The 122513-nt window shown below is 45.8% G+C and overlaps 2 protein-coding genes and 2 long non-coding RNA genes across 17 annotated transcripts; 2 read left to right on the top strand and 2 right to left on the bottom strand.

Moving 5' to 3' along the window:
• Positions 1 to 8444: 8444 nt before the first annotated feature.
• Positions 8445 to 74185, top strand: KIAA0930. 2 transcript variants are annotated; one of them, XM_081191795.1, is made up of 10 exons: positions 8447 to 8931; positions 49821 to 49969; positions 55533 to 55640; positions 59386 to 59463; positions 59588 to 59689; positions 67658 to 67798; positions 69455 to 69649; positions 70216 to 70378; positions 71539 to 71694; positions 73641 to 74185. In XM_081191795.1, the coding sequence occupies exons 1-10, from the start codon at positions 8784 to 8786 to the stop codon at positions 73679 to 73681; spliced, it is 1281 nt and encodes a 426-aa protein (XP_081047921.1). In that variant the 5' UTR covers positions 8447 to 8783; the 3' UTR covers positions 73682 to 74185. The 2 variants fall into 2 exon arrangements, with proteins under 2 accessions (XP_081047922.1, XP_081047921.1); XM_081191796.1 differs by lacking the exon at positions 69455 to 69649 and having other exon boundaries at positions 8445 to 8931.
• A 4699-nt stretch (positions 74186 to 78884) lies between these two features.
• On the bottom strand, positions 78885 to 83468 carry LOC308585879. Its single transcript, XR_014007661.1, has 2 exons — positions 82799 to 83468; positions 78885 to 82403 (listed from the first exon to the last, which is right to left on the bottom strand). It is a non-coding gene; the product is annotated as an uncharacterized lncRNA (long non-coding RNA).
• A 2718-nt stretch (positions 83469 to 86186) lies between these two features.
• NUP50 (nucleoporin 50) lies at positions 86187 to 100289 on the bottom strand. Of its 13 annotated transcripts, XM_081191773.1 has the most exons (11): positions 100152 to 100289; positions 98858 to 98932; positions 98057 to 98250; positions 96603 to 96662; positions 95605 to 95685; positions 92985 to 93068; positions 91666 to 91855; positions 89812 to 90462; positions 88019 to 88097; positions 87242 to 87360; positions 86187 to 86575 (listed from the first exon to the last, which is right to left on the bottom strand). In XM_081191773.1, exons 5-11 carry the CDS (start codon positions 95671 to 95673, stop codon positions 86373 to 86375), a joined length of 1395 nt encoding a protein of 464 aa, XP_081047899.1. In that variant the 5' UTR covers positions 95674 to 95685; positions 96603 to 96662; positions 98057 to 98250; positions 98858 to 98932; positions 100152 to 100289; the 3' UTR covers positions 86187 to 86372. The 13 variants fall into 13 exon arrangements, with proteins under 13 accessions (XP_081047899.1, XP_081047900.1, XP_081047898.1 ...); XM_081191774.1 differs by lacking the exon at positions 96603 to 96662 and having other exon boundaries at positions 98041 to 98250; XM_081191772.1 differs by lacking the exon at positions 96603 to 96662 and having other exon boundaries at positions 98047 to 98250.
• A 6959-nt stretch (positions 100290 to 107248) lies between these two features.
• Positions 107249 to 108826, top strand: LOC308586016. The gene is made up of 2 exons (XR_014007719.1): positions 107249 to 108599; positions 108636 to 108826. It is a non-coding gene; the product is annotated as an uncharacterized lncRNA (long non-coding RNA).
• The last annotated feature ends 13687 nt before the right edge of the window (positions 108827 to 122513 follow it).

Here is a 122513-nt window from a genome sequence, read left to right as displayed (position 1 = left end):
GACAGTGGAACAGTCTCCCTCGGGAGGTGGTGGACTCTCCTTCCTTTAAAAGGTTTTAAAACAGAGCTTGGATGGCCATCTGTCAGGGATGCTTTAGATGAGATTCCTGCATTGCAGGGAGTTGGACTAGATGACCTTTGGGGGTCTCTTCCAGCTCTACAATTCTACTATTTGTTGAAAGCCACTTTCCCACTCCCTCCCCATTTTGGAAGCCCAGAGGTAGAGATGGTTCACACAGGACGTTTGTTACATGCACACCTGAGGTGCTTTAAGGATACTTCTAAAAATGTAACATGTGGATATGGCCAATGGGTATATCCTATATGGACCCTTCTCAGAACTGGCTGTGGTCACACTGAATGTGCTTCTACAGCAAGCCCAGATTTGCATCGTGGCAGAAATAGACCTAAGGCAAAAGGACATCCTGGTAGGGTACAGGCTGCTGCTCTGAGCCATCCAGTCCCAAAACAAAATCACCTTCCCAGAATGCTTTTTGGTGACCAGGGACTCAAATATGGTTGTGTGTTTACTCTTTCACAGAAATTATACAGAAGGGTTTGCACAGAAAAGGATTAAGAAGCCAAGATAACTGCTGAAAGGTCTTTAATGGGCAGGTGCCTCAGCCACTTTCTTGGGTTAAGGTACAGTGGTACCTCAGGTTACATACGGTTCAGGTCACAGACTCCGCTAACCCAGAAGTAGTATCTCAGGTTAAGAACTTTACTTCAGGATGAGAACAGAAATCGCATGGCGACAGCACAGCGGAGGAGGAGGCCCCATTAGCTAAAGTGGTACCTCAGGTTAAGAACAGTTTCAGGTTAAGAACAGACCTCCAGAACGAACTGAGTTCTTAACCAGAGGTACCACTGTAAATGGCCCAGGAAGGATCTCTCCCATCTTCAAGTCAAGGATGAGGGACAATCCAGGGGCTTGTCCACCCTAGACTTTACTGTGAGCTGAAGCCACTTGTCCATTTGATGTTGCCCTCAGTCAATGGATTCTAATTTTCCCAGTCTTGGGTGAATCCAAAAAGAAACATCCAAACCCAATTCGCTGTTGCCAGGCTACCAGGAGCACTGCTGTGGTTTGCATTCTCTTCCCTAATTAAATGCTGCTCCTCATCCATGCTGCCTGCCTCTTCTGGCTCTTTCAGTTAAGGTGGCACCAGAAAAATGTATGTGATCTGTGGAAGGTTTGGCGGAATTCAGAGTTTGCTTGTTGGTAAAGTAGAAGGCAAAGGAGGCCCTTCTGTCTCCTGAATTTGGGAGAAACATTTTCTGTATTTGGGAGTATTCTCCTGTATTCTCCTGAATTTGGGAGAAACATTTTCTGGTGGGAACTGCAGAATTCCTAAGCTTGGGTTTTTCTATCTGTTGCTCACCCCTTTCTCTAGAATTTTCCACCCAGTAAAGACCATAGAAGGATCCACAGAGAAGACTGAAGCTTCTCGATCCCTTGGTCTACTGAGTTCATTATTGTCTTTTCTGACCAGTACCAGCTGTCTAAGGTCTCAGGCAGATGCCTTTCCTAACCCACAACCCAAGATCATTTGATCAAGGATGCCAGATGACTGATGCTACGACCTTATGCATGCAAAGCATTAACTCTGCTATGGGCCTGTTACAGAAAAATCTAGGTGTGAGGCTGCTCAGTCACCCAGCTCATCAGGCAGAGCCTGCGGGTCCCTGAGGAATAAAGGAAGGAGTCCAGCCACCAACCGGAGCAAATAGCTGTAGACCAAAGTTTATTGCGCAACAGGTTCAAAGAGGAATTTTGAACACCGAGGATGGGGTGACAAGGACTTTTAAAACTTTCCTACCATATCCCAGAATACAGTTCGTACACCATCATTGGTACATCACTGACATGTCACAAAAGGGGAGGGGTAGACAGGGGTTAGGGACGCGGGTGGTGCTGTGGGCTAAAGCCTCAGCGCCTAGGGCTTGCCGATCGAAAGGTCGGCGGTTCGAATCCCCGCGGCGGGGTGCGCTCCCGCTGCTCGGTCCCAGCGCCTGCCAACCTAGCAGTTCGAAAGCACCCCTGGGTGCAAGTAGATAAATAGGTACCGCTTACCAGCGGGAAGGTAAACGGCGTTCCGTGTGCTGCGCTGGCTCGCCAGATGCAGCTTTGTCACGCTGGCCACGTGACCCGGAAGTGTCTCCGGACAGCGCTGGCCCCCGGCCAATAGATGTGAGATGGGCGCACAAACCCCAGAGTCTGTCAAGACTGGCCCGTTCGGGCAGGGGTACCTTTACCTTTACCTAGACAGGGGTTACACTAGTTCAACCTTGGCAAACATGTCCAGACAAGTCCTTGGTACAAGATTAGCAAAAGCAGACATGTCAGGGCAAGACCCAGGTGTAAGATTAGCAGAGGCAAACACCTCTGAAGTCCCACCACCCAAAGTACAAGAGAACTTCCTTTGCATGTCTGGATCCCGAGGCAAGTCTGGTGATGGGGTCTGGTGATGGGATTAGGCTTTCCTTGGCCAACAATCACCTCAGTAATTGTCACCTCTGGGCACTTCCTGGAGTTCCTTTCAAGGGGAAAATAGCTTTGGAATGGAGGAAACTGGCAAAGGAGTTGATTTTATATTATTTTTAAAGCTAGTTAATTTTCCTGGGCTGTCAAGTTGAAAGGATACATTCAGGCATAATATTTGTAACATTTAACTTTAAAGATGTGCCCCCCCCCACACTACAGAGCCACTGTGGTGCCTTGGCAAAGAAATGGGAGTTGTGAACCCGGAATTCCCGGCTTATGATCTTCTTACCCTTCTTCCATGAACTCAGTTAAGGGGCTTTGCCAGGCCCCCTCTGCTGCAGAGCAATGCTGACATTCCCCAGAGCTGCTCCAAAAAGTGGACATGAAGTGCTTGGGCATTCTAAACCGCTATATACAATTATTAGACTCCAATATTCTGCACAGAAATATTAGCAGTTCCAGACAGGAAATTAATTTCTTCTTTTCATTTCCCACAATAAAGTAGCCAGATGCACTAGATGTGCTTTGGCATACGTAAGTCTGACATTTGCTTCTAAACAATGGTGGGGATGAAGTAAAAGGCTGGGAAACATCTTCCCCATTGCTTGCTAGACAAGCTCATTGGGTGCAAGTTAGCCAGCTCCATTATAATCAATGGGAATTTCCCCATTGACTTTAATGGGAAACAGATTGTTTCATCCATATTTCTTATTTGCAATTACTTTCAGAGATTTTCCAGGGCAGAAATAAAGAATTGTATCAAACTGGGTTAGTGAAATTATAACATGGATGAAAAAGTCACGCGCCTTGACTCTTGGAAAGTTTCCAGCAAAATTTCCAATTGTTAAGGAACTCCAAACATCATAGAACGCCTGTGCCAAAACAGGCCAGTGTAGGATATGACATTTGAAATTACATGTATTCAAAACTGATAGTTCATAGAGATTTGGATAGAATCATAGAATCATAGAATCATAGAGTTGGAAGAGACCACAAGGGCCATCGAGTCCAACCCCCTGCCAAGCAGGAAACACCATCAGAGCACTCCTGACATATGGTTGTCAAGCCTCTGCTTAAAGACCTCCAAAGTAGGAGACTCCACCACACTCCTTGGCAGCAAATTCCACTGTCAAACAGCTCTTACTGTCAGGAAGTTCTTCCTAATGTTTAGGTGGAATCTTCTTTCTTGTAGTTTGGATCCTTCCAAATTTTGTAAATAATTTCTTTAATTATATATCCGGCTTTCCAATCCCCACTTTTTGTTGTTAGAATGACATATTCTGCTTACAAATTATATGTTTTCATTTTAAATATAGTATACTCTTCTGCCCATACATGCCATGTTTCTTATTTAATCTGATTCACTGGCTCATTATTCTAAAATAATAGAAGAGTCTCCTTTCCATACAAGAAACCACAAGGATGATGGAGGACTGTTGCCCTCTGTGCTGAACAGTCTTCTCTCCACACCTGAGGCACATTCATCCTACAATCATCAGAACTGGTTTTACAGGCAGCCCCTTTCCCCAGGAACTCTGGGAATTGTAGTTCTGTAGGGAAAGGGATGCTACGAATCTACAACAGAATGTACCTTACAAACCCCAGCTTCCTGTGCAGAAATGCTTAAGAGTTAAGGTGGTAAAAATACTGGCATAAGGTGTGTGATATAGATAGTGCCCTTCTGAGCCCTTCATCTGACAATGCATATCCTTCCTTCTTCCTTTTCGGGGGGGGGGGATGTATTGGGACACCCGATCTCAGTGATCATGGGCAGCAGGAGGAGTTGCGTTAAGACCAGACCAAGTCATTACCGAGGAGGCAGGCTTAGTTGTTGTTTGAGGACTATCCCTGCCTCCAGGTTCGGTCCTGACAGGAAGGATACTGGAATCAGCAAGGGAAACCCACATGACCTGAAAGTGTTGCTGTGCAATGCCAGGTCAATGATGAATAAAACCACTGCCATCCACGACCTGATTGTGGATGGAGGACTTAACCTGGCATGTGTGACAGAGACTTGGTTGGATGAAGTAGAAGGGCCTTTCAGCTGATTCCCTGGTGGCCCGCTGGAATGCAGAGTTAACCAGGGCTATTGACTGTCTGGCTCTGAAGTGGCCTCTCTGATTGCATGGAATTGGACATCCCCATGGTTTCCCCCGGAGCTGAGGGCGATGAAACAATCGTTGAGACGGCTAGAGCGCCGGTGGCAGAAAACTCATTCTGAATTATACTGGACACGGGCTAGAGCTCAACGTCGAGGCTACCAAGTGGCAATGGCGATGGCGAAAAAGACCTTCTTCACTGCCTCTATTGCATCTGCAGAAAACAGCAGCAGGAGACTCTTTCAGGTGGTTCGCAATCTATCAGAACCACCTTCATCACCGGGGCCTGGTAGGGACCCCTAGATCTCCTGCAATGCTTTTGCAAAGTTTTTTGCAGATAAAGTCGCTCAGATTCGGAAGGAGGTAGACTTCACTGTGGAAGCAGGGCCGGGGCGGGATAGTGCTAGAGTCCTGTCTAGTCAAGTCACGTGGGATCAATTCCAATCTGTTACCTATGAGGATGTGGACAGGCTGCTTGGACAAGTGAAATCAAGCACCTGTCTCCTTGATCCTTGCCCACCCTGGCTAATAAAAGCAAGCCGGGAAGGGCTGGGCGATGGGCTCTGCAGGGTGGCGAATGCTTCCCTCTGCGAGGGAGCCATCCCAGACCTGCTGAAAGAGGCGGTCATTAAACTGCTTCTTAAAAAAAACATCTTTAGACCCGGCCAATATGGCCAGCTATTGCCCAGTCTCAAATATCTACCATTCTTGGGCAAGGTGATGGAGTGGGTGGTTGCTGAACAACTCCAAACATGCCTGGAAGATGTGGACCATTTGGATCCATTCCAATCGGGATTCATGCCTCACCATGGGACTGAAACTGCCTTGGTCGCACTGGTCGATGATCTCCAGCAGGCTAGGGACAAAGGTGAGGCTAGGGACAAAGGTGAGAGCTGTTTCCTAGTTCTGCTAGGTTTCTCAGCGGCCTTTGATACCATTGACCCTGACATTCTTCTGGACCGTCTAGAGGGGCTGGGAGCTGCAGGCACTGTTATACAGTGGTTCTGCTCCTTTCTCCTGGGCCCTGTCCAGAAAGTAGTGTTGGGGGATGAGTGTTCAGACCCCTGGGCTCTCACTTGTGGGGTGCCTCAGGGTTCCGTCCTCTCCCCCATGCTTTTTAATATCTATATGAAGCCTCTGGGAGAGATCATCAGGGGGTTTGGGCTGGGTGTTCATCAATATGCGGATGACACCCAGCTCTACCTCTCTTTTAAATCAGAACCAGTGAAGGCGGTGAATGTCCTGTGTGAGTGACTGGAGGCAGTTGGAGGATGGATGGCTGCTAACAGATTGAGGCTGAATCCTGACAAGACAGAAGTACTGTTTTGGGGGGAAGAGGGGGAGCAGGTGTGGGGGACTCCTTGGTCCTGAATGGGGTAACTGTGCCCCTGAAAGACCAGGTGCGCCGCCAGGGAGTCATTTTGGACTCACAGCTGTCCATGGAGGCGCAGGTTAATTCTGTGTCCAGAGCGGCTATCTACCAGCTCCATTTGGTACAGAGACTGAGACCCTACCTGCCCACGGACTGCCTCGCCAGAGTGGTGCATGCTCTAGTTATCTCCCGCTTGGACTACTGCAATGCGCTCTACATGGGGCTACCTTTGAAGGTGACATGGAAACTGCATTAATCCAGAATGTGGCAGCTAGACTGGTGACTGGGAGTGGCTGCTGGGACCATATAACACCAGTTCTGTGAGATCTGCATTGGCTCCCAGTATGTTTCTGAGCACAATTCAAAGTGTTGGTGCTGACATTTAAAGCCCTAAACGGCCTTGGTCCTGTATACCTGAAGGAGCGTCTCCATCCCCATCATTCAGCCCGGACACTGAGATCCAGCGCCGAGGGCCTTCTGGCGGTTCCCTCATTGCCCGCCCTGTGGAACGCCCTCCCATCAGATGTCAAGGAAATAAGCAGCTATCTTATTTTTTAAAGACATCTGAAGGCAGCCCTGTTTAGGGAAGTTTTTAATATTTAATACTGTATTGTATTTAACACTCAATTGGGTGCCACCCAGAGTGGCTGGGGAAACTCTGCCAGATGGGTGGGGTATAAATAATAAATTATTATATATTATTATATCCTGGTTTGTGTGTGTGGTAGCTTCTGGTTGGGATCATACAGAGGGGCAGATTTTGTGAAACATCACCTGGTTTTGTTAAATTGTGACAAATGAACCATTGCAATAGTGAAAATCACCATGCTTCCCCCACCCCCCAGTCATGGAAGCACCAGTCCATCCTGTTGTTTATATTTTGTAAGGGGAGTACTCTTTCTATCTCCCAGCACGATGATATGGGTAGCTATTTGAGAGTCTCCCTTGGAGACACACCAAAGCCTGAGCCTATGCATCTTCCAGAAATGTGCAACCCATTAAAAATAATATATCAACTTGAGGTTGGGTAGTTAGTGCACCGACTGTGGAACTCACTCCCACGAGGAGGCAGTGATGGCTACCAACTTGGATGACTTTAAAAGAGGATGAGAAAAATTGTGGGAGGAGAAGTCTATTGAAGGCCATGAGGGTTATGCTCTGCCTTCCACAGCCCGAGGCAGCAAATGCTTCCGAATGCCAGTTGCTGGAAGCCACAGGAGGGGTGCCTTGTCTTGCTGGTTTCCCCCACAGGCATCTGCTTGGCTATAAGAATAATGATGATCATGATAATAATTTTATTATTTATACCCCGCCCCCAATCTGGCTGGGTTTCCCCCGCAACTCTGGCTGGCTGGCTCTTCTTATGTCCTTTTGCTGATGCACAGAGCACTATACACGTGTGGCCTAGGACAGTGTTTCCCAACCTTTTTTGGGCAAAGGCACACTTGTTTGATGAAAAAAATCTCGAGGCACACCACCATTACAGCCCCGTGACGTCAGCGCACAGTGTCACGCCGGGAGGGACGCACGAAAGTGTAAGTTTCAATTTTTTCCCCTCCCCCTTGCCGGGGAACCTCCAAGCTTTGGGGGTGGGGGGGGAGGAGGCAGCAAAGCGAGGCAGGAAGGAGAGCTGGGTGAGCTTTGGCAGGGAATGAGAGCCGCGAGGCGGGTGCTGCAGACGGAGGCGCTGCCCGCTGAGCTCGCAGGCAGCCAGGCAGGCAGACGGTGAGAGCCCCGCTCTGGGCGGCCTCTCCTCGCCGCCGCCGCCCCGCCTCTCGCCACCCGACTCGCCCGCCTCCCTCCAGGCAACATCTCGCGGCACACCAGGCAACATCTCGCGGCACACTAGTGTGCCGCGGAACAGTGGTTGGGAAACACTGGCCTAGGAGCTAGTGGCATTCATACAATACAAAGGCGGGGGTGGGCGGGCGCTTTCCCTGTGAAAACCTGTTCTTCCGATGTGCCAGACCATGAGGGCGGGGAGGGCGGAGGAGCCCTTTGGGTCGGGGTGTGGCGAGTGCAGAGGGAAGAGTCAAGGACCATCAGTATACTATTCCGGGCATGATCCAGGTTCTCACGTAGCTGCATTGTCTTATACTTTCCGGATATCTCATGATCATCTTATAAAGTGCGGTGCTCTCTTTTATAAATGAAGGAGTGGTTTCTTTTTGTTCTCTAAGGTCTCTCTCATCGCACGAGCAAGGGGGGGGGGGAGGGAGCTGCGAGGCCAGGCCGGGTCTCCCTCCGTGTCTCGCCCGCCCTCCCTCCCTCCTCGCGTCGCGATGACTTCAGCCGCTCGATCCCCCGCCTTGCTGGGCGCGCCCATTGGCTGCCAGCCCCGGCGGCGGCGTCTCCTCCTCCTGCTCGCCGCGTGTTGCAGGAAGTGCTGCTCGGGCTCCGGGCGCCGCAGCCTCTCAGCTGATCGGGGCGGCGGAAGCGCCTCCCAGTTGGACGGCGCCGGACTTTGCCCGGGGAAGCGCGCCGCGGAGCCGCAGCAGCCCGGCCGGGCGCCGGACTTCATTCTGGGAGCTTCTCGCTGCTTTCTCTCTCCGCCGCCTGGGCCATGGAAGGGAAGCCGGGCGCGCCTCTCTCCTTCCCGCGGGGTCCCCGGCTCAGCCCCTGACCAAAGCAGCCCTTGGCCGGAGACTCGCGCGCCCGGCGCATCGCCCTCTGTTCTTCTCCGCGGAAGGCAGGAATATATATATAGATATATATATTAAGGAAGATTCCTCGCCGACCTCGAAAGAGAGGAGGAGGAAGGGGGATGCCCTGCCGCCGCTCCCCCTTCCCCGGCAGACTGCGATGAGCGCATCTTGGGGGGCGTCGGCATGGCATCCTTCAAGCCCTTCGGCCAGGCTGGGCCCAGAGAAGACGAGGAGGACGGAGGCGACTTGGACCGCTCTCTCCAGCAGATGCTTCGGGCGATAGTGGAGGAGAGGAACCGCGTCAGCATCCGCCAGGAGATCAGCGGGCTGGGTGAGTGAGTGAGTGGCCGGGGTGGGGGGCTTCCCGGGGAGGAAGAGGAGGGCGGACCCCCCCCCCCGCCAGGGCAGCTCTCTGCCCCGATGCGCTTCCGTAGCGCGGCGTGTTGCTGCTGCTGCTGAAACAGAAGAAAGGCAGCGCGTAGCTTTGGCTGGCCTTTGCCACCTTTTCAGATTGGAAGAGACAGACCAACAGGGCCAAAGGCGACCCGGTAGCCACAGAAACCTGGCAGCTGACCCTTCTTCGTGCCATAGAGATAAAGGGCGTTTCTCTGGGCGGGCGAGCCTGCTGTCAAAGGCACAGAACCAAGACATCGCTCTCTCTTTCTTGTTAGAAAAGTGGCAGCCCAGTTTTTGGCTATCCGTAGCTTTTAGGGTGTGAACCAGATGCAAAAGAGGCCTACTTAATTTCTAAGAAGAAGACATGCCAGTACCCAGGTCTGTTTGGAAACAGGCTCCTGTGATCTGCAAATCCTTCCGCCAAATTCCTGATAAGATTGAGCTCTTTGTCAATATTTAGTGGGGAAGGAAATGTACTCTGCACTTGGTTCCTGTCTCTCCTTCATATGTTTCAAGGGTTGAAATATGCCAGAGGTGGGCCCAAGAGCATATAAACCCCACAAGAGAATACAAGACTCCTTGTACTCTGCCCCCCTCAAAGATTTTTATTTACCTAAACAAGAAAAAGGTAATTTTAGGAGATAGTTTCATGACAAACTTCCCCTCCCCTCATGTTCACTTCAGGGATTCCTGCTCAGTTGATAAGCAGATGCTGAAAGCAGGGTGGGAATTTGTGTCTGCTGGTGATCTGTGAATATACCGGTAACAGTGGCAAGCATGTATTATTCTGTTAGCTAACCCACATCACATGCTCTTATGTAGGCAATCTTGAGGTATGAGAAACAGCATGCTAAGCAGTTCTTAGAAACACTCTGCCTGTCAAAATATGGTTACTAGGCCCCAAAATCCACATGTTTGGGGTTTCTGTATATTACTTCAATGTATAGTTGATGCCTGTTGCTCCCTTAACAATGCCGAAAACCGCAATGGAGCCGTACATGACTGTCTTGGGGTTGCTTGTCTAGATTGGACAAAGTTTGTCTTATCTTCCGGTTGTTAAATTGATCAGGAGACTGTTGTAAGTGGCCACTAGTCCAATTGCTTGTGGCAAAAGAGAACTGTCTCCCCACAGAGAGGCCTTTGCAAGCGGTAAGAGAGTCTGGGTTCTGTTTTCCCTTCAGTCTGTGTTTGCATCATGAAAGGATAGCAGAGATATGCCTGTCTGAGCTATTAAACGTTTTTGTTGGGCTATTTACTAGTCTGAGATAGATGGTGGGAGAAGACAGCTAGATAGCAGGAAAGGGGTGGAGAGTGTGCATTTCTAGGGGCTCACTGGAAAGCACCTCAGCATCATAGTTTAATTGAAATCCACATGGCTTGGTTCTCCCTCTTTCCCCACCTCTCTTACTTACACACTTGCTCAGATAGCCAGCATAGAGCCTTTTCTTCATTGTCTCTCTTATCTCTGACTCATGGCCGTAATTTATGGTGCATGGATCCTATTGTCAGAGCAGGAGCATTTTGTATGTGCGGACTCTGCCTAACAGCTGAGATCTCACATCACATGGAAACAATCCATAGCCATCTGTGAGGGAATTTGATAAAGCAGCATTGATTTTATTTCTCTGCGAGAAAACAAACTGGAAAACAAAACTGAAGCTTTATGCTCAGAGAATAAAGCTGGCTGTGTACTTTGTATCTAGAAAGCCATGTAAACAAGAGTATCTTTATCTCTCCCCACATCCTGCCCCCCAAAAAGAAATTGGACCTTGACTGCTTCCTGTGTTGATCCAACACCTGCTGTGTGTTCTGAGGTCTATGTCTGGATAGGATCTGGCCTAATCTCTGTGTAAATAGGTTAAGAGCTTTAAAAGTAATCTGTTTTCTGTTGCTTCTAATATCCTCTGAAGATGTTGGTCAAAACTTCTAACAGGTTTGCCTTGCTTACACTCCTAGGAATACATTCCTGTAGAACAGCTGAGTTATTTTGTCCTCCCCCCCCCCCTCGAATCATGAAATTTATTTGGGGGCACAGCAGGGTTTCCCTTTCCCAGTGAAAACATCAGTAATGGTACACAACATTCCCTGAGCCTGTCGACCACTGCAGGTAGCCAGTTTGCCTATGTGGGTTCTATGGGTTCACAGAAGGTCAAGATGAGGTCCAACAGCCCCACGTGAAAGAAGGGGACACCCTAGGGCACTCTCTAAAATCCTCCATAGCGTTCAAGGGCTCTGGGGCACAGGCATGTGGGTTCCTCAGTAGAATAGTTGGTGTGGAAAGTGTTCCCTGAAGGTTGAAAGTGTGGAAAAGCAATTTGTGGTGGATGTTTCTGCAATGAACTTTTATTTGAATCAAGTGAGTGACTTTTTTGTAACGTTGCCTTTTGGTTGTACTGCCATTGTAGCTGCTTTATTGCAACAAATTAGGCATTAAGAGTGGCCAGCCCCTAGCCAAGTTTAAGTGACTGGGAGTGGCTGCCGAGACCACATAACACAGATCCTGAAAGACCTACATTGGTTCCCAGTACGTTTCCAAACACAATTCAAAGTGTTGGTGCTGACCTTGAAAGCCCTAAACAGCCTTGACCTAGTATACCTGAAGGAGCGTCTCCACCCCCATCGTTCTGCCCGGACACTGAGGTCCAGCTCCGAGGGTCTTCTGGTGGTTCCCTCCCTGCAAGAAGTGAGGTTACAGGGAACCAGACAGAGGGCTTCTCGGTAGTGGCTCCTGCCCTGTGGAACGCCCTCCCATCATATGTCAAGGAAATAAACAACCACCTGACTTTTAGAAGACATTTGAAGGCAGCCCTGTTTAGAGAAGTTTTTAATGCTTGATTCTATTTTTAATATTCAGTTGGGAGCCGCCCAGAGTGGCTGGGGTATAAATAAATTGTTGTTGTTGTTGAAGTTGCATTTTGCCCTCTCTGTTTCTCTTTTGTATACTGCCACTACCTTGTGTCTGATGTGCCACCATAGTGCCAAGATATCTTGGACTGACCAGCAGTTCTTACACAGCACCTGAATTCTGTCCCAGTGTTTGATAATGCAGCAGTTCTCTGGTTATTGTCGGACTGAGTTATATGTTGTTGTTGGGTGTGTGTGAAATCACAAGCTTATTAGATGGTTTGATGTTCTTTTGTTTAGCTTTTCTTCCCACCTCCATCTCCATCTGAATCAGACCCTCCCTGCTCTGAGTGACTTCATAGTGTCTATCAGGGTCTAAGTGAGCTCCCTTTGGGTCTGTGCAAATAGAGGCTAAAGATTCTCTATGGTTGTTGTTCATACTGGGCACTTCTTTAGAAAAGAGTAAGCTTGAGAAAATCTGTACAGCCCAATCCATCTCTTTAGAAGCCTATTGTGAAATAACTGCCAAGGAAGGCAATGTGGGTAGCTTGGGATTCTGAATATAATACTGTTCTCTGTCAAAGTGACTTAGGTTATGTACTCATTTTTGCTCTTGCAGTTTTTCCAGTGCAAATATGTATGAACTTACATGTGACCACATCTGTAAAATGTTTTCAGTCACAAGGTAAAATAATGAAGCTGTATCTAAGTATAGGCCAGTCATCAGTTTTGACCAGGAATGTTGCCCGCTATTTATATTTTTGTTCCATGTACCATATATCTATTTTTCTATATTTTCAGTCTTATGTTTTTAATGTAGTACTGTAAATAAATCTAGCCAAGATTTCATTTCCTCTTTATGTTAACACATAAAGAGCCATATTGTAGCTCCATTTCCAGCTATTTCAGCAATAAACTGCATGCTCCTGCCTACTGGAGCTGTTTATTTTAATTACGGTACATCAGGAGATCTGATCCTCAGTCTGTGACATCACATATAAGAGGGGTCATTGTAACAGTGAAAAAGTCTGTTAAAATATCAGATGTCCATATAGCATCATCTCACATAAGCAGGGCAATTTGTGTTCTGCTTTTAAAACAGAAAGGGAGAAATCCTGCACAGAGCAATTTGAAAACTGTGACCTGTATAAATTATAGAAATTAAGCATATTTGCATAGGGCTAATTACTTTGCCTAATTTGTGGCCAAACTGCATGTTACATTAATCAGAGTTCAAAAACAAACATACACACACGGTTACTTTTATTTTTTAGGAAAAGCAGCTGGCGGGTCCTGAAAGTGCCATTAGCAGGGGCCCAATCTAGATTGGGAATATGGTGCTGGTTCAGTGACTCACCAGGCTCCATTTCCTTCAGAATAAAAGTAGTGTGACCCTATTCTTTTTTTCTGGTTATGAAAAGGGCAAAAAACCATGCACCTAAATATGGGACTTGCTGTGCATCTTTGTAATTTCCATGGAAAATTACTGGATGACCCTTGACAATGTTGGATGCAGTGAGGTACAATACTGGCTTCCCTCTTCTTTCCAGACACCAAAGAGAAGGGGCTCCTGAGGCAGAGGCAGCAGTACCTTGATCTGCTATCCCTAATAGAAAAACCACGCTGAGTGCCTGCCTTTTCCTCTCCCTTTAATCTGTTTTGCCTGCTGCAAGAGTGAATCATAGAATCATAGACCACAAGGGCCATCAAGTTCAACCCCCTGCCAAGCAGGAAACACCATCAGAGCACTCCTGACATATGGTTGTCAAGCCTCTGCTTAAAGACCTCCAAAGTAGGAGACTCCACCACACTCCTTGGCAGCAAATTCCACTGTCGAACAGCTCTTACTGTCAGGAAGTTCTTCCTAATGTTTAGGTGGAATCTTCTTTCTTGTAGTTTGGATCCATTGCTCCGTGTCCGCTTCTCTGGAGCAGCAGAAAACAACCTTTCTCCCTCCTCTATGTGACATCCTTATATATATTTGAACATGGCTATCATATCACCCCTTAACCTCCTCTTCTCCAGGCTAAACATGCCCAGCTCCCTTAGCCGTTCCTCATAAGGCATCGTTTCCAGGCCTCTGACCATTTTTGTTGCCCTCCTCTGGACACGTTCCAGTTTGTCAGTGTCCTTCTTGAATTGTGGTGCCCAGAACTGGACACAGTACTCCAGGTGAGGTCTGACCAGAGCAGAATACAGTGGCACTATTACTTCCCTTGATCTAGATGCTATACTCCTATTAATGCAGCCCAGAATTGCATTGGCTTTTTTAGCTGCCGTGTCACACTGTTGGCTCATGTCAAGTTTGTGGTCAACCAAGACTCCTAGATCCTTTTCACATGTACTGCTCTCAAGCCAGGTGTCCCCCATCTTGTATTTGTGCCTCTCATTTTTTTTGCCCAAGTGCAATACTTTACATTTCTCCCTGTTAAAGTTCATCTTGTTTGTTTTGGCCCAGTTCTCTAATCTGTCAAGGTCGTTTTGAAGTGTGATCCTGTCCTCTGGGGTGTTAGCCACCCCTACCAATTTGGTGTCATCTGCAAATTTGATCAGGATGCCCTTGACTTGTTGAGAAGGAAAGAAAGGAATTGACCCTCATTGAGGAAAACAATTACCGTATTTTTCGCACTATAGGACGCACTTTTTCCCCTCCAAAAATGAAGGGGAAATGTGTGTGCGTCCTATGGTGCGAATGCAGGCTTTTGCTGAAGCCTGGAGAGCGAGAGGGGTCCGTGCGCACTGACCCCTCTCGCTCTCCAGGCTTCAGGAAGCTATCCCAAGTCTTGCAAGCCCGGCGGGATGTCCCGCGGGCTCGCAAGGCTTGCGGGCAGCAGCCTGCACCCAAAAGCTGGGGACAGCGGGGAGGCGCAGAGCCGCCACCCCGCTATTCCCCGACCTGATCTGGAGGCTGGCGGGGGGAGAAGCAAGCCTGCTTCTCCCCCCCACCATCCCCACAACCTCCAGATCAGGTCGTGGAAAAGCGGGATGGCGGCGCTCCGCTATCCCGCTTTTCCCCGACCTGATCGGGAGGCTGGCGGGGGGAGAAGCAAGCCTGCTTCTCCCCCCCACCAGCCCCACAACCTCCAGATCAGGTCGTGGAAAAGCGGGATGGCGGCGCTCCGCTATCCCGCTTTTCCCCGACCTGATCGGGAGGCTGGGGGAGGGAGAAGCAAGCCTGCTTCTCCCCCCCACCAGCCCCACAACCTCCAGATCAGGTCGGGGGAAAGCGGGATGGCGGCGCTCCGCTATCCCGCTTTTCCCCGACCTGATCGGGAGGCTGGGGGAGGGAGAAGCAAGCCTGCTTCTCCCCCCCACCAGCCCCACAACCTCCAGATCAGGTCGGGGGAAAGCGGGATGGCGGCGCTCCGCTATCCCGCTTTTCCCCGACCTGATCGGGAGGCTGGGGGAGGGAGAAGCAAGCCTGCTTCTCCCCCCCCACATCCCCACAACCTCCAGATCAGGTCGGGGGAAAGCGGGATGGCGGGGTGATATGATAGCCATGTTCAAATATATATAAGGATGTCACATAGAGGAGGGAGAAAGGTTGTTTTCTGCTGCTCCAGAGAAGCGGACACGGAGCAATGGATCCAAACTACAAGAAAGAAGATTCCACCTAAACATTAGGAAGAACTTCCTGACAGTAAGAGCTGTTCGACAGTGGAATTTGCTGCCAAGGAGTGTGGTGGAGTCTCCTACTTTGGAGGTCTTTAAGCAGAGGCTTGACAACCATATGTCAGGAGTGCTCTGATGGTGTTTCCTCTTAAGCATTTCTGCACAGGAAGCTGGGGTTTGTAAGGTACATTCTGTTGTAGATTCGTAGCATCCCTTTCCCTACAGAACTACAATTCCCAGAGTTCCTGGGGAAAGGGGCTGCCTGTAAAACCAGTTCTGATGATTGTAGGATGAATGTGCCTCAGGTGTGGAGAGAAGACTGTTCAGCACAGAGGGCAACAGTCCTCCATCATCCTTGTGGTTTCTTGTATGGAAAGGAGACTCTTCTATTATTTTAGAATAATGAGCCAGTGAATCAGATTAAATAAGAAACATGGCATGTATGGGCAGAAGAGTATACTATATTTAAAATGAAAACATATAATTTGTAAGCAGAATATGTCATTCTAACAACAAAAAGTGGGGATTGGAAAGCCGGATATATAATTAAAGAAATTATTTACAAAATTTGGAAGGATCCAAACTACAAGAAAGAAGATTCCACCTAAACATTAGGAAGAACTTCCTGACAGTAAGAGCTGTTTGACAGTGGAATTTGCTGCCAAGGAGTGTGGTGGAGTCTCCTACTTTGGAGGTCTTTAAGCAGAGGCTTGACAACCATATGTCAGGAGTGCTCTGATGGTGTTTCCTGCTTGGCAGGGGGTTGGACTCGATGGCCCTTGTGGTCTCTTCCAACTCTATGATTCTATGATTCTAAGTGGGCCCTTCAACAAAACGTTGCAGTATCCCTGGCATTTACTTCTGAGTTTACCCGTATAAGATTGCACTGTAAAATACTTTAGACTTTAAGTGAAATAAACCTTCTCCTTTGGGTATCTTTAGTGGTTACCAAATGGTATTGTGTGAGAGACTGAGAAGAGTTCTGATGTTGTAAGTGGATGGGCGCTTTGTTTTAGCAGTAATGTAGGGAAGGAGCTGAAGGGGAATGACTTGAGCAGAGGCTTGACAACCATATGTCAGGAGTGCTCTGATGGTGTTTCCTGCTTGGCAGGGGGTTGGACTCGATGGCCCTTGTGGTCTCTTCCAACTCTATGATTCTATGTAGGGCTGTTTTGAGCCCTAGGCAAGGCTAACAACTTGCACCTGCAACCCTGCCCCCATTGCTAAATTCAGTTTTCAAAAACAGATGTATTGTAGAAAAAAATGAAAACTACAAAACTTGAAATTGCTAAATTTATTTTAAATTGCAAGAATATATAATACAACAACCTTTAGTTATCTTTCTGAAATGCAAAAGAAGATCCAAATCTCACTTTCCATTCCTTTTCCTTTGTAAATTTCCCAACCAATTACTGTATTTCAAGTCGAGCCCTAATGCTTGGGCATGTTCAATGGATATAGTTGCCAAGCCAATAACTACGGTAGTTTCTTCTGCAACATTGTTGAGCGTATGTAAGTTTTTATTAGTTTGAGCTTTGAGAAATTGCGTTCGCCACTTGCCACTGACAAGGGAAGAAGTGTGAGAACGATCCTTAGAGCAACAGAAACATTAGGCACATTATCCAGGAGTTTTTATTGTAGTATGAAGAGAAGTTCTCCTTGTAGCTGCATAGACTTTGGAAGTCTTTGAACTATTGTTATAAGTTCACAGCACAGATCTTCAGCATCAATATTTTTGCAGTAGTGGCTTTTCCAAATTCTCACAGGCATTAAGTACATCTTCAGTAGATTTTTTGTTGTTGATACTGTATATATCATACAGGTAGCCAAATAGGGAATTATAATGTTGTAACTTTTGGAATCTCTCTTCAACATAACCACTAATCTACTCTATGAACTACCTATTTCAATTATACGTAAACAACAATTCTAATGTATGAATTACTCAAAACTGATAAAAGTAAAAGATTATCAGAAATTTATACGATATAACCAAAACTAATCTGTATAAAACACCCTGTCGCTCAGTGGAGAGTACTGCTCCTCTCTGATTTCTGTACCCTCAGCAGTTGCCTAGTTGGCCCTGCTGAGCCTGTGGCTGAGGATGTAGATAACACTAAAGTTAGCTCCAAAGGCAGGAATCCCTAATTCCAAGTGTTTGTCATCTGAAATATTTTAATAGTTCAATAGTTCAGTTTGCAGCCAAGCCAATGGATTTGGCTGAGGGGAGGCGGGAGGAGGCAAACTAAGTCATCCTACTTCTGGTGTGCATTTAACAGTGGATTTTGAGCATAGCCCCCCTGCCACTTGCAATAGAGGTATAATGATCAACTACATTGCAGGGTTGTTGTGCATTATTTTCTCAGACCGACCTGCAATCTGAGGATAAAAACAATGGATAGCTGTAGCCCATCTCTCAAGCTGTGATGGGGTCCAGTATCTCTGGACAACACTGGAAGCTTGTTTTTTGGAGCCTGACCAGTGTATGAGCTACACAGCAGGGCTTTCGAAGACACTCTTTCCTAACCTGCAGTTTGGGGGATAATGGACTGTATTTGCTGTGAAAATTTGCATTGGCACTTACATTTTTAAACTTCTGCTAAAGAACTGAATTAGAGTAGTCTTGTCTTTGCTGCTGCCTTTTGGACTTTGGGAGGGTGGATTTGCTGTTGCCCAGTTGTCCCTATATTAAAATACAGGATTTCTTGAATCATTTTCTGTTCCAGCAGACATATAAAAATTGCTTTACACTGTGAATCAGGAAGTGACTTTTTCTGACATTGGTGCTTTCTTCATAATGTGTCTCTGCCCCCCTATTTCAATTGGCACCCCCCATCTCAACCACTGAGCATTCTGTACTTTTAAGTTACTTATGGGGCAGTTCCACCCCCCAGGTTTTTTCTGCAGTTTGTGGTATTCTGCACACCTCCTGCTCACCCCTTTGTCTGCTGATGCCTCTCTCATGTATGAATGGTGTCCTTTGAGTTACGTAAGTGTGAGCCTGGTATACTCTTGGTATATGGAATTGATGTGGGAACTCTTCAATGTAGTCTGTTCCTATGTCAAACTTGTAATGGCTGAATTCAGAAAACAAGTGGGACAAATGGATGGTGATATTTAAATCTCTATTATTACTGTAATGAGGAATAAAAAAATAAAATGTTAAAGCTGGCAGCTTTTTCTATCAATGTGTAGCTACAGTTTTGTAAACAAAAGCTACCTTGCACTTTCTTCAACATCCACAGTCAGACTTTGGTAACATGCGCATTTATGTAAATGTAATAGGCTTTAATTGATGAAAAAGCAGGTCACTAAAATTCTCTATTTGATTGTTGGACCTATTAATTTGTGTGTCAAATATATTTTTGATAACCGTTGAAAAACAGCACTACTGTTGCATTTACTGAAAGAGTGTTTGGACTTCTGAAACTGTACAAGGGGAGGGAGGGGTGATCTAGGTTAATTGGTGGCTGGCAGCCTGGAAAGAGGATTGCCTTGTCTGCTTTGTTTCTTAGTCTTGCAGCTTGCTGAAAAAGAAAAAGGAATGTGAGCAGGAAGTTAATAAAGGTTTCTGCTTGCTTGTCAATTCCCCTGGTGGCAGAATTGTGGCATAAAGGCATCCTATGCCTTGTTCCAGAGTTCTGACAGGAGGACATGATTTTAACTCACTCCCCTTGCTCAGCAGACTGGATGATGTCACCACAGGTCTTGGCTGCACATTGAGGTGTTGCCCTTAACATGTGCATCCTGCTGCTGCTCAGAGCTCTAACTGGCTGTAGCTTAGTATCGGTTCTTTCTCTGTTGTATTTTTCCTCGATAGCATCAGCAAGTAGTGTCAGGCTCTGCATTCTTGTCTTTGATTTAAAGCGTAGCTTAGAAATGTGCACAATTTCTCTCTCTCTCTCTCTCTCTCTCTCTCTCTCTCTCTCTCTCTCTCTCATATCCTCTGGCACCTATAGAAAAGGACCCTTCCGACCATTAGATTTGAGTGATATCGAATGTTAGTCATGCAGCATGACTTAGTTGGATACCACACGCCTTGCTTTCAGTATGATAAGCCTTTAGGACACTACCTTCTGATCCCCACCCCATACATCATCTGCCACTTAGAGGAAGCAAACCCTGCACGCTGAGCTTAACAACAACAACAACATACCTCTTTAAATTCCTTATGGATGAATATTCGGCTGCCATTCACTTGGAAGTGTAGCTCTTATTTTTCAGATTGGTGTCCGTGTGTTTAATTACTGTCAGTTGGATAGAGGAAGTCACAGAGGGGTGAGCAATCTGTTCTTAGTATTTAACTCCCATTTTATTAGTAAGGAGAACTTGTGGTTTGCTTCTTCTGCTTGTGTTAATTCCCCTTAAGGAAAACAAGAGCTAAAATTTGGGGTGAACTATTCAGAAGGCCAACACATCCCAGTGAGACGTAACCCTATAGCTCTTCATATGTTGTTTTCAGAGTTTACAATTGTTTAAATAGCGAACAGGCTTTTTAAAAAAAATATGAAACTACCTTACACAGCCAGACCTTTGATCTGCCCCATTGCCTGTGGTGGTCCAAAGTCTCAGTCAGAGCCTGCCCCCCCTTCCATCATATCCTTTAACTAAGGATGCCAGGGGTTCTAAGCATGTGCTCTGCTTCTGTTTTGTTGTGCTGCCGTTAATGAAGACATCCATGACAGTGCCATTTTTTGTGTGGGGACTCAGATCTCTTCCTGGCAGTAGAATGTGTTTTCTCTTCTATTAATGCAAGATGCTAGCGGTCCAAAGAAAAGCCCACATATAACTTTGGCTGCAGTTCAGTACTTTTTTAAAAAAATGCAGTCAGTTCTGTGGTAGAACTCCCTGGGCTGCATTTGGAGGAAATCCAGAATTTAAATGATCATTATTTAGATCTCACTTCTATTATTAGTGATGGAAAAGTGCTGAGTGGGGCTTCCAGGGATACCTTGTTTCAGAATTAGTAAGCCTCCATTGGGCTACTGCCAAACCCCAACAGGCAGCTCCGCTTTAGAGGAATTGATTTAAGGGGACTGCAGAGCATTTGCAAATCCAGTTGAAGGGCATGACAGCTTTGGGTGCTCAGCAGCTCTGAAGATCAATAACGGAGCCAGCAACTGAAATGTGCAAGATCGGTCATAAACATGTTCTTCTAGATGCTTTGTAAGAATATGTTTCAACACAGCAGCAGTATTCAGATGGAATATGAAACCATGGGTTACTACTGCTAAGAACTACGCTAGCAGTCCCTGGGCTCCCCAGCTCCCCATTCACCAGTTCCCCTCCAGCAATAGCCATGAAGATGGGATTGAAAGCACTTGCTTCTGTTACGATGCGCTGTGGTTTAGTGTGGCATCTGAACTCTGAATTGTGGCTAATCTAAACTATGGTTTGTAAAAAGCAGCCACCTTCATTAACTACAGCTGGAGGTTGGCTTGCTTTCACTACCCATACTTAAGATTAACCACTTTTGTGGTGTCTTAAGGTTTTGTGAAGCACAGATTCATAGAGCTGGTAAACACTGGTGTGAGTTTTCCAGAAAAAAATCATTGACCTAAACTGACCACCTTGATATATCCTATAAAAGTGCAGTTTATAAATATTTCCAGTGCATTTTTTTCTGGGGATACTCAGGACTGGCACCTCCCCCCCCCGAAGAAAAGCACTGAGTATTTCAGTAAATAAACACATACAGTACATAAATAATAAAGTTGGTGAAGTGAATCATGTTAATTTTATGTGCTGTGTAAATATCTTGAAATGTTTTCCCAATAGTGAAAAGTTTTTGAACTGTAATGCTTAATTGGGGGCTGAATCAGTAAAATACACTTCATGTAGCTTGAATGTCACAAAATATTGAATCCAATTCAAAGCTTTGCCTGGATTTTTTATTTTTTTTGCTAAAATACTTTTATGCTCTTGAAAATTTCAAACAGTGTAAGCAATGTCTTAAATGTCTTAAGATATTGAAGGTATTTAACACACTAATTTTATATTTCCTCAATATTTATGCTTTTGCACCTATTATATATACAGCCAAAATGCATCTTAAAAACTTGACTGGTATGCCCAATCTGCGGGCAAGAGGGTATCTGGGTCACTCTGTTCTTTTCTGTTGCCACTTACCTTTTGCAACAGGGTTCTGCTGGCCTTTGAGCAATGAATGTCCAGTGCCACCATCCTCGCCTCTTTAAACTAACAAGTATTCCCAAGGCACTTGCCCTGTCAGGGCATGGCATGGCAGAGACAATAATGGCTTTCATGATTTGACAGAGAAAAGTGATCTAGAGTGGCTGCAATTTTGTCAAGGTGATTGCTTCAGCTCTGTATGTATCCATAACTCTCTATTCTGCAATGCTTTGTCTACCAGCTAGCTTTTAGATGCTTTCATCTTCCTAAACCCTGTTTGCTGGTCTGCTTCTGAGGCACCATCAGAGATGGTTCCCCTTTCAATGCGCATGCAGTTTGTTGAAACAGGAAGTGTGTATTAAAGCGCATTGCCAAGAAAAGTCTAAAATTAATTTTCCCGATTAGAAACTAGACATTTTCCCAATCAGAACAACAGAAACTCAACCATCTTGGCATGACACATCCTCTTTTTGTGCAAAGGTGTCACTGACAGTGACCACTATGGAGGGGTGTGTGTGTGTGTTCTGCTCTGCCACACTTTTGCCAGAGGGGACCATTGCCAATGGAATCCAAGCAGGAGCCCTAACATGTTCTCTGCATCTGACAAAAATTAACTTGGCATTTTGAAAACATGGTGTTTACAAGACAAAACAGCAGCCCCTTTTGCTCAGGAGTTCCCAGTCTAGATTTTAGATTGGGAAGGGCATAAGTCAAGGAAGGAGAGAAGTGGCAGTTGTAGATACAGCTAATCCATTTTTTGTTGTTCTGGAATAAGCTTCTGTGTGATCAAGAAGTATCTGGGCAATGAATTACTATGACTTTATTCAATTGCATTAATTGTTTTGATGAGTTTGTTGCTGATGGTTGCTTTGTATGCTTTTTAAAAATACTATTATGATTACTCTGAGCCACTCTGAGCTCAACATTTGTCACTGGAAAAGCAGAATGCAAATATTAAATTAACCCAACATACATAGGGTTGGTTTTAGTTGAATATCAGTATAAATCCTTTTGATTTTACTGTTGGCCTGTTATGAGGTAGACGGTGAAGCCTATTTCTGGTGTGTTTGTAACTGCTTGCTCTGCAAGATCTGTGAATATGTTTTTAGATTACTCCTATCCTCTTTGTTCATCTAACAATTAGGTAAAGGTAAAGGGACCCCTGACCATTAGGTCAAGTCGTGGCCGACTCTGGGGTTGCGGCGCTCATCTCGCTTTACTGGCCGAGGGAGCCGGCGTACAGCTTCCAGGTCATGAGGCCAGCATGACTAAGCCGCTTCTGGTGAACCAGAGCAGCGCACGGAAATGCCGTTTACCTTCCCGCCAGAGCGGTACCTATTGATCTACTTGCACTTTGTGCTTTCGAACTGCTAGGTTGGCAGGAGCAGGGACCGAGCAACGGGAGCTCACCCCATCGCGGGGATTCGAACCGCCGACCTTCTGATCAGCAAGTCCTAGGCTCTGTGGTTTAACCCACAGCGCCACCCGCATCCCAATGTCATCTAACTATTAGATTTTAGCAATTTGCTTTGACAGTTGAGCCTCTTGATAATCTTGTGAGATTTGTGTAAAGTGCTCATTTGAGAATGGAGCAGATGCTGGAAGGCATTGAAATAATGGGGATTTTCACACACACACACACACACACACACACACACACACACACACACCGGCCCTGGGAGTCCTCATAAGGAAGCTGTGCCTGGAGGAAGAACTGTGAGGGAAGAGATTTCATCAGGCAAGGCCTCCTTCCACCTGCCTTGCTCCACCCTCCAGTCTCTACATCTCAATTTGTATTGTATTATTTTATGCAGTGTGGCTTGCCGTTGTTTTGTTGATTGTAGTTTAGAAATTATTTAGAGTGGGTTTCTGTTTTAATTTTTATAAGCTGATATTTAATATTATATATTAAAATAATATTAAATATTATTTTATACTATTCTAATGATTGTTGAATGTTATTTTATTTTATGTAGGTTGCTTATTTTAAAGTTATGTTTTATTATCACATTTTTGTATTGCATTAGATTGTTATAAGGTGTACATTTTTTGTTTCTTCAGCTTCTATTCTTGGATATTGTAAGATAGAAAGACGGTATACAAATTAAAAGTGATGATGATGATGAGCAGGCAGTGGCAATTAAAGAGAACTGGAAACAGTTTGAAGAAGGTACAGAGTTCTGATCACTGCACCTCAAAACAGGTAGTGTAGACCTATGACTATGATTCTATGACACAGAGGGTTTTCTTCTTCAGAACACTGGAATTCATGGTCATCTGATTAAACAGCTTGGCAGGAAGTTCAGGACAGACAAAAGGAATAGCCTCAGTTTATGAACTTCTATGCCTCAAACAGCGGTTCTCAACCTGTGGGTCCCCAGATGTTGTTGGACTACAACTCCCATCATCCCTGAGCTCTGGCCTTGCTAGCTAGGGATGATGGGAGTTGTAGTTCGACAACATCTGGAGAACCACAGGTTGAGAAAGACTGCTTAGAAGATGACTAGGTTTGATGGCTTTAAAGGGAAATTAGACAAATTCATTAGACAAAAGTCTGTCATTGACTGTTAGCCGTGTTTGATGGTGGCTGTATGCAGCTTCCAGGTTTCAGAGATGATCTGCCACTCCATTTCACTTGCCAGGGGGAAGAGCAACAGGCCTGCGTTCTGCCCCTCCCAGAGGCATTTGGTGGGTCACTGTGGAAAAGGGGGGGTCTTGAGCTAGAGGGAGCTTTGTTCCAGCCCAGCAGGGCTCTTTTTATATTTTAATATTCTTCTCACCATTTTTATTGTATGTATTTAAATGGCTATCATGCCCCATCTGGCAAACAGCTGTCTAAAACAAAAACATGTGAGATATAACTGGAGAAAAATAGTTTTGGAGGGTTGACGTGACCTCTGCTGGAAGTGTGTAGATTTTTAGATTATGGAAGAAGGGATTACTGCCACCTTCCCCACTTTCAGTTCTGGCCTAGTTTTCCCTTGTGTCTGGGTTGTATTGCCTCAGGCCAAGGTAGTGTAGAATGGGTTTTAAAGTCATTTTTGTAAAATAATTATGATCCAACTAGATATTGTCTGTTCTAACTGAAATGACAATCTTTCTCTCCACCCCCCACCCCAGTCAAGCAGTTTAGGATCCAAACTACAGCTTGTAGATCCAGTGGTCCCCCCCCCCCCCGCTTGATTTATTAAATAAATAATATTTATTTAATAAATCATTTATTTAAAATGTTTGCATCCAAACCCCTCATGACTATATTAAAAGCCAAAACCACAATATAAAACCTAAAGCAAAACAAATAAGACCTTATATTTTTATCATGGATATACAGTCCAAATGGCAGCAGGAACAGATTAAGTGCATAGACCTCCTCCCGCCTCCTGCCCAAAGGTCTGGCTATTCAGATGATGATATTGGTGAAAAGCAGTAGCTTCAGCTAGTGAGACAAATCAGAACTGGCCATGATAATTCTCACGCTAGATCCATTCACATTGGATTACTGTGGATTCTCTATAGGTGTGCTAAGAGGGAGAAGCAGTTTCTGGTGAATGGAAATTATTTCCCCATCCTTGAACAAAGCACTCTCCTCTTCCTCGTCAGCCAAGGGACGGTTGGGAGTGGACCCCATTGCGAAGAAGAAATCGGAGCCCACTATATGCCCCCAGCAGTTCCTGTGAAGGCCTGGCCTGGCCTGGCCTGGCCTGCCCTGCCCCACACCTGATGTCATATATGATGTTGTGTATGAAGTCAGGTGTATGGCAGGTGGGTGTGACTTCCCCCAACAACCTCTTGGGCCAAGGTTTGATCAAGAACCAGAGGTGCCTTGCCCTTGCAGTCGCCTTTTAAAGATGCTTTGGAAATTGCTGCTGTTGCAAAATGTCTCTGAGTGGAGCTGGAGATCAAAGAATATTCAGTAGTTCATCCGATGCTACCTCAAACTGGTTGGCTGTCCTTTTCCAGGCTCAGTTTAAAGTGCTTTCAAAGTTATGCTAACCTTTTAAAATCCCGGAATGATCCACAGCTAGGACAGCTTCTGAGTCCTCTTTCCACACATGAAGCTGACTGATTTCTAAGCTTGGTTTCAGAGGCCCTGCTCTTTGGCACCCTCAGAGAGACCACAGGCAGCTACAGAGCCTTTGGGCCGTGGCCCCAGCATTCTGCAATTCCTTCCCCGAGAAGATGTGTTGGACTCCTGCTCTTCTTGTTTTCAGCTGAGCTTTAAAAACTCTCCCAATTAAAGCAAGCTTTTAATCTTTAGCCATATTGTGTTGGTCTGCTGCTGCTTTTTATTTCTTTTTCCTTTGTAATTGCATGTACTAAATGTAGTGATTATTTTAACATTATTTGGGTCCTGTAAGATGCTGTGGATATAATTGTTTATAGAAAAGTGGGATGCGAATTGTATAAATAAAATAGGCAAGGGCAATGGTTTTCCTTTTTCGTTCATCAGATGGTTTCTAAGCAGTGCAGGATCTGCCTTAGGCGTCCCTTTAAATGATTCTCTTTGTATCTCAGCATTTTAATCTCATAACCAAAGATTTTGAGCAAACCTGTAATTAAGAGTACAAAGGCTTCTGGTTGAGAAAGAGATTCAGCATGCTGGATGCCCTTTAATTGGAAATATTCTTAATTGCTTTGAGAGGGAAAGCAAGGAAATAAGAGGTTTTCTGGTGTACTAGGCTAAGCAAGATTTAGTATGGAGGCCTAGCTGGAAAAAATATGGACACTGTTGGGCTGGAGCTTCTCCAAGATTTGGTGTTTAATATCAAGGTCCATCAAAAAGACCGGCAGAGAGGAACTGAGAGACTATTAAGAGCCTCGGACGTGAGATCTCCAGGCTGATAGTAGATTAAGACTGATGGACATTGTTGGGGGCTGAAACCGGGAAAGGGGGGGTGGAGTTTGGGAATCCAAAGGGTTCATAATTATAATGTATTTCGTTTTTCTTTTTCTTTTTTTGTTTGTTATGTAAATTGGGAAATTCGTGGAAGGGAATTTTGGTCGACCTTAGGAAAAAATGTTTTAAGAATAAGAACTGATGTATAAGTTCGATGCTTAAGTTTGGACAAGGTAAAATTGGATTTTCTTCTTTTTCTTCCTATTTTCTTAAATGAGCCAAACTAAATGAAAATAAGGTTATCAAAAACAAATTGAAGGAAGGGCTGAGAAACACCGTAAAATTAATGAATGTTAGAATGATGATGGTTTAGAAGCTAAGTGGTTTACAGCAGTAATGTTTAAGTTAAAAGAAAAGAAAGGTTAAAAAACTAAATGAAATTAAGGGAGAGGACTTGCTGAATAAATAATTTGAAATTGGAATACAGAAAGGGGAGGTAGGAGGAGGTCAGCGAAGTAAGGTATAAGAAAATAAGGGATCGAAATTATACTTGTGTGTTTTTTTTGTCGGTGTTTTGTTTGTTTTCTTTATATAATTTCTGAAACTTCAATAAATATCTATTTCTAAAAAAAAGATTTAGCTGATCAACTTCTCTGGACCAGGAATCAAGGCTAAGCTCTCTCTCTCTGCTCACTAACCACAGGCTCTTGCCAAAATCAGCTTACGGTTAGTGAGAAGAGAGAGATTGACCCAGAGCCCTAGATATGGGGGAGGAGGGGCTAGCCAGGATTTTTGCCCCAGGTGAAGCCTCCAGAGGCGCGTCATTGAGGGTCCCAGCCTGTGTGTGTGCGCGCAAAATGCACGTGGGTGTGCCAAACTGGGTCTTTCACCTATGAGAAATAAAGCCTAGCTTTGCCCCCGGCTTAACCACACTGGACAACATCACTGAACCAAACCTTGGCTTCTCTCAGTGCATTGCAGCAGTGAAAGCTACCAGGGAGGGGCACTGTGTCTGGGAGCTCACACAGTCTCATTAGGCCAAGTTTTGGCTTAGTCCGCCTTGCAAACCAGACCAGTACGGTATTTTAGATTACATTGGGAACAAAGAAATAGTTCAACTTTACTTTATCTTGCTTATGGAGCAGGTTCAATGGATTGTGGACATTTTAAGGTTGGCATTTTAAAGAGTGTTGTATAGCATTTAATTGATGGGTGAAATTAAACTGGAAGCTTGTAGAAAGTAAAAGAAAGATGCCTAGATGAGTGACTTCCTATCTTTCCCCTTTTTCTTTCACCACTTACCTTAGATGGGAGGTTGAAAGGGGAAAAGTTCTAAATGTATTTGGGGTGAGAGCAGCTCCTGAAACTTACTCCCCCCCCCCAATGGGTGCCAACTTGAATAAAATATGGGGGGCAGGTAAGCCCCACCCTGCATAATCAATCTCAAGATGTAGTGCATACACACAATCTGAATGGTAATGTCCCTCAACTTTGAGGGATCCAGCCCCCTCAAATATTTTATTGGGAGCTAAAGAGACCTTGGCTCCTATTCACCCCCCCCCTAAATCTGTGGATTATAAATGAACCTTTATCTGCTGAAGAACCTCTGCATGTTGCATAGGATTCTGGGCAGTGCTCTTGGTTGCAGGCAGCTCATGCTGGGGCTTCATTGCTGCAGTGTATAAACAGAGCGTAAACATGGCCATCGCTCCTGTTCTGCACTGCAGAAGCAGATTGGTGGTAGTGGTTTACCTGTTGCTGCACCACTACTGACCTTCAGGTAAAGCAACCACGGCTAATACCGCAAAGGCTTTCTCAGAACCACAAGTTGAGACACAGTTCTATAGACGTGAAGTGGACACCAACTTCAATGGCCAAAAGCAAGTTCGAAGGTGTACAACGAGGCTGGGGCAGCCAATATTGTTGCGCAACAGCTCCCATCGTTGGTCACCATTGGTCATGGTGGTGGAAGCTGATGGGAGTTGCAGTCCTCCAACCACTAGTGGGCAACAGGTGTCCCTCCTGCTATAGAATTAGCACAGCAGACATGTCTTAGACCAGATTCCCCAAAGCTAAGATTCCTTAAGCTAATGTGTTAGCATGGTGTTTTGCATATGGTTGCCTCGTATGCCTGACGAAAGAGTCTGCACCTCTATTTCAGGAATGCCTGTGCTGCTTAAAATGCTGACTAGGTTTCTTGAAATGTGAATTCTGTGCTGTGGATTTCTTGCACATCTCTCACTATGCCCTAAGGCTGCCCTGGATTTTCTTATTTTAAGCCTTGTCAGTTAGTATCTTTAGACACTAAGGGAGATGCTGGAGGGGAGTTGCCTCAGCATCTCTCTTCACAGAGGACAAAGGCAAAAGAGGGTTCTGGGAGCCAGGTGCCTGTGGTCTATACTGGAGGGTGGGTCAGACTTGGGCAGGAGCAGGCCTGGGTTCAAATATCTGCTCAGCCGAGAAGGAGACTTGAGTGATGTTTGTTCTCTCTCTCCCCCCGCCAACCCAGTTGGGGAGAGGGTTCACCCTACATGCACAGCCCATAATTCCTTGGAGAAAGGGCAGGATACAGTTGTGATTACTTGTAACCTAATCCACCTGCCTATCATGTTAGAAATCTGAACCACTTGCAGTTCCCATCACTCCCTTTGAAAAAGGAGGTGGAGCTGGAAAACATGCACAAAGGGGAAAGGGGACTGAAGCACATTCTGTCTTGAAGAAAGAGGAGAACAACTAGGGCTTTTAATTTAGGAAAAAAGGAGCATAGGAGGACAAGATAGAGGCATATAAAATGATGTGTGGTGTGGAGAAAGTAGATAGAAGTTTCTCTCCCTCTCTCAGAAAACCAGGGTGATCCAGTGAAATTGGCTGGCAAGAAATAAATTTCATTGCAGCTGCATGTTTGGTATATAAAGTGTATATATATTTTGTATATATATATATATATACACAAATGTGTTATCTTTGACAGTAAAGGGTTAACTCTCGGCCGTGTGCATTCCTTGTCTGGGGTGCACCCTTGGCACTCAGGGTATGGTCAGGGCCAGGCAGGTCCAACTGCAAGTAGCCTGAGATCTACCACCCAATATCAAAAACTGTCAGTGATCTACCACTCTCTCCCATTGTCATTCTTCAACTTCAACTTATTATATTTGGCTGAGCTTATGATAAAAATAATAACAAATGATAGTTGCTTCCATAAAACCTGTAAAGTTCATCATAAATCAATATATTTGTAAAAAATAAATACTTTGTATACTTGTAATAACATAAGGAAATAGCATTGAGGACAGGGTCCTACACAATCAGAACACGATGCACGGATTGTTGTTCACAAAAGCTCATGCCATAAAAAATGTGTTAAGGAAGTCTTTAAAGCACCCCAGGACTCTTGCTGTTTTTCAAATGAGTCAGGGACACATGTCAACCACAGCGGTTTCCTCCATAGTTCGAAACAGAAACTGGGTAAACTCAACTGCCGAGTTGACAGCCTTCGAGCACCACCTTAAGAACTGGACGAAACCTGTAGAAGCCCTTTCCCCTGGATCCAACCCACCCCTTCCTTTCGAGTTATCCTAAACCAGCCCTTTCTCTCTCTGAGGAGCCAGCGCATAGGGCTGCACACCCACACCCCGCCCTGCGTGGGCAGGATGGCATCAGCCAGGAAGGATCCCCTCTCCCTTGCGTGTGTTTACTCGGGAGTAAGCCTCTCAGTGAGAGAGCTCCTCGGTTTACAGCGGGAAGGGGGGGCAAGGCAGTCTTCTCCTCAAGGGCTGGATCCTGGAATGTCCAGCTCTCTCTCTCTCTCTCTCTCTCTCTCTCTCTCTCTCTCTCTCTCTCCCTCCCTCCCTCCCCAAACCAGCCCTTTCTCTCAAGGAGCCAGCATGCAGGCCTTCTCTCTCTTGCCCAGCCTCTCTGTCTGCGTATGCCTCCGTCTGAATCATAGAATCATAGAATCATAGAATCATAGAGTTGGAAGAGACCACAAGGGCCATCGAGTCCAACCCCCTGCCAAGCAGGAAACACCATCAGAGCACTCCTGACATATGGTTGTCAAGCCTCTGCTTAAAGACCTCCAAAGTAGGAGACTCCACCACACTCCTTGGCAGCAAATTCCACTGTCGAACAGCTCTTACTGTCAGGAAGTTCTTCCTAATGTTTAGGTGGAATCTTCTTTCTTGTAGTTTGGATCCATTGCTCCGTGTCCGCTTCTCTGGAGCAGCAGAAAACAACCTTTCTCCCTCCTCTATGTGACATCCTTTTATATATTTGAACATGGCTATCATATCACCCCTTAACCTCCTCTTCTCCAGGCTAAACATGCCCAGCTCCCTTAGCCGTTCCTCATAAGGCATCGTTTCCAGGCCTTTGACCATTTTGGTTGCCCTCCTCTGGACACGTTCCAGTTTGTCAGTGTCCTTCTTGAATTGTGGTGCCCAGAACTGGACACAGTACTCCAGGTGAGGTCTGACCAGAGCAGAATACAGTGGCACTATTACTTCCCTTGATCTAGATGCTATACTCCTATTGATGAGGCCCAGAATTGCATTGGCTTTTTTAGCTGCCGCGTCACACTGTTGGCTCATGTCAAGTTTGTGGTCAACCAAGACTCCTAGATCCTTTTCACATGTACTGCTCTCAAGCCAGGTGTCACCCATCTTGTATTTGTGCCTCTCATTTTTTTTGCCCAAGTGCAATACTTTACATTTCTCCCTGTTAAAATTCATATTGTTTGTTTTGGCCCAGTTCTCTAATCTGTCAAGGTCGTTTTGAAGTGTGATCCTGTCCTCTGGGGTGTTAGCCACCCCTCCCAGTTTGGTGTCATCTGCAAATTTGATCAGGATGCCCTTGAGTCCATCATCCAAGTCGTTGATAAAGATGTTGAATAAGACCGGGCCCAAGACAGAACCCTGTGGCACCCCACTAGTCACTCTTCTCCAGGATGAAGAGGAACCATTGATGAGCACCCTTTGGGTTCGGTCAGTCAGCCAGTTACAAATCCACTGAGTGGTAGCATAGTCAAGACCGCATTTTACCAGCTTCTTTACAAGAATATCATGGGGCACCTTGTCAAATGCCTTGCTGAAATCAAGGTAGGCTATATCCACTGAGTTCCCTTCATCTACCAGGCTTGTAATTCTGTCAAAAAACGAGATCAGGTTAGTCTGACATGACTTATTTTTCAGAAATCCATGCTGACTATTGGTGATCACAGCATTCCTTTCTAGGTGCTCACAGACTGTTTGCTTAATGATCTGCTCCAGAATCTTCCCTGGTATTGATGTCAGACTGACTGGGCGGTAATTATTTGGGTCCTCTCTTTTCCCCTTTTTGAAAATAGGGACAACATTTGCCCTCCTCCAGTCTGCCGGGACTTCGCCTGTTCTCCAGGAATTCTCAAAGATGACTGCCAGTGGTTCTGAGATCACATCTGCCAGTTCCTTTAATACTCTTGGATGCAGTTCATCTGGCCCTGGAGACTTGAATACATCTAAACTAGCCAAGTATTCTTGTACTATCTCCTTAGTTATTCTGGGCTGTGTTTCCTCTGCTGAATCATTTGCTCCAAATTCTTCAGGTCGGGCATTGTTTTCTTTATCGGAGAAGACTGAGGCAAAGAAGGCATTGAGGAGTTCAGCCCTTTCTGTGTCCCCTGTTTGCATTTCACCATCTTCTCCTCTGAGTGACCCCACTGTTTCTTTGTTCTTCCTTTTGCTACGAACATACCCATAAAAGCCTTTTTTGTTGCTTTTAACCTCTCTAGCAAGCCTGAGTTCATTCTGTGCTTTAGCTTTTCTGACTTTGTGTCTACACGTGCTGGCTATTTGTTTGAATTCCTCTTTGGTGGTTTCCCCCCTTTTCCATTTTTTGTACACATCCTTTTTTAATCTTAACTCAGTTAAAAGTTCTTTAGATAGCCACCCTGGCTTCTTTAGGCACCTTCCATGTTTCCGTCTCATTGGTATTGCCTGACGTTGTGCTTTTAGTATCTCCCTCTTAACAAACTCCCAGCCATCATGAACTCCCTTTCCTTTTAGTATTACTGTCCATGGGATCTCACCCAGCACTTCCCTAAGTTTTATGAAGTCGGCTTTCTTAAAGTCAAGAAATTGAGTCCTAGTATGCTTGGCTGCTCCTTTCCGCTGTATAGTAAACTTCAGAAGAGCATGATCACTCGCGCCTAATGATCCTTCCACTTCTACCCCACTAACCAGGTCATCAACATTGGTTAGGACCAGATCTAAAATGGCTGTTCCTCTTGTTGCTTCTCCCACCTTCTGGACAATGAAGTTGTCTGCAAGGCCAGTGAGGAATCTGTTTGACCTTATGCTCTTGGCTGAGTTTGACATCCAACAAATATCCGGGTAATTGAAGTCCCCCATTACTACTATCTCCCTTCCTTTTGCATGCTTGGCCATCTGTTCCAGGAAGGCATCATCTATGTCCTCCGTTTGGCTTGGGGATCTATAGTAAACTCCCACAATGAGGTCTCTGTTATTCTTCTCTCCCTTAATTTTGACCCAAATGTTCTCACTTTGGCTTTGAGGTTCTAAATCTTGAATCTCTTCACAGGTATACACATCCCTGACATATAACGCCACTCCTCCTCCTTTCTTGTCTGGTCTGTTTCTCTGAAATAGATTGTATCCCTCCATTATTACATTCCAATCATGGGACTTATCCCACCAGGTTTCAGTGATGCCTATTATGTCATATTTAGTTTGCTGTACCAAGAGCTCAAGCTCATCTTGTTTATTTCCCATGCTTTGCGCATTAGTGTACAGACATTGAAGTCCATTAATCATTCCCCCATGTCTCTTATTTAAGGATTTTTTTCTCCCACCACTAGGTCTGCGTGCTGTTTGCTCCATTTGGTCTATGACATTTGGATGATCATCTTCATCAATTGATAGACTCCTACCTTCAGGAGCACTGTCTCCCTCTCCCACATTAGTCAGTTTAAAGCCCTCCTGATGAGGTTTCTGAGATTTTTGGCAAAAACATTTCTCCCAACCGTTGTGAGGTGCAGCCCATCACTTGCCAGAAGTCCATCTTCAAGAAACTGCAGTCCGTGATCTAAGAATCCAAACCGTTCCTGTTTACACCATTTGCGAAGCCAGCTGTTCACTTCCACTATTTTTCCCTCTCTCCCTGGGCCACGTCGTTCAACTGGGAGGACAGATGAGATGACAATTTGTGCATTTAATTGCTTCAATTTCCTGCCCAGAGCCTCGTAGTCTCTTTTGATCTTCTGGAGGCTATTGCTTGCAGTGTCATTGGTTCCCACATGAACCAAGAGGAAGGGGTATTTGTCAGTGGGTTTTATGATTCCTTGCAGTCGTTCAGTTACATCTTGGATCTTAGCCCCGGGGAGACAGCACACTTCCCGAGACATCTTGTCAGGCCCACAGATCACTGCTTCTGTTCCCCTCAGTAGGGAATCCCCTATCACCACTACACGCCTCCTCTTAGGTTTGGTCGGTGTTCTTCCATGAGCTGTCCGTTCCAAGGTCACCTGCACATTCCCTGAGGACTGACTTTGCTGCTCGTCTTCATATACCTGATCGACTGAAATGAGGGAGAGATCTTCAAATGGAGTCTGCTCTTCGTCTTCCATGCTAGGGGAGAGGACCTCAAAGCGATTGTGTATTTCTAAACAATCAGAACGAACCCTGGGCCTCCTACTTCTTTGAGTCACGTTTCTCCATATATCTGGCTCCTGTGTTGATGAACTAGCCTCCTTCTCAGGGGAGTCCCCTGTCTCCTCCTTGGTGGAGACGGTGTGCTCTGTTGCTTCCAAGAAGAGCTCCAGATATCTAATTCTTTGGAGCGTAGCTACACGTTCCTCCAGTTGCTGGACTTTGTCTTTTAAGAGGGCAATCAACATGCAATTGCTGCAGGTAAAGCTGCCTGCAACCTTTGGCAAGATGGCAAACATTGCGCAGGAACCGCAGGCGACTGCAGCTGTTCCCTCCCCCTCCATCTTGAGAACGTCGTTGGGGTGGCTACAGCGGTCCTCCATCATAAAAAGCGTGAAGACAGGACAAATAACTCCCCCCACAAAAAAACCTAGGTCTCCCCCAATAAACGTTTGAGACTAGTGCCCCTAAATCTAAAAGATGGATCAAAGTGCGCGCGCCACTAGGCGCGCGCCGCTGCCCTGCTAGCTCTGATAAGCTCCTCCCACAGCTAATCACCTTCCTCAACAGAAACCCTGCCCCCTCTGACCTTTGCACAGGGAGAACAGCTAATCAGCCACAAAGAAACACAAACACACAAGAGAAAACCCTTTTTGCTCCTTCTTCAACTGCTTCCCTGCTACCTCTGCTTGCTTCTTCTCCTTCAGAGATAAAGAGGGAGAGAGAGAAGCCCTGTGTGCTGGCTCCTCAGAGAAAGGGCTTCTTGGGGAGAGAGATCAATTGACAGAAATTGACGAGAAGCAATCACATGATCTACAAGTCGATCCCAATCGACCTGTTGGACAGTGCTGGTCTAGGCAACAGGGTTGGCCTGTGTGGCATGAACCATTAACATTTTCTGCCCTCTGTGTGTGTTTCCATAGGGGCGTTTAAAAACACAAGAACTAATGTTGTTTCTTCTAACCCATGGTATGTTGCCCGGTTTTTACTTCCTGTAAATAAATGCTACAATTACAACAACAACGAGGTCATTGCTAACTTTGTGGAGCAAACACAGGGATATTGGTCTAAGGTTACCAGCTTTTTTCCAATGAATTCGGAGACACCTTTCAACTTCAGTAGGAATGATAGGATTTTGTCAGGGGATTGATTTGTAAATCCGGGGACTGTCCCCGGGAAAGGAGGACGTCTGCCAACCTTATATTGGTCTGTGCCGCAGAGCAAGCAACCTACTTGTAGTAAGTACCTGTCGGTAGCATGGAGCTGTCCCCAGTCAAGATTCTGAGAGCGGTTACAGTGGTGCCCCGCAAGACGAACGCCTCGCAAGACGGAAAACCCGCTAGACGAAAGGGTTTTCCGTTTTGGAGGCGCTTCGCAAAACGAATTTCCCTATGGACTTCCTTCGCAAGACGAAAGCCCATAGGGAAATCTCCGGGACAGCGGGGAAGCGCAGCGCGTCTTCCCCACTGTCCTCGGACCTCCTCCGAAGGCTGGCGGTGGGGCGGAAAGCCCTTCTCCCCACGCCAGCCTTCGGAAGGCTCCTCCGAAGGCTGGCGGTGGGGAGAAAAGCCCTTCTCCCCGCACCAGCCTTCGGATGGCTGTCCTGAAGACTTGCGGTGGGAGGAGGGTTTTCCTTCCCACCGCCAACATTCAGAATGCTGTTCTGAATGTTGGCGGTGGGGAGGAAAAACCCTCCTCCCACCGCAAGCCCCGGGAACAGAGGAGAAGCGCTGCGCCCCTTCCCCTCTGTTCCCCTACCTGTCCTGAAGGCTTGCGGTGGGGAGAAAAGCCCTTCTCCGCACCGCCAGCCTGGCAAGCGGTTTCCATAGGAACGCATTAATTGATTTTCAATGCATTCCTATGGGAAACCGTGCTTCGCAAGACGAAAAACTCGCAAGAAGAAAAAACTTGCGGAACCAATTAATTTCGTCTTGCGAGGCACCTCTGTATTGCTTGTTCCTAAACGTACTTCTTTCCAAGAACATACATATAGTATGTGAGTTCGCATGTATAGACACAATAGCAGATCTAGGTATGTGTGTGTGTATGATAAATGTATACATGGCTTTGGTTTTAATTCTTTGTTTGGCATTTTGCTGTTCTTATTCCTGCTGAGCATGTGTCTGAGCAAGGCACACAGAGGAGCATAGATGACTTCAGCCCATGTGTAGCGGTCAAAAATTTAGGGTTGGATTCCTCCTCTGCAGCAATTGGATTCACAGTCTTTGACACCATTGTCCCACTTTTCTGCCTGGCAGCTTCTTGGTTGTATGAGTAACGAGTTTGGCGTGAGGTGTAGGAGTGTGTTTGCCAGTGACTCATACACTGCAGACGGGCAAAAATTGGGTTGGCATGTGAAGCAGTGAAGAAATAGAGCAGGTCAGTCCATTGAAAGGGCATTGGGATCTGGCAGCTGAGTGAAAACATGCGGTGTGGGAGCCTCTTCCGAACTGAAAGACAGTCACAGGCCTATTTGTGTTCTTAAGGGCTGCTGTTTAATGAGATAATGAGGCATTTCTTGAATTACTGTTCTCCTACGAATGCACGTGTGCATTTTAAACTCACATTTACAAATTTGTCTCAGATTTATTTAATGTGTTACTTTGAGCAGCATCTTTGGGCTGGGTAGAATATCCTGGTTTGATTTTCAGGCTAGAAAGGGTGCTCTCTCTGACCTGGGGGAGAGGGAGGGAGTAAAGCAACTCTTCCCCATAACATTTAATTATGAGAATATTCAACTTTTTCCCAAAATGTTTGCTGCTGCTGTTTTCCTGGGGTTGCTTCATTGCCACTCCCACTTCTTCCTGCTGGTTTTCTTTCTTTCTGGATCACTAACAGATACACTTGGCCAACTGGGGATCATGTAGCAAATGCTGTCTACGTAGCCCATGATGATGTTACTGTGGCAAAGGAATTTGGAGAAAAAGAGGCAACGTGGAATCACAGAGCCATAGAATTGTAGCGTTGGAAGGGAGCCTGATGGTCATTTAGTCCAGCCCCCTTCACTGCAGGAATCTCAAGGTGACAGGTGGCCGTCCAGCCTCTGCTTGGAAGCCTCCAGTGGAGAGTCCACAACCTTCTGGGGCAGCCTGCTCCCCTGTTAAACATTAGTGGGGCAATGCGACTTGTTTGTGATATTTCCTAAGATTCGTGAGTTCTTTCAGCTCAGCCTGTGTGTCAATAAGAGGATCAAGAATAAACTCGGTAGTAGTGGATTGCTTAATCTAATATTTTCATTATAATCTTTTATGCTTTTTTTCCTGTAAATGCTAAAGGGTTTAGCAATTTGAGGTTGATAAGTTCATTCCAAACCCTTGAGCCTACAAACACTTTTGATGTGTGCAGGAAATCTGGGGCTGGGTGTTTCTTAATATGTTTAGCTGAATAAGGATAATACCAGAGTATACAGCTTCTGGTAAGCGTGGGTGTCACCTAGTGCTGTGCCAATGTTTTCTCACTGGAGTTTTCAACCCTCCCCCCACCAAAAAAACAACCCCCTTTGTTTGTGAGTAACTAACTGTTTGGGAGGGAAGGAAAGTCAGGTGGGAGGGAAACAGAATGGAATGGCTAAAACACTGAACAGGCTAGACCAGGGATAGGCAACCTAAGGCCCAATCGCCTTCTCAATCCGGTCTGCGGACGGTCCGGGAATCAGCATGTTTTTACATGAGTAGAATGTGTCCTTTTATTTAAAATGCATCTCTGGGTTATTTGTGGGGCATAGGAATTCGTTCATTCCCCCCCCCCAATATAGTCCAGCCCACCACGTGGTCTGAGGGACAGTAGACCGGCCCACGGCTGAAAAAGTTTGCTGACCCCTGGGCTAGACTCTCTGGCCTCAGTTTCTCCAGGGGAAGGAGGAAGGTCTCAATGCAGGTAGCTAAAATGGAGAGAACAAGCTATTTTTACCTCACAAGAATATTTGCTATTAACACGCTCCACCCTCAAGGTGCTGTGTGGTTTGTGTGTCCCAATCACAACCTGCCAGGCTCCGTCTTCTAACTAGGTATCTTCCTCCAGCTTCCAAGCTCCTCCTCCTCCTAAATTTTCCACTGAGGTCAGTAGAACTGCTTTACAGTGCCCGACTCATTCCTTTTCAAGCACCATTGAAGTAAATGGGGGAGAAGCAAGTCTGAAGCCCTGTCACTTTGAAAGGAAACCTCGTGGAATGAACTTGCAGTGGGATACTTGCAAGTAAGCGTGCCTAGGGCTGGCATGCACCTTTCCCATATAAACAGTTGCTGGACTGATACAGCTCTTACCTGTGGCTTCTAGAAGCTATCAGCCTGTGACTGGCCAGCTAAACCAGGTGAGCCTTGGTAGATTTCCCCTGCGTGCAAAGACAGGCTCCAGCGGATTTAGTGGACATGACCAGTAATGAGTCCAGTGGTCAAGAAGGCGGTTACTGAACATGCTGTAGAGCGCAGTGAGGGACAGGTGAGGCTCATCTACCTGGGAAGGTAGCCCATCTAGGAGAAGGAAAACTTTGGTCCTAAACCTCCAATGCCTTGAGGGATATCTTTGTAAACCCTACACAAATTCAGAGTGTAGGACCTAAGATGGTTGGATGGTGTCTTGTACAGTTTCCTCCGGCAACTCTGCAGCCAAGCTGGTGCCTAGCATATTGCTCTGCTTTCCTTTGGACCACAGGAGTGAAGCCGAGAGGGGGATATTGGTGGCTGGGCAGCCCAGGACCCCCAGACACATGGCCCAGGCTTGTGCACCATGGATGTTGCTAATGTAGCAGTTTGATCTCACCCGTAGAGGCACACTCCATTGTCACATGAGGCAGACGGATGCCAACATCACGAAGGGCTTGCTACATAGTGGCCATGTGCATAGTCTCGCAGATTCTGTACAATGAATGTTCATAGCGTAGAGCAGGCAGGGAAGAGAATTCCACAATTTGTAAATGTTCAGGGGAATATGTGTGTTCAGATTGGTGTGAGAAAATGAATACCACAATTACACAAGAGTATCTCTGTTTTCAAGTGTGAAATTTTGGAGGGTTTTATATGAGATGAGTGGCGTTTAACTGCCTTGCCTAACCTACATATCTGTTGGTCTGCTCTCTTATGCTTCAGTTCACTTAACTGGTCTATTACATCCTTGAAGCTAATGTGAATGTACAAATAATTGCTTGCCATGGTTCATGGTGTATCACAGCAATGCCCTGAAGAGGTTAAACTGGGAGTTCAACAGAGATACTAAAGCCCAAGTAAAAACTGCTGCTGAGTTCTTCTGTGCCTGCATCTGCCCATTTTTAACACATCTCCTGCCTCCTTTATACTGGACAATCTGCATAAATAAAGCTTCTATGCTGAAGCATCTCTCTCTGAAACATTCTTTTAAGGGAGGAGAGTCCACCACCTTCCGAGGAAAACATAGAAACTGGCCACAGAAGCTCTATGGCTGTATTCAACTTGTTTTATATACACTGGCTCAGGATGCTTGACATGGGTAAGAAACTACTAATTAGGGATTAGTTAAGTAGAATAGTATTAATAAAGTACACACAGGCTGCAAACTTCGAAGCCTCTGCAACCACTGGCCACAACAACTCGTGTCTTCAGTTGACGCAAGCCATTCATAATCCACTGGCCCAAACACCAAGACGTTATAGAAGGTTTATGGACCTTTCCAGCTGTTAGTATCCAAGACATAGGGCCCTGTGGGTCTGCATGCTACAGATGGAAAGGAGTTTGGCCAGCACAGATTGTACTGGGTCAGCTGTTTGGACATTGTGTTTGTATAAGATCGAGACGTGAATAGCACAATGTGAGTGTAGAGAGAATAAATTAATGGAATTGAACGCAAAAGCTGTTGCACATAAGACACCACGACCAACACATTTGCAAACTCTTGTTCTGATCAGCTATTGAGACAACATAAGCAAAACATTCCAAATGTTTGAAATGTGTTACATAAGTATTGTGCTGTTAACGAAGCCGTATTCTAGAGAGCCAACACATTTCCTTCCCTTCGCATTTCTCTGGAGAACCTGTAGTGGTCATCCTACAACATGCATGTAACATCCAGTCAATTCTGTAGGTAACGGTGAGTAGTTTGTAGCAATGCCCAAAATAACTTCCCACACTGACTTCTGTTGCCGGTGCCAGGAAACCAAAGAGATTTTTCAAAAGGTTGTTTGGGGTTCGATGCTCATTACTTTACAAGTTATCAGAATTCTTTAACGTAACACTCTGTGGAGAGTTAATAACTTCGAAAGAGACTGGAAACACTTTAAATTGTATTGGAATAATGGAATAGAATGTTGGTAATCTTTTTCCTTTATTGAAAATCAGTTTGGCAATTTCCATTGTGTACAAGGAGAAAAGCACTGTTTCCCCTCTTACCGTGCTTCTGTTTCTTGTTCATAGTGATTGATGTTTAGTGTAATATTTGTCTTAAAAACCAATTTACAGCTGCCTGAGACCCTGGCTGGGAAGGGGAGATTCTTTCGTGGTATATGAGAGAGCTGAAGCAGTGTTGTAGTTTAAAGACAGTGTTACAAATCAAGAATGAGTGGAGTTCAAATCTCGCCTCTGCCCTGAACTCTCCAGGAAGCCTTTGGAGAGCCTCGGCTCAGCTAGAGAGGGAAGAATGTGTTGTCTTTGGTTTTTCCCAATTTCTCATTTTTACAGTGTTGAGTGCCCTTCACTCTCATTTCTGCATAAAGTGTATGCACATTTCTCCTAAAAGACACATTTTAAAAACACAATTGGCTAATACAGTACAGTATTTTTACAAGCCGCTGTCTCTAGTATACAGTGGTACCTCTGGTTACATACTTAATTCGTTCTGGAAGTCTGTTCTTAACCTGAAACTGTTCTTAACCTGAAGCACCACTTTATCTAATGGGGCCTTCTGCTGCTGCCGCGCCACTGCTGCGCAATTTCTGTTCTCATCCTGAAGCAAAGTTCTTAACCCGAGGTACAATTTCTGGGTTAGCAGAGTCTGTAACCTGAAGCGTCTGTAACCTGAGGTACCACTGTAATGGGTTTTTGCACAGTAACTGCACTTATATACACATCTTTGTACACACTTTTATTGGCATTACAAAATACAGAGAAGTGCAAATTCCAAAGGACAGCTATGCTTCGGTCACAGATGGGTTCAGGAAATGTAATTCGGGTGGGTTCACATTAAAATCTGAAGCAAAATTAATTTCTCCTCTAGATTTATCTCCAGTACATGCAGAGACACACAAATAATGTAGGGATAACCAGTACTGAACTGTGGGGTTGTTGTAAAGATTACAACAAGATAATACATGTGGAGAGGAAATAACTGGATAATAAACCTTTTAATTTTTATTTATTTATTTTGTTTATTAAATTTGTGTACCGCCCTATACCCGCAGGTCTCAGGGTGGTTACAACATAAAATCACAATATAAAAACACAAAATACATAATAAAAACAAAAACAACTACAATCCAATACGACGCCCCCCCAAACCCCACATTTTAAAAGGACATTGGATGTGGCTTAGCCAAAGGCCTGGTGAAAGAAGAAGGCTTTTACCTGGCGCCTAAAGGTGTATCATGAAGGCGCCAGGCAAGCCTCCTTGGGGACAGCATTTCACAAACAGGGAACAACCTCACATTGTAAGAATTTGTACAAAGTAAGGATGGATAAGTCAGTGCTTGTAGCAAACTCCTTTATCCGTATGGTGGTTGCATTTACTAGGATGCACTTTTCTTTTCTGATGTATTGTGACATTATGAACATGAGCCATGTAGCACGTGGAAGTTAAATCCACAACCTTTTCATCATATTAAACGAGGCCAGAAACCTCTGTCACCCTGAACTGATAAATGCACCTTGATAAGAAGAATTGTCAGAAGCCATGCCCTCAGGCCTTCAGATCTCTAGGGAGAAGTATCATACAGTACACAGACATTGATAACATTGCACAGTACCTCAGCCAAGCCACTCATTAGCACAGAATACAATAACAGCAGTGTTTATCTAGAGGTGATTATATGGAAATAAATATCTGTTTCTATACACAGAAGGCAGTTGTGAGTAGGTGGCTTGCTCCTTCATGTACCTTCTGTCTCTAAAACACTCCACAGAATTTGCCAAACTCTCAGTCATAGAAAAGTTTATCTGACACTGGCTGAGACACAATACTAAGTCACAGTTCAGCATTATTAGGACGTTAAGTGGTGAGTCTCAGGAGAGTTTTTCATCCGAAATCATGATTTGATCCTCATTTGTCTGAACCAGCCACAGTTGGAGTAAGCTACAATTTCTCTAAATGACGGTATATTTCCATGTAGAAGACAGTGCTTTTTGCTTAAAAAAAATTAGGCAAAAATTGTGTGTCGTCTTCTACATGGATGGTGAATGCAGAGGGGGGAACGTGCGATTAATGGCAGCAGCAAGCAGGAGATTGGCAGCGGTGATTGGGCGGGTGATTGGTGGCTGCAGCAAGGCCGGCTGGCGATTGGTGGCTGTGGCAAGTAGGTGAGTGGGCTGTTGGTGGTGGCGAGTGGGCAGACGATTGGCGACTGTGGTGAGGTGTGCAATTGGCAGTGGCTGTGGCAAGCGATCGGCAGTGGCGGGCAGGCAGGTGAGCAAATGGCGGAAGTGACCTCCCCCACCCCCCAAAAAGCTGAACAACTTGATTTCTTAATTTTGGGTTAAAAAACATAGGGATCGTCTTATACATGGAGGCGTATTATACACGGGAAAATACTGCAGGCTGTGATGGGCAGCAGAGCCAGGTTCACTACAGGCTTAATTGGGGGCAGTTAGTGATGGGATCCACTACACGTGCCCATGTCTTTGACTCATCCTCCTCAGTTTGGGGCAGTTGGTGTGCTTCAGGGAATGGTGTGTCTGAATGTAGAAATAAATGTATGTGACGCAAATTCTGATGTCATGAAGAATCTGCAAAACCAGAAATCAGAACTGAGGTGATCCAGGGATGCAGTCTGCTACCCAAAGTGCCATCACAAGAAAGTAAACTGTATTGAACTCTGTGTGGCTTACAGCCTTATTATCCTTTGCATCCTTTGTCAGAATCACTTGTGCTTCCAGTACAATACTATCTAGTAGCATTTAGAGGGGTTTTTTTGGGGGGGAGGGGAGACCAGCAGAGCAATCAGTGTTGTGGGGCAATATATTTTCCCCTCATAATACAGTGGTGCCCCGCAAGACGAACGCCTCGCGAAACGAAAAACTCGCAAAACGAAAGGTTTTTTCGTTTTCGAGTTGCTTCGCAAGATGAATTTCCCTATGGGCTTGCTTTGCAAAACGAAGCTTGCCCCCGCACCCCGGAACCTCTTTTGAAGCAAGGGGCGGTGGGGAGCTTCTCCCCGTTGCCAGCCCCGCAATCTCCGGGGACAGAGGGGAAGGCGCGCGGGCGCCTTCCCCTCTGTCCCCAGACCCCTTTTGAACCAAGGGGCAGCAACGGGGAGAAGTGATTCTCCCCGCTGCCCCTTCCCTTGCTTTAAAACAGGTCCCCTCTGTCCCCGGACGGTCTCCATAGGAACGCATTGATTGATTTTCAATGCATTCCTATGGGAAACCGTGCTTCGCATGACGAAAAACTCGCAAGAAGAAAAAACTTGCGGAACAAATTAATTTCGTCTTGCGAGGCACCACTGTACTAGAACTTTGTGATCACCCAGTACAGTGGTACCTCGGGTTAAGTACTTACTTCGTTCTGGAGGTCTGTTCTTAACCTGAAACTGTTCTTAACCTGGAGCACCACTTTAGCTAATGGGGCCTCCTGCTGCTGCTGTGCCGCCGAAGCACGATTTCTGTTCTCAACCTGAAGCAAAGTTCTTAACCCGAGGTACTATTTCTGGGTTAGCGGAGTCTGTAACCTGAAGCGTATGTAACCCGAGGTACCACTGTACTCAAAGTGATTAGTAATAGATGCAGAAAAAATACATTTTCATCGAATGCGTAGTTAGATTATTTACTGCTAAGACATATCACTAGTTCAGATGGCTTTCCAAGTGGGCAAGGAATATGCTCAGAAGATATGTCTTAAGGTCTGTTAGCTATGATTAACTGCATGTTCAGAGGAACAGAAAGCTGCCTTGCACTGAATGAGACCCCTGATCCATGTGGCTCAGAAGTTGCTCTCTGGGGTTTCAGACAAGAATTTCTTCCAGTCCTACCTTGAGATGCCAGGAATTGAACCTGGGACCTTCTCCCCCATTGAGCATAGAGCCCGTAGAGTCAGCATATCTGAGTGTCAAATGCAAGGGACGCAAGGCAGGAGAGGTGGCTGTTTCCATGCCTTGTTTCTGATCTTCCCAGAAGCTTCTGGGTGGTGCTGTTGGAAACAGCTTGGAATGCATGAACCTTTGTATCTGCAGGGCAGCTCTTAAACTTCACTCTCTCTGCTTGGGAGAAGGATGTCAGGAGGAAAGGAAGGAAGCTGCCTTATACTGTAGTGTGTTATCCATCTAGGTAAGTGTTGTCTACCTGGACTAGCAACAGCTCTCCCAAGGACACAGATAAATGTATTTCATATTACAGTAACAGAGTCTCATGAGTTCAATATCATGCACAAAATGATTCTGCTGTTTGCAAGGGCTCAAGAAGATGACCAGAAATGGGTTATATGTGCTACAAGATTGATCATGAGTAAGTAAAACAGAAGTACAGGTTGGCCCAAAGGCTGCTGCCTTGTAATTTGTTTTTGTTGTAAATTTGCTACGCTTAATGAAGGGTGCCTTTTCTAACCTGTGTGTGTGCTTTCTCTACTGTGGGAAGGATACACTGCTTGTGATATTAATAGTAATATTGCAGTATGATGGCAATGAGCCATCTCAGAACAAGCGAGCAGTTGGGTTTGGAATTAATGAAGGAGAAGGTAAAATAAAAGGCTTATAAATCAGTTGATGGAAAAGCTATGTGGCAAGCTTGGGGGTGAGGCAAGGCAGATTCACAGCAAAATGAAGGCAGTCTGAGCAACAGCAACAGCAGAGTCCCTTATTCCTTTGCCCAGCAAACAAGCCAAATCTGGACACCTACAGAAGTTGGGGACGTGTCGGCTGATGCATTCTGACCTATCACTGATGGTGTGGCTTTAGTTTCTGCTGTTGACTATAATCGGTTTTATGCTACACAGACTGAATTCGTCCTTGATTTTTCTCAGGTACCATGTTGAGGATTTGCTGCAGACTTGAGTCCTGACATTAGCACCACAAACCTTTAAAAATATTACAGAAATGGAGAATAGATTGCAAAACATACTTATATTTAGGTTACCAGAAGAATTATAGAATTCTTGAGTTGAAAGGGACCTTGATGGTCATCTAGTCTAACCCCCTGCAGTACAGAAATCTCAGCACCTGAACACTTTTTTAAAAACCTGCAACCTACTGGATTTTTTCAACTAAGTTTTACACAGAAATTAATGAGCATGACTTACCGTATTTTTTGCACCATAACACTCACTTTTTTCCTTCTAGAAAGTAAGGGGAAATGTCTGTGCGTGTTATGGAGCGAATGCCTATGGGTGGCGGGGGGATCTGCTGCAGTCGTGAGCAGAGGATCCATGGTTCCCCTTCCTTTCCTCCTCCGTGGCTTGCTTTGAAACAGCAAAGCGGGAGAAGAGCTGCTGAGTGGGGAGGAGAGAGGGACAGAGAGCCTGCTTGCTTTAAAGGAGCAAAGCGGGAGAGGAGAGGAGCCTTCTCCTCTTATACCCCTCTTCAGCATTATTAACAGCATCCTTCTCCACCCACCCCACGCATGTTCCTTGTCCCTTGAGTGCTTTTCCTTCCCTCCCCACTTAAAACGTGGTTACAAAGCACGGATCCACATGGATCCTCAGGATTTTTGCATTGGGCTACCCCAAACTCACCGTCAGATCACATGTCGGTGGCCACAGCATGAACCACAAAAATCATATATCCACTGTTTCGTTTAGAATATTTTTTTTCCCTTGTTTTCCTCCTCTAAAAACTATGTGCGTGTTATGGTCGGGTGCGTGTTATAGAGCGAAAAATACGGGTAAGTTAGGTCCCTCAATTTCAGTAGGTCATCTGAGTAAAACTTAGATGAATACCACTCACTAAGTCTAGATCAGCTGAACAAAGCCATTTTATTCAGTCCTAATAAAAATGTATCAGGGAGAGATGCTTCAGAATAGATGCTTTATTTATACAGATTGTTTCTCCAGTTTAAAGGAGGAAGGAAATATGTTAAAAGTCGGCAGGTGCAGGCATGGAAAGAATCCGTAGCAATTATTACTTGGGCTTTAGCATCTCAGTTGAACTCTCAGTTTAACCACTTCAGGGCATTGCTGTGATTCTCCATGAACCATGGCAAGCAATTATTTTGTACATTCTCATTAGCTTTAGGGACATAATAGGCCAGTTCAGAGCATGTGTAGGTTGGCTGTATTCATTGCAGCAGAATTTTTTATCAGCTCATCTGTCCATTTCAGGTGTCCTGCAATTTTAAATCCAGAAAATTGATTTCAAGCAGTCTCAGTAAAGATGTGAAGTTGATATAGAATCATAGAATTGTAGAGTTGGAGGGGACTGTGAGGGTCATCTTGTCCAGCCCCTGCAATGCAAGTATCTCAACTGAAGCATCCATGGTAGATGGCCATCCAACCTCTGCTTAAAAACCTCAATGGAAAGAGAGTCCACAGCCTCCCAAGGGAATCCATTCCACTGTTGAGCAGCTCTTACCGTCAGAACATTCTTCCTCGTGTTTAGTTGGAACCTCCTTCATTGTAGCTTGAATCTGTTGGTTCAAGCCCTTCCCTCCAGAGCAGGAGAAAACAAGCCTGCTCCATCTTCCATGTGACAGCCCTTGAGATATTTGAAGAAGGCTCTCATATGTCACCTCAGTCTCCTCTTTTCCAGGCTAAACATGCCCAACTCCCTCAAGTGTTCCTCAAGGGTCTGGTCAAGGTCACGTCACCCAGTGACCCTTGTGGCTGAGTGGAGATTTGAACCTGGATGTCCCTGCTCTGTGCTCAAGTGTCCCCCACCCCACCCCACCCCCAGATGCAACTATAGTGAGCTGCAGTGCCATGATCTACTTATATAAGAAATTTGAAAAAGGTCAGGTTCTTATTCAGCCAACTGAAGCACCATGAGATAGTTTTTTGAGGGAGGCAGCTTTTATTTTATGACAAGCTGCTGTGTGTTTATATTTTATAGTTAGCCTCTCTTGGCGGCTTCTCTTTATTGAGTTAGTACAGCATAGTGGCTATCAGTTAAGAAGTTCCCATTTCAGATCTCACCTCTTCTGCCTTAAATATGTGATGTCATCTGACTTGGCTTGCCATCTGTGGGTCCTTGCCATGGGATCACATTCATCCAGTGCTTTACCTCACTGGCTCCCGGTGGAGTCCAGGGTCAGGTTTAAGGTGCTGGTTTTGACCTTTAAAGCCCTATGCGGCCTAGGACCCTCGTACCTACGGGACCGCCTCTCCTGGTATGCCCCACGGAGGAACCTAAGGTCCACAAATGACAACATTTTGGAGGTCCCAGGTCGCAAGGTGGTTAGATTGGTCTCAACTAGGGCCAGGGCCTTTTCAGTACTGGTGGAACGCTCTGTCCCAAGAGACTAGGGCCCTGCGGGACTTGACATCTTTCCGCAGGGCCTGCAAGACAGAGCTGTTCCGCCTGGCCTTTGGTTTGGACTCAGTCTGACCCTTATGTTTCCCTCCCCTTATGGTTTTGATCTATTGTCTACTTTTAAAATGAGGCTGCATTTTAAATTGCATTTTAACCTGTATTTTAAATTGGTTCTCCCCCTTCTTCCCCCCCCCTATTATGTTTTTACTGTGATTTTATTGGTGTTAGCCACCCTGAGCCTGGCTCTGGCCAGGGAGGGCAGGGTATAAATAAAATTTATTATTATTATTATTATTATTATTATTATTATTATTATTATTATTATTATTATTGATAATGGTGACTTAACATTGCGGGGGTGTGGAAAAGATTCTTTAAAAGATGTACAGGAAGAATTTTGAGCACTCAGAAGCAGCACTATATAAAATTGCATTATAAATGCTGAATCTTTTAAATTTTTGGATAATTAAAGATTGCTTAATTAAAGTGGTCCTCCCTGAAAGAAAAGACCCTGCATACAGAGAACTGGTATGTAGGCTTTCACCCCCCACCCCCCCCACTAGGAAAGAGCTTTCAGATATTCAGCCTGAAGGAAGAGCTTTGTCACTTGAGTTTCATGGCTGTGCCTTTGCCCAGGAGTAGAGGCAAAGTGACTCTGCTCCTGCTCTTTCAAAATCAGCGAGTTGTTTTTGCTCACGAGATTGTCCTCATTCACCCGACAAATGATCTTGTTTTTATTTCTGCTAGAAGTGCTTCAGTTGGCAGCCGGGACTGGGTGCGCAGCTTCCCTTCCTCTCCCCCATGCCGTTTTGGGTCCCTGTAGGGTAATTAAGAGGGGACCTTTTCAAGATAGTAGCATATTTCATGCAGGCTAATGCAGGAGTGGTAATTAAATGATTTGCTTTCTATGTGGGGTCTTGCCAAGACTCTCTTGGCAGTGAGCTGCAAGCCTCCGTCACCAGCTGACAAGTCTCAGCAATAACCTGTAGTAAATAGTGATAAAAGCTGCGCTTCACATGATCTGCACAAGGTGCCTTTCTAATGATGCTTGACTTTTCTGTTCTCTCCCCCTTATGATATCTGAGCAAACAGAAATACTGTACATTTTTTCAGGATGAAGTCTTCCTTCTGGTAGTGCTGGAGCTGAGTGATGGTCACTGTTGCAAACACAATGGGACCTCAGTAAGCCAACAGTCTGAAAACACCCTGTCCTGGGGGAAACACCTCCAGTCATCTCAGAGTGAGGAAGCAGCTTTGCTTCTCCTTTCCACTTCCCCTCCTCTGAAACCAACATGCTTATGGCAGCTGAAGCTGAGGGCGGGCAAAGCAAGGAAGATGCCTTGCTCAAGTTGTCTATAAGCTGACAATGATTGCCTTGTATTAATGACAACGACTAATAATGGTTGATCATGAATCTAAATTATTGCTGGGGCAAGCAGGGACACCGCTGTAGAAATGGGTTCCTAAATGTCATTGCTCTTCCTTTTTGCCGTTGAGATTCCCTCCTCCAAAGGCCCAGCGCAAAGTCCAGTTCAGTACTTTGTCCTCTTGGCCAGTTTTCTCTCCTCCTCTCACTCCCTGGGGTTGGGGAGAGCCAACTGGAGCTGCAGCTCACCTGGGGCCGGTTGGCAAGGGAGACATTTGTTTCAAACCTCCACTCTCAAAGGAAGTTGCGTTATATATGAGGTTTGCGTGGCTGCCACATAATAAAAGGTGGGACTTAACCGGGTAGGATCCTGCTAGGAAACAAATGGAAAAAATTGGCCAGCATTACAAGTTCAGCCATTTGGTGTTTTAAAAACCGCTGCAATGTGGGTTCGGTGGTTCTTAATTGTCATCTTGATTGTGATTGTAAGCTGTTGGTTTTTAATGCAGTAATGCTGCAACTTACGCTGCGGTTGCATTCCAGGGATCGTGCCTAAAGCCCTAATTGTTTCTAGTCAAAACCCATTGGCTTCAGTGGTGGTTGGGATTGCCAAAGTCATTTTTCCTGGAAACCCACCTCCTTTCCACTTCTTTTTATTTTTTATTTACCACATATGTAAAGCTGACGGCACACAAGTTAAATGCATGTAAGTTGTGGGCCTACTGTCTTGTGTTTTAATGTTGTAACCTGCCCTGCGACCTTAGGGTGAAGGGCAGACAAGGAATAAATCAAACCAACCAACCAATATGGATCTCTTTTCTAAAAGGTTGTTTCAAAGATGACCGCATTGTATTCTGGACTTGGATGTTTTCCACTTACTTTATGGAGAAATGGGCCCCCCGGCAAGATGACATGCTCTTCTATGTCCGAAGGAAACTGTCATACGTTGGTGGAGACAATACAGATGGGAAGAAGGTAAGTTGGGTAATGGAATCTTACACCCAAGAGGCACATTTTCCGTCAGGTTAAGTGCAATTTGTGTTTTGGCACTGCCTGCATTCTGAGCAATGCTGTGTGTCGAGAGATGCCGTAAAGCTTGGATAGACTCTTGGGATGTGCTGGCTTATAAAAATTAAAGATATTTTTACATGAAATATTTGGCCATCATGATCTTAGGCAATGAAATGGGAAAGAATACTACAATTGTGTGTTCTGGGGTGCTTTGCCACGTTATAGCACTTAGAACCCGGAGGCCATTTGTATGACAGTCGGTGCTTGCGATCATGTGGTAGGTATTAGCTCATGTTATAAAATTCTAGAGGAAATGAAACATACCCACTTAACAACCACTCACCACATTTCCCTGAATATAAAGTTTGTGAAGCTGGCCACAAGTACCCTTAAATCGACCTGATTTGGAGCTATTTTGTGATGATTAAAAAATCCACTTGGAAGTCAGAAGACAAATGCATTTTGTTTCTAGATTGGGCATTATGAAATGTAAAGATTGTAACCTGATGTTGTTGTTGTTTTTCAAAAGTGATTGTATGATATAGCTCATGGGTAGCAAACATTTCTCAGCCAGAGACTTGCGTTCCCTCACAGGCAATCTTCTGGGGGATGGATGGCAGTGATGGGCAGGGGCAGAAGTGGGTCAGGCTATGGGCAACAGATGCAACAGGGCACATTCAACTGTGAACAGTCCAATGTTTCTACTCTCTCTCTCTCTTCTCCCTCCAGGCAAACATGAGCCATTCTTGCAGTTCAGGGATACATTCCAGCCAGGCAAAACCAGAGCAAGGCGAGAGGGGCCTGGTCTTGGGAGAGTCTCAAGGGCTAACTAGAGAGACTGGGAGGACCACAGTCCATCCCTGGGCTTCGTATTTCGCAGCCCTAGACTTAAGGGCTGCAATAGAGACTTCAGGGCTTTGCTCACGTTTATTCTCATAGAGAACACTGTTCCATTTGTGAGAGAGCAGCAAATCACACATATGCTGTATCAAAACACATTGACACAACGTGAAGAACTGTCTCTGTGAGACAGGAATTGTTTCTGTGTATATTTATGTACTTGTGAATACTTGTACCTTGGTTTTCGAACAGCTTAGTTCTTGAATGTTTTGGCTCCCGGATGCCGCAAACCTGGAAGTGACTGTTCTGGTTTGCGAACTGTTTTTGGAAGCCAAATGTCTGACGGGGCTTTCGTGGCTTCTGATTGGCTGCAGGAGCTTGCTAGCTGCAATTTGGTTTCCAAATGTTTTGGAAGTTGAACGGACTTCTGGAACGGATTACGTTCGACTTCCAAGGTATATTTGAAACTTCCTGGTACCTGAGAATTTGCTCAGAGTCAAGGCTATACCACAGTGGATTTCAAAATGTGTTCTGGAGAGCTCTTGGGAGTTCCTCAGAAGCTTCTTGAGGTGGGCTGCATTCATGAGAAGCATTCATGAGAAGCTTTTTCTCTGACAAAGAGCTTGCCCAGTCCTGGCACCTTTCCCCTGCCATATGCAGCTACCAGAGAATCCTGGTTGGGTCAGGGCACATGCTCGATTTATGTGGCACTAGACCCTGTGTGAGGGACGCGGGTGGCGCTGTGGGTTAAACCACAGAGCCTAGGACTTGCCGATCAGAAGGTCGGTGGTTCGAATCCCCGCAACGGTCCCTGCTCCTGCCAACCTAGCAGTTCGAAAGCACGTCAAAGTGCAAGTAGATAAATAGGTACCACTCCGGAGGGAAGGTAAACGGCATTTCCGTGTGCTGCTCTGGTTCGCCAGAAGCGGCTTAGTCCTGCTGGCCACATGACCCGGAAGCTGTATGCCGGCTCCCTCGGCCAATAAAGCGAGATGAGCACCGCAATCCCAAAGTCGGTCACGACTGGACCTAATGGTCAGGGGCCCCTTTACCTTTACCTAGACCCTGTGTGAGGTGCAGAGGAATTCCTCAGCATGCACCTCTAAGCAACAGAAGGTAGAAAAAAATGTTTGAAGAACTATTGCACAGGGCTATACATTCCTCTCTTTCTAGGATATTTGTTATCCTAAATCTGGACTACTCTGTTTCTCTTAGAACTGCAGGAGAGGAAATAAAATGGCTCTTCTAGGCGTCTGTCAGTATCTCCAACTCATCTGCCCAGGTGAAGAATTGAGTAGGTGGCAGCTGCTGTGGCAGCATCAATGTGCTGGGGGAAATAAGGCAAGCCAGGGAGTGGGAGAGATGGAGTGAAGAGCTATCGAGCGAAGCAGGAAATGGGGAAGGCTGGAGCGGAAGAGAAGCGGGAAAATATACATGAGTCATTCCCTCCTTTACTTAGGTATCACTAACACCACTTCTAGTAGCGTATTCTTTCCTTCTGATAGGTTAAAAGCTTGATTTAGTGATAGATTACAGGTTGATGAAATGTCTCTTCCTTTTTATGAGTCTCGTTTAAGGCAAAGTGCAACCAGATGTTTATATGATAATGTATATTGATTTGACATAAAATGCGACCTGAAAGCTGGAAGCACTGTAGAGAGTAAATCTTCTCACCAGTGCAGAGGTGGTTGTGTGAGGAGGAGGAGGATGCAAAATTTTCCATTTCCTGCAGAATGATTGCTTCCTGTCATGGCAGAAATGTGGATCTGTGCATGCTTGTGTTGGCTCATTGTGGCATAGGTAGCTGTGGCAATTTTGTTTTCAATGAGAGAGGAGAAAGTGGCAGCTTGATATGCCATCAATTTGTGGTCTAAGTTGGAGAAAATGAGAAATCACAGTGTTTGGAGGTGATAAGACCGTGGGGAGGAAGGAGAATCTCCTTTGGCTCTCTTTGCTTCTCCTACCATGGCTGATCTTGGGTCTTCAACACAGTGGAACAGTCGGTGCCCTGAACCCATGTGGTGAGAGCCCCTAGATATGTAGACCAAGGATGGCCACCTTCTGTGTTCTTGGAAGCCCCTCTTTTCCTGACTGTGGCCTGGTGTAAGGCTCCACAATAAGATGAGCAGAAAGAGCTCTGCGTGTGCTTGCGGTGTGGACACTGCTGGGATGTTGCATTCGACCCCAAACAAAGATGTATTGTTAACATGGGAAGCATATTTCTTTCCCTTGGCAAGTGGCACCTTCTTCTGCCCATCTCTCTGCCCAGCTCCTCTTCCCCTTCTCATACTCCACGCTGCGCCTGCAAAAAACAAACTGTGCAAACATTCTTATTTTCACATATGTTGTCCATAAAATAATGTTATTGATTTAGAATAATTTTATAATCTACTTAATCAGACACAACCCTGAGTTGTGTTTATGTAAAATATAATAAAATAATTATCAGTGCTATATGAATAAAACCACACTGCCTTTTTGTATGCATTTTGCTTTTGTTTTTTAATTATTTCTCTGAACTGGGAACTGTGTTTTTGTCAAACTTTGAGAAGTGCAAAAACCAAAGAAGATTAGTCTGGGTTGTGCTTGGCAGGGGGTTGGACTCGATGGCCCTTGTGGTCTCTTCCAACTCTATGATTCTATGATTCTATGATTCTAAGTCACTTCACGTGAAATTGTGGACTGGACAAATCCTTGAGCATCCCCAACAGCTGCTGTGCCCTTATGGAGAAAGTGGTCATCTTCCGTAGTCTGTTCCCTTGATCCTTTCAATTACTTTTCCTTGCTGAAACATGGCCTTCCTCCCTTTGACACAGCCCACCAATGCTGCCTCCTCCTCCTCCCCTGCTCCTCACCCCCCACATCCCTATCCTGCTGCTTTTTTAACCTCTGCTGTCCTTTGCATCCCCATGTTGCTGTTCTCTGTCACCCTCCTGATGTCTGGCTAGTCACCTTCCTCGGCAACAGTGCCCATTCTCTGCAGTGAGGTGAAATTTCAACATTCATGTGGCTAGTCCCTCTGACCTAGCTGCCTCCCTGTCTCCTCTCCCTTTCCTCTTCCTTCAGTCTTTGCCTCTGAACTGACTCTCAGCACACACTGCCTTGGGCTCTCTCTGGATCTCGGCTTCACTAAGGGCTGCTTTGTGCCTGACCTCTCTGGTGTGGAAATCTTGTGTCTCCTTGAATGTCACGCACTGTCTATCCTCCTCATGTGGTCCTTCTATGGCCCACTCATCCAGCAGCCTTCTCGGAAGCATTATCCTGTCTTCTCCTGTTGTCCTCCTCCCAGTGTGAAATCTGGAAGCCCCTAGTCATGAACCGGCCCATGGGCGGTGGATACAGATTCAGTCGTTCGGACTCAAGGAATGAGGCAGTTGAGTAGCTCGGCAACTGTATCCATGACTGAGCAGTCCTATTTAGGATCCACTCTGCTCACGCTGAATAGGGGCAAGGGCTAGAAAAGGCGCCCGAAACGTAGTCTGCCTCCCTTTTTCCCTGACTGGATAACTGTGCCCAGTGGGGTCACCACTCAGCGATCACAAAAGACAATTGAAATTTGGAACATGGAATATACGGACATTGTTGGATAACACAGACAAGGAGCGTTCCAAACACAGAACTGCCGTCATCACAAGTGACATTTTAACATTAATATTGCAGCGCTTCAAGAAACTCAAAGAGCAGAAGAGGGACAACTGAAGGAAGAAAAAGGAGGCTACAGATTCTTTTGGAAAGGTCTACATGAACAAGAACATGGAATACATGAAGTAGGCTTTGCTATCAAAAATGATATTGTGAAGCTCTTGTCAGAAGTCCCTACTGGCATTAATGAGCGACTTTCAAACCTTTGAATAAAACTCACCCAAAACCAACAGGCTACTATTCTAAGCGCTTATGCACCAACACTGGATGCTGATGAAGACAATTTTTATTCTCAGCTGGATGCCACCCTGATTTTCATGCAAGAGTTGGGCGAGATTTCGATCTGTGTCCTGGGACGATTGGGAAAGAAGGAATTGGCAACAGCAACCAGAAAAGAATCTTACTTTTGGCTATATGTGCAATTCTTCCTGAAATTGAAAAAAAAGTTCTTTTTAAGTGCTAACTCAACTATTGCACATACAATTGATATAGGAGCCCAACTCCTCCCAGTCTGTTCAATAACCTCCATAGCCTCCTGTTGAGAAATATCTGGTGCTGCATTCTGGAATTGCAAAAACAGCTTATTTATTGCAATTCTTTGGGTTTACTGTGGATAAGCTGTGAAATGAGTGGAACTTCTAGGCAGCCTTGAGCTATAACACCTCTCATATTAAATTTTAAAAAGGGGGAGGAGAGAGTTTGGGAGCAGGTTGAGTTAAAGTCCAAAGGGAGAAATATTTGGAGTTCATAATGGTTACTTTGAATTAGAGTGGTGGTGGCACCACTGCTTCTTATCACTGTTCCTCTCAGTCTCAGAAAAGAATTGCAAAAGACTTGTGATAATCTGAGGTTCAAACCCAATTTTTGGAAGTTACAACCTTGAATGACCACTGCTTTGAATAATCTCCCTGCCCTTTTCCTTTGCTTATGTTTCTTGACTGTGAGCCTGTGGGCAGGGGCTACCTTTGCTTTTAATAAATTTGTAGCCACTCAAATATGAGTTTCCCCCTTACTTAAAGACACCTTTTGGGTTTTTCCCCCTCAGCAGGTTGAAGTGGAAGTGTACCGCAGGGATTCTAAAAAGCTGCCTGGCCTGGGAGATCCAGATATCGACTGGGAGGAAAGTGTCTGCTTGAACCTTATCCTGCAAAAGGTAGCCTAACCTTTCTGTTTCTCCAGGCGTTGATTTATTAATATAGGAAGCCCCTTCCCTTTATGGAACACAGATATTTTGTCTGTGTGTGGTTGTGATGGGAAGGCAGTTTCATTGGCCCTGTGCCCTTTGCTTCATACGGATATAGGATTTTCATCTGTCCAAAATTGCCTGCGTTTTGACAGCCGGGCTGCCTGGTCAAGGGCAAAGGCTGTAGAGCATTTCCTTTGCATGCAAAAGGCTCACTTCCTGGCATCTCCAGATAGGGGTGGGAATGTCTCCAGCCTGAGACACTGGAGAGCCGCTGCCAGTCAGTGTTGACAATATTGAGCTAAATGGTATAAGGCTGCATCCAAGGTGGTCATCCATATATGAGCTCTTCATGGAGTGCTGGGGCTTATGTGTCGCTTGTGAATTGATGGTGACCTGTGTTGCTTGTTGCGCCAAGCTGGAAGAAGGCATCTAAGGAATCAGTCAAAGGCCAATGGTGCCTACCATTTCCAGATGCAGCTTTGTTTCCTAGCTGGCTGCAAGGCAAGACCAGTATTTTGGGGATTATTTTGAAGAAGCATCGTCCTTCTCCTTAGTGCAAATAGGATAATGTAATGGAAGCTGTCCAGCAGCCCCAAGAAGGGAAAAGAGAGAACTTCTTAAAGTGCCTTCTTGGGGTGATAATAGAAATATTGAATAGTAGGGTTGGAAAGAACAGTACCCTGAAGGTCATCTTGTCCAGGCCCCTGCAATACAGGAATGTTCCTTAAGTTTGGAAAGAAAATCAGCTCTGTCCCAGAATTTGCATTCAGAGGTGACAACTTGATATTCTCAGGGGAGGGGGTGGGGAGCCCAACTTCAGTGCTTCTCAAATATTTAAGGGTAAAGGGAGAGGATCCAGAAGCTGACTGTGCCACTTACCTTCCATTATTCAGTAGCATGGCAGGTAGAGGCACAAGAACCAGTCTCTTGGATTTTGTGACATAATCATTCTTCTGCCGAGCCAGTTCATGTGTCTGGGCTCTGCTCTTCTCATATCCACAATCACTAACCCACATCCATCACATAAACCTCAGGGGTCCAGCTTTACTCCATTCTGTGTGTGCCCTTCTGTATGTAGCTTTTGCTAATGCCTTGTCTATTTTTTCTTAGTGTTGTGAGTGTCTAGTAACTGTCCAAACCACCAAAAAGAAAGTGTTCAGGTATTCTCTTAAATCAGGGGTGGTGTGGTGAACTTCTGGCTTTTCCAGTGTTGGACTTCATCCCTCATCATTCTCAGCCTTTATGATTGATTTTCAGGTTTGGTACGGGTCCAGCAACATCTGGGCAGTCACAGGTTCTCTACCCTGGTTCTAAATAATACATATGCTAGGAAGATGGAAACTACTTACTTGTGGGTTCATTCCATAGCAGTAATAAAGTGTATAAATGACTGCAATGGCATTGGCAGGTGTGATCACATGGGACTCTTCATCCTGGGATTGTCCAAACTGTGGGAAAGGTCCATGTGATCAGCCCTAGTCACTCTGGATATGTTCCTATGTAATGCTAAGCCACCATTGGTCTTAAAACAAGGTTTGTTCAGCAAACCATGAGTTGTCTCACTGATGAGCCATGACTTTTGCCCCCATAGTTTGTTTTGTTTTCCATTTGTTCTTCGGTTGTGTCTTTGTAGCTTGGTGTTTAGAGATAAGGTGGCCACACAAACCTAAGCACGACTGTTGAAGACTGGATTTTCCGAATCTTAACATTCTTGTTTAACCATGGTTAATGGGCCACCTTGGTCGTCTCTTCCACCCTGGTTGTGTTCCTACATAATGATAAGCCATTGTTGGTTTTAAACATTGATTTAATATTTTTATTTCTGGAAGACCCTGACCTCAAACCACACAGATTCTGTTTTTAATGCATATCAATGCAAAATATATGTCTGTGCAATTTACTGTAATCATACATTGGCTGTGCACCAGTGGACAACCATTCTGAATTATATCAGCTATAGATGAGAACAATTGCTGGTGAGATTACTATGTTGGAATATACACAGTTCTAGGTTGAGCTGGCGCCTGTCATTTCTGATCTAGAAGACAATTGTCTCCTATTGTGTCAGCTTAGCAGCTCCTGCCTTAGCTGTTGCACAGTATGTTGGAGTACAGAGACAGATCTTTGTTTCCACTTAATTGACAGTCTAGACTTCTCTGCAGTTTTATTACTCGTTGAAGATGCTAGACATCATGTACACCCTGGGAGTTTTCTTGCTCAAAATTTGGAATCTTGACTTTTTTAAAAAAAAGAGAGAGAAATGATTCAGTTTTTAAAGCTGTTATATTGTTGATTTACATTTAGTTTTAATCTGTGGTTTTAGCTGACTTGAGCACTCTTTAAGGAAAGACTGGATTCAAATTCCATAAAATAGATGTTGGGTCATTCTAGAATGTTTGTCATGTGCTGTGTTCCCTTTTTTTAGCCCAACAATATTTAATTGTTAGATCAGTCAACTAAAAAAGCAAGAACCCATCTCTGGTGGTCAATTTTCATTTGGGGGAGCTAAAAGTTAATGGTTCACCTCCTTGCTATTGAGGCTGTTTTGATTCTGGTGTACTGCTACAATAGACAATTAAAAAGAAGACATGAAAAACGACATAAGTAAAATAAGCTATCTTACCCTTCTGTATATTGAGAGTGTGACAGAATTCAAACGCATCATCAAAAAGCAGGTAACTTGTCAACTACAGTGGTACCTCAGGTTACATACACTTCAGGTTACAGACTCCGCTAACCCAGCAATAGTACCTCAGGTTAAGAACTTTGCTTCAGGATGAGAACTCCGGTGGCGTAGCGGCAGCAGGAGGCCCCATTAGCTAAAGTGGTGCTTCGAGTTAAGAACAGTTTCAGGTTAAGAACGGAGCTCCGGAACGAATTAAGTACTTAACCCAAGGTGCCACTGTACAAAATTTTGAAGATGGTGTCTGCACTTAAAACAAATAAAATCCCTCTGTCGTCCCCCGTCCCCCCCCCCCCAGGTTTCAGATGTGCGGATGTAGCTTTCTGTTCCCCTTTCAGACTGGTTTTGCCCTTGGAGAAGTCCTCCTCTTTCTGTTGGCCTTTGTTCTCTGTCCTGCTATATTTATTGTCACAGAGTAGGAATATTAAAGCTGTGATGGTGAAACCTCTGCAGGTAGAAGTGTCTCTGGCTGCCACTGGCCAGAGGTGCCAACTCCCTGGGGCCTGAGCACCCACAAAATTCTCCATGAAGGGACTGAGCGCCCACAAATTTCAGTGCCACTGAATTGCACGCTGCATTGCACCCATGACCTCGGGCACCCATGATTGGGGGCCAAGCTGGCACTCCTGCCCTTGGCTGACCTTCTCTGATCTTAGGAAGGGTCAAGGTAAGCAGAAAGGTCTGGCAAAGGAGGAGTAGAGGAAAGAGGAAACAGGCAGCTCAGAACAAGAGGAGACAGCATGATCCTCGTTTGATAAAAGTGCTGTTTTTGAACTAGGCTGTGTGTGTCCTGGGAGGAGGGTATCTGCAGAGCAGTTAGACATTGGCTGGGGAAGGAACTTGCCTTTAAAAAGCAGACCAGAGTATTTATGAATCAGAGAGGAAATGGAAACTGGAAGGTCACATTTTCTCCTCTAGTTGCTGACGCTGGGGAGCAAAGCTTATTGAAAAAGCTGTTAAGGCTGTCATTCTGCTTTGGTTGTGTACAACCATTAATGCTTCTTTTCCAATGCCTTGGTGTTGTTTCAGCTGGATTACATAGTGACTTGTGCGGTGTGTACTCGTTCAGATGGAGGGGATATCCACATTCATAAAAAGAAATCCCAGGTGAGAAGTGCAGCTCATCGTGAGAAACTTGAAGGGACAGCCTTGATCTCAGCCCCTTTCCCTTCATGTACATGCCAATATCCATGCAGCAAGCTAATAACATCTTCCAAATGGTTTCTTCCAGCAAGTCTTTGCATCTCCAAGTAAGCACCCTATGGATAGCAAAGGGGAGGAATCGAAGATCAGCTATCCAAACATATTTTTTATGATTGACAACTTTGAAGAGGTAGGTCACTCACAAGAACAGATGCCATTTCCTGTGCTTGTCTTTAATTTCAAATAGTTGTGGTAGCTCCAGCCAACAGTGCTGTGTTTACTTAACGTAACTGCACTGCATGGGAACATCTGGACACATCTGAGTTTGTTTCCTCTACTTGTATTCCTTTTCCTTAGAAAGCTTGGAGCAGATTATGTGGGGCTCCTGACGGTCTCCCCTCTGAGCCTAGGCTGGCTCTTGGCTTCTCTGTTGGTACAGAGGACCTGTAAACATAGAGGAACCTTACCTACATGTGTTAATCACTTGCAGACAGACATATGCAAAATACTGTAAAGCAAGTTCAAAGCCCAAAGGAAAGACTTGGAAAAGCTCAGTAACTGTTTAACCTGGTTAAATAAAATGCATGTCAAAATTTTGCAGTATCTTATCAAATAAACCACAGAGCCTAGGGCTTGCCGAGCAGAAGGTTGGCGGTTCGAATCCTTGCGACGAGGTGAGCTCCCGTTGTTCAGTCCCAGCTCCTGCCCACCTAGCAGTTCGAAAGCACGTCAAAGTGCAAGTAGATAAATAGACTTCCGGGGGCGGCGCGAAACTGTAATGGCGGTCCTCTTCGAGCTCTGAAGAGGGGCTCCGCGGAAAAGGGTCGTTCGCTGCGGCATAGCGACGACCCATCAAGATAAACCACGGGTAGAGTGAGCCCGTGGCCGTGGGACTCGGCGGGCACCAGAAGCTGCTCCGAAAACACAGAAGGGACCCCGTAAGGAGACCCGGAGTGAAGGAGGGGTAGCGGTGCTGTGAGTTCATCGCTCTTTCCGCGGAAGTGAAGCCGCGCGGCCGTTGCAGATGAGCACTGATCCTTCTTCCTAAAACCAACATCAAACTGCAAGTAACATACCCGTGAGTAAAGGGTTTAAAATTGGCAAAGAATCTGTTAAATTTGGCTGAAAACGGGAGACGAGAAAAGGGAAGTCCGTCTTCCGACATTGCTGACAAGATCAAAGCAAAGCTTTAAAAAGCGGAAAGCGCTTGAAACGGGACTGTGGGAAGTTTTAACTTTTTCGTGCTATTAAACCTGCTCTTTTTCCTGCTGAATTGAAGGTGGAAAGGGACATTGATTAAAAGAAGGAGTGACGGGGACTTCTCTCCTACCTCCTTTTTTCTTTGGGTCGTATTTTTAAAAAGCCAGATCGTCGGGCTGCCGGAGAGGGAGACTGTGTCAAACTGCGGAAACAGTTGCAAAAACTTTGCAAGCGTAACTGATACATTTGAGCAGAAAAGACTGGACGTGATATTGTTGCAAGCACCTCTTGTGAAATTTTGCTGAACTTTAAAAGGTGCTTTGGGGAATTCTGAGTCTTTGAAGGGACTGTTGGATTACTGAATTTACTGAGTTGAAATAATTTGGAACTTTAATGGCGGATTACTTCCTTCTTTGTCTTTGAAACCTGGTGGCACTCCCCCTACAGGGCTTTCGGATTATAAAATCCTGGGAACTGACTTTTGTTTTGAATTCCACTTCACTGGTTGTTTATAACTGAATTTGTCTCTCCCATGGAACAATAGACAATCTGACCTTGAACACTGACACATGTGTAATGAGTGGTGCAGGGAGAACAAGAGCATCTAAAGCTAAGGAATCTAAAGAGGCCAAGGAAAAAGAAAAGGAAAGAAAACCAGCACAATTTGTACAAACAACACTGACCCAAGGACGCCGATCGTCGGTGCCAGCTGTACTGGTGACCCAAAGGGAACAAGGGGAAATAACTGAGAAGGCCACTGAGGAAGATATGGCAGCAGGTGGGTCAGATACACTATTAAAACAAATATTGGAGCAATTATCAAGTTTAAACCAGAAGGTGGACGACCAGTCTCTGAAGATAGATAAAGCGACTTCCTCGATTCAAAAATTGACTGATCAAGTTTCCCAGCACACGCAAGCCATAGAGAATTTGCAAGGAGCAACAGCTGAAAATCGGGAATTAGCTGGAGAAGCAATCCAGAAAGTGGGAGCTTTACAAAAAGAAGTTGAAGAAATAAAGGGAGAAGTTAAGCCCCTGCACAAACAGGTGGGTGAACAACAAGTTTATCTGTCAATGGTGGAACTGAAAAATCGCGAGAATAACATCAAATTGAGAGGCATCCCGGAACTTGAACAAGGAGACTTGATTGGATACTTGACACAGGAATTCTCGAAGTTCTGGGGTTTAAAGGAAGATACAGACTTCAGGATTGTCTCGGCATATAGACTGGGAAGATTGGTAAGGAAAGACAGATCCAGAGACTGTTTGATAATTTTAAGATCAAAGGAAGAGAGAGACAAGATCCTAGGTCTCCACTTCAAAAAAGCAATTGAAATACAAGACAAAAGGGTGGAAATTTATAGAGATATTCCGAGACAGTTGCTGGACCTCAGAGCCACCTATACAGAACTAGCAAAATTGTTGAGACACAACGCAATTCCCTATAGGTGGGAGTTTCCACAAGGATTATCCTTCACCTACAAAGAAAGGAAGGTTAAAATTAGAACACCTGAAGATAACCAAAAGTTCCTTCACGACCACGGAGAAGATCTCCAAAAAGGAGTGGATTGGCTTCCAGTTTTACCAGCACCAATACTGCCTGGAAGCGGGCCAACGCCTGCACCCTCGGGACCTGAGCAAAAGGAAGACACCTCATCCTAAGAACATCTTAATTAGAACAGGATGTCTCTGCAGCTACTTAGTTGGAACATAAATGGCGGGAATTCCCCGGAAAAAAGAAGGAGGATATTTCATATTCTAAAAAAAGAACAATTGGATGTAATATGCCTTCAAGAAACACATGTGACTAGGCTCCATAGGAAAGTATTAATCAATAAAAGACTTGGCCAAGAATTTATCTCATCAGACAAAGTTAAAAAAAGAGGCGTTGTAATTTATGCAAAGGAGAACCTGTCACCAAAATTTCTATTCAAAGATGATCATGGAAGAATTCTCGCAATTGAAATCCAAACACAAGGGGAAAAGATTTTGATATTAGGAGTTTATGCGCCAAATGATGGAAAATCAGAATTCTATAAGAAGCTGCATGAGACAATGATGGACTATTTGGACTATTCTAACATTATTGTGATGGGAGATATGAATGGGGTGGTGTCTACAAATATGGACAAATCCCAAAATCAAAACTTAACAACAGACGGCAGACTCCCTAAAACCTTTTTTGAAATGACAGACAATATGGACTTGATTGACATTTGGAGGACAAGGAACCCCTTGGGTAAAGAAGGAACCTTCTTCTCTGAGGCCCACTTGTCATGGACACGAATTGACCAAATTTGGATATCTAGAGGGCTGGCCCCGAAAACAAGAAAAGTGGAAATCTGCCCAAAAACCTGCTCCGACCATAATGCCTTAAAAATGGAATTGAGACTTTTCCCAACTGGATCCTTCAGATGGAGAATGAATGACACCTTGCTAAGAGATCAAGAGATTGTTAAGAAGGCCCAAAAAACGCTAAAGGACTACTTTGAAATAAATTTGAATACTACGGTGGAGAAAAGAACAATCTGGGATGCAAGTAAAGCTGTAATGAGAGGGTTTCTGATACAACAGAATACAATAAAGAGAAAATTTTGGAATGGAAAAAAGGAAAAAATTCTAGAGAAAATAAGTGAAGGAGAGAAAAAGTTGAGAACCAAACCGAAGTCAAAAGAGGTGCTAAGAGAGATCAAATTCCATCAAGCACAATATTCGAAACTGATCAATCAAGAGATTGAGTGGAAAATTAAACAAATGAAGCAGAGATCGTTTGAATCAGCAAATAAATGTGGAAAGTTGCTAGCTTGGCAGTTGAAAAAAAGACAAAAGTTAAATACGGTTACAAACTTGGAGATTCAAGGAAAAATAGTTCAGAAACCAGAAGAAATAAGAAAGTGCTTCCACAGATACTTCAAAGAGCTTTACGCACAGGGGCCTCAGAAAGAACCGGAAATAGATCAATTTTTGAGGATAAATGGACTACCTAAAATAAGCCAAGATAAAAGATCAATTCTTAACAGCAAGATAACTCAACAAGAAATTGAAGGTGCCATCCAGAACATGCAGCTGGGCAAATCTCCAGGCCCGGATGGACTTACCTCCAAATATTATAAGACTTTGAAGGACTTCTTGATACAACCGTTGTTGGAGGTTTGTAACCAGATCATGGAGGGGAGAAAGGCACCGGAAACGTGGAAAGAAGCATTCATCACATTGATTCCCAAGTCAGAAAGGGAAAAGACTCAGCTTAAGAACTACCGTCCCATCTCACTCCTGAATGTGGATTACAAAATATTTGCAGACATTTTAGCAAATAGACTTAAAAATGTACTAAATGAAGTAATTCACAAGGACCAAGCAGGCTTTCTCCCTGGTAGACATATGTCTGACAACACCAGGAACATTATTGATATATTGGAGTTGTTGCGAATTAGAAACACAAGGGCTGCCTTAATCTTTATTGATGCGGAGAAAGCATTTGACAACATCTCTTGGATGTTTATGAAGAAAAACTTGAAAGGGATGGGAGTGGGACGGGGTTTTGAAAATGGATTAGAAGCAATCTACTCAGAACAAAAAGCTAAACTGATAGTGAACAATGTGGTATCGGAGGAACTCCAAATTGAAAAAGGGACACGACAGGGGTGCCCTTTATCCCCTCTGTTATTTATTTCTGTTCTGGAGGTATTGCTGAATATGATCAGGGAGGACCAGTTGGTGCAGGGTATAGTGGTCGGAGCGAAACAATACAAACTGAAAGCTTTTGCAGATGACCTAGTCATTACAGTACAGGAGCCAGAATCTAGCACAAAAAGAGTTCTTGAACTTATTTTGGAGTTTGGTCGGGTGGCGGGATTCAAGCTAAACAAACAAAAAACTAAGGTTTTGGCCAAAACTTTGACGCCTACAGAGATAGAGGGGTACCAGAAAGAGACAGAGCTAAGTGTGGTTAAAAAAGTGAAATACCTGGGGGTATCTTTGTCCACCAAAAACTTAAATCTATTCAAAGATAATTATGAAAAATGTTGGTCGGAAATTAAAAAAGACTTGGATATTTGGTCAAGATTGAAACTTACCTTGTCAGGCCGAATCGCAGCTATAAAGATGTGTGTTTTGCCAAAAATGTTATTTTTATTTCAAACCCTCCAGGTCGTGGACAGAATGGAATGTTTTGGAAAATGGCAGAAGGATATCTCTAAGTTTGTCTGGCAGGGCAAAAAGCCCCGAATTAAATTCAAAATACTAACTGACTCAAAAGAAAGAGGGGGGTTTGCCCTGCCGGATTTAAGGTTGTACTATGAGGCTGCAGCCTTCTGCTGGCTGAAGGATTGGTTTCTGTTGGAAAACACTGATGTCCTAGATCTGGAAGGGTTTGACAATGTTTATGGTTGGCATGCATACTTGTGGTATGACAAGGCGAAGGTTCATAAACTGTTTAAAAACCATATTGTCAGAAAATCAATTTTTGCCGTCTGGATGAAGTATAAGGACTTATTAGAAAGCAAGACCCCGAGGTGGTTATCACCAGTGGAAGCCAAGATTTCTAAAAAAAGGCCCAATATGGAGGCCCACTGGCCAAAATATTGGGAATTGATTGAAAGAGTTGGAGATAATTGGAAGCTCCAAAGCCAGGACAAACTGAAAAATAAGGTGCGAGATTGGTTACATTATGCTCAAATTCAAGAGGTATTTAAAATGGATAAAAAAGTGGGTTTCCAGTTGGAGAAATCGAAACTGGAGACGGAGTTACTAGAACCAAAGACTAAGGTACTTTCGAGGATGTATGACTTGCTGCTTAAATGGAACACACAGGATGAGACAGTTAAATCTGCTATGATAAAATGGGCACAGGATGTAGGACACAACATTATGTCTGAGGACTGGGAAAGGTTATGGAACACCGGTATGAAATTCACGGCATGTAGTGCCTTGAAAGAGAACATTATGAAAATGGTATACCGGTGGTACATGACCCCAGTCAAGTTGGCTAAAATATATCATCTTTCTGATAATAAGTGTTGGAAATGCAAGGAGGCAGAAGGGACATTCTTTCACCTCTGGTGGACCTGCCCGAAAGTAAAGGCCTTTTGGGAAATGATACATAACGAGCTGAAAAAGGTATTCAGATATACTTTTTCTAAGAAACCAGAGGCCTTTCTTCTGGGCATGGTGGACCGGAAGGTGCCAAAGAAGGACAGAACCTTGTTTATGTATGCAACCACAGCAGCTAGGATTCTTATCGCAAAGTTCTGGAAGACACCAGATTTACCCACACTGGAGGACTGGCAGACGCAGCTGATGGACTACATGGAGTTGGCAGAAATGACTGGCAGAATTCGAGATCTGAGCGAAGAAACAATGGAGGAGGACTGGAAAAAATTTAAGGACTATTTGCAAAAATATTATAAGTTGTTTGAATGTTAAGATTGCGCACGATTAAGAAACCTTATGCTTCTGCAATTTATTTAAGTAAATGATAAAGTAAGTATTGATGGAAAAAAACGAGACAAATTAGAAACAAAATATTATGTTTATTAAGAGTGTTAAAACTAAATTACAAATTTTCGAAATTGGTAACATAATAAATTTAAAGGTATAATAAGATGGGAAACAAGATAACAAATTGCTGAACTGGCTAGAATAATGAATGCAATGCCGAGAGGATGCGAGGAGGTCCAAAAGCGAACTCTCGAAGGACGTTATGAAAGTTTCTTAACTTTTTCTTCTTTTTCTTTACTTTTCTTCATATATAAAAAATGTTTCTTGCATGTTGCTATGTAAACAAATCTGTTAACCTATGGAAAGAAACGCAATAAAAATTTTTATAAAAAAAAAAAAAAGTGCAAGTAGATAAATAGGGAAGATAAATGGCATTTCCGTGCACTGCTCTGGTTCGCCCGAAGTGGCTTAGTCATGCTGGCCACATGATCCGGAAACTGTATGAAGGCTCCCTTGGCCAATAAAGCGAGATGAGCACCGCAACCTCAGAGTCGTCCACAACTGGACTTAACGGTCAGGGTCCCTTTATCAAATATTGCCAAAGGCTTAGAGATTGTCCTTTTCCTTAGACACTCTGAAGGTTGGCCCTGGGCAAAACTGGAGGTTGCTAATCCACCATATCCAGCCCCCCGACCTGCTCTTGCTGGCAGAGCAGAAGCACCTTTGTACTCTTCTGCCCTTCCTCCTCCTCCTCCTCCTCCTCCTCCTCCTCCTCCTCCTCTTCTTCTTCTTCTTCTTCACTATTTCTCTCCCATTAGAAATGAAAGGGAGAGATTCAAGTCAGTTCTTAAATTTCCCCTGGACTTGAGGGTCTTTGGGGGGAATAAGAAGGCCCCCCATATACCACCTTTTGGCTCAGCTGATGACAAGGTGGTGATGGGAGACCTGGTGTGTGGTCTCTCTCTCTCCCCCTGTACCTCCCAGAGGTCCAGAGAGAGGACTGCAGCCTCACCATGATTGTGTTGTCTTCCTCAGTGGACAGTAGACCTTATGTCAGCAGAATTGGGAGGGAAGCACTTTCTGATGATTGCCCCCGCCCCATGCCCCTTTTAGGAAGAACAGAGGTGTGTTTCAGTGGGGAAGGGGAGATAAATGAAAATTGGTTCCCTTTCTGTTCAGTCCCACAACCCTCAATTTCTCCCCCCCCCCACATTATATTGTATTAAGTTATGCTTTGTGAGCATTTTGGGCAATTTCATGTTTAATGCTCTTCCCCCTACTGCCCTTCTTGCTCAAAAAAATAAAATAGGATACATTTTAACTGCTACAGGTTTTATTGCTTCCAGGCCAATCATTTTGAATTTGCTTTTCTGAAACAAAGTCTTGCATCGTGTGCCTTGAAAAGGACGCTTATATTTTGCAATCTATGTAAAATAGGCGGCAGCAAATGAAGTTTTAGTTATCTAGAGCTACTGTTTTTTCCTCCTACTAAGTGCAAGTTTTTCGGATGTTCATTTAGGTGTTCAGCGATATGACTGTAGGAGAAGGTGAGATGGTCTGTGTGGAGCTGGTGGCCAGTGACAAAAGCAACACCTTCCAAGGAGTCATCTTCCAGGGATCGATCCGCTACGAAGCCCTCAAGAAGGTCTATGACAATAGGGTGAGAGCCCTGCAGAAATATGGAAAACTATAGGAAAATAAAATAATGGAGATTGATTTGGACTGATAATGAAAAGTGTGACACATGATTAAAGCATTTAGGATCCACGATGGAGTGATGGGAAGCCGTTATAGAAATTGTGTATAAGGAAAGAAACTAAGCATGTGGGAATATGTAGTTTTCTTTTTCTGAATGTGTGCTTTTTTTGAATTCAAAAAAGCATTAAAAAAAGACAATGGGGTGAGAGCCCTTTTGGTGATGGTCACCTGCCTAGCTAGGTTGATACCTCACAGGTGACTGCACTAGGTATTGCTGCATTTGCCTCATTTATGCCTAAAGTGACTATTGGGAACTGGGGTGCCTGTTTTCTACAACAACATGGGGGATAAGTTTACCCTGGTCCCTTCCTCACTTTACCTTCTTGTGCTGCACTGCTACAACTCACTGGGAGAAAAGTGCTTATGTGGTCAGGGAGCAGGGAGGGTTCAGTCCCAGTTTACTCCTAAGCCTCTGACTCTTTGAAGGTAAAGCCAGAATTTCTTAAGGAGCCATAAACTGTTACTAGGAGAAGCAAAATCCACTTGAGTTCTCTTGGAAATGTGAAAGGTGTTTGGGTGTAGAAAACTCTCAGTCCAAATGTTGTACCAGCTTCATGCAAAATGTTCTGTGCATTTCAAGAACTTTCTAGATTATCCTCTGTTTTTAGCCATGTGCCTAAATGGTTGTGTATAAACAAACCAGACTGCCTGGAGAATTCCCTAGGCTGCCACAGATAAAGACCTCACACCAGTTGTCACCCACCTAATATCTGAAGGTGGAAGCTCCTGGAGCAAGATCACCAAAGATGACCTTTAATAAACAAGCAGCTTTGTATGAAAGAAGGAAGTCCTTTAGATACAGTGCTGCCACTTTTTCTTTTTCTTTTTTAAGAGTTTGGTAGCTAAAATCAGCACTTCAAATTATATTCAAGACGTAAGTGGAAGGCATTTAAGATTTTCTAGTGCAGACAAAATATTATCAGATACGCAAGGCCTGGTCCACAACCTGGTTGCTGCATTCTGAGCCAGCTGAAGTTTCCAAATGTTTTCAAGGGTTTGCCCACATTCAGTTACAGTTATTGAAACTGAACATGGCCAGAGCATGGATAAGACTGAAAAGGGCATCTCTGCCCATAGAAGGCTGCAGTAGGTATACTGGCCTAAACTAGTGGAAAGGGCTTCACAAATATAAAACAACAGTAAATGCAGACTTCAGAAACAGCAGACACAATAAAATGATCAAAATATAGATCAAAATTTTTTTAAGCAAATGTAGATAATAAAAATACTTGTCTAGGTAAACAGAACTCTCTTTAGCAGGTGTCAATAAGGGTATGATTGTCCTTGCCAGATATTAATTGGCAGGAAGTTCCAGAGAAGAGGAACTGCCACACTAGAAGGTGAAGTTCTTAAAAGCACGGAATGGACATTAAGGGACAGTTTTAGAAGTGCCAGTTCCACAGAAACGAATCTGGCTTTTCCACAGATCTAAATTATTATTAACCCCTGAGATAACAAAATGCCTCAACCTGGCACCTGAATGATAGCAAGGCAGGCATCAACCTTCCCTGGGCTGGGAATCCCATAACCAGTCTTACATTTTTACTGTTCGTTCTAGGTAAGCGTTGCAGCAAAAATGGCACAAAGGATGTCCTTTGGCTTTTACAAATACAATAATATGGAATTTGTGCGAATGAAAGGGCCACAAGGAAAAGGACACGCGGAAATGGCCGTGAGTCGCGTTTCAACTGGTGACACGTCTCCCTGTGGGACAGAGGAAGATTCAAACCCAGGTTCACCTCTACATGAGAGAGTGAGTTAAGTTCTCCAATCTTGGACTCTGGAGAACTCCGTTTGTTGAGGAGCCAGAAGTGTATCTTTGCTGTTCAAATCTACCTCTGTTGGGCAGGATGTCTGCGTCAAATAAAAACCAAAACAGTAGAAAGAATTCATCTTGCAGCTTTGGAAACCAGTTTGACTCTAAAGTGAAACTGTCAGAAAACCTTTAAATATCTCCTTCTCTGTTAAAGTTAGAGGATCTAAGTAAAATTGCCTTTGAAGTCCAGGTATGTCTTCTATAATGCCAGTTGGCAATCACTGTATTAAAATACTGGATATTTTGCATTAAAAGGTCAGCTGTCCCTAAATGGTCACTGTACATAAATGGTGGTTTGTTCATGTGTGTTTGTTCAGTAGCCAGAAGAATGCATTTTCAAAACAGTGTTCAGGAAGCAGTTTTTATACCCACCAGACTGCAATTCAGAGCAGATAACCATTGAATGAGGTTCAAAATAAAATACAATGTCAATCAAAACATAGAGCAGTCAGTATTATCTCATAACCTTGCTTCCCAATTTATTTCTGATTTTCTTCTTTCAGGTCACTTCATTCAGCACACCGCCAACTCCGGAACGGAACAACCGCCCTTCTTTCTTTTCCCCTTCCCTCAAAAGGAAAGTGCCACGGAATCGAATTGCTGAAATGAAGAAATCCCATTCTGCCAATGACAGCGAAGAGTTCTTTAGGGATGATGATAGTGGAGGTGAGAGAAGAGTGATCTTGAGGCATGGCTGGGCTTAAGGGATGCTTGCTGCTGGGGAGTACACTGATGTCACTAAATCAGGCTGGGATTCTCTCAGCCCAACTGTGTGACACACAAAAATGAGAAAAGATGAACTAAGGTAGTAGTCCCAGTGAGAACTAGAGTTCATGCCTTTGCAAACTAAACTTAGATATATTTGCTTATCATCATCACTTTGACCCATGGAACCTCCTAGTGGATCCGATTGTGGTATTCACAACTGTGGAAAACACTACATTGTGGTGGGAGGTTATCTTGTGAGATTAGCAGGACTGGACAATAAATCTGCCTGAGGTTGATACACAAGCAGGATAATGAGGTGACATTACCGTTTCGTATTGAAGGCGTTGGAAATTGCGTTTTTGAATGTTCCCTTACTTAAAAAGCTCTTTGCAAGTGGAAAACTAGCGCAGTGGGGGAGGGCAAGACTAGAACCTTTTCTCCCAGATGTTGCTCGTTTTCTACTTGCAGGGAGCTTTTTAAGTGAGGGAACCTTCAGAAATGGCTCCCCACCCCCGAAATGCAAAATGTGTTGGTACAACTTACCATTGCAGAATTCTATCAACTCATTTTCTGTTGCATTTGTGGGTCAGGTCTAAGGTGATGCAGAAGAAGCTATTCTGTGTAGTGGGAAGGACTTTTGACTAACTGGCTTAGGAGCTTGAGGAAGATGGACTTGCTTAGAAAGACAATTGCCATACTTCATTCCTGATGATGGCGTTGTAAATAAATCAGTGATAAAGGACATGCATTTAACTCAGAAAAGGTTCTACATTCTGCTCATGATGCCTCCAGCAACCGAATCACAGGGAACCAAGCAGGGAACTTCAAGAGTTTCCAAGTCAGAGAAGGTAGTATTGAGTTGAAGAATGGGCTGATTTGTATATAAAACACACACAGCTCTTAGCTGCTGAATGGAGCCTCTCCTGTTCAGAGGGCAGGATGCCTGTGATTGCTGGGTGCAGGGCTGTGATATTCATCCCTTGCCTTGTGAGCTTCCCAAGGCAGTCTTGGCAAATGGGGTTCTGCCCTTGAAGGGCCTTGTAGTCTGTTTGCTGGACAATGGTTTTGGGGGCAGTAATGTCTTGCTTACTTCCTGCAGCCTTGTTGTATTTTGGCAGATCTGCACAACGCAACAAACCTACGCTCGCGGTCTTTGTCTGGAACAGGAAGATCTCTGGTGGGCTCATGGCTGAAGCTAAACAGAACAGATGAAAACTTCCTTCTCTATGCACATCTAACCTACGTCACATTGCCATTGCATCGGATCTTAACAGGTGAGAAAAGCCTCATCCACATTTCAGAACAGGACACCCTGATGCTCACCAGCAGCTTCTCCTGCACGTGCCTTGCTGAAATGAGTGGCAGGTATGGAGGAAGGTCTCCCATTCTGCATATGGGTGCTTGTGCAGGAGACATTCCCAGTGGAGTGTGCCCCTTCTGTCCAAGTGACAGTTATCTCAAAAGCGTGAATTAACTCTAAAAGGGAGCACAGCTGGGTAAGTTTTCAATAATGTATAAATAAAGTTTTCAATAACCAGTGTGAAGACACCTCAAACAATTGGAGCTGCTGCTGATCTGTCTGGCAAGTGGTGAAGAGAATTCAGCCATTATCTATTAAGCAATGAAGTGAGCTTCTTCTTCTGTTCCTTCCGGCACCTCCAGGAGAGTTTGCGCAGCCCTGGGACCACGTAGGAGAGCCTGTGCTACAGCTTGTCACAGCAGTATTAACCCACATTCATGGAATTAGGGACATTGGCATTGGATCTGTACTGAGCTAGTTGCACTTCGATTCTGTTGAAATCAGTGTGAAAAATTAGTTATAATTCAAATTCCATTGCACTTCAGTGCAATTAATTTAGGGTTGCATCCAATGCTGCAGAGTTCCACTCTTGCAATGGAGGTTCCTTTTCCTCTCCTCTCCTGCACACCCTCAAAACCTGCTTCGGTCTTTGGAGGATCCTCCAACCCTTCTGAGCAGAATCTGAAGGTGTGCAGGGGAGAGAAGTCTCATTGTGCAAGCAGCACAGCAGGGCTGGATACAGCCCACAGCCAGCAGTCCAACTCACAATGTCTCTTGTTTTGATAGTTCAAAGCAATACCCCATTTTCAACCTCTGCCAATAGCCATTGTGCTTTGGATGGTTGTGTCTACAAGGTTTTAGCTGCAGCAGCAGCACCTTCATTTCAAGAAAGAAAGGTACATTTTCCCCATTAGACTCACCGCCCTTGACAGTCAGGGTATCTTTGAATGTTTGTGTGTGCGTTTCAAATTTCAGCTTTTGTGACAGTGTGGAAGCACTTTAACCATTAAGGGGTATGTTTTGTCTACCCCAATTTCAGCCGAAAGGAAATAATGTTCCCCTCCTAGTTGTTGTTTTTTTTAACACTAAGCCAATGTTGAGTACATGTGGTTTAAAATGTGAGGGTTCTAGCTTACCGTATTTTTTTGCTCCATAAGATGCACCTGACCATAAAACGCAACTAGTTTTTAGAGGAAAACAAGGAGATAAAAAATCTGAATGAAACAGCGGATGTATGATTTTTGTGGTTCATGCTGTGGCCACAGACATGTGATCTGATGGTGAATTTGGGGTGACCCACTGCAAAAATCCTGAGGATCCATGGGCTTTTACCTCCCCCCTCCCAGGCATCCTGCTTTATCTCTCTTCCGATCCCACCGATCAGCTGTTTCCTTTCAACACTCCCTTCCCTCTTGTTTGCCTTAGTGTCTTTTCCTTAGCCAGAGCAGTTTTTTGCTCCTCCTTTTCTTCTAATTTCTCTCCTTATTGCTTTAGTCTTCCTGTTTCCCCGCTTTGCAAGTTTGCTGTCTTTACCTCCCCTCACCCAGGCAGCCTCCTTTATATCTAGCGTCCCTTATCTCTCTCCCCGATCGGCAAACGATCAGCGGCTTTGTTTCAACACCCACTTCCCTCTTTCAAAAAAAAAAAAAAAAAAAAGGCATGATCTGCTTTTTGCCCCTGGGCAATTCGGCTCCAGGGACCACACAGTTGCTCCATAAGACGCACAGACATTTCCCCTTACTTTTTAGGAAGAAAAAAGTGTGTCTTATGGAGCAAAAAATACGGTATGTGGAAGCACCCCAATGATTTCAAGATCTCTGCGAATGAGGCCCAAGCATCTTTACTCATTGAGATACTATAGCCAAAGAACTGTGGCCCAGAATCCTCACCACGATCCTGTCATCTTTCTTGTTTGCTTAGATATTCTGGAGGTGCGGCAGAAACCGATTCTGATGACATAGCAGAGAGCTGGGCACTGCCTTGGAAGCCATGCAGCCAAGTGCCTAAAAACAACAACTACAGTGCTCTTCTGTCACAGCAGCAGCACCTAGCGTCAGAAACTTAACATAACACTGAAAAAAGGGATGTTTTGGGAATTACCAGCCAGCCATTCAAAAAGTGCCTCTTCCTTCCTCCCTCTGCTATACATACTATATACCCCCTTTAAAAAAAAATGAAAAAAGACTACATCTCTATATAGCTATGACTGGCAGAAATAACTTGACCAATAAAGAAGACAAAGGGGGAAATAAAGAACAAAAAGAACCCCCAACAACACAAAAGTTGGGGCTGTGTTTAAAACTCTGCTTTATGAACCATTTGCTACAGTGTTTACTTCATAACTGAAAACCAACCAACCTGTACAGAATGTATTAACCTTTATATATTTCGAGAGAAATGTCCATAGGATTTCATACTGATGTACCAATGAACTTCAATGAACTTCTGAGAGATGGTTGAGAACACTCCTTTGTTGCATCATAAAACAACTTTGTGTATGTGTTTTAAAGTTGATAGGGTAGCAGAATAGTATAAGAGCAAAGGGAAGTTAGGGACTTAGATGGAGCAGACCAAATGGAACTTGAAGTCTTGGTCTTTACGCTTCCCATGAGTGATACAGTTTTAAGGCTCACGTAGCAAAAACTGATTCCGCAATGACATCTTCACCTACCAAAGATCAGCAAAAAGTACAGCCAAAAAGGCTTGAAAGAGTGAGCTCAACACTTTGAAGAAATGTGCTAAATGTGATTTGGTTTCATTATGGCTATTACTTCTGGGAGCAAACCTGTCTCTAGTAGCATAGAATGTCTGCATATGAGAAGCAGGAAACACAAACCTAAAGACTCTAGTACCAAAAAACGCAGCAGACCTCAGCCAGTTACCACACCATTGGAAATTAAAACTAATTGAAGTGGGCTACTAGAAATCTTTTATACATCAAACTTTTCATTAGTACTATATAATGAAACTCGTTTTCCTGGATCTTGGTTCTGCTGATTCTGTGATTCGCTGTCCTTTGGTATACAGAAGCCTAATTATTTAAAATTCTCTAGAACATTACTGTGACATTTTGTAAAAAGAAAGAAAAAGGAAATCCTGGCAAGGGCAGAGAGTTGGTATTTGTGGGGTGCTGATTGCAGAACCAAGTATGTTGCAGTTGTAGCAGAGGATGCATAAGACACTTACCTGTTTGCTTATAGCAAAGGTTTCGCTGCTGTATAAACATAGGTACTGTTCTGAGGTGAGGTCTTTAAAAAGGCTCTTAAACTTGAGTTTAAAAGAACTGCCCATGGAGAGCATCTGTTGGTGGTTGTCTTGTCATAAATATCCTCTCTCCCCCCCACCCACCCCCCATTTCTCAATCCCCAAATAAGTTTTGCATTTGAAGTGTTTGTGGAGCAACATAACCACGCCCATGTCTGCTAATTTCTTTCTTTTCTTTTTTAAATTGATGGACAGCCTGAATAACTCACATGGGGGAGGATGAGCAGGGTGACTGTTCCAGTGTGCCGTTTCCTGCTCTGTGTGATCATCATCCCAGTTGTGGTGCTGGGAATGAGCCAGGATCTCCCCCTTAAGTGAAAAATCATCTGAAAGTGTTCTTTGGAGTAACAGTATGGCTGCCTTCATCCTGAAATTCAGCTTGCTCAAACGGCTCCTTTAATTGTAAATCTCATTAACGGTCCTTTGTCACTGCCCTACCTTTTAAAATAATGCATTATAGCCAAAACATGGATTAACAAGTCTGATTGGCAGCTATAAAGGGTGGGAAGAAAAAATGTGTGTGTGTGTTGTGCAGGGATGGGTGTGTTTCTCTTTATTTAAAAAATTTAGTTCCATTTCCATTCTAAAGCAAATGCAACAAATATAGAATATTCCTCTGGCAGAGAGCAGTCGGGAATGTAAACAAGCAAGTGCCACTCAAATTCGTGGGATTTTGCTCTCTGTACGGAGATTAATACCATGGAACACAAACCCTGGACTACTATTTTTCTTCCTTCCACGACTATTTTTTGTCGTGAACTTTACCTGTGGCATTAAGTAGTTCAGCATCTCAAATGCAACTATTTCTTTATATCATGGATTGTTCCCCTTGCAGTTGTAATTGCATATTTGTTGTGGAATCCCTCTTCCTGCTGAAGCCTTTGCTTCCCTCCCTCTCATTCCTGCACTGAGCCACTTCGCCTGACAGCCTTGCATGCTGCACCTGGTCACGGACTGAGTTACTGCAGGTGAAACAGGGGCTGTTGGGATGGTCTAACATGTTAAGGGGAACAGGAATGACCAAAGCCTTTCCTGCACACACAAAAAGTCAGTGTCGGGGGCAGAAGTTAGCCGCCTTCTGAACTACTCTGTACGTGGCAGGGTTTTATTGGAGACATTAAGACACGAAGTTCTCTGCCAACTGTCTGAAGTGGTATAGTCAAGAAACAAATTGTGTGGGGCTGCTGATTGTATATCTTAGCTCTTAAAACTGGTGATTCCTTAAAACAGCAGTTGCAAACAAGTGACAAAAATTGCTCTAAAAGAAACTTACAACCACTGTGGATTTTTTAAAAAAAACACACAACAAAACCTGGAACGTCCACCATGCTGGAACAAAGTACACTTGCACGTTACAGCAAACAAGGTGCTGCTGCCAAAAATGGCCTCTGTCACTTTTCGTACTACTTTTCCTGCTGCGACTCAAGTTCTGAATTTCCCTGCCCCTCATCCTAGGTCATCAGTCAGTGAAATGATGTTATGTGGAAGAGGTGAGAATATGAAATGGGAATACCTTAAAACCCCTGCCAAATCAAGAATGCAGTTAATGAGGGTAAAAGAATAGGTCCACCTTCATTTCCAAACTGACAGTGCAGTCCTATATGCATGTTTCCTTTGAGGCTCAGCGGGGCTTAATCCTAGGTTAGTGTGCATCAGATTGTAGCCTTAAGATAATGTAATTCAGAGGCAGCCTGGTGACTTTAATGCAAGTCCCACTGAACACATCAAAAGGGGGGAGGGATTCTTTGGACTGAGCATTCTTGGCGGAAAATGCAACTGAAGTCTTAATTGTTCATTTATTTTTTTACTGTTCCTTATTAAACTGATCAGAGATGGATATAATCCGTATCTCTTTCAGGCTGGCATTGTACATGTAATTCTTCAGCAAAATGCCTACCTACAGTTCTTATTATATGCACCTTTGAAATTCAAATCGCTGAAAGATTAAAAGGGGAAGAGATTGTCTCACTCCTAGAGGCACATTTAAATTTTCCAAGTTTTGCAGATTAATGTCAGTTTTTGCTTAGAGCGGGGTTCCTCCTCTGACAGCTATTGTCACGCTTTACCTCAGAAAGTAAAGGCTAGACCACATTGTGCTGGCCAGGCCTGTTTTAGTCCCCCTAAAGTGGCATAAAGTGCTGAATACATAGAAACGTAAAGATGCTCCCATGCCCACATATTTCTACTGAAATGTCTGGGGCTGAGGCGGAGGCCTTTCTGTATGTCAGGTTCATGCAGCAGTGGGGATAACATACAACCACCTCTTGCAGGGCTTGTGTTTAGGTGTAAATGTTGACCTGTGGTTGGGCTGTTGCCAGCCTATTCTGTGCCTTTTAAAATACAGCTCTATATGTAAAATCTAAATTTCAAATAGCTCTGTGATTATATGTGAACATAATGTGCAGCTGTACATAGCTGGGTTTGAAGGACTTTAATGACACAAAGAATCCCCTCCACCCTAAATTTATGCTGCACTCTCTTGAGAAGTGTTTTGTGGGCTGAGCACTTAATGCTTATGTTTGGAGAAGTGTTGAGGCAGCTTCGCCAAGTCACTGCTCTGCCCCTGTTCCTTTATAGGCACTGGTCGGGGGCTGGAGGCTACACCTGTTTCCTTGTACTGGCTTACATCATCTTTAGAGCAGGGCCAGGCAGAACGTCCGCCAGGGTCTCCTCGTACTCCATTCACACTACGTAAGGGTTTCGGATTCAAAAGGAAGTAAAAAAAAATCTGTCATGACTGGTTGTATGCTAATCAATTATTTATTGCATTTATTTGTCACTTTATAGAACAAGATCTCAAAGCAACTTAGCAGCTGCATAAAATACCTGACAGCAAAACCACATCAGGCCAGTGCCCCATTTAGATCAGCATCCTGTTCTCACAATGGCCAGTCCTAGACTGGAGCAGGACTGGAGACCAAGAGCGTCTCTCCTGCCGATTCCAGCAACTGGTCTTCAGAAGCCTTTTGCTTCCTACCCTGGAGGCAGAATAGCACCTTTGTGGCTAATAGCCATTCACAGTCATCATCTCCACTAATTTTTCTAATCCTCTGTTAAAGCCATCCAAAGGGGGTTTGGCAGAGCCTTCCTGGATGCTTTTGACCAGTTCTTTGCACAGCCCTGCCCAACGTACAGTTTTAAGAACCTCAGAACTGTAGGGACTCTGATCAAGATTTGTACTGTTACTTGCTGATTACCTGAGTGTTTTTACGTCAACAGATGCAGCTGGAAACTGACTGCTTCAGTTTGTCAGGCTACAGAAATGCCTTGAAGGGAACATTCAAGTATATACAGCCCCTGCTGTATATACTGGCACAAACCACATTTGTGCCAGAGGCAAGTCTGTCTAGTTAGACACAGCCGTAATTTTTATTTACTACCAAACATCAGCCAAACCACTTCGTAATTTACATCTCAATGTTTCAGCCCCCCCCCCCACTGCTGCCTTCAGATGGTGTGGTCTGCTTTTTCTAAGTGCTAGATCAATTTTTATGGTTAATGTTAAATACCTTAAATGAATTATTCAGTTACCACAGGGCCTTATTCACTCAGGCGTGTTCAGTACTTTGTACGCTGGAACACTAAATGGTTTTTCTGTCTGTCCACCCGAACTGCAACTTTAGTATACCCTCCTATGAGTAAGAGGGCAGTCTCCTTAGAGCAACGATGTAAATTTAAGCACTCCAGATAAGCTCACTTGCTACCTTCAGCAGCTAGTGCATAGGCAGAAGAAACTCTTGGACTCAGATTTCTCAGTAAAAGAAATGAATTCAGGTCATAATGAGATGCCAGAAATGTGTATGAGCAAAATATCCAATATTGTCTGTGGATTCTGTGGATTTGTTGATTATAAGGCACACTAGAGTCATTTCAACAGAGACCAGTGAGCGGTGAGAACTAGGCTGCAGAGCGTTAGGTGGTAGAAGATGGGTCTTGCCCTCCGTTGACTCCGTTCCCCCAGCACTAGGGCTTCGCTTTCTACCACTGAGGTGTTTGTGAAAGCCATTTAGGAAAAGTGGTACACTTTGGCCTAAGGTGGCTTCCTGGTGACTCTAACAATGGAGAACTAAACCTACTCTTACCTTTATCGCCCACTTGTGGGATCTGTTTCTTGATCACATTGGGGTTGGAGCTTTTTAAATGTTAATTCTTTCCACTGTATTAGAATATCCTGTATTGGAATCAATGGCAGGTAATTTAATTCATATAGGATGGCCTCCTAGCATCAAAGAGGTACTTCACTGCACAGACACTGTGAATGCTCTTAATAATCCTTATGGTGATAACTGAGGAACAAGCATTCTTGATTGCTATCACATGGGAAGCACACAGTAGCCTTCCCAATGGTTATTTTTTGAAAGCAGCCTTTGGCCATAAACCTAGTTTTGTGCATCTCTCTGACCTTTGTCACATTGTGCCTGCCTTAGGATCCCTGCTCCATGAGGCCAGCCTTCCCTCCCATCAGGGGTGATGGACAGGATTTACCTTAACTACAAACAGTGCATTCCTTTCCTTTCTTAAATATGAACAGATGACCTTCATTTATACACCTGAAGCAGGGCAAATGTTAATTCTAGCATCTAACAGAAAGCTAAGAACTGTTCTTTTATGCAAAGATATATTCAAGCTGCTAGTCAACATGGAAATACCTTTCAGTACACTGAACTTGAACATCATTTGCCAATTTCTTGCTTATTTTTTAAAACCTAAATTTCTATGGAGAAATTGACTCCCAGAACAGTTCACAATAATTCAAATCCCAAGCAAAATGCAATTCAAAAAGCTACAATAAACATCAATATGAAAACCATGACAGTACAAAACCAATACCTCCTGCAGTCGGTTCCAGAAACCACAATTCAACATTCTAAACACTACTAGTCTAGGTAGAGAGATCTTAAGAACTTTCTTAGGATGTTAATCTGTTGCTGTTGGATCCTGCTTTTTCCTTCAGGCTGCAGCTCTATACACACACACACACTACAAAGCACCATGGGGCATCGTGGGACTTACCCCTGTATAGACATGCATTAGATTGCACCATCCAATTACATTTCTGGAATGAGTGCTGATTTTGGACACTGCCCCAGAGAGGGCCATGAGGCCCAGTGACTCAGTAGAGCAAAGGTGGGAACAATTGTGCCCCCCCCCCCCCGCCAAAGAGGTTGTTGGACTCGTCAGCCCCAGCCAGCATTACCAGTGGTCAAAGATGATGGGAGCTTGAGACCCTGTTTGTGGCTTTTAAATGAGTCCACGCAGAATCAGATGGGAACCAAGCCTTGACCTGTTTTATCAATGGAATGCCATCTAGAATTGGTATTGGAATGCTTGTCTCATCATATCACCATCCAAGTCATAGGAACCAGTTTCTCTCTAGTATTGCCCACACAATTCTATGTAGATCAAACAACTATAGTGCTTTCCTGGGCCCCAAAGTGCACATTATCCCATTGAGATGAAATATGATGTAACTTTTTTGACCACAGTGGTTTAGAATCTGCCCAAGAAATTAGCTGCCCGTAGTCAGTGCTCATTCGCCATTGAATTTATTACACTTAAGGCAACAGCAACTGAAAGTGTACAGTGGAATAAACTGCCTATACTCATACTCTTTAAATAGTATTTTGCACACTAACTGTAATTACAGTGAGAGGCCAAGATAAAGAGACTGAAATGACCACTGTGGTCCTCCTGCTTCACATACTTTATGTATGATCAGATATACATGTTGCATGGTTTCTGCCTCAGTCAGCTTTGTGCTATAATTTTTTTACAGCTATGTCGCTGAGCCCACTAAGCAAGGAAAATGCAACAGGAACACTTTTGTACGTGAGGAAAAAACAAATATTACATACACCCATGATGAACAGTGACTGCCAATAAATTATTCTTAGAAACATTATGCTAAGTGTGTGTGTATGCTGATTTGTGGAGAAATTATTCAGAAGTCCATGCCTACAATATGGGCCATGGATTCTATGTTGTTCTGTGATGGATTCTATCATGATGCTGACTGTGATCATAAAAACTGAACTGCGGACATTCAACATCTTGATCATGCTGGAATAGCAAGCAGTAAATTTTACTACTACATCCAAAGTAGCAAAAACCCTGGAGCCAAAAAATTGCACAACTAGCTCTGCATCTGCAAGTTTTGCCCTTTGCATTTCTTGGGCAGCTGCATCAACCTGGCAAATCTATCAAAATTGGAAGGTTTTTTGTAAAAAAAGTGAGTATTTGGCATTGAAAAGAATCAAGTAACTAGTCACACCACGGCTTTTTGGTGTGCCAAGGTAGCGTTTAAGTTCCAACAAACGAGAGGAAAGCTAAAATGTCATATACAACAAGGGTAAAAAACAATTCAACTTAATTCAGTACAGTGGTACCTCCAGTTACGAACTTGATTCATTCCGGAGGTCCGTTCTTAACCTGAGGCACGCTTTCGCTAACGGGGCCTTCCGCTGCTGCCGTTGCACGACTTCCGCTTGCATCCTGGGGCAAAGTTTGCAACCCGAGGTACTACTTCCAGGTCAGCAGAGCTCATTACCCGAAGCATTCATAAGGATGGTACATAACCCAAGGTTCCACTGTATGTAGATCTTGGGGTAAGAAGCACCTATCAGATTGGTCCCAATTGGTTGTTTCTCAAACACAAACACTTCCCACAATTTAAGGCTATGCCCAACCTCAGGCCCTTTATTATTTTGAATACAACTCCTATCACCCCTGACCATTAGGCATGCTGGTTGGGGCTGATGAGGCACTGGGTTGGCAAAGGCTGGCTTAGTTCTGGCTAGAGTACATTATCCCTAGGACAGTATGCTTGTGGGTCTTCACCTCCTGCAACATGAAATTCAAGTTGTCATATGTATGCATTGATATTAGACAAGTATACGGGAGAAACATCACTTTAGAATGCTATATTCTGAAATATATAAAATTAAGTTAAATGGCAGTGGGTTTTTCTAACTTGCACTTCTTTTGCTTCTACTAATGACAGAGTGAGTTGTGTCCTTGCCTGACCCCTGCAAATCACTAGATGACAAATAGATTATCTATACTCTTTTCAAACTTCTCCAGAGCCTCAGAAACCATTTTTTCTTTAAATTAAAGCAGAACTGTAGTGCATTGTGTGAGCTATGCAATACCACAATGCAAGAAATCTCCAGTGCATGCTGTGGCTAGACACGGTAATTTAGCAATTCTCAGCACCATTAGTATAAGATCTATTAAATAATTGAATCCATCTATTACTAAAAATCTTGCTTCATACTCCAGCAATACTACCCCCCCCTGCAAAAGAAGTCAAGGAACTACATTTGCTTCAAAACGGTCTTGTAAGATGAAATACTTTGCTAAGTCTTCACTACCCTCCTCATTGTCAAGGCAATAACACTCCTGATCTTTCTGCAGCATCTTCTGCAAAGGAAGAAACCTAGAACTTAAACCAAGTGCCCCAAAGTGGACTCTCCCAAGGACACCCAGTCACTTCACTGCAATTCCCACAGGCTACTTCAATTTACCTCCAGAGTGAGCGGGTCCAGGCCACGTGCGGCAGAGCAAATAGCACCTCCCCTCACAGCAGCATGAGCTCCATTTATCAAATGTTAGGTCATTAAGACGCTAAACATATGAAGCTGCCTTTGACCACGACTGACCATATCCCCACACCGGCTATTCAGCTTCTATCCAAGGCCACAGGCAGAGGGCTCTGCTAGTCAGCAGTCTTTCCTGAACTGGAGGGGCAATTGACTGAATGTGGATCCTACTGTGCTCTACGACCAAGTTATCACCCCCGACCATTTCATCTTTACCTGGCTGCACTGACCCTGACCATCTTCGCCACCAAGCCCAGGAGGTAGAATGCAAACATGTACAGATCGGAGTTCACACATCCTATTTGTTTATTCACATTTCCATGGATTTTTATACATTTCCTTAGAAAGAACTACAGCTAGCAAATGGACATGTGAAAAATGATAAAAGGCAAGTCCCAATTCTTGTTTAGCCTTTCAGATGGCGTCCTATGAGATGGGGAACAAACAAAAATGTTGACAGTCAAATGGAAAGAAAGGTTCATGTCGATTGTTCAGATAGCTATTCATTAAGCTTTTATACATGGTTTCCATGCACTGTGAAATTTATCAAATGTTTACATTTGTGGTATACAGTTTAGCAACTTCTGCTAAAAATAACTTAAGGCATTAGACAGAACAGTTGTCAAATTACATTATGTTGCAAAGGGAGTTAAAGCAAGATGCAATACAGTACTTATTGCTCCTTAGATGTAGCGACATATTTTCGGTTTACAAACTACTTGTAGCAGACTGAGAACAGAGCAAAAGTAGCCAAATATTCTCCACACCCCTTCTATACAGGATTTTGATGACAAACCTTTTGAAGAATTAAAAGAATAGAGAAATAGCACACTCCCCAAACAAGTTGAGGTTTGCCCGAGTTCTCCCTTGAGTGGCAGGCCTGCATCTGTAACAAAACACTCTTTCCTACAAAATAATTCCTTCCGCACAGCATTCTGAATGTCAGGGAGAAGGCTAGGCTACAACCATTCTACCCAACGTGAATCCAGTCAAGAGAACCCCTGCCTGCAGTCTGAAGAGTTGCAGGTCAGACACCAGGGACCAGCTCAGCGGCAGCTAGGCCTTTAATCCTGTCATTCCAAGTGAAAACTATGAACATGCAAAGCAGCAGTATCTAATAAATCAGTAGGTGGACTTCTTTAGACTCTCTACTTCTGTCAAAATGTAAAAATGATTTTGCAAGTTTGGTTGGCAATCTTGCAAACAGGCAACAGGCGAACAACAGTCACTTAAATCCTACAGCAATAAAGTCAGACTACAAACACTGTGTCTACAAGGCGACAAGTGATCAGGCTGCAAATTAAGACACTGCCTTATTGTTATGCAGCAAGTATCAATAGACTTGATTAAGATTTTTAAATATAATTAAAGTTACAATTTTGTGCCAAAGAAAAATGATCATCCAGTTTTATACAGCCTTTTAAACTTACTCAGAGAGTAAAACAAACACACAAAAATGAGATCTTACCTTTCACAGCAGGAGCAAGCCAACATGATCAACATCAGAAACCTACAAAACGAAGTCTATGCACATTCTCCTTCTTTCTTAGCAAGCCAATTTTGATCCACTTAGTAATTCAGATTGTTATTCTTATAATATTTTTTATTACTGAAAGCGATGGGCCAATCACAAAGTCAACACTTACATTTAGGATTTAAAGTCTGCTGGTTTATGCATTTGTTTTGTGTATCTATGACTGCCTTCTCCACCCTCCAGGTTTGGACTACAGCTCATATGAGCTCCATCCAAAACCTACTAGATGGGGCTGCAGCCTAAGAATCTGGCAGTGGACAGGTTGCGGAAGGCGGATGGAGCTTTCCCCAAGCAAGAGGGTGTGTGAAGGGCAGTGCCTGGTAAGCTTTCGCTACATCATGTCACAACCCACACAGGATGGCCAAGATGCACCCACAGCAGGGATCTTCACATTTTTATGCAGCAGTTCAAAGAGGTGCAGGAAATTCCAATGCGTTTCTGGAATGCCTTCCTCAGCAGCAGTGTGAAATAATCCCATTTTATGCTTGCTCTAAGAAAGAAGTAACTGACCACTTTCCATAACACAACCACTTTCAAGCAACACCTTTTGACCAGCTCTTGCAAACATTTAATGGACATTACGATTATTATTTCATGCTGCTTTTAACTTTGAAAAGCAACATGCGCACTCTGGATTTCTTACAGAAGCAGCATCACGTAAGACATAGCAAAAAAATTATGAGAACAAACTGCATGTCAATGAAATGCTATTTCTTATTCTACTCAGTAACTGAAAAATTGTTACATATACACAGTTGCACTTTAGGAATCAGACAAGTGCAAAATACATAGCATACCTGTAATATTAACAGTCTCTCAATGTTAAAATTATGTTAGAGGAGGGTGTGGGAACAGGCTATCTGCTTTCTAGAAAAAGAGCAGGCTGTTTGCCCAGACACAGGGGAGTAAACAAATTTCACTGAGGATTTTTAAGACACTATTTCTCAAAGACAAGAGCACACAATATTACTGAAGCTCTTGGCCATTCAACCTGAGCCTCTAACAGTAAGACTGGACTCCATATGCATGTTCCCATTTATAATATTAACATGCAAGTTAGCATTTCTGATTGTTCACCATCTTGAATGCTAAAGAGAACAATCCAGTGTGAAGCTCATTAGCCCAAACCTCACTAACATAAATGGTAACTCCGATTTATTTTAATGGGGATTGGGTCAGATTACTCCTTGCTGGACTGTACCCCAAGATATTAAAACTTGATGCAAAAAAGGCACCAATTCATAATCAATACGGGTCCTGCTTCCACAGCATCCCAGCTCCCTTCCAGTTTTAAGGTACGACTAGAACTTTAAAGATTCAGATGTTTCGGAACCTATGATAACCAATATTTGTGGACTGGTTATGTGTGGCTTTACTAGTGACTGCTACATTAGTAAGACAACTATTTAAATAGCAGGGTATTCACGGTCTGACTGCTGATCCCGCTAAATGCACACTGGCGCACACCCAAAATAGTGTGGGCACAATTCACAGCTCTCTTGCACAAGCCCCTTGACATTAAAGGGGACTGTACAGAATTTTCAAGCCTGAAGATAAGGTTTTGGCAAGAGTACAATGGAAGAAGGTCCACCAAATACCTCAACACAAGATGCCCCAGGTTTGATAAAATCCAAGAGACAGGATTAGATTGAAAAAAATATAGCCATGCTACCTTTTCCCTCAGTTGTTTCTCTAGGGAATGAGAAAATAACAACCTGCAACTTTGGCCTTAAAAATCAGGGTACTGATTTTTAACAGCTGTTACTAAAACACAAAAACTATACTGTTCAGTTTAAAACATTTGTTCCTTCAACATAATCTGAACTGTGATTTCACATTTAGGAGAGGATTTCAATTCAAACTTGGATGCAAGATAAAGAAGTCTGTCAAATTTCTTTCCACCCACACAAAATTCTTCCTACACAATTTCCGGTGTAGTATTTTACACCATTTGAGTATAAATCAGTTTTATTCTGTATAATAAAAATGTTTATTTTTTGATATGCAAGTTTTCTTCAAATATGGTTCATGCATTAGATATTCAAATTAGAAGGGAGGAAGAATTGACTCTTGTGTCAAGTTAAAAGCTTTTATTGGCCATCTTAGTTTCTTTCCCTCACCAAAGCTCTTCAGAGTTCCTAAACAGTCCTTAGAATGTCAGAAGTGGTTTAAAAAGTTACTAGCAGAGTCAAGAGAGGGGAAATGAGCAGCAGCAGTTTGGCAAGTTTCGTCTGTAATTTTCAACAGCCCAGATTTTTAGACCTCCTTCTTCTCCAGTAAAATTTTGTGCAACTCATCTGCATCCTGACTTGTTTTCACTCTTATCAATATAGGAACAGGGACGGTAGCATTCTTCTCATCAATGGGTGGATTTGGAACACAGACAATGAGCACGTTGTTCTTCCCTGTTCTGGAGCATGGCATCTTAGGAGGCACCAAAATGTTCAGCAATATGTTGCCTGCAACAGAGTGAAAGTTGGGGAAAGAGCAAAATAAATACAAAATATGAATGTCTAGGTAGTAGTATGGTGACCTGAGGTATGAGAAAATCAGGTGTTACTGATCCACCTAGCCAACCAGAGGCTGTTCCACCTGGCAGTGGTTCTCTCAAGGTCTCAGCCACAGCTCCTTGCTACAAGAGATGTTTTTATCTGGAAAAAGCTTGGGCTCTGTTACTGACTTACAAGCCTCCATTATTTCCTCAACTCATTTCCTCACCACATTAGCTACTATTCCTAAAAATGGGCAAGATCTCATTGTGTTAATACTTAGCAATTAAAAAAGAAAAACAAATTCCTGAGATCCAGTGGCCAAACACTACATGGTTGATAAGCCAAACTTGCAATAATGGCTGTCAGTGCTGGTTTGCATCAAGATTCCAAGCACAAATAATTTGTGAAGTCATCCAACTATGTGCTAGCAACTGCACACATCCAACTTGGGACACAAATCACAGCCACTGCTAGATGTGCCTGTTGTTTACTTATGTGTAAAATTCTACACAGTTGTAGGCATGAGAGCAAAAAAGGACCATCATAAATATCTTAATTATTTGAAAGAAGCCAGAAGCCTTTGACTTAGCAGTGGCTTGGAAGTTTACTGAACTAATAATAATAATAACATACCTAAGTTGGTATCTGCCCGTACTAATAGCTGAATCTTCTGATTTCCTGCATGTTTTAAGTGTAGCGTTCCTATACCTTTTTCTTTAAATTCATTATCTTTCTTGTAAAAAACTTTGCACCTGAAAAAAGGAAACATAGACAAGATTCATTTTACAGAACGTGCATGAATGTGAAAGGTGAATAAAAGCCTCCAAATAGCTTGCATGTGGCAAACACCAGCATGCAAACAAATAATACATTTAAACTCAGGCTGGAACTAGCCAGACTAATAGTTATATAAATAGTCCTTCCAGAAAAGATCTCTTTGCAACATGATAAAACTATTTGTTATAATCTTCCATAGTATACCAAAAATAATGGCCAAGATTTAAAGAACCATGAGCTCAAGGGGGCCTCAGATTTACTCTGAGAAACAGCAGCCCCCCAGCTGCACATAAAACTGCCTTTAAACTTTAGGGTGTTTTAAAATGAGCGCCTGACAAAAAGACTGCAGGTCTTTGGGTGAGACAAACACTAAGCAGTTCTTTGAGTCACTCTGTGCCAAAACAGAGGCAACCTGTAACTTGTACCCCCTGGAATTATCAAAGTTTGAACTCCAGTAGTATAAAGAGATACAAAATAGCTTGGGCAAAAGAAATTTCGTTTAGTTTGTAGTTGTAATGCACGATAAACTGCTAAAGACTTTTACTCACACATACAAAATTAGGGGGAAAAACATACTGAACTCTCTACAGTAAGAGCATGATCGTGGTAATAGAATCAAAGAACACAACTCACTTCTTTGAGTAGAAGGCATCATCTTCCTTTATTTCATTCACTACTGCCTTTGGTGGCTCCTCATCTTCTTCATCACCCCCTGTAGGAAGAATAATTTCAGGTAAGTGTTACGTATATACAAGAAAAGACACTGCAGTACGTAAAAATCTTTTGATGTTTTAAAAATACATGGGGATATTAGATATCAGATACAGCTACCTGGTTCACATGGCATAAAGCCAAACTATGGCTTGACAAGGAGCAACTCACAAGTGCTTTACTTTTCCTCCGTTGCTCCACAAACAGCAGCCAAACCGTGGCTTGGCGTTGCATCCAAACCTGGGCTCATGGCTGGCCTTGCCCCAGACAGCTGTGACCTGAAAGCAAGGTCTGTTTGTGGCTTACCACTCACCATTGCTTGTTTGGGGAAAACAAACCATGAGCTCAAGGTTCGGCCATAACACTAAGCCAAACCATGGGTCAGCTTCTGGTTGCATGTGAGCAAGATCACAGTATGTCATCAGTATAAAATATATTTCTAAAAAATCTCCAAACAATGTGCTAGAGAGAAAGAAGTTACAGATATTAGCAGGGGTCGGCAACCTAAGGCCCATCGGCCACAAGTGGCCCACAGGGGTCGTTTAACCGGCCCACGAGCTGCCCCTGAACCGAGCCACCTGCTCAGCAAGTCCCTGCGTGCTGCACTAAACCGGTGCAGGGACTTGCTTCCGTGGCGCCGGAAATCGCGTCTGTGCATGCGCAGACGCCGGAAATTGTGGGCACACGTGCTCACGCAATCTGGCCCACGGAGGGACCTCCGCTGGAGTGAACTGGCCCTTGCCAACCCCTGGATATTAGAATATATTTAGAATATAGAATATATAGAATATATAGAATATATAGAATATATTTTAAGCTGTGCTGATTAGCACTAACACTGCTGCATTTCCCTTCTACTTCAACACTTACATTTATAAGCCTTGAACATTAAAATATGGCTTATAAGCTTTCTACATTTCTTAAAAAACACTCTTGATTAAAATTATCTACTTGAACTGTAACTTTAAAAGCTTACTTTATTTTTTCCTAATTACCATAAAGTAAATAACAAAAAGGTTTATATATATAGAGAGAGAGAGAGAGAGATTCTTTGTAATAAATAACACGCCAACTATCTGACTTTTAGAAGACATCTGAAGGCAGCCCTGTTTATGGAAGTTTTTAATGTCTGATTTTTTTATTGTATTTTTTATATTTTGTGGGAAGCCGCAGTGTGGCTGGGGAAATCCAGCCAGATGGGCAGGGTATAAATAATTATTATTATCAATTATTATTATCAATTATTTATTTTTTTAATTAAAATTACCATCATCATCATCATCATCATGTGACAGGGCAGTGGAGGTGCTCTTACCCTTTTCCTATCCCCCAACCCCTGCTTAACCCAATCTATAGTTAAGGTTATTTAAATGGAAGGGGAACCAAAGCAGGGCTTTCAATAATTTCACCTACAAACATTTGTTATGGGAGTTTCAAAGTAGAAAAAAGCAGTGCAGATTGCTAGTAAAGCCCCAAATTCTATTCAAAGTCACCCAATACTAAAAGGCATTCCTGCAGGGGTCCATAAGTTTTAGCTGGCCTGGGCAGCCAGCTATTATTTGTAATCCTCAGTGACACCCTTTCCTAGAGTCCTCTGGCATGAGAAACAGATTTCTAGGGGGTCCAATTCTGCATATCAGCAGGAAGCTCACCAGATTTCAATGAAACATGGGACTGAATCCCATTTCTCAACTTCTAAAACAATAAATGTTTACCTTTATCTTCATTGCCACCACTTTCTGTCTGAATATCTAGTGCTTTGCTGGAAAATGAAGAAACAACCTTGCCTTGGCTTGTATCTTTTCCAAATAAACTTGCACTTCCAGGAGAGAATGAGAAACTAGGTAATGCACCAGAATTCAGACCAGAGTTGTCTACGCTCTTGCTAAAAGTAAAGGAGACAGTTGACATAGATCCTAGTTTTGGTTCCGTTTTCTTTTCCATTTCTGTTTTCTTTCCTGGTGCATTCTCAGATTTGTTGCTATTGAAGAAAAACGTTGAACTCTGCTGAAGATTTGGACTCCCAAATGCAGACCCAGGCTGAGTTCCAACTGTCTTGTTACTGTCACTTTCAGAACCGCTGTCACTACTCATTCCGCGTTGCTCTATCTCAGCTAAATATTTCTCATAGTCTCGGAAAATCGGCGACAGGTCACAGAGTGGATTGGCATTTACATGTTTTACTATCCAGTCACGCACCGAACAATTGAGAGCGGCTAACTGTTTATGATAAGCATCAGGGCTGCATGCTTTGCTCTCAGTGAATCCAGAGGACAAGGGCTGCTGGCTCTCACCATTTGCTTCCACACTTACAGGCTTTTTCTCAGTTACAGTATTATTCACTGAACCACTGGACACCACAGAACCTATTAGAAAGGAGAACATTTTATGAACTTTCTTTACAATGTTGTATGCATACATAAACCTAACCTGAACCCATTTCTAGAATGCATTCCCCCCCAATCTATTTACTGAATTTGTTCTACTGATTTGTTCCCGGTAATGCCAATTTTTAAAATATATCTATATCTATCTATCTGGATAGCTGTACCATCGTGAGACTGGGAACCAGAGCTCTGTTCCATCATGATATTGGGGTCAATATATTTGTTAATGTATCCACTATGACCCCAAGGTCTCATTGCCAACCAGCCAGTGTCAGTTCAAGCTCCAAGAGCAAATAGGTGAAATTAAAATATTTTGCCCAACTTAGAACTTTTAATGGGTCATTTGATATAAATGTATCAATTTTATATGTGAAGGAAGTAGTTGTTCAAGAAGATGAAGAAATTATCATTCATTTATTGCAGCACTATGATAGCAGAGCAAGCATGGAAAAAGTCAAGAGATACCAAAGGTGGAAGACTGGGTCATAAGGAACTTGGACACTGCACAAATGGTCTAAATGAGTAATGTATTCAGGGTAGGACAGACCAGCCCTCTTCATAACTTATTGAAATGAAAAAATGAATGACACTATAAATCCTTACGTGCTCCTAGGCAACATATAACAAGAAAAATATATATGCTTCATACTATAATGTGCTATTACAATAATATATTATAATTTAATAATGGTAAAATATAATGAGTATATGTGTGTATAATAAAATATATACAATATATCCAGATATAGATGCCTATGAACACTTAACTACTTTCTAACACAACCTAAATAGCCTTGGGGACAGAAACAAAAATATGTAGTAATTGGTATGTTCATATATGTGCAGATCTCTTGAGGGGGGAATGTGGGGGGAAATAGTGCAACTTTAAAGATGTGATAAATGAACAATAGGTAAATAATCAGCTTATGTAAGTGATTTATATACTGAACAGCTAGAATGTTTGGCTCATATTTAACCATGCATGGATATGTGATATATTTTTTTTGCCCAACAGCTTTTTGAAGCACACAATGCCAAGTGGATGATCACCTCCATCTATATGGTTGTTGATATGAGGGCTGGATGTGACACATACTTACACAAACCTTTCAGCTGACTTAATATCATTAAAAGCATTTTTACAAGTATCGTCTGATGAGAAATTTTTACTGGTGAACTTACTAAATGTAGTAGTTGTTTCAGCAGCAGTCTTTAAATTGGTGAACGATGAGCTATTTGCAATGCCGCCGCCGCCATTGGATAGCCCCCCTAAAGACTTTGTTCCGGTGCCATTGCCAAAGCCAGAAAACCCTCCACCTCCAGACGGCAAAACGAAACCTTTAAAACCTTTAAAAGCTCCACCACTCTCAGCCTGAAAGAGATGTAAAACAGTTATCTCACTTTTCAGCTGTATCCCCACAAAGTCCCATCAGTATGATTATGTTAATGTCCACCCATACAAAATCTTTGCTTCCCTTATTCAAGGTAAATATTCTACAGGACAGATTATATTTGGTTCCTGTCTGATTATCACACACATATTCATCAAATGATGAAATGTATCATTCCAGACACCACTGGAAACTAAGTATGGAATGTTCTTATCACCGAACATTAAGAATCTTTTCCATGAAGATAGTTCAGACATTTGACTTGCCTTTAACCCATGGGTACCAATGAAGTGTACATGTATGTGTGGACCAGCCAATATATGTTGAGCCACTGTGAAATTAGATTCACTATCACAAGACAAATGGTATCTTCTGATTAAAGAAAACCCAACCCATGTGGACAAAACCTGAGCGCTCAGAGTAATCACTTACTCCTGAGCCAGCTGAAGGGCTACCCCCACCCTTCAATATAGAGAGCAATCAACAGTAACACACACATTAACAAACAAAGGCTTGGCTTCGCATGCAAGGTGAGACCTTAATCATGAGTCCTGGTTCACATGACAAACTAAGCCAAACTTCGGCTTAGCTCAGTGTGGCAGTAAAAAGACCATGGAGGAACAACGTGGCTGCAGGCTCCTTTCTGTGAGCCTGTACATTTGTGAGATCCTGGTAAGTCACAGTTTGGCTTGCTGTGTCATGTGAATGCAATCAGTATGGAATTCACCAGCAATAAAATCGCTTTTAACAGACAAACTGAAAACTGCAAACATCTGCAACTTCAACTGCAACTGTCTGGCTCCTAGAAAGAGTGGTGAAATAAATATGGGAAGTATTCTATCACTCTTGTCTTCCTCCAACTGTTTTCAACATTCTGCTCTCCTTTGGGGACATTTCACACAATATGAATTTCCTAGGTACAGTTCACTTCAAACAGGAAATGTTATATTTCGTCAAAACAACCTTCAGCCATTTCAATACTTGGCTGAATTTGTGCATCATTATTTACAGTACTTTCCACATAAGAAACAATTACCTGTGCATTTTTGGCAATACAAATGGTTGGACCAAGAATCAGACATTTATTATAAAATTAGTGCATTTATGTACCTCAAACCCCACATTTCTACGCTTTGCCTTCTTAATTGCTCTGTTCTTTAAAACCTCTTCACTGGCCACTGAGAACGTTCCCACCTGCAAGTAATATTATATTCTTAGAACAAACAAGGTTCCACTTGCACACAGAAAATTGCTTCTTGATTCCCTTGTATTACAAAACTCTAATTTCAAAATACACGTTCACTTTTAACACTATAAGGCTCAACATTTTATAATAAGCAAATAGACATTGTATATTCAGCTTTAATAATAGCATTTTACAAAAACTACTTGTGAATCTTTTGTCGATAAAGGGCTTATCACTTGACTGCTACAAAAATATTTAGACTCTGTAAGCCCTGCTTTATCAAGAAACATTCCCAAATTTGCGTCAATAGCAAGTCAAATAATCTCCACTTTTATAACATAAAAAATTATGTCAATATACTTAACAGGTTTCTGCTTGAATATAGCATTTAAAATATATTGTGTGCTTCAATGCCTTTTTTTCCTAATGAAACTTTTCATTGCAACTACTATGGGATATTAGGAAAACTTGTGAAATAAGTAAAACTAAGTAAAATCAACACATTAAATATGTCAGAACATGCCAAATTGGATCCTAACTGATTTAGGGTATAATAATAATAATAATATTTATAGCCTGCCCATCTGGCTGGGTTTCCCCAGCCACTCTGGGCAGCTTCCAACCGAATATTAAAAACAGTACAGCATCAGACATTAAAAACTTCCCTAAACAGGGCCGCCTTCAGTTGTCTTTTAAAAATAAAATAGTTGTTTATTGCCTTGACAACTGCTGGGAGGGAGTTCCACAGGGCAGGCACTACTACCGAGAAGGCCCTTTGCTCTCAGAAATCCGCTCTCAGTCCAAACCTTTTACATCTTTGTAGCTGGGTTGTTTTCAGTTTCTTATCTCATCGTCTCTGTCCTGTAGTTTGCTCCAATTAAAGCCCAATTAACAGGATAACCACGAACGGGATGGGGGGGGTTGTGGCAGCCAGAGTACTCCATGCACCCAGTGCCTTTGCCTGCCCTTGCATTCCATGGGGAAGCAAGTGCCAGACTGCTAGGCAAACTGCAGGTGAGAGCTTGGTCCCTCTTCCAACCAAAGAGGAAAACAGATAATGAAATTCTCCCATCATTATCTGATTATCTCCATCTGTCTCTCTCACACAGTGTTGGGAGAAACTCCATTCCTGGAGCACCGGAAACAAGAAGCCAAAATTGAATACATTCATGAAGTTATTAGGTTGCTGATACAACATATGACACAACTCATGTACAGTTAAGGTAAAAGGACAAAAATCTGAACTAATTTTAATGGAATTAGGTTTCACTTATGGCCTTTGAGATGATTGCAAGTTTTCTAATCCAATAAAACAGATTTATGGAAATGTAGGTAGTAGCTGCTAAGGAAGACTAGAAACAGCTTTGGTTATTGGCATTTTGAATTTCAGGAAGTGCATTCCATTTGCAAAGATGTGAAAAGGTTTAATGATGCTCTGATGGGCCATTACTGAAAAGCCTAGCACCACAAACACCCCAGGACCTCTAAGCTTTTTTCTTTTGCACTCATTTGACAAAGGACTAGAATAACAGCCTTGATTTTCACTACACAAAATGTAATCTTGACACTGCAACTCTTAGGCAAACACATCCGTTGCATATAACTGACAAAACCATCCAGGGCCTGCCCAATACATTTTGGCACCTGAGGCAAACCGTGAAATGGTGCCCCTCCTCACCAGGGAAGAAGGAGTGAATGCAGATCTACATCAGGAACAAGAGAGACTGGGAACCAGGAGAGGAATCAAATCAACCTTACTTGAAAGCTGAAGTTGGAATCAAAGGATGTAAAGGGGGAGGTGATGACCCCAGAAGGCAGCTCCTGCCATTTCCTCCCTAGGGGTGAGAGGAGAAAAGCAGTGCCTCCTATCTGCTGAGATGTTGCTGTAGAGATAGCACTGCAGGGTGGGGGTGGGGGAGCTGCCAAAGAAGGCAGCAGGTCCAGCCTCCAAGAGGTGTGCTGCTGCCATTGCAGCCTGTGGATCACTTGCCTTGCGAATGAGCCAGCCCCTATACTAGCTACATGAATGTGATTGCAATTACAGTGGTGCCCCGCAAGACGAATGCCTCGCAAGACGGAAAACTTGCTAGACGAAAGAGTTTTCTGTTTTGGAGGTGCTTCGCAAAACGAATCTCCCATGGGCTTGCTTCGCAAGATGACAATGTCTTGCGAGTTCCTGCGGGGTTTTTTTCCTCCCCCCCTTTTTCTAAGCCGCTAAGCCGCTTATCAGCTGATCCGATAAGATGATAAGCCGCTAAAAGCCGCTAATCCGTCAATGGGCTTGCTTCGCAAGACGAAGAGAATCACAGAACGGATTCTTTTCTTTTCGTCTTGCGAAGCACCACTGTAATTGTTGCCCATAGATCTATGAAAGTTACAAGGGGGAATCCGCTTACCTGGTATAATCTGTTCTTTTTATTTTTAGCTTGCGATACAGTGCCAACATAGTAATAAAATGCAATCATTTAGTTTTCCATGATCTTCCTATTGATTCTAGCAACTATTTCAATTTTATTTCTAATAAAAGCATCTGACCTTCCTTACCTCTTCAGTTTCTTCTTCTTGATCCCAGTTCCTGTCAGTCAGCTCCTTTTCTGCTACTCTCTTAGCCATTGTACAGCACTACTGTATTAGAACAAATAAAACAAAAGGAGTAATCAGCCATGCTTCACATCTAGTGGTTTTTAAATAGGTGGCAAGCAACTTGCATTACCAAACACTAAATTATAATTCAGTGACTTGTGATGGATTTTTAAAAAAACTAAAATGCACTAAATGGTTCATTATGTAATGCCTTAGTGTTAAAATTAAATAAGTCACAAAAAGAGTAATCAGATTCTGACCAATGTAAACCATTTCATCCATAAAAGAATGTTGCTTTATGTATCTCAAGGTGTTCCCCAGTTGCCTGTTGAACCTACACAGGCACCAACATTTCCCACAGAAATAGTTCATTAAGAGTTTCAATATAGAATTAAAACAAATTTACAGTTTCAGTCACTTGCTACTTTTGATGGTATATGAAAACATCACATTGTTGAAATACTACTTCCTCCTTTACATAGTATTTTAGGTTTGGAAAAGGGATGTTTGTGGCACACTTGGAGACACGTAGTGGTCCAGCTATGAATGCATTAGATTTATACTCCCACTTGTCCGCTGGCTCAGTATATTTGAAGCAAATGCACAGCAAGTCATTGGGAGAAGGTAGCTACTGCATATGTACTCAATTTTATGCTTACATGGTACTTTTCACAAATTAGAATTTACTTCTTGGACTCTTGTTGGTTAGCCATCACGGATCTAGTTCAACACTTTCATCCCATATAGAATAATAATGTTTAGTATCATTCAGGAATATTTTCCATTATTTTTATGGACTGAATTATTAACACCTACAACATATTTACTTTTATCTTCCCTGCTTATCAGATACTAAGGAAACCAAATTCCAGGCGCTATGAAGATTAAAATTTCCCCACCAAAACAAAGGGCTGCATTCAACTAAACTGTTGCACTAGCAGAAGCCAGCACAATGATACCTGCTAGCGCAATGGGGCTTTCCCACTCTCCTGCCACAGTGTACACTTCCCAAAGATGCTCTGGAGGATCAGGAAAATCCCCATAGCAGCATGCAGGGGGAAGAGAGAGGAGATCCATCAGGCAAGAAGAAATACTTCTGCTGACAATACTATCTCTTTAGCACTATGTTAATTACAATCCCAAGTTTTGTGGCACCTTATCATGGCATAAAATTTGGTGGAATTAAACACCCACTTCTTCAACTACATAAAGGTCTTGAACAGCCAACTGTTTGAGATGCCTCAAACAATCATTCAAATTAGGCCTTTATGTAGCTCATGAAATGTGCTTTAAGTCAGCAAAAGCCTATAGCTGTCTACTTTTTTGTGGGCCTTTTCCTGGTTTCTCTAACAGCAGACTAACAATCAAGAATTAGTCAGCTGAAGCATTTAGTGTGTCAGTTGACTGAAAAAGATGCATGGGGGGAAAGAATAGGCAACATCCAATAATAGGCAGGTGGATGCAACAGAATGTCCCCTTCACCTGCCGTCCCTCAAAGTCCCCTGTGATACCATCTGCTCCAGAGTGTCCCTTGATCCTCTGTAAAAGATTTTTGGGTAGACAAGGAAATCTAAACTGTGCAATAAGTCAGTTGCACAAGCAGCAAGTCATAGCTGCTTATCACCCAATGTTAACATTAGCACAAGATGAGCATGAGATGCAAAATGCAATATGCAAGTGTGTACAGTGACCATTCACAACAGTAATAACTGTTGGTAACAATTATTCCTTGCTTTGGAAATTTAACTTTACTCAGGTACTGGGAAGTAACTTGAGTAAATTCTTGAGACTGATTAAGCCCCAAAGAAATAGACTGTGCTGATAAGACTGCAAAACGGCTACTACCTTAGCATAGCAAATCAACGAAGAATGCATTATCAAGTGGTGTTGTGAGCAGTCACTGTACCTACCTTGCACATATCTAAGTTCAGCGTAGAAATATCATAGGGTGCAACCTCTTAAATTTCAGGGCACATATGTATCACATCTCTGCTTTGAAGGCACAGCCAAACGAAGCAGGTTTTCTGCAGGGAGCTCTCTCACATACCTGGGCCAAGCAGGATCTTTGCATCAGCTGATAAGTTTAATCCTGTTTTGCACAGCCACTTGCCAGGTGTTCCTGACAAGCAGCTGGTTGTTGGGTGCTCTGGAAGCTGAGCAAAGGGGCTTTGCCTGTATGATGTCAGGTGTACAGCTGGAAAGTATGCCCAAAGTGGTCTGGGGGGCCAAATGGAGAAACTTGGGTGGGTAGGGGGCAAGATTGGTCTGCCTCAGTAGGATAGAGGCATATAATTTGGAATGATATGAGAAGTGAACCTGTGCTTCCCACTTGTCAAAACATTCAAGCACCATGAATTCATGTTTACTTATAGTACATAATCATTATAAGCTTCCCACTCGTACCACCACAAACCAGAAGTTCCTGATCTATCTCCTAATGCTTTCAGAATGCTGGAAGATGAAGCTATGTTTCAGAGAAGGCAAGCAGCAGCTCCTATATATGGTTGATGATGTCATAATGCAGTGGCGGCAAAGAGGAGAGCATCCTCTAGCTTCTGGGATAGTAGCAAGGGTTGTTATTCATAGTCTGTTTTCCCAACAAAAGCCCTGTAAGATAGGTTGGTATAAACAGAAAACTGAGAAAAAGCCACTTGCCCAATACAACACTGTATAATCATGTCTGAAAACAGACATGAGCTCACATCTCTTAGATGCAAACCAAACACTCTAGCTTTTCAACCATTGTGGTGCATATGAAGAGTGCCACAAGACTTAATCTGACCCAGAACCTCTTTCCCAACATCAGGCCTCCAATCTGATCAGATGAAGAAATCAAAGCGACAGTATTTCTAAACATGCATAAACTATATTTCCCACACTACTAAGTAACTGCCCTCACCACATTTAGGATAATAAGGAATAATTCTGAAGCTGGAGAGCTGACTGGCCAGCTAGCTGGAGCCCATCTATGAGTCCCATTATTTTTTTTCTTAACTGGCCCCTGCTCCTGGTGTCTCTAACAGCTGCCTTACAGACATTAAGCAGCTGAAGTGTTTACTGACAACTCTCTTTTCTTTTAGAAATCAAACTCTTGCCCTGCCTAGGACTGACAAAAAGCAGTCACTCTACCTAATTTTAACCACTTGTTTAAAAAGAGCATTAAAAGTTCACATTCGTTCCAAATTGGCCCCCGTGACCAACCACTCACACATACCTTTGAAACCCAGGCACCACACAAATCAAGCAGCTCTTATGCAGTATACACACACATCTTCACAGGAGGAATGTGCTGTAGGTGGTAAATAAAAACAAATATCAAGGCAGGACTATGGCAAGCTGCAAGGATTCACTGTTGTCAAGATTTAAAAACAGGCTGTGCCCCTGTATTTTAAACAGGACCATAACACTCAGAAGAGTTCAGCAGGAAGAAATGTTTTACTTGCCACTCAACTCCATGCCAAAGAAAAAAAGAAAAGCTTCACCACCTTGAATTTTCTCTGTGCTTTTGTGCTTAGGCTGCTGCTGATAGAACATAGGCAAGACCAGAAAAACAGGAGGTGGCAATCCAAGCCCCAAAATCAGAGCCCGTGTGCCACAGGTGCCAGGCAAAAACATTCCTCTTCCCCCAGACTAATTCTTCTTCTCTCCTTTGGCTAATTAAACAAGCTATGGCCTTTAAAACCCTGTGTGTGTGGTGATGGCTGGGTCATTGTTTTGTTTGTTAGTATGTTATGTATCTTTGTTTTTTTTTATATGGTAAACAGCCCTGTGATTCTCAGACAAAAGGTGGTATAGAAATGTAATAAAGAATATGAACAAGGATCGTGGCCAGAGTGTTTGACTTGAGGCCTGGGAGAGGCAGGGTTCAAACCCTCCATCAGTGGGGGGCGGGGCGGGGCGGTCCCTGCCTCCTCTCCAGAGGCCTCGGGGACGGGGCTCCCCCAGGACCCTCCCCTGGGCACCCTGAGGGGCCAGGCACAAAACCCCGACCCTGCTCCCCGGGGCCTGAGGGTTGTGGCTTTGCGTCTTCTTCAGTTCTCATTTCATGCTGCGAACCCTCCTGAGATCCAAGGACGAAGACTCGGCATGCAAATTCCACACACAGAAACAACAGGGTTGCCTCTCTGCGGGGAGCAAGGGCCACGAATGAATAACATGCAAACTCCCCCTTCGGCCTCGGGTCCCCCTCACCTTCCTCGCGCGGCGGCCTCGCGGCGGCCTCGCGGCTCCCTCAGCGCCGGAAACTGGAGAGGGAGCCGGCCAAGCGGCCTAGAGCGGCAGGCCGGTCTAGGAACCCGCGCGGCGCCTCCTCCGCCTCCCGCCCCAGCAAAGCCGGAAGGAGCTGTCAGCCGCGCGCGCCTAACGGCTGCCTCGGGAGCGGACTTCCGCCCGCCCGCCCCGCCGCGCGCACCGGGGGGGGGGCCCTCTGCACTATCCCGGGCCGTTTCCCGGGGAAGCCGCCCCGCTCCCCCCGCCCCCTCTAGCAGCGCTCGCTGCGGGGCTGTTACCTGATGGCGCCGCGGGCGGAGAGAAAGAGGAAGGCGGGAAGCCGGGCGAGCGCGCGCGCGCAGCAGAAAGCGCGGCCGCCACACCACTTCCGCTTCCGGCTCACCCGCCCGCCCTTGCCCCGCCCACCTGTGTTCCTCCGCAGCCGCGTGCCTCGGCTCTCCGCCCGGCCGAAGCACTGCTCCGCCGGACGCTGCCGCTCTTCTTTCTCCCTGAAGTTCCGCGCTTATTTCGAGGACTACTGCTGCTATTCACTCTGGTGCTGAAAAGGGATATATTTCGCTTACCAGGTTTCTCGTGGTACATGAAAATGTAAAGGACATATGGGCTGACATTCTGATGACGATGCGTAGAATCTACAAATATAGTTTTGCCCGTGAGGAGAACGTATTCAGCAATAAACTCTCATCTGAAAACATCCCCCAAAATCAATGAATTTGTTAAACCATTATTTTTAAAACTTTAGTTAAATGGACGGAGCAATCCTATAGTTACACTGTGAGAGATACGTAAGAAGAATTACTGCTGTATCCAAGGCCTGCTTAAGCTGGGAGAAGGGAGAAATAATGGGAAAATACCAAAATTGGTGACCCCTCCCTGCATAACAAACAAAACTCACATTAAAGTCAGATATAAGCAGGTATCAGATAGCATTCTGATCCACTTCATGGATTTTCTGGTTGCAAGGTAATAAGAATGAAGTTATGCATCACCCAATGATATTTAACTGATGGCTATATGATCTTCACTGAGGCATACAGGTGAAACTCGGAAAATTAGAATATCGTGGAAAAGTTCATTTATTTCAGTGTTGTTGTTTAGTCTTTTAGTCGTGTCCGACTCTTTGTGACCCCCCTGGACCAGAGCACGCCAGGCACTCCTGTCTTCCACTGCCTCCCGCAGTTTGGTCAAACTCATGCTGGTAGCTTCGAGAACACTGTCCAACCATCTTGTCCTCTGTCACCCCCTTCTCCTTGTGCCCTCCATCTTTCCCAACATCAGGGTCTTTTCCAGGGAGTCTTCTCTTCTCATGAGGTGGCCAAAGTATTGGAGCCTCAGCTTCATGATCTGTCCTTCCAGTGAGCACTCAGGGCTGATTTCCTTCAGAATGGAGAGGTTTGTTCTTCTTGCAGAGACTCTCAAGAGTCTCCTCCAGCACCATAATTCAAAAGCATCCATTCTTCGGCGATCAGCCTTCTTTATGGTCCAGCTCTCACTTCCATACATAACTACTGAGAAAACCATGACTTTAACTATACGGACCTTTGTTGGTAAGGTGATGTCTCTGCTTTTTAAGATGCTGTTTAGGTTTGCCATTGCCTTTCTCCCAAGGAGCAGGCGTTTTTTTAATTTTGTGGCTGCTGTCACCATCTGCAGTGATCATGGAGCCCAAGAAAGTGAAATCTCTCACTGCCTCCATGTCTTCCCCTTCTATTTGCCAGGAGGTGATGGGCCCAGTGGCTATGATCTTAGTTTTTTTTGATGTTGAGCTTCAAACCATATTTTGCATTTTCCTCTTTCACCCTCATTAAAAGGTTCTTTAATTCCTCCTCACTTTCTGCCATCAAGGTTGTATCATCTGCATATCTGAGGTTGTTGATATTTCTTCCAGCAAACCTAATTCCGGCTTGGGATTCATCCAGCCCAGCCTTTCACATGATGAATTCTGCATATAAGTTAAATAAGCAGGGAGACAATATACAGCCTTGTCATACTCCTTTCCCAATTTTGAACCAATCAGTTGTTCCATATCCAGTTCTAACTGTAGCTTCTTGTCCCACATAGAGATTTCTCAGGAGACAGATGAGGTGATCAGGCACTCCCATTTCTTTAAGAACTTGCCATAGTTTGCTGTGGTCGACACAGTCAAAGGCTTTTGCATAGTCAATGAAGCAGAAGTAGATCTCTTTCTGGAACTCTCTTTCTTTCTTGAACAGATCTCTGGTTCTTCGCATTCTGTTGTTTTCCTCTATTTCTTTGCATTGCTCGTTTAAGAAGACCTTCTTGTCTCTCCTTGCTATTTTTGGGAAATCTGCATTCAATTTCCTGTATCTTTCACTATCTCTCTCGCATTTTGCTTGCCTTCTCTCCCCCGCTATTTGTAAGTCCTCGTTGGACAGCCACTTTGCTTTCTTGCATTTCCTTTTCATTGGGATGGTTTTTGTTGTTGCCTCCTGTATAATGTTGTGAGCCTCCATCCATAGTTCTTTTATTTCAGTAATTCAACTTAAAAGGTGAAACTAATATATGAGATAGACTCATGACATGCAAAGCGAGATATGTCAAGCCTTTATTTGTTATAATTGTGATGTCCATGGCGTACAGCTGATGAAAACCATGCAGGTGTTACGGAAGACCAGGATGCTTCAATAGCAGCCTTCAGCTCTTCTGCATTGCTCGGTCTCATGTCTCTCATCTTTCTGTTGGCAATGCCCCATAGATTCTCTATGGGGTTCAGGGCAGGCGAGTTTGCTGGCCAGTCAAGCACAGTAATCCCATGGGCATTGAACCAGGTTTTGGTACTTTTGGCAGTGTGGGCAGGTGCCAAAATCCTGCTGGAAAATGAAGTCAGCATCCCCATAAAGCTCGTCTGCGGAAGGAAGCATGAAGTGCTCCAAAATCTCCTGGTAGACTGCTGCACTCTTCCATAACACCTCCGCAGTGCCACAGGCTGATAGCATCCATGCCACGCCACATTGAGGCAGTAATTGATGCAAAAGGGGCCCAAACCAAGTACTGAGTACATGGGCATGCTTCTACTTCTCAGAGGTCCAGTATTGCTCTATTTGCAGTCCTTGTTTTGCTGATTTCATTTAATCTAATTTTCTGAGATTTTTTATTTGGGGTTTTCATCAGCTGTATGCCATGATCATCACAATTAAAACAAATAAAGGCTTGACATATCTCACTTTGCATGTCATGAGTCTATCTCATATATTAGTTTCACCTTTTAAGTTGAATTACTGAAATAAATGAACTTTTCCACGATATTCTAATTTTTCCGAGTTTCACCTGTAGTTGCACTGAGATGAAACATTCATGGTTACTATATGGCAAAAATCTTCTGCAAAGGTTGTCACAGGTAATGCATAGCTAAAGATTCAGTTTCTTGAAACCATAATGTTTGGTTCATAAATTTAATTTTTTTTTATACAGTTCAGACACTGTTTACGGTGCAACACCGACATACAGTGGAATAACATCATATAAACAGAAGCTGGTTACAATAAATACAGTGGTGCCCCGCAAGACGAACGCCTCGTAAGACAAAAAACTCGCTAGACGAAGGAGTTTTTCGTTTTTTTAGCCACTTCGCAAGACGCATTTCCCTATGGGCTTGCTTCGCAAAACGAAGCTTGCCCCGCAAGCTCTGGGGATAGCGGGGAAGCGCAGCGCGTCTTCCCCGCTGTCCCTGGACCCCTTTTGAACCAAGGGGCGGCAACGGGGAGAAGCGATCTTCTCCCCTCCGCCCCTTGCTTCAAAAGAGGGGACAGAGGGGAAGGCGCGTGCACCGTCCCCTTTGTCCCCGGAGATTGCGGGGCAGGCAACGGGGAGAAGCAATCTTCTCCCCACCGCCCCTTGCTTTAAACAGGTCCGGGGACAGAGGGGAAGGCGCGTGGCGCTTCCCCTCTGTCCCCGGACGGTCTCCATAGGAACGCATTGATTGATTTTCAATGCATTCCTATGGGAAACCGTGCTTCGCAAGACGAAAAGCTCGCAAGAAGAAAAAAACTTGCGGAACGAATTAATTTCGTCTTGCGAGGCACCACTGTATTAAAAAATTGCAGGAGTAGATAAAATTAAATCTCATGCTAACATACAAATAGTTAACGAGGCGATATGCATCATATTGTGTTGACATGCAAAGTTATTTTTGAGTTGGGAAAACCACTGCAGTTTTGGAAATCAAATACTGTTGCTTTACATTTGACTATACCAAATAACATTTTGCCTTTGTTGTTATTTTTCCTTGAACCTCCCCCCACAATACTGGGAGCTTTAATATAGTCCATGCAAATATTTGCGAATCTGGATGCACTTTTGTTGTGTGTGTGTGTGTGATTAAATGATATACTTCAGAGATTATTCATCTAACGGTACTGAATCCTACTGTGAGGTTTGGTCGGTACATAGCGTATGGCGACGCATGCCAAAGGCAAACCCATCTTCCAGAGTGTCTTCGCAGGCCAGGAGTTTTCATCATCTCTCAAAAGTGATGGTTTAGTTTTATTTAGGAACCTGGAGTTGCATCCAGCACCACCTTCCATCTAAATAGAGAATGTAAAGATTATAGCTTTGTCTCTGCAGGGAATCAAAGGGACATAAAGAGGAATGGAAAAGGTAATCCAGAGCTGCCGCTAGAAGGCACATTCTATTTACATTGAAAAGGTTACTACTCACACTATTTTCATCAGCTATCTCAACAGGACAGCAGAAAATCTTTGGTTTCAATTGGTGGTCTCTAACTCAGGGCAGATTACTTCAGGTGCAGCTTTTCCTTGTTCTAAGTCAGAAAATAAGAAGCTCACTCCAAAAAGCCATGCTGAGATTTAATAAATGATACAAAGGAAAGGTTTTGAGGGGAGTAGAGGTTCAGTACAGATTTCATTTTTCTGAAAGTGCCTTTTTAAAAAAGCACTTTCCCAGTCTGCTGTTTGTATAGTCAAAATCATTTGCAAACAAACATATGCTGATTGTCCAATTGTTAAGAGTAAAAGGGAACTCCACTCCCCCCAGTTTAAAAGGTGAAGAATGTGCCAAACTGGTTTTGCAGATTTGAAGTCCTCCTCACCACTCTAGAACTGTGCAAACACCTACAAATCAGTTGGCTTTGCAGGTTATGCAGTTTTACTGTGTTAACGGAGAAATCCGAGGGCTCCCTTGGAACGAAAAACAAGGACACCAGCCAGGAATACCAGAGCAAAACAGCAGCCAGTAGGCTTGGTCTTTATTGAAGATTGTCACGACAGGACTCCCACCTGCCACCAGATGAAACAAAATGGAAGCCCAGAACAAAAGAAGACCCCAACTTTTATTAGTTACTAATCCCCCAAACTGCACCCCTAGAACTACATCACAACTACATCATTGACACATCACAAAAAAGGGGTTGAGGGAGGAGTTGTGGAGGTAACCTAAGTGTCTTGTCACCTGGCTGGTTCCTCCTTTCCCCCTCCCCAGAGTCACTTCCAGGAGACAAAGGGGAGCTGGCAGTTTCCTGCCCCCAGAGGGAAGATCTGATCATTGTCCTTTGTTCCAGTCCATGTTGAATCCACTCCCATATGCAAGTCCTTTGTGACCTTGATGGTCTCCTGTCTGGGACCATCAAAGTTGTCATCCCAACTGGGTAGGGCTCCAGTGTATGTGCTGGCATGGTTAAGGGATTATGGCCGTCCTGTATCAAACCATCCCTCTTTCCTTCCTTCATGGAGTAAAATAAAAGTGGACTGGTGTAAATCCGATGTATGGTTGATTTACTATGAATTTATAACAGAAATGTTGCGTATGTTGTGTGTGTGTGTGTGTGTGTGTGTGTGTGTGTGTGTGTGTCGTGTTTGTACAAACCGAATGATTGGGGGGGGGGGGAGTTCCTGCAACAACTGTGATCAGCAAGAGTTTTCTTATGAGTTTCATTGAAAATAACTTTCACACGTTAGTCTGCCAAGCAGCCTGGTCAGGCTGTATAAATTGAATGGGGAAGTGACATTGCATAACGCAGCTGAGCATTATGGACTGCACAAATCTGTATTCTGAATGAACTATGAACTTCAGAAGCCTCTGTAGTCTGAGTCATAACCAGATCCTTCTGGTGTTGCAGCTTTAGACTTGCTCCTGTGTGGACTCAGGCCTGGGCTTGACGGTGCAAACGCTACCTGCATCGTAGTCTCATTCCAGAAGACAGGCAGCCCATATCTGCTCCAAAGCAAACCTAACTTCGCAAAGGGCATATCACAACAAAAGGGGAGAGAGTGGCCAACATTATCCCCACACTTTCTTGACAGTGGTTTTGTACAGTTAGCAACCAGGGGTTGTTTCTCTTTTTCATAGTGTTCTCTTCTGCTAAACATGCCCACAATAATCCTTGTGGCAGAATGGTAGCAGCATACCCTCCAAGTGTCCCTATTTTCCAGGGACAGCCCCCAAATTACAGAAGCCGCCCTGGTTTCTGATTTGATTCCGGAATGTCCAGGTTTCCCCTTTTCCTCTCCAGGAGACTTTGGGGTGCAAAACTTGTGTTCTTCCTCTGATACGCATTTGAGAAACTCATTCCTTAGCAAGCCTGCTAGAAAATAACCTGTTTATCATGAAACAATGCTAAATTGTGCCATACCTGCATGCATTTTATACAGGTATAGAAAAATTCTGGCTCTGACAACAGCCTAATCCATGACCATGTTAAAATCTCCTATACAGAAGCAATATTCTTGCACCTCAGGATCCAGATGACATGGGGTCTTCATTGCTTGTGTCATTGCCTTGCTGGATAAAAATGACATTTTGTTCCGAGATTATAGTAATTCTGAAAATCAAACTCCATCTGTTCCTAAGTGAAGAAAAGCACTGGGAAGCCCAAAAAAAGAAACTGTTTCATAAATAACATCTGTTGCCACCTACAAAACAAGGATTACATTCATAATTTGTCTAAAATTAAAATAAATTTGTCTAAAATAAAAGCAGAAAATGGCCAGTTGCAGCTTTTAAAGCAAAAACAACTTTAGATACATACAGCTTTTCATTCAGAAGATCTGAATGATTAGAAAAGGGTAACAGGTAGAAACTAGGAGAATTAAAATTGCACGATCAGATTTCACTAGATGCTCATAGTCCATATAATTATTTTACATTTCCTTCCACAAGTCCACAAATTACCATAAAGGTAAAGGGACCCCGTGACCGATTCTGGGGTTGCGGCGCTCATCTCGCTTTACTGGCCGAGGGAGCCATTGTACAGCTTCCATGTCATGTGGCCAACATGACTAAGTCGCTTCTGGCGAACCAGAGCAGCACACAGAAACAACGTTTACCTTCCCGCCAGAGCGGTTCCTATTTATCTACTTGCACTCTGACGTGCTTTCGAACTGCTAGGTAGGCAGGAGCAGGGATTGAAGAATGGGAGCTCACCCCATCGCGGGGATTCGAACTGCCAACCTTCTGATTGGCAAGTCCTAGGCTCTGTGGTTTAACCCACAGCGACACCCGCGTCCCTCACAAATTACCATACTCCAAACTTTCAGAGACAACCCCTAGGGGCTGAGGTCCTTTTGCCTACAAAATATTTGACGGGGCTGCCCCTCTACAGGTGATGGACATTGCTATTCAAATGGTATGTGTTCGCCATGGCTTGTCAATTATGAGGGGTAGGACATACATGGCCCCCCAATATTTTATTCAAGTTGGCCCCCCTGCTTCAAACCAGTAGTAAAGAGTGTACTTCAAAAAACTTTATCAGGTTACACATTTGTGTAGCACATTCATGTTTTATGGGGGTTGGATAACCTAGGATATGTTTGTTTATGATGCCACTTTCAATTACAACTGGCTAGAAATTATTGGAGGAACCAGAACATCTTGTTATAGGGAAAGTGAAGACCATAGATCATCCCAAAAACTGGCCATGGAAGGGTCATGAGAACCTTCACAAAAGCACACAGTGGAGGAGAGTTTTCTGGCTCCCACTCAATGAAAAATTCGAACTCCGTCTGCAGTGTCTGCCCAAATCTTTAATGCTCCCATCAGTGTGATACATGGGCAAAATGCCATTCAAAGGCACAGCAGGTGCCACACATGGCCAAGCAAGCAAAGACATTGATCCAGGAATGACATATACCCCAGTTTAAGAGCTAACTCCTCTTAAGCCCCCCCCAAATATTTGAGGGGGCTGGGACTCCCCCCCAAAAGTTGATGGGTATTGCCATTCAAATGGGAGGGGGGTGCCATGCCATGTGATTGATTGTGCAGGGTGGAGCTTACTGCCCCCACCCCATATTTTATTCAAGTTGGCATCCCAGCAACCCTGTTGTTAGGGAGTTGGGCCGGTACTAATTTCTCACCCATGCGCAGTGATCCCATGTTGAAAACAAACACATTTGTATCCACTGTATTAATGCGCCAAGGGACTTTTTTATGTGCCTTACTGACCAACAGGTGGCGGAAGGAGCGAGCCAGATTCTAGTGAGTGAGACTGTCCTTGGCTACAGTACTGGTTTAACCCTTTTACTGGTCAGAGCTGGCTGGAGAAGCTAATGGGCAGAGGGATTAGGAGAGGGAGGCTGGGGGAAGAAGTGGAAACTCAAAGCAGCTTAGGTTAGATTTCTTTTCAAAACTATAGTTAATATATATTTTTTTAAAGTAAACAAAGGAATTGTACTGCATGGAAAAAATATTATTTACAATTTTAAAAAGATACAACGAATTTTCACTTTCATAGTTGACAATTTTAAATATTGCTTGTAGATAGATAGATAGATAGATAGATAGATAGATAGATAGACAGATAGATATCTTATTTCAGTAACTCCGGAAAAAGTGTTAGGAGAGGCAAAACATTTTAAATTAAAGGAAACTGAAAGAAAATAGAAGACTATCAAATAATTAATCCTAATAAAACAGGGAGAATACATTGTGGACAGATGGTAGACTTTGAGAAAGCCCCCAAAGCAAAATTTAAACTGAAAACGCATAAAAATACCAAGATGAAGATTTTAAAGAGAATGAAGATAAAAAACACACCTGATGACTAGAAAAGCCAAGGGAAAATTAAGAGAAATGAAAGAATGTCAGGGGCAAAATCAAGTTTCTTTACCTTTCAACCAACAAGTCTTTGGATGTAAAAAGAAGCCCAGTCAAGGGTAGGAGGATATGAAGTCGGCTTCAAGCAGCATGAAGAATAAATATAGAAAATAGAAGGCTTTTCATTTAAAAGGCAACTGGAGAAGCCATTTCGTAAAAAGAACAGGAAGGGGTTTCTGTTGCCAAAGTTAGAAAAAACCAAGATTGGGGAGATTTTAACAGAGGTACGACTTGAAAGTGAGAAGGGTCCAGGGGGATCCAGGGGGAAAGAAAGCTGTGCATGTGATAAAGAGCAAAGCAGAGGCGCAGAAGACAGCAGAGTTCCATTTAATTTCATGTTAGCTCAGGATGCAGCCAATGTGGGATGCTTTTTGGGGACTACAGATAAGCTCCTTTCCTAATGGGCAGAACTTCAATGTACTATTTCTAATGTGCCTTCCAAGGAGTAGAACAGGCATCTCCAAACAGAAGTAGGGCATGATCAACAATCCAAGATAAAAACTGGCAGTGATCTCCCACCTGGAGGCAGGGGGGGCAGGGTGTTTGGGTTGGGGCTGGCTTCTTTGCTGGGGGGCTCTTTTCTTTCCTGGGGGGGCAGTGGTATTTGGGTGGGGGCTGGCTTCTTCGCTGGGGGCTTCTTTCCAGGGGTGAGAGGTGGGTGAAGGGTGGTTGGGTGGGTGCTGGCTTCTTTCCTGGGGGGCTCCTTTCCTGGGGGCTTGCATCTTTCCTGGGGGGGCAGGGGTGGTTGGGTGGGTGCTGGCTTCTTTCCTGGGGGGCTCCTTTCCTGGGGGCTTGCATCTTTCCTGGGGGGGCAGGGGTGGTTGGGTGGGTGCTGGCTTCTTTCCTGGGGGGCTCCTTTCCTGGGGGCTTGCTTCTTTCCTGGGGGGGCAGGGGTGGTTGGGTGGGTGCTGGCTTCTTTCCTGGGGGGCTCCTTTCCTGGGGGCTTGCTTCTTTCCTGGGGGGGGCAGGGGTGGTTGGGTGGGTGCTGGCTTCTTTCCTGGGGGGCTCATTTCTTTCCTGGGGGGGCAGAGTGTTTGGGTGGGTGCTGGATTCTTTCCTGGGGGGCTTCTTTCCTGTGGGGCTTCTTTCCTGTGGGGGCAGGGGTGTTTGGGTGGGGGCTGGATTCTTTCCTGGGGGGCCCCTTTCCTGGGGGGCAGGGATGGGTGCAGGGTTGGTGGGTGGGGGCTCTCTTCTTTGCTGGGGGCTTCTTTCCTGGGGGGGCTTCTTTCCTGTGGGGGCAGGGGTGTTTGGGTGGGGGCTGGATTCTTTCCTGGGGGGCCCCTTTCCTGGGGGGCAGGGATGGGTGCAGGGTGGTTGGGTGGGGGCTCTCTTCTTTGCTGGGGGCTTCTTTCCTGGGGGGCTCTTTTCTTTCCTGAGGGGGCGGGGGTGTTTGGGTGGGGGCTGGCTTCTTTCCTGGGGGGGGAGTGCAGGGTGGCTGGGTGGGGGCTGGCTTCTTTTATGGGGGGCTTGCTTCTTCCTGGGGGTGGCAGTGGTGGTTGGATGGGGGCTCTCTTGTTTCCTGGGGGGGTTGCTTCTTTCCTGGGGGGCAGGGGTATTTGGGTGGGGGCTGAAGTCTTTCCTGGGGGGGCTTTCCTGTGGGGGGCAGGGGTGGTTGTATGGGGGCTGGCTTCTTCCCTGGGGGGCTCCTTTCCTGAGGGGGCAGGGTGGTTGGGTGGGGGCTGGCTTGTTCCCTGGGGTGCTTCTTCCCTGCGTTGGGCAGGGGTGGGTGCAGGTTGGGTGGGTGGGGGCTGGCTTCCTTCCTGGGGGGGCAGGGGTGGGTGGAGGTTGGGGGCTGGGGGCTGGAGGGATCCCTGGGGGGGGGGTTGGGGGTGCATGGTGGGCAAGTGGCGGCTGGCTGCTTCCTCTCAATTGTCAGAGGTGGCTATAGGCACTAATAACTAACCACTGGTCTCTAAATGCTCCATTGTAATTGTAGCAGCCTTTTGCTTGGCCAAGGAGAAAATCTCTCTGTGTTCTGCTTGCAACTCTTTGTACAAAGATTCTTTCAGGTCGCAGTGAGGGGGACCAATCAAATACCGTGAGCCCATTGGAGAAAAGGTAGGCTCTGAATGGAATAATACATTAAATATGAAAACTACATATTCCAAAGAGCTTGTAATGAGCAATGTTGGTTATCCAATCACTTTTTCAGAACAGCTGTGAACTCAAAAGCCAATGCAGTCTGTCTCGGTGCTTCCAGCAGGAGGGACTTCTCTTAGGTTCAAAATATTTTTTATTAACAGGCCAATCAAATCACATTAATTCCAAATCACATTAATTCCAAACTATACAGCCAATTTTTTGTTGGGGGTACCCATACTTCAAGCTCTGAAAGGGGTCCAAACATCACTCTTGCTGCTGCTTTGATTAAACAGTTCTATCCAGTTCTGTCCAGATAGTCTTTTTGTTATTTTCTTCATCTTGTTGTTGTTATCAAATATTCCTTTCTTTGTGATCTCTGATAATCTTCACAAGCGGGTGAAAGACAAACATCTCCTGTGTGGGTTTTACACTCTCCAAAAATCATATCACATAAAGGACAGACGCCGTTTCCACACCTCCATTAAAAACATTCCCACAGTCTGTCCGTTGATTCACAGGCTTGCCAATCTATATCTCAGAGGGCCCTGCCAGGTCAAGATAACGTTCCGATAACCATACATTCACATTCCAATGACCCTGGTCCTCCTCCCCCTCGTCCTCCTATGGGCAAGCCTGTCTTCACGAAATTCCATTTATAACTGTGTCATAAAACTTTCCTTCCATTCCCCGGTGTTTCCACCAGTTCTCTCTTTAATCAGTAATTCATTCCCACACAGTTCTTGGTCTCCTGCTTGTGATTAATAATCGCAACGATTCTTTCTGGAGGGGAGGGTTATTGGTACTCACATAAGGCAAAAAAATAAAATAAAATCCTCCTCCCCTTTCCGTTTCACTCCAACATACCAGTCTTTTAATGATGATTCTTCACTTGATTTATTTGTCCAACCCGTCGCTCCGCTCACAGAGATCCCATTAATCAGCAGTCTTTACTCCCGATCTTCACTTGATGTATGTGCATTAGCTTCTTTCCAATTATATATTTCCAATTATATATTTTGAGCTAATGTGAACCAGTGTGCTGATTAGAGACAGTGTCAGGGAGAGCCGATCTCACTCAAGGGCATTGTGCCAAGTGTCCACACCCCCTTCTTTCGAATCCGGGGGTGAATTATGGGCACAGCTGGCAAGGCAGTCCCCCCATCCCCTGGGGGGGGGGCAAGGGAGGCTACATACTCCCATAGCAGCCTCTTAATTACCGTATTTGTCGCCCTATAGGACACACTTTTCCCATGCCAAAAATGAAGGGGAAATCTGGGTGCGTCCTATGGGGCGAATGCAGGCTTTCGCTGAAGCCTGGAGAGCGAGAGGGGTCGGTGCGCACCGACCCCTCTTGCTCTCCAGGTTTCAGGAAGCTATCCCCCCAGCCGCGCAAGGTCCCAGAGCGATGCCGTAGGTGCGCGCTCCTTCACCATCGCTCTCTGACCCGTTGGGGGGGCTGGGGTCGGGGGAAGCTCCGGCTCCCCCCGCCCCCAGCTGCGCAAGGTCCCAGAGCGACACGTTCGCGGGGCTGGGGTCGGGGGAAGCTCCGGCTCCCCCCCCAGCCGCGCAAGGTCCCAGAGAGATGCCGAAGGTGCGCGCACCTTCGCCATCGCTCTCCGACCCGTTCGGGGGGCTGGGGTCGGGGGAAGCTCCGGCTCCCCCCGCCCCCAGCCGCGCAAGGTCCCAGAGCGATGCCGAAGGTGCGCGCACCTTCGGCATCGCTCTCCGACCCGTTCGCAGGGCTGGGGACGGGGGAAACTCCGTGTGATGGCCTGGGATTCCGAGTCTGAGAGTGAACCGGAGGAATCCCAGCCGGCACAGGAGTCCCCGCCTCCAGGGCCGGCTGAACTGGGGCAAGGCCTAGATGCTGAGGAGCCTGCACCTGTGCCAGATCCTCAGGGGCAGGCACCAGGTGAGACCATTCTGGCCCCAGAGGTGCTGGAAGACTCAGTGGCTACAGGTGACCCTCCCCCGGGGCCCAGTAACCCTTCGGCCTCTCCTGAACTGCAGAGGCTTAGTGCAGAGAGGCGAAGGGAACTGGTCTCTCCCAGGAGTTCTCGCCTTAAGGCCAGGAGAGGCGGGGCTCCTGGGGGCCGGGGCCGCCCCCGGCCTTAGAAGAAGATAAAGGTCAGGCAGCCCGGTCCCAGGTTGCGGGAGCAATGTCGTTGTGGAGTACCTGCTTTACCCAGACCTAGATCTGCACTCCCGGTGTGCCTGTTCCTCGCCCGGCTTCCTGCTCCTGACTCTCCGGTGTTCCTGTTCCTCGACCGGCTGCCCGCTGCTGACCCACCAGTGTTCCTGTTCCCCGCCTGGTTCCCTGCTTCTGCTCTACCAGTGTTCCTGTTACCCGCCTGGCTTCCCGCTGCTGCCCTACCAGCGTTCCTGCTCCCCCGCCCGGATCCCTGTTTCGGACCTCGGGTTTCATCTAGTGATCGTCTACCCTGCTAGTGACTCTGGACTGAACTTCGGATATGGTATTAGTACCTTTTCCCCCCGGGACCAGCACACTCCGGCTCCCCCCGCCCCAGCCGCGCAAGCTCAAGAGCGATGGCGAACGTGCGCGCACCATCGCCATCGCTCTCTGACCTGTTCTGGGGGCTGGGGTCGGGGGAAACTCCGGCTTCCCCCACCCCCAGCCCTGCAAGCTCTGGGAGTGATGGCAAAAGTGCGCTCACCTTCGCCAGCGCTCTCCGACCTGCTCTGGGGACTGGGGGCGGGGGAAGCTCGGGCTTCCACCAGCCCCTGCAAGCTCCGGGAGCAATGGCAAAGGTGAGCGCACCTTCGCCATCACTCCCAGAGCTTGCGCGGCTGGGGGCGGGGGAAGCCGGAGTTATCCCCGTCCCCAGCCCCGCGAACGGGACGGAGAGCGATGGTGAAGTATATAATTGGAAAGAAGCTAATGCACCTTCGGCATCGCTCTCCGACCAGTTCGCAGGGCTGGGGTCATGGGAAGCTCCGGCATCCCCCGCCCCCAGCCGCGCAAGGTCCCACAGCAATGCCGAAGGTGCGCGCACCTTCGCCATCGCTCTTCGACCCGTTCAGGGGGCTGGGGTCGGGGGAAGCTCCGGCTCCCCCCGCCCCAAGCAGCACAAGGTCCCAAAGCAATGCCGAAGGTGCGCGCACCTTCGCCATCGCTCTCCGACCCGTTCGCGGGGCTGGGGACAGGGGAAACTCCGGCTTCCCCAGCCGCGCAAGCTCTGGGAGTGATGGCGAAGGTGCGCTCACCTTTGCCATTGCTCCCGGAGCTTGCAGGGGCTGGGGGTGGTGGAAGCCCGAGCTTCCCCCGCCCCCAGTCCCCAGAGCAGGTCAGAGAGCGCTGGTGAAGGTGACCGCACCTTCGCCATCACTCTCAGAGCTTGCAGGGCTGGGGGTGGGGGAAGCCGGAGTTTCCCCTGACCCCAGCCCCCAGAACAGGTCAGAGAGCGATGGCGATGGTGCGCGCACGTTCGCCATCGCTCTTAGAGCTTGCGCGGCTGGGGGTGGGGGGAGCCGGAGTGTGCTGGTCCCGGGGGGAAAAGGTACTAATACCGTATTCGAAGTTCAGTCCAGAGTCACTAGCAGGGTAGACGATCACTAGATGAAACGCGAGGTCCGAAACAGGGATCCGGGCGGGGGAGCAGGAACGCTGGTAGGGCAGCACCAGGAAGCCAGGCGGGTAACAGGAACACTGCTAGAGCAGAAGCAGGGAACCAGGCGGGGAACAGGAACACTGGTGGGTCAGCAGCGGGCAGCCGGGCGAGGAACAGGAACACCGGAGAGTCAGGAGCAGGAAGCCGGGCGAGGAACAGGCACACCGGGAGTGCAGATCTAGGTCTGGGTAAAGCAGGTACTCCACAACGTCGTTGCTCCGGCAACCTGGGACCGGGCTGCCTGACCTTTATCTTCTTCTAAGGCCGGGGGCGGTCCCAGGTGCAGGCTCCTCAGCATCTAGGCCTTGCCCCAGTTCAGCCGGCCCTGGAGGCGGGGACTCCTGTGCCGGCTGGGATTCCTCCGGTTCACTCTCAGACTTGGAATCCCAGGCCATCACACGGAGTTTCCCCCGTCCCCAGCCCCGCGAACGGGTCGGAGTGCGATGGCGAAGGTGCGCGCACCTTCGGCATCGCTCTGGGATCTTGCGCGGCTGGGGGCGGGGGGAGCCAGAGCTTCCCCCGCCCCCCGCCCCCCGAACGGGTCGAAGAGCAATGGCGAAGGTGCGCGCACCTTCGGCATCGCTCTGGGACCTTGCGCGGCTGGGGGCGGGGGAGCCGGAGCTTCCCCCGACCCCAGCCCCCCAAACGGGTCGAAGAGCGATGGCGAAGGTGCGCGCACCTTCAGCATCGCTCTGGGACTTGCGTGGCTGGGAGCGGGGGGAGCCGGAGCTCCCCCCCAGCCCACCCAACGCGTCGGAGAGCGATGGCGAAGGAGCTCGCACCTTCGGCATCGCTCTGGGACCTTGCGCGGCTGGGGGGATAGCTTCCTGAAGCCTGGAGAGCGAGAGGGGTCGGTGCACACCGACCCCTCTCGCTCTCCAGGCTTGAGCGAAAGCCTCCATTCGCCCCATAGGACGCACCCAGATTTCCCCCTCATTTTTGGCATGGGAAAAGTGCGTCCTATAGGGCGACAAATACGGTAATGGGAGTATGTAGCCTCCCTTGCCCCCCCGCAGGGGATGGGGGGACTGCCTTGCAAGCTGTGTCCATAATTCACCCCCGGATTCGAAAGAAGGGGGTGTGGACACTTGGCACAAAGCCCTTGAGTGAGATCGGCTCTCCCTGACACTGTCTCTAATCAGCGCACTGGTTCACATTAGCTCAAAATATATAATTGGAAATATATAATTGGAAACAAGCTAATGCACCTTCGGCATCGCTCTCCGACCCGTTCGCGGGTCTGGGGTCGGGGGAAGCTCCGGCATCCCCCGCCCCCAGCCGCGCAAGGTCCCACAGCGATGCCGAAGGTGCGCGCACCTTCGCCATCGCTCTTCGACCCGTTCGGGGAACTGGGGTCGGGGGAACCTCCGGCTCCCCCCGCCCCCAGCCGTGCAAGGTCCCAGAGCGATGCAGAAGGTGCGCGCACCTTCGCCATCGCTCTTCGACCAGTTCGGGGGGCTGGGGTCGGGGGAAGCTCCAGCTCCCCCTGCCCCCAGCCGCGCAAGGTCCCAGAGCGATGCCGAAGGTGCGCGCACCTTCGCCATCGCTCTTCGACCCGTTTGGGGGGCTGGGGTCGGGGGAAGATCCGGCTCCCCCCGCCCCAGCCGTGCAAGGTCCCAGAGCGATGCCGAAGGTGCGCGCACCTTCGCCATCGCTCTCCGACCCGTTCGCGGGGCTGGGGACGGGTGAAACTCCGGATTCCCCCGCCCCCAGCCGTGCAAGGTCCCAGAGCGATGCCGAAGGTGCGCGCACCTTCACCATCGCTCTCCGACCCGTTCGCGGGGCTGGGGACGGGGGAAACTCCGGCTCCCCCCGCCCCCAGCCGCGCAAGGTCCCACAGCGGTGCCGAAGGTGCGCGCACCTTCGCCATCGCTCTCCGACCCGTTTGGGGGGCTGGGGTCGGGGGAAGCTCCGGCTCCCCCCGCCCCCGGCCGCGCAAGGTCCCAGGAGCTTCCCCCGACCCCAGCCCCCCGAACGGGTCGAAGAGCGATGGCGAAGGTGCGCGCACCTTCTGCATCGCTCTGGGACCTTGCGCGGCTGGGGGCGGGGGGAGCCGGAGCTTCCCCAGACCCCAGCCCCCCGAACGTGTCGGAGAGCGATGGCGAAGGTGCGCGCACCTTCGGCATCGCTCTGGGACCTTGCGCGGCTGGGGGCGGGGGGAGCCGGAGCTTCCCCCGACCCCAGCCCCCCGAAAAGGTCGGAGAGCAATGGCGAAGGTGCGCGCACCTTCGGCACCGCTGTGGGACCTTGCGCGGCTGGGGGCGGGGGGAGCCGGAGCTTCCCCCGACCCCAGCCCCCCGAACGGGTCGAAGAGCGATGGCGAAGCTGCATTAGCTTCTTTCCAATTATATATTTCCAATTATATATTTTGAGCTAATGTGAACCAGTGCGCTGATTAGAGACAGTGTCAGGGAGAGCCGATCTCACTCAAGGGCTTTGTGCCAAGTGTCCACACCCCCTTCTTTCGAATCCGGAGGTGAATTATGGACACAGCTGGCAAGGCAGTCCCCCCATCCCCTGGGGGGGGGCAAGGGAGGCTACATACTCCCATAGCAGCCTCTTAATTACCGTATTTGTCGCCCTATAGGACGCACTTTTCCCATGCCAAAAATGAAGGGGAAATCTGGGTGCGTCCTATGGGGCGAATGCAGGCTTTCGCTGAAGCCTGGAGAGCGAGAGGGGTCGGTGCGCACCGACCCCTCTTGCTCTCCAGGCTTCAGGAAGCTCTGCCCCCAGCCGCGCAAGGTCCCAGAGCGATGCCGAAGGTGCGAGCTCCTTCACCATCGCTCTCCGACCCGTTGGGAGGGCTGGGGTCGGGGGAAGCTCCGGCTCCCCCCGCCCCCAGCCCTGCAAGCTCTGGGAGTGATGGCGAACGTGCGCTCACCTTCGCCAGCGCTCTCCGACCTGCTCTTGGGACTGTGGGCAGGGGAAGCTCTGGCTTCCAACACCCCCAGCCCCTGCAAGCTCCGGCGATGGCGAAGGTGCGCGCATTGCTCTGGGACCTTGCGCGGCTGGGGGCGGGGGAAGCCGGAGTATCCCCCGTCCCCAGCCCCGCGAACGGGTCGGAGAGCAATGGTGAAGGTGCACGCACCTTCGGCATCGCTGTGGGACCTTGCGCGGCTGCGGGCGGGGGGAGCCGGAGCTTCCCCCGACCCCAGCCCCCCGAACGGGTCAAAGAGCAATGGTGAAGGTGCACGCACCTTCGGCATCGCTGTGGGACCTTGCACGGCTGGGGGCGGGGGATGCCGGAGCTTCCCCCGACCCCAGCCCCTTTAACGGGTCGGAGAGCGATGCCGAAGGTGCATTAGCTTCTTTCCAATTATATATTTCCAATTATATATTTTGAGCTAATGTGAACCAGTGCGCTGATTAGAGACAGTGTCAGGGAGAGCCGATCTCACTCAAGGGCTTTGTGCCAAGTGTCCACACCCCCTTCTTTCGAATCCGGGGGGGAATTATGGACACAGCTGGCAAGGCAGTGCCCCCATCCCCTGGGGGGGGGCAAGGGAGGCTACATACTCCCATTACCGTATTTGTCGCCCTATAGGACGCACTTTTCCCATGCCAAAAATGAAGGGGAAATCTGGGTGCGTCCTATGGGGCGAATGCAGGCTTTCCCTGTTTCGGACCTCGCGTTTCATCTAGTGATCGTCTACCCTGCTAGTGACTCTGGACTGAACTTCGGATACGGTATTAGTACCTTTCCCCCCCGGGACCAGCACACTCCGGCTCCCCCCACCCCCAGCCGCGCAAGCTCCGAGAGCGATGGCGAACGTGCGCGCACCATCGCAATTGATCTCTGACCTGTTCTGGGGGCTGGGGTCAGGGGAAACTCCGGCTCCCCCCACCCCCAGACGCGCAAGCTCCGAGATCGATGGCGAACCTGCGCTCACCTTCGCCATCGCTCTCCGACCTGCTCTGGGGACTGGGGGCGGGGGAAGCTTGGGCTTCAACCACCCCCAGCCCCTGCAAGCTCCGAGAGCAATGGCAAAGGTGAGCGCACCTTCTGCATCGCTCTGGTACCTTGCGCGGCTGGGGGCGGGGGGAGCCGGAGCTTCCCCCGACCCCAGCCCCCCGAACGGGTCGGAGAGCGATGGCGAAGGTGCGCGCACCTTCGGCATCGCTCTGGGATCTTGCGCGGCTGGGGCGGGGGGAGCCGGAGTTTCCCCCGACCCCAGCCCCCCGAACGGGTCGAAGAGCGATGGCGAAGGTGCGCGCACCTTCTGCATCGCTCTGGGACCTTGCGCGGCTGGGGGCGGGGGAGCCGGAGGTTCCCCCGACCCCAGCCCCCCGAAAAGGTCGGAGAGCAATGGCGAAGGTGCGCGCACCTTCGGCACCGCTGTGGGACCTTGCACGGCTGGGGGCGGGGGGAGCCGGAGCTTCCCCCGACCCCAGCCCCCCGAACGGGTCGAAGAGCGATGGCGAAGGTGCGCGCATCGCTCTGGGACCTTGCGCGGCTGGGGGCGGGGGATGCGGGAGCTTCCCCCGACCCCAGCCCCGTGAACGGGTCGAAGAGCGATGGCGAAGCTGCATTAGCTTCTTTCCAATTATATATTTCCAATTATATATTTTGAGCTAATGTGAACCAGTGCGCTGATTAGAGACAGTGTCAGGGAGAGCCGATCTCACTCAAGGGCTTTGTGCCAAGTGTCCACACCCCCTTCTTTCGAATCCGGGGGTGAATTATGGACACAGCTGGCAAGGCAGTCCCCCCATCCCCTGGGGGGGGGCAAGGGAGGCTACATACTCCCATAGCAGCCTCTTAATTACCGTATTTGTCGCCCTATAGGACGCATTTTTCCCATGCCAAAAATGAAGGGGAAATCTGGGTGCGTCCTATGGGGCGAATGCAGGCTTTCGCTGAAGCCTGGAGAGCGAGAGGGGTCGGTGCGCACCGACCCCTCTTGCTCTCCAGGCTTCAGGAAGCTCTGCCCCCAGCCGCGCAAGGTCCCAGAGCGATGCCGAAGGTGCGAGCTCCTTCACCATCGCTCTCCGACCCGTTGGGAGGGCTGGGGTCGGGGGAAGCTCCGGCTCCCCCCGCCCCCAGCCCTGCAAGCTCTGGGAGTGATGGCGAACGTGCGCTCACCTTCGCCAGCGCTCTCCGACCTGCTCTTGGGACTGTGGGCAGGGGAAGCTCTGGCTTCCAACACCCCCAGCCCCTGCAAGCTCCGGCAGCAATGGCAAAGGTGAGCGCACCTTCGCCATCACTCCCAGAGCTTGCGCGGCTGGGGGCGGGGGAAGCCGGAGTTTCCCCGGTCCCCAGCCCCGCGAACGGGTCGGAGAGCGATTGCGAAGGTGCGCGCACCTTCGGCATCACTCTGGGACCTTGCGCGGCTGGGGGCGGGGGGAGCCGGAGTTTGCCCCGTCCCCAGCACCACGAACGGGTCGGGGAGCGATGGCGAAGGTGCGCGCACCTTCGGCATCGCTCTGGGACCTTGCGCGGCTGGGGGCGGGGGGAGCCGGAGCTTCCCCCGACCCCAGCCCCCCGAACGGGTCGGAGAGCGATGGCGAAGGTGCGCGCACCTTCGGCATCGCTCTGGGACCTTGCGCGGCTGGGGGCGGGGGGAGCCGGAGCTTCCCCCGACCCCAGCCCCCCGAACGGGTCGGAGAGCGATGGCGAAGGTGCGCGCAGCTTCGGCATCGCTCTGGGACCTTGCGCGGCTGGGGGCGGGGGGAGCCGGAGCTTCACCCTTACCCCAGCCGCCCGAACGAGTCGGAGAGCGATGGCGAAGGTGCGCGCACCTTCGGCACCGCTGTGGGACCTTGCGCGGCTGGGGGCGGTGGGAGCCGGAGCTTCCCCCGACCCCAGCCCCCCGAATGGGTCGAAGAGCGATGGCGAAGGTGCGCGCATCGCTCTGGGACCTTGCGCGGCTGGGGGCGGGGAATGCGGGAGCTTCCCCCGACCCCAGCCCCGCGAACGGGTCGGAGAGTGATGCCGAAGGTGCATTAGCTTCTTTCCAATTATATATTTCCAATTATATATTTTGAGCTAATGTGAACCAGTGCGCTGATTAGAGACAGTGTCAGGGAAAGCCGATCTCCTTCCCCCCACCCCATGTAAAAAGGACTCCTGTCTGTCTCATTTCCCCTCCCTGGGAGAATGCAGGGAGGGAGAGAAAAGAAGAGGAAAGCAGAGGGTGTGTTCTATCTCACGTCTAATGAGAATAATCACCGGTTTGTTTACCTAGCCTGCCGGCAGTCGCAGCGGAGAGGTCATCAAGTATCCAGCTCAATTGCCTCGGGGGAGGCAAGGTACCTCTGACTGTGAGCCAAGATACTAACAACTAATACCGTATCCGAAGTTCAGTCCAGAGTCACTAGCAGGGTAGACGATCACTAGATGAAACGCGAGGTCCGAAACAGGGATCCGGGCGGGGGAGCAGGAACGCTTGTAGGGCGGCAGCAGGAAGCCAGGCGGGTAACAGGAACACTGCTAGAGCAGAAGCAGGGAACCAGGCGGGGAACAGGAACACTGGTGGGTCAGCAGCGGGCAGCCGGGCGAGGAACAGGAACACCGGAGAGTCAGGAGCAGGAAGCCGGGCGAGGAACAGGCACACCGGGAGTGCAGATCTAGGTCTGGGTAAAGCAGGTACTCCACTACGATGTTGCTCCCGCAACCTGGGACCGGGCTGCCTGACCTTTATCTTCTTCTAAGGCCGGGGGCGGTCCTGGCCCCCAGGAGCCCCGCCTCTCCTGGCCTTAAGGCGAGCACTCCTCCTGGGAGAGACCAGTTCCCTTCACCTCTCTGCCCTAAGCCTCTGCAGTTCAGGAGAAGCCGAAGGGTTACTGGGCCCCGGGGGAGGCTCACCTGTAGCCACCGAGTCTTCCAGCACCTCTGGGGCCAGAATGGTCTCACCTGGTGCCTGCCCCTGAGGATCTGGCACAGGTGCAGGCTCCTCAGCATCTAGGCCTTGCCCCAGTTCAGCCGGCCCTGGAGGCGGGGACTCCTGTGCTGGCTGGGATTCCTCCGGTTCACTCTCAGACTTGGAATCCCAGGCCATCACACGGAGTTTCCCCCGTCCCCAGCCCCGCGAACGGGTCGGAGAGCGATGCCGAAGGTGCGCGCACCTTCGGCATCGCTCTGGGACCTTGCGCGGCTGGGGGAGGGGGGGAGCCGGAGCTTCCCCCGACCCCAGCCACACGAACGGGTCGGAGAGCGATGCCGAAGGTGCGCCCACCTTCGCCATCGCTTTCCGACACGTTCGCGGGGCTGGGGTCGGGGGAAGCTCCGGCTCCCCCAGCCGCGCAAGGTCCCAGAGCGATGCCGAAGGTGCGTGCACCTTCGGCACCGCTGTGGGACTTTGCGCGGCTTGGGGCGGGGGGAGCCGGAGCTTCCCCCGACCCCAGCCCCGCGAACGGGTCGGAGAGCGATGCCGAAGGTGCATTAGCTTCTTTCCAATTATATATTTCCAATTATATATTTTGAGCTAATGTGAACCAGTGCGCTGATTAGAGACAGTTTCAGGGAGAGCCGATCTCACTCAAGGGCTTTGTGCCAAGTGTCCACACCCCCTTCTTTCGAATCCGGGGGTGAATTATGGACACAGCTGGCAAGGCAGTCCCCCCATCCCCTGGGGGGGGGGCAAGGGAGGCTACATACTCCCATAGCAGCCTCTTAATTACCGTATTTGTCGCCCTATAGGACGCACTTTTCCCATGCCAAAAATGAAGGGGAAATCTGGGTGCGTCCTATGAGGCGAATGCAGGCTTTCGCTGAATAAAGGAAAAAAAAATTTTCCCCCCAGGCGCAGGGCTGGGGCGGGAGAAGCCCGAGCTTCCCCCGACCCCAGCCCCCAGAATGGGAGCCAGAGTGGCTCCCGGAGCTTGCGGGGCTGGGGGAGGCCCAAGCTGGGGGTGGGGGAG

The sequence above is a fragment of the Podarcis bocagei genome, assembly GCF_964188305.1.
Source record: "Podarcis bocagei genome assembly, chromosome: 4".
Taxonomy (NCBI): domain Eukaryota; kingdom Metazoa; phylum Chordata; class Lepidosauria; order Squamata; family Lacertidae; genus Podarcis; species Podarcis bocagei.
The sequence above is the reverse complement of the archived record's forward strand: the minus strand, read 5'-3'. Positions and strand labels throughout refer to the sequence as shown.

Bases quoted from the DNA above. Each gene is read 5' to 3' on its own strand.
- KIAA0930 (XM_081191795.1), top strand. From the start codon at position 8,784: ATGGCATCCTTCAAGCCCTTCGGCCAGGCTGGGCCCAGAGAAGACGAG. The intron at 8,932-49,820 runs GTGAGTGAGTGA...CTTTTCTAAAAG, and splicing joins CCAGGAGATCAGCGGGCTGG to GTTGTTTCAAAGATGACCGC. The intron at 59,690-67,657 runs GTAGGTCACTCA...ATGTTCATTTAG, and splicing joins TGATTGACAACTTTGAAGAG to GTGTTCAGCGATATGACTGT.
- NUP50 (XM_081191774.1), bottom strand. From the start codon at position 95,673: ATGGCTAAGAGAGTAGCAGAAAAGGAGCTGACTGACAGGAACTGGGAT. The intron at 93,069-95,604 runs GTAAGGAAGGTC...TATTACTTGCAG, and splicing joins AAGAAGAAGAAACTGAAGAG to GTGGGAACGTTCTCAGTGGC. The intron at 87,361-88,018 runs GTGAGTTGTGTT...TCCTTTTTTCAG, and splicing joins GATGCCTTCTACTCAAAGAA to GTGCAAAGTTTTTTACAAGA.